Raw genomic sequence first — 144,179 nt, forward strand, 5'->3', positions numbered from 1 at the left:
AGTGAGGTATAAGAGGCCAACTGACCTTATGTGAGTCATTGCTGCGAGGGGACGATGAACAGATCAGACATGAAATTCTGTGCTCAAGTTCTTCTTCTCTGTATGATCACAAACATACAATCGTTTACTGTGAAACACCAAGCGTTGTCTTTTAAAGTGACAGTGGGAGGAAAACGTTTGTAAACACTCTGAAATCTCTTACACTTCGGCATAAAATGTGGTCTGATCCTCATCTAAATCCCATGGATAAACAAAGAGAGTCTGCTTAAACTAGTACCACACGAACAATTCTACAGTATGTGTTTTCACGTTTTTAAATTGAAAATAATAACATGTAACCCTTGGATTTAATAACTGGTTGACCTCCTTTGGGAGTGATCACCTCAAGCAAACTAAATATACTAAAAACACTGAGCTGCCTTGTGAGAATAAACACACAATTGTTTTACTTGAAACAGCATGTACGAGAGTAACCTTTGGCAATGAACCACATGCTGCTTCACCAAGCCCAAAGACATCATCTGTTTATATGTAGCAGCCTGTAATTGTATATTTCCATTGGTTACAGTATATCAACAAAGATGTCAATTGTACAAATCCTAAATAAATGTATATGGTTACTCAGCATAAAATGACTGTAATTCCCAAACATTAAAATGCGAATTTTGTATTTTGTAATTCAAACGAAATACGACAATATTCGATGTTTGGGCGTCTTTCGTGTTTACATATATCATATTTACATAAATAAATGATATGCAGACACCAGCCATGAAAAGAAACTTTTTTTTTGTTGCAACAAGTTCGACTTCAAACAATCATACATTAGCCTAGCATGCACCGGAAGTCCGCTATCCCGTTTTCCGGGTTTGGTCACGTGACGTACAGCATCGAATGGAATACACTTTTGTAAAAAAAAAAAATATATATATATATATATATATATATATATATACATATATATATGAGATACATTATCAAACAGCATTTATTAAAAAGCATCACAATGAAAGAAAACCTTGGAAGCTGAAACCTGCCTACTGAGAAGTCCTTCAACATTCAAGCTAAGTGCTAATTCCCCCTCCTCCAAAATGACTCCTCCAGGCTTAACATACGCTAGGTTTCCTCTAAAGGGAAATGTTTGTTCACTAGTGATTATTCTTCACATTTTGATTTGATTTATTTTTATTTCTTTAAAGGCACAGGAAGTTTAAGAACTCTGTCAAGTTAGTCGCTTTCGCTGACATGCGACGATGATCTTATAACGGACGAGATGTGTCACTTCAACATACATCCTTGACACCAATTAGCTGAGCTTTGGCCCCATCTTGTGCCACGTTAGGGTGTTACGGAGAAGCACAAAAATCACAAATCGGTGAGTTTGTCAGTGAACAGAGGAGAAGATCCACATAAAAAAAGAAATACAGGTGAATTCATTAATAGTGAATAGTGTGGGTGATGACTGTATATTTCGCTGGCATAAATATAAGAACAAAGATTTGTAGTGGGGTTACACTGTATATTGGTTGAAGGAAAGTGAAGTGAAGTATTGTAGTACATACTTTTGGACTTTTGAATGACGAGCTGCCGCTACCGATTCTCCACACAGAAAGGTTTTTCTTTTTAGTTTAAAATGGCTTACTTTAACGAGGATCCCTTTAACGAGGATAAAAATACATGCTTTGATTTGTTTTCATTCGAATGTGAAAATTCTGATTCGGGATTTATTTTTTCATCGGAATTCCAGAATCAATAAAAATCACTTTGCACTGGTCTTATTGTTTCCTTCTTCAGTGACAGTGCCCTTTTAAATAAAAAAATGAACACATTCAATTTGATTACATTGTCAGTCAAGGACAGATTAGTTTTTTTCTTCTTCGAGGTAAAGTTAGTTTTAACTACGTTACGTGAAATATAGTGATTTAAATTGTTGATTGCTATAGTAAAGTCCTGTGAAAATCTATTATTATCTGCAAAGATTGTGAAACGAAGTATTAGAAACAATTACATCCTCTGGAGGAGGGCATCATTACTGTCAAAACATGTTATTATTAATGAGGCCCTCTGGGAGCGCAGGAAATATTGTTATTGTTATTAACTGCCTGGCATGGTAATTACTCCCTAAAGGCTTCGATTAAACCGCTGGTGGCTAATGCTGATGCTATTTGTTAGCGAAGTCCGTTTCACGACACCCCCGAGGAAACCGGCGCGTGACCACTTGTTTGTTTTCTGAACTTTAAACAGTGTAAATGTTTCATGTTGGAACGGAACTGGTGGTCTCGGTTGACGCTTGTTTTTCCACTTTCGATTACACAACGTTAAGCCGGAAGAAAAAAAACAAACAACATTTGGAAAACGTGGTCTAAACAAGGGAAAATATTGAGATTTTATTTGAAATCTTTCTCATCTTAATGACTTCAGCATTTTCCATAGCTGTAACAATAGACTTTATTTAAAATTCATGCAAAATAATGCTTTCGGTAGTCCCAAAAACTGCATTTGGATGTGGGCTGATGAGCCTTTTTGTTCACATCTTACAAATGATTTCGAGTTAATTGAATCACTCAAGCGGTCACATCGTCCTTGGGCACTGTTACGCATGGTTAATGGCCACAATCGGGCAGTTAGGACCTTACGAGGGACTAATTGTGTCACCCGTGAGACCCAGTGTGGACAATATGGAACCCTGAGCGGCTTCCTAATTGATTTGACCTCTTAATTGACACTAGGCTACACGTCCTTTGGCCCCAGCGGAGACCGCGAGACTTCAATGTAAACGCTCGAGAACAGTTCTTCCAGGAGGTGTAGCGATTGGTGGGATTCATCTCCATCGACTCCTCCAAGTCTTCACTTCCCTCTGTGGTCACAGGGGCGAACCGCTTCCATCCCGAAGGTCCGATCCTCCCCGCGGGTCCCTGGCAGGCCATTCATGTCGCGGCTCTTCACCAGTGGAGGTTCCCGCTTCTCGGACTGGGGAGACATGCAGTTTTCCCCGACCTCGTAAACGAAGCACATTCTGGCCATGTACTGCAGGATGACCTTCTTGGCCCACTTGGGCACAGGTTTGGCGTCCGGGCCGCAGTGGTGGATGTTCATGATGAAAATGGTTAATGCAGTGGAGGCGGTGATCATGGTCATGGTGGCGATGTAGTACTTTCCTGTGGATGAGACTGGGGCATGCGTTTGCACATCGGTTGGTTGTGGTTATCAATGCCATTAGGGTAACCCTGACCCTTGGATAGGAACAGTCCTTCTCGGAACCCTAACCCTAAACTGTAACCCTAACCCTAAACCTCAACCCCTCAATGTGATTCTTGGTTCAGGCCTTTCTAGGTGGCGTTTGTACGTTGATCCCTGTGATTGAATGCCTTCCCAAAAAAATGTATGCTAGGTTGACAACTGAATTAGCGTTCTCTTTTGATCCCTCCCCTTAGAGATCGCCACAGTGATTCAGGCTTTTAAGTCGCATGACTTGTCGAGATGTTTTTTTTTTTTTTTTTAATGCCAGATGGTCTTCCAGATGCAACTCTCCCATTTAGCCAGGGTCAGGACAGGCACTGGGGATTTCCAGGGTCTGGGTGTTGCAAAGAAAAGACCAAAACTGGCTGAAAGGCTAGATTGTGGCCCATCCTACCATCACATATGATCGGTTCATTGTAACTCTTTAATGTCTGTAGCTCTCAATGTGCTTCGTCATCTGTGAATTACTCTAACCCACCGTCATCTGGCTTCATCTTGGAGGAATGGATGGCTATGTCAGGACATAGTAATTACACAACGTAACCTTGTTGATACGCACGATACGATTGATCCTTAATCCTTACCGATATGCGGTACATTCTCCGATGGCGGCATGATCTCTGCAACTACCAGCTGAAAGACAGTCAGCGCCAGCATCACGGTGACGCCCAAGGACACTTTTTCTCCAGAGTCGGCAGGCAGATAGAAGCCCAGCGGAGCCAGGAACGAGATCATCACGCACGGTATCAGCAGGTTGAAGACATAGAAGGACGCCCTCCTCTTGAGTTTCAGGGTGTAGGTGACGTCGGGGTAAGGGTCGGCGCAGCAACCGTACAAAATGACATTTCTTTTGGCTGGCATGCCAAGGACTTCCCACTCCACGTTGTCCACCAGGTCAGCCAGGTCAGCGCTCTCCATGGCATTAAGGATGTCCAGCTGGTTGCCGTTGTAGGTCCACGAGCCGTAGGTAAACCTGCACTGCTGCGCATCAAAGGGGAAGAAGGACACGTCCACCTTGCAGGAGCTCTTGGTGATCGCCGGCGAGTCCCACATGATTTGGCCGTCGTGGCGGATGACCACGTTGGTGTCCATGGGGCCAGTAAAGTGGTCATCGGCACTGAAAGGCAGAAAGACACCGTGGATTGATTGCATTTCCGAGGGTTGCTCTCCAACCGGGGTCCTAAACTGAAAGTTCGTGTTCAAGTACCAATCCAAGACTGCAGTAAATTCTATAATGTTGCATAGGTTAAAATAAGACGACTTTAAATTGTCCCAAAGGTGCAAAGTTTGAAGTAAGATGAGGGTCGCTTCCCCAAAAAAATTGCACTGATTAAAGATTACGTTAAATCTCCCCCAGATTGCGCAGTTTGAATAAACCTACCTTAAATCCCCCTAAAATTGTGTAGATTCAAATTAGGCTTTAGACGATCAGGATTGTTGGGGCCGATCACCGATCAGCCAGTTTAAAAAAACGATAACCGATCCGATCACAAGATGGAGCAATGTGCCCATTTACATGACTTGTTCATTTATTGTATATACTTGTGTACTGTATACTGAGTACTGTACCCATCCGTCCGTCCATTTTCTGTACCGCTTATCCTCACTCGGGTCGCGGGCGGGCTGGAGTCCATGCCAGCTCAAAATGATTCTTTCGCATTTTAGACAAAAGTTAAAACATCAATGACCTCTAGGCGGCATTCAAGGATTGGCCACAGACATAAGTTTAGGCCAGATCAACATTACAACATGACAGAAATAATGGCTGCTAACTTACTGTAATTAAAATTACTTTATTGCAATTCAATTACGTTGTGTACATTCTTCAGGTGCCCGATCAAATTTGTGTTGACGCATTTAGATGACGTTCGCCACAACGTACTTCAGTTGTGCACAGACTGCAAATAACTTCCGTGTCGTGTGTCTGAGACACCGCAAAATAGTCCCACACCGATGACGTATTTTTTAACCGTCATGATTGAAAAAAACTTTATTGGCCGTCAGATAGTTACAGGGCTGCGCCACAAGACACGTGACAAGGCTAAAAATAAACTCGCTTTTGGATTCATACGCAACGGCGACGTGGAGTTAATGTCTTGTGCGGGGCCGATCGATGACGTCATTGATCGGATCGGCGAATTACGACATGAAAGCCGATCGTCATAAAATGCTAATTATCGGCCGATACCGATCGCACCAATCAGATCTGCGTAAAGTCATAAAGATCCCCCCAAAGTTGCAAAGGCTAAAACAACACGACAGTATAATGGCCCAAAGTCGCACAGGTTAAAATAACTGGAGTAAGCCGACCTCTGCACTCAAAATACACGAGGACGTGGATGGACCTCCAAAAAGGCACAAGTACACCCACTAAGGGACGAGTCCGCGGGTTGTTGCACTCGTTCCTCAGTTTTTTGTGTCTGTGTTTTATGTTTAGTTGTCAACTGTGGCCATTTACTGATGCATAAAAAACAGACGGAGGTCTGCATACTCCCGTGAATAACGTCCATCTTGCGCCTTTTCTATAGAAACCGAACGGTCGTACAATGGTAACTCGACACCAGTCCGACCTACTTGTTATATAGGACTATATCGGGTCTCCATACATAACTGCTAGGTATACGGATGGTATCGAGGCCATCGTAGTCATCCTTACTCCATTTGAGATGTGCGTCGAGCCACACTTGTCTGATCCACAAATAGGCCGTCAGTATTTGGTTTCGCTCATCCTGTAAAACATTCAACACTGGCATCAAACCAGATCGGTTCTCAGGGCCGTAAAGATCACATTTCAAGTCATGACGATTGTCTCGTAGTGGACTGAGGAGTTAGTCAAATGCCCAAACTATAACCAGCTCTTAAAGGAACTTAGTAGTAAACTGGCCAAAAGTTATCTTCCAAGTGCCTGAGCAAGGTCTGTGAACATAAAAGTAAAAAAAACAACAACAACAACAACAACACAATATTAACCGTAAATATGACATGCGACTATGAAAGTGCCATGAGTTTAAGTGGAATTTAACACAAATACCCTACAGGTTGTGCAAGTAGAAATAAGACCACTATATAGCAGTAAGAAACAAAATCGCCAAAGGTGCACAGGTTCAAATATGAATACGAGTGAAATTCCTTCAAAAGTTGCGCAGACTAAATTCAGATGACCGTAAATCGCCCCCAAAATATTGAGTTTCTCAAGATTCACTGTAGTGTACTGCATTTTTCTACCAAATCCCACTAAATCCACCCCATGTTTTACCATGTCGATGATTTGCGAGAGCGTGACCTGCAGGGTGACGTTCAGTATGGCATCGGTGTCCTCCACCGGCCTCAGCGCGCTCGCGTAGTTGTCAAACAGATCACTGAGGAGCTTCCGGGCAAATCTGCTGTGGGCGCACCACGAGGCTTTGGACACAAGAGACAACATCGCCAATTGGAATGAATTGGAAGCAAACACCTTGAAGGAACCGACCACATTTTCCGGGAAAATGCGCCTTATGTTCCGTCACGTCCCACGGTGTCCCATTTGTTTTTTCCCCCTATAGTCTGACAACATTTCCGTTATTATGTCCAGTGACCCTCCGTCGCGTCCCATAATATGCCCTATTATGTCCCACCATCTCCCACAGTGTGTCCTAACGTGTCCCATTACGTACCGTTTTGTCTCAAGGTGTCCCATCATGTCGATTGTCTCTCATGTTCCCTTTTGTCGATCGTACCACTCAATGTCCCCTATTGAGCCTCGTTATGTACCATTTTGTCCCCTAGTGTTCCATATTGTCCTTTTTGGTGTCCCAATATGGCCGTTTTTGTCCCAAAGTGGCCTAACAACGTACAAGTTGCATCGGGCCTTGCTTTTGGTGCATGTTAAAACATTACGCTAACACGTTCAACCTTTGAAAATAAACCGAAAGCTCGCCAATAGGCTAAGTGAAGGAAAGTACGGCAGCTAGCTTGTTAGCATGTGCAAAAGTGGAGTCGAATACTAATATTAGCTTCCAGCCGCTAGCTAGTTGGCTGCTAACTTGTGTGTTTTAACATTTAACATTGGAATGACTGATTTTTTTTTTTTTTTTTTTTAACACTTGCATTCTGGTTAATATAAACACTCCCTGCTTAATGAAAGTTTTTAGTTTTTAAAAAAAAATTGGTATTCAAATGAAGAGTGAGCCCTTTTCCACAATGTTTTATGATTGCGCCGATAAACCAGAGGTGGGAGGAAGTCACAAGTGCCAGTCATAAGTCCAATTCTTAACCTTCAAGTTTCAAGCAAGTCGGAAGTTATTATGGCAAAAAGTTAAGCAAGTCAAGTGGCGACCCAACTAAAAAGTGGAGTCCAGCCATTACTTGGGTTAAGCCAGTCACAAGTCATACAATCTTGCTCAGTCAATATTTTGCCCTTCTTCTCCCTCAGACATCTGGACTTTGGCCTGTTTTACTGCCGCTTCCCCGCCCCACCCCCCATAATCCTTGAATCCAAATATAATCATCTGATTCCTGTCACACTGCATTTGTACAATTAATTCTCAGTTTTTACTGCAGTTGAAGTGAATCCGGCGGTTCAGACGTGGCAGATGGTGGGCCGGGGCCACGTCAGGGTGGATTGCACCACGCCGTGACCGCTTTGCAAGGAGATCCCGACCCAAAACCGGAAACCAGCGCACACTTCCTCGAGCCGTTGAGCATGTAAGTGGAAAGTGTTGGTGTGACACACACACAAACACGAGGTTGGAAGATGAATATGATTTTCTGATATTTGGGGTTGTTGAATGTGTTACGGGACAGTGTGCTAGCAGGAGGTGCGTTTAAACATTTGGATGTGCCAGATGTTTTCTGTTGCAATGACAGTTTACAAAGAGGGTCCACACCGGAGGGATTATGATGGAGTGAAATCGCGAAACATCTGGACGATGCAAAACCGTTTGGCGTGTTCGAAAAAAAAAACAAAGCAGACACTTCATTAGGTAGATTGTATGCGTTAAGGCTACAGTTGCATATTAAAAGTCCCCCCCCCCCCCACTCATATAACCCAAAATATTAGAAACAGCTCTCAGTGCGACGATGCCTTGAAAATACATACATCACTGCAAATCACTATAATACATTGCTTAATTAATCATAAAAATGACAGTTCGGATGAGATGTTGCAGTACACCAAACATTGAAATAAACCAAACTTTTTGTTTTAAATGAATACATTTTCAAAAAAAAGAGTGTTTCTAATGTATGAGAAATGGAATAATAATTATTATTATTATCAGTGATTTAATAACAGTGTTCTTACAATGTGTAAGATTTTTATTTATTTTTTTCTGAGCCGCTTCTCCTCACACGGGTCGCGGGCGTGCTGAAGCCTATCCCAGCTGTCATCGGGCAGGAGGCGGGTGTGTGTGTGTGTGTATATATATTAAAGGAACAGTCTGTTCCTAATGTATAGAAAATAGAACAAACTAATAAACAATAAAGCGATTTTTTTTTTCCTAATGTAGAATTTTTTTCGTTAATTAACTATTATTAACTATTAAAAACAGTGTCCCCAATATATGAAAAACAAAAATCCTTTTAATTTATGGAACTAAATTAGGAATAAAAAATGTTTGTATATTTTTTACTGAAGTCTTCAAAACAGTGTTCCTATACAAAACCAAAATTAAACCATATAATGATTTAAGCAAACTATTGACACATTGATTTTATTTTTTTGCGCTTCCTATGAAAATTATATGAACAAATGGGCCTCATCAATTGCATCCTTTTTTTAAAAAAAATAAATACGGAAAAAATAAAAAAGAAATTTAAAAATCTTACCTGGCAACACTGAGACACAAATAAACAAGCACAAGTAAACTTTGCATTTCGGATCGATGAAAGCAATCTACACTGAATCCACGAGCATTTAAACCGTGCCAGCACGAAATACCCCCCAACAATTGCAATAATAATGTGACAAAAAAAAAAAAAAAAAAAAAAGGCAAAACAGTAAATAAAAGAATCAGCAAGCTTTATCGCGTGCTGCTCTCCATCCTTTACTGTGTGCATATGTGTTGTACCGGGAGAGCCCGGGGAGGCGGGGCATAAGGCAGATGACGTCATCTTCATTACGTCAACGCATCGTTTTTTTTGAGTTTTTTTATTTATTTTTTTGGGGGTTGCGTCTAGCACCACGGAGAGCTCCATCACCTCCTCCCAGTTCGACCCCGGAACAAAAACACACACTTTCAAGCAGATATTAATAATTGATCATGTGACGCTTTATGCGAGGTGTGCGCGCGCGTGCTTGCGTGCACGCGTGCATCCTCCCCGCGCGTGCACGTCGCTCGCTTGTCGCCCAGCATCTTCTGCGCTGCTGCGGGGCCACTTCTTCCACGCGGACGAGAGGCTCATCGAGTGGGTGACAACGTGTTCTTCTTATTGTGCGTGTCATGTTTTTTTTTTTTTGGTCACACTCTGCTCCATCCACGCAACGGACGCCATCTTTGCCAGGTCACTTTATTAGGCACACCCGCACAACTGTTTCCTAAAAATGATGCTTTGGCAGAGATGCTGTGGGCTGATAACAATAAGGTCATTATTGTGGTTGGTGAAACTGTACTGCATCATATTGATGGCTATTTATAATATTTTGGTGAGCCTATGAGGCAAAATATTAAAAGCGCTAGTGACAAGCACACAGCTCTTGGGGGTGGGGGTGGGGTGGGGTGGGGATAAGAGACCACCGCAAAATTATCTGCTTTAGATAGTTTATTATGTTTGAGTTAATGAACATTTTTGTATTATTCTAGAAACAATTGACCACATAAATCCCATCATCTAAAATACAATATTGTCATTTGGAGTATTGAATGAAACATAGTCAAAATACCAATGGAGGTCCAGTGTGTGTGTGTGTGTGTTTTGGGGGGTGTGCCTCTAAATTTGATCTCGAACTAGGCATACTAAAAATCCATGAGTAATTGGCGCACCACAGACTTTTTTTCTCTATCTTGCGGGATTTTGTGGTGATCATTTTTCCTCACGGACCATTACTTCAGACGCAGGAGGAAATAATGCGTCAAACAGAATGTCCAAATTTTGCGATCATTTCACACTTTAAAAAAAAGGAAGATAAAGTGCAATGTGCAACTGCACATCTACAGCAAAGTGAACATTGTTAGCTAATTTAATGTAGCCTACCACTGTTATTTAGAATAAATTCTAATCTCGCCACAGTGGTCAAGGATAGACACAGCTGCTGGGGCACTTTCAATTGCTTTAATTAAAAAAAAAAAAAAAAAAAAAAGGCATAACAAGCACCTTCATACAATCGCCGCACAGCCACAATTGACGCCGAGTCACTTGACACGCAAACTAGTTAACTGTCAGTCAACTCTACAGTCTCATTGGCCGAATCCGACGTCACTCAACAGGCCAGACCCTCCTTTTTAAAGCCGCACACATTCAAAGTCACAACGACTACAATGGAGAATGTGAGGACGGCGACCCCGAGTGGACAAAAATACTTGCACCGGCAATGTGACAAGACGTCCGTAAAATGACAGTCTGTCAAAATGCTGAGTTTGTTTGGAATGGCCACGTCAACCGGAGTACAACGCACCAAGAATTTTGTTCTCCTTTTCACACTTGAATTCCGCAATCACTGTAAAACTACAACAACATACAAATGTGTTGTTTATCCCACGATCAGCTACAATTGAACACATTCCAACCCTACGTTCGGCATATACAAATTATATAAAGTGCTTGACTAGCATAATCCTAACGTTAGCCTACTGAACATATTAGCTCCGGTAGCTTAATGCTCGCGTCATCTTAGCAAATATATGAATTGTCGTCTCCACTACATCGTCAAACGTATTCGCTCCCCTGCCTTGACGTGCCTATCAACGAAGTGACATTCTTAATTCATGGTGTCAGTGCAGCTAACAGCGCCAGCACATCTGGAAAGGCGTTCCGCAGGGTATAGGGGAGTGTTTGCCAGAGAGTTTCATCACCTTGTTGGACGAAAAGGCCTGTCGCTCAGTCTGCCCTCGAAGTCAGCCCAGAGATGTTCTATGGGGTTGATGTCAGGATTCTGTGCAGGCCAGTCAAGTTCATCCGTATCAAAAGTCTTTGTACAATGCTTCTTTCCGTTCCGTCCTCTCGTGAAATGCATTCATCTTCACACCTTCACCTTTCGCTATTGTTCGCGACACGTGTATTTCTAATTCAAGCAGTTTCAATACACACTCACCAGTTACACAAAATCTGCACACTTCTCTGGGAGAGGGTCCCACACCCTCGATGTTTGCGATAACATTGTTCAACACCCACTTTTTGTCAGGGGTGTCGTCGCCGTGGGGGGTGTGGGTCTTTCAACACCCCCGCTTTTTCCGGCCAAAATTTTCGACACCCACACTTTTTTTATGGTAAAAGTGTTCAACGCACCAACCTCCCCACAGAGGCATCACACCTGTGGGGAATGTGGGTGTTTGAACACCCACACTTTAGCCGGTGAAACACCCACATTTAGTAGTAGTAAATGTAGTATACAAGTATTTTTCGTCAACAGCCACATTTTCCCCTCGGGTCTCAAACCTAAGGGGCTTATGGCCATTTCAACGCCCACACTATTCATGGTCGAAGGGTTGAACATACTTTTATTGTTGTTATAAAACATTACGGTACATTCGCCTATGTCTCCTCTACTCGTTTACAGCTTCCCCCCCTCTCGTTTGTTTCAGTTTGTCCAAACAGCCTTTTCTTCTCCGTGGTTACAGGAGCGGTACGAAAGATGATAGCGGACTCGTACAGCCACGAGAGGCCTCTGGTCATCCGCATCTCCTTCACCGCATGTGCCCTGGGCACCGTCAGCCTGCCGCTGTTGGCCCTTGTAATCTGCGTCCTCATCTCCTCCGTCTTTCACTTTGAGGACTCCACCAGCACACACTGCAAGGTAGGAAAATGACAAGATGTTGATTCGCGTAAGACGCCTACGGCCCATCGAGCCTTTACATGATCTAGTCCTGGACTATTTCTGTCGTTGATTTAGTTTTTTTCTCTAAAATAGGCTCATTAAAATAAGATTATTTGTTTATGGTAAAAAAATATAATAATTCAAATTTAAAAAATATCAGTAAAATCAACTATTTAATTACACATTTTACATTTATTGGTTGTCATAAAATGAAAAATGGTCAAATAAAATATTTTACATTATACATGTAACATATTTGTATTCATTTTATTAAATTGGTAATTTATTGATCACAAAAAATCTAATACAAAATTGGTAAAATAAAATATTTTACATGTTCATGTACTGTTTTTTTTTTAAATTATTTCATTGAAATTTCAATAGTAAATGTATTGATTGCAAATAAGAAAATAAAAAAATGATAATCTAAAATATTTTAAATTGGAGACTCTAAAATTGCCCGTAGGCATGACTGTGAGTGCGAATGGTTGTTTGTTTCTATGTGCCCTGCGATTGGCTGGCAACCAGTTCAGGGTGTACCCCGCCTCCTGCCCGATGACGGCTGGGATGGGCTCCGGCACGCCCGCGACCCTAGTGAGGAGAAGCGGCTCAGAGAATGGATGGATAGATGGATAAAATATTTTACAGATAAAAAAAAAGTTGTGTTTTATTAAATCTCCATGAATTTTTTGATTGCAAATAATGAAAAAAAAAACATTCCAATAAAAATCATACCCCTTGTAACATTTTTGTATCTATTACATAATTGGTTGACTTATTGATTAGGAAAGCAGAATAAAAAAATGGTCAAATAAAATATTTTAAATGTGCATGCAACGTTTTTGTATTTCTTTTATTCAATCAGAATCTATTCAATCATTGGTTAATTAATTATAATTAAATTAATTAAATTAAATGAAGTTACTTAAAAATAAGAATGAATTATGATTTTATTAAAATAATGTATTACTGTGTATATATTAGTAAAAATATAAAGAAAAATGAACAGACAAAATAAAAACATTCATAATTGATGTATTTCCCAAAAAAAAACTGTTTACTGACACATTTTAATTTGATGTACGATTGGCCTGGCCCATCGGCCACTTTTAAAAATCCAATGTTGTATCGTGTGTGTGTTTCCAGGTTCCCAACTACCTGCCGTCCATCAGCGCCTCCATCGGCCTGAGCCCCGAGCGCCACATCTGGCGCTTCTGCGTGGGCCTGCACTCTGCGCCCAGGCTCCTGGTGGCCTTCACCTACTTCAAGTTCTACCAGGTGCGCTTTTCCGCCCGGCTGCCCGAGCGCTCGCTGGCCTACCTCAGCCTGGCCTTCTCCGTCTCCGAGAACCTCGGCCTGCTGCTGCTCACCTACGTGTCGTCCAACGAGACCTACTGTGAGTAGGCGTGCCTCGCCGTCGGCACCCACACCCGCTTTTCCTCAGGGGTGTTGCACCCGTGGAGCTTGTGGGTGTTTCAATGACAACGCTAATATTATCATCATAATTATAATATAGATTTTTCCACTCGTCCCCTTTAACGCAAGCGTCGCCTTCCCTTCACATTTTAGATGTCCACAAGGAAGGCTTCATCCTCTTCATTCTGAGCTCGTTCATCTACATGCTCATAACGTGTCGCCTGTGGAAGGCCGTCAAGAAGTGTTCGTTAAATCCCGAGGTAAGCCGCCCCTGGCTGCACACATTGTCTCATTAAAAGATTATACCGTGCTACCTGACTTAAGAATATATTTCGTTTCGCGAACACACTTGTATCTCAAATCAACTTTCTCCATTGAGAGGAATGAAAATGCCATTCATACGTTCCAGACCCCCAAAACATTCTTTTTTTTTTTTTTTTTTTTTTTTTTTTTTAATAGTCGGCTGCTATCGTGTAGTGGCGGAGTGTTGGAGCACATTTAAGTCATGGCACTATTGAGGTTTGTTAATAATTGTTTTGTTTCCCCCCCAGGATGCCAAATCCCATCACTGGAAAGTGCGCTTCTTACTCCTCAAATTGTGCTTCTGCGCTTTCGCCGGATTCTTTTACATCAAACACAACTTGTACTGTGAGTCGGGGAGTAAGTATGCAAACTCTTGACACAAGTCATTCAATATTTCTGAGGAAACATTTTTTAGGGGTATAAAAGTACACCAATTATCACAGTTTGGTTTGTAACCTTGATTTTTAGGTCACGACTCGGTTCATATCTGGTATATTAAGTGAATGAAATGTAAAATATCAAACTGCTTTTCTTTTGTCTAAGCAGGAAGATAAATGAAAATAAAACAACGTGAAAAGTACTAGCTTGTAAATTCCCATCATTACTGCAGCAGGTTTGCAAATCAATACGCTAATGTTTGAGTTGTTTCTCCAGGGTTCATGCTAGCTGTGTTAGCTGCGATGCTAACTGGTCAAGAACAAATTTAGCTATCTAAAAAAAAAAAAAAAGAAAATCTTGGATCTTAATGTCTTTTTATTCTAATATAATTCACGGGGTTGTGTCAACAATAATTTACGCAAGGTTTCTGTATTTTGTGCATGGGTTATTTGAAGTTTCATGGAAGTTTGAAAATGTTGTCCAATTCTGGAATGCACCATTATTATTATAAATAAATGACTTTTCCGCCCCAGGTTACACATTGTTTGCCCTGTTCGAGTATCTCGTCGTCTTCTCCAACATGGCCTTTCACCTCACGGCGGCGTGGGACTTCAGGAGCCGCGAGGTGATGATCATTTCCTCCTCCGAGGCCAAGAACTTCTAACTAGAGACCCCCCAAGGACTCAGCGAGACCGGCGTCGAAGACCGGGTCACTGAGGAAGAACGCCACCACTGAGGCCTTTTTTCCCCCACACGTGATGAGTTGACGTAGAGTAGATGCACGGAGGTTAGAGGACGAATGTCGACCTGCCAGGATGCTCAAAGGTTCTCCGTCTCGCCCAAATATTGACGTGCTGCTGCTTGTTTTGTTTACTTGTGCAGAGTCTCACAGTGACGTCTAAGTGCAATGTCCACAGTGATCACAGTGTGCCAAAGTATTGCTCTCAAGTTAAAAAAGCGACAAAAAAAACATAAATAAAAATGTATTGCACAGTGGTGAGCAACAATGTTGTTATTTACTGTAAATTCTACTGGAGGTGCTATGAATGTAATACTTATTTTATAATTGGATTGGAGAGGAGTAATATACCTCCCATGGGCTCACCACCTGTGGGAGGGGCCATAGGGGTCGGGTGCAGTGCGAACTGGGCGGTGGCCGAAGGCGGGGACCTTGGCGACCCGAGCCCCGGCTACAGAAACTGGCTCTAGGTACGTGAAATGTCACCTCTCTGGCAGGGAAGGAGCCCGAGCCGCTGTGTCAGGTCGAGAAGTTCCTACAAGATATAGTCGGGCTCGCCTCCACACACGGCTTGGGCTCCGGTACCAGTCCTCTCGAGAGGGGTTGGACTCTCTTCCACTCTGGAGTTGCCCACGGTGAGAGGCGCCGAGCAGGTGTGGGTATACTTATTGGCCCCCGGCTCGGCCCCTGTACCTTGGGGTTCATCCCAGTGGCCTTAGGCTGGGGGGGGGTCCTGACTGTTGTTTGTGCCTATGCACCAAACAGCAGTTCAGAGTACACACCCTTTTTGGAGTCCTTGGAAGGGGTGCTGGAGAGCGCTCCCGCTGGGGACTCCATCGTTCTGCTGGGGGACTTCAATGCTCAAGTGGGCACTGACAGTGAGACCTGAAAGTGCGTGATTGGGAGGAATGGAGTGATGTTCTGTAATTGGACTTCTGTGCTCATCATGGACTGTCCATAACGAACACCATGTTCAAGCATAAGGGTGTCCACACGTGCACTTGGCGCCGTTCGATGATCGACTTTGTGGTCGTGTCATCGGACTTGCGGCCGCATGTCTTGGACACTCGGGCGAAGAGAGGGGTGGAGTTGTCAACTGATCACCACCTGGTGGTGAGTTGGTTCCGATGGTGGGGTAAGATGCCGGTCCGACCTGGCAGGCCCAAACGTATTATGAGGGTCTGCTAGGAACGTCTGGCAGAATCCCCTGTCAGAAGGAGTTTCAACTCCCACCTCCGGCAGAACTTCACCCACGTCTCGGGGGAGGCGGGGGACATCGAGACCGAGTGGACAATGTTCAGCGTCTCTATTGCCGAGGCGACCGACCGGAGCTGTGGCCGTAAGGTAGTTGGTGCCTGTCGTAGCGGCAATCCCTGAACCCGTTGGTGGACACCAGTAGTGAGGGATGCGTCAAGCTGAAGAATGAGTCCTATCGGGCCTTTTTGGCCTGTGAGACACGACAGCTGATGGGTACCGGCTGGCCAAGCGGAAAGCAGCTTTGGTAATCGCTGAGGCAAAAACTCGGGCGTGGGTGTTCGGTGAAGCTATGGAAAACGACTTCCGGACGGCTTCGAGGAAATTCTGGTCCACCATCTGGCGTCTCAGGAGGGTGAAGCACTGTATCGTGGGGATGGGGCGCTGCTGACCTCGACTCGGAACGTTGTGAGCTTGTGGGGGAGAATACTTCGAAGACCTCCTCAATTCCACCGACACACCTTCCCATGAGGAAGCAGAGTCTGGTTTCTCTGAGGCAGGCTCTCCTATCTCTGGGGTTGAGGTCACCCAGGTGGTTAAAAAGTTCCTCAGTGGAAAGGCCCCGGGAGTGGATGAGATTCGCCCGGAGTTCCTAAAGGCTTTGGATGTTGTAGGGCTGTCCTGGTTGACACACCTCTGCAACATTGCGTGGACATCGGTGACAGTGCCACTGGATTGGCAGGGTGGTGGTCCCCCTTTTTAAAAAGATCGGAGGCTGTGTTCCAACTACAGGAAGATACCACTCCTCAGCCTCTCTGGTAAGGTTTATTCAGGGGTGCTGGAGAGGAGGATCCGTCGGGAAGTCGAATTTCAGATTCAGAAGGAGCAGTGTGGTTTTCGTCCTGGCCGTGCAACCGTGGACCTATATATAAATTCCTATATCTGTGTCTTCTAAGTCTCTGTACTTCTCAATCAACACCCTCAAGGTAAATAATGCATCTGTGGTACTCTTTCTAGGCATGAAACCATACTGTTGCTCGCAAATACTCACTTCTGTCCTGAGTCTAGCCTCCGCTACTCTTTCCCATAACTTCGTGTGGCTCATCAACTTTATTCCTCTATTGTTCCCACAGTTCTGCACATCACCCTTGTTCTTAAAAATGGACACCAGCACACTTTTCCTCCATTCCTCAGGCTTCTTCTCACCCGCTAGAATTCTGTTGAACAAGCTGGTCAAAAACTCCACAGCCACCTCTCCTAAATGCTTCCAGACCTCCACAGGAATGTCATCAGGACCAACTGCCTTTCCATTTTTCAGTCATTGCCACTTCCTGGCCCCCCACACTTACCTCTTCTACTCTTCCTTCTCTCTCATTTTCCTCATTCATCAACTCCTCGAAGTATTCTTTCCATCTATCTAACACACTATTGGCACCAGTCAACATCAGAATCAGAATCAGAATCATCTTTAGTTGCCAAGTATGTCCAAAAAACACACAAGGAATTTGTCTCCGGTTGTTGGAGCCTCTCTAGTACGACAACAGACAGTCAATTTACAGAACACTTTGGAAACACATATTTCCACCTCTATCCTTAATCACCCTAACCTGCTGCACATCCTTCCCATTTCTATCTCTCTGTCTGGCCAACCTATAGAGATCCTTTTCTCCTTTTTTAGTGTCCAACCTGGCATACATCTCATCACGTGCCTCTTGTTTGGCCTTTGCCACCTCTACCTTCGCCCTGTGTCGCATCTCAATGTATTCCTTTCGCCTCTCCTCGGTCCTCTCAGTGTCCCACTTCTTCTTAGCTAACCTCTTTCCTTGTATGATTTCCTGTACTTTGAGGTTCCACTACCAAGTCTCCTTCTCTCCTTTCCCGCCAGAAGATACACCAAGTACTCTCCTGCCTGTTTCTCTGATCACTTTGGCTGTAGTGGTCCAGTCGAGAGCCTGTTTCAGCTCTTCTCGAAAAGCCGCACAACACTCTTCCACCACACGGTTCTCTGCTCTTCCTAATCGTCCTCCCCACCACCAGAGTCATCTTTCACACCACCATCCGATGCTGGCTAGCCACTCTCTCCCTTTACACTTATTAACATCCTTCAGATTACAAGATGTAATCCGCTTTTACTTGAGTGTTGTTGTTGTTTTTTTACTGAGTACTTTCTTACTCCAGTAAATATTTGGAGGACTACTTTTTGAGTCATACTATTTATTTTTCCATACTCACCCACAAGATGGCCACCTTTTGCCATGCCCCCCCGACGAGGTCCGTGTGTACTCCAGACTGTAGGGGGCGAGCGTCACCACTTGACAGCCAGAAGGCAAACATAAATGAGCGTAGAAGAACTGGCTCAAGTTGCGTCCCAACATTCTGCGGCGCTTTCAGCTCCGGCAGCGGCCAACTCGCTCAGGCTCTCCGCCCGGGGGAAAGATCCAGACAGGAGACGTCTTCCAAAGGGGACTCCCTCATCGCCTTTTTTTTTTTTTTTATGTCCGAAGCGATGATAATCTACGACTAGGACGTACTTCAACGCAGATTGTTTATTCATGACACGTAAGTTTTGTTCCACTATTGACTGGGCGCTGCGACGGTGATGATGTTGTAGCAGCTACGACTTACTTCATGAGCGTCCTACTCGTCGTCCAATTGTGCCATTGGACTCGAAACCTTGTCCCGCATTAGCAATCACGCTTAATTGTGTGGGAAATGTTACCATTATGAAAATGTCGCGCGTCGAAGTTAATGTCCTCATTGTCACGCACGCTAGCTTAAACTCGGCAGTTGAACTAGCCTTCGCCTTATACTTGGTGACAATTAGTCATTGAGTGTTTGTTTAGTCCCCATTTTATTTATTATTATTATTATTTTTTTTGTCACCAGAACAGCACAGTCATTTCAAATGCCTGACTATTGCTAAGAACATTAATCCACATTTATGTGTTTACCCATCTAGAGTGTCTTAATACTCAGCTCTTGGTGTCGACCTGCGTGATATGGACAAAACGATACAAGTAATTTAATATCCCGATAGCGATATATATCCTGATACATTTCCCCCCTTACAATTACATAACTAATGGCAATTTTCTGTGATATCTTCTCCTTTTATTTATGAAATGCACATTTTACATAGACCACACAATTAAATGTATCACATATCAATAAAAATAACATAATATCCACTCAAAATATCTGGCACTACAATCACTTTTCGAGGAATGCAGTAAAGTGAAAAGAATTCAAATAAATACAACGTTTCAACTAACATTGGCGTATGGCCTGCAATTTTTCCCAGTAAAGTTATTACTAAGGAGAGGAAAAGCAATTACGATACAATGCAATAATAATTCTAATTTTTTAAATATCTGATGTACGAGTGCTAGTGTTACTGGCAAGAGTGTCTGGCTCTTGCTGCTGTCAGTTATTTGGTGTCACAGTGAAAAAGGTAAAAACCTTTGGCAGTTTTGATTTGGAAAAAAACAAACAAACCAAAAAAAAAAAAACGGTTTGGTTTCCTCTCGCCTTCTCCTCTTTTCCTCTCCATTGGGATAACTGCCTCAGTTTCCTTAAAAGATTCCTTACAAGGTTTTTCTCAAATCAAGTACTGCTCATGTGCACTAAGACGATGGACTAGTCCATTGCATGTGAAGGGAGGGGGCAGTTGAAATGATAATGATAGATTCAGATGATAGATTTTGGTGTGTTTTTGAGCGCGTAAATTAAGACTAAAACAATTTTAAAAGCCAAAGTCTTTATTAATCGGTTTTCACGAGATGTTTTGGGGGCCCTTGGAAATGTTGGGGTCTCAGGCAATTGCCAGTGTTTGCCTAATGGGAAGTATGTTCACCCCTAACTACAGGACAGTTCTGAATTATGTACAGTAGTGATAGTTGATTGGCTTTAAAGTCAAATCTCCAATGCCCCCCACTACCTACCCCAATTCAATATTTATTTTTTCACCTTTGATTAATAAGGCAAAGCAAATGACAATCAAAATTTAGCTTTTTGGGTTTTTAAATTTAATTATAAAATAATTGTCAACATGTCTATAATTTACCCAGATGAATTTATGATTATTATTTTGTTGAATGTGAATTTAATACTGAATTTTCTTTCCATGGAATTGTTTAAGGAGTGACAGTATTTACTTGTGAGACTGGTGATGGCTTAAACTGGAGCACTGTCTGGCTTTTCATCATGTTTGCATGCTAATATGTGCCCTGAGAAGAAGAAAAACGGGTTTTATCTGACTCGTCTTCTCTTGTGTTTGCAGCAGTGGAGCAGTCATGGAGCTCAACAAAATCGTGACCCTGTGGATATTTGGCTTGTGTGTCATCGGAGAAAGTCGCACTGACAGGCCCAGTTCCTCCACGGCCGACACTGCTGAAAATGGAATATCAGGTGAGCGGGGTTGAAATATCCAGAAAGTTTTCGGTAAATTTCCACAGAAAGTTAAACTGGGGAATTTTGGTTGAATGTGATTGTTTTAGTCAGGAGAAGTCCAAAAGGTTTTCCCGAAGCCTACCTTCAATTTTGTTTTTTTTTGCATAAATTAAAAAAAAAAAAAATTCCCCCCCAATTAGTGTCCAAATTTGATCATTTTTGTCAGTTGTAATGTGAGATTTTAGTCTGTCACAAATACCCACCCATCTGATTTTTTTTTTTTAAGCAATAACTGTCATATTTCTTTTGTCTGCTTTTTAAAAATGTGCATTACCCAAATTTGTACTTAAGTTGGAACGTGCTGGTAAATTACTGACCTATGCTAATTCTGTAATAAAGTCATATTACAGAAAACAATTACATGAAAAATACTATAAAAACGATCACGATAAATGGAAAAATAAGACCAACCCTAAGTATTTTTTATTTAATTTTTTTGCATTTATATATTTATTGTTGTTGTTATTATAATGTCCTTTCTTGTTTCTCTATCAAATTGTTTTTCTTTTGATATGGCTCCCCCTTGGTCTGAAATAAAGAGCTGCCAACTAGCCAGGTTTTACATGGAGCCTTCTATTCCGATTTATGATCGGTTTAGAAGCCCAAGCCAAATGAAAATTCTCCATATAAACACCTCAGTTGGAATAAACAGGCCGAATCTGAATCATTCGGTTTCAGAGGGGTGCAGTATTCCTGTTTTGCCAAACGATAAATTCAAATGTGTACCATCATTCAGAAAAGAGCCGGGAAAAGCTCTGTCCGCAGATGCTTCTTCTCGACGTGAATCCGCGTGAATCAATCAAATATACGTTGACGTTTGCTGTAGTCAACTACTGGCTGAATAACGTATGCCACTGAGGTTATGCTTAATAAACAGTTAACGTTCCCGTGTTTGTGTTAATTGGGGATTAACACACACAACAACTCAGAGTGATGTTTTTAAACGACTTTGCTGCAGTGGAGCGAGCTGTTTAGCGCCTTAATTCGCTAGCTCGTGGGCTAGCTCGTTAGCGCCCGGCCCGGCTAGCGAACACAACAAACAGTTAACTTTACCTTAAGTGTCTCTGTACTGTGAATCTACACGCTGCACGTGGAGGAAGGCTGTGGTGGAGTATTGGCCGGAGGCAAAACTGACAAGCGTGTACCGGTCTGCCGGCGTTCCGTGAGCCCATGGGCTAGTGGCTAATGACACAGCCGGCCAACTCTGTCTGCTCACTGTGTGATCCGCATGCCGGCTCACCACAACAATGGCCATTTATTGAGTGCGTAAAAACTATCGTTGTGCATTTTATTTATGGAACGATATGTCGATATAGTAATTATCGTGACAGGCCTATCCGTCACGATGTTGACTGGTGGACGAGTTTCGAGTCAGGCAGCTAGACTAGAACTCTGAGTGCAACTTTGTGCAGGTTCTATATGTGGCCCGGCTGAGAATAGCCCGGCCGGGCCCGCATTCTCCAGCGAGCATCGAAACGCTTAATCAGACAGGAAGCAATTGAACTAATGGCCGCCGCTGCTGTTTATCATTGCTAGAGTTACAGCGACGCGAAGATTCCCAATGAATTACTTAACACCAACACGGTGTACACCTGCAGTATGTAATTCAAGCCATAAGAATAGACCTTTTCACCATGATGTCACACAAACTACTGGGTGGGAATAGACTGCGCGTACGAAACCCTTCCATGTCGTTTGACCGAGGCAGCGCCATTGAGACAACAGGGGAACTAGCTTGAATGATGATGTATAGTTTGAAAGTGTGACGTGTCAGTGGAAAAGATGTCATGTGAGGCGAATAGCTTGGAAAGTAGATGGAACGCCGGCTATAATTTTTACATTTCAGCTAATACGATGATTCAAAAATCAATGTGGAGGAAATTCAGACATAGTTAACATGATCATTGAGGCGCTGCCAATTACATGACTTTTGTGTTGCTCGGATTAGTGGCACGGACCTGTTCTTCTGACACAGAAATTGAGAGCTGGCAGGCTAGCCATTTTTGCTACCCAAAGACAACCCAACCAAACTCCTTCGACAGACCTGGAGAAAAATGTCTTTTAAAACCCAATGGAGGTGGTTTGCTTCCCAGTCTGGCCCTTTGGAAGTAGCTCCTAACGGCACCAGACAAATTCTTTTTATTTCTTCATTTTTAAGGACATGAGAAGATTCTAAACCTTTTAGGGTATATGTGGTGGTGGAACCCCAAAAACAAAAAGCCTTTGTCATCATTTTCAGCTCCGGTCAGCGATGCTCACTCACTTTCTGCTACTCTGAAGTACCCGCCAACCTTTTGTTTACATACATTATGAAATGGTCCATAGAAACGGGTGTGTCAAAAGGTGCCGCCAGGGCAAAAACCTGCAGCTGTTTGAGCTGCAATGTGGCCAAGGTTATTTTTTTTCCTTTTTTCTTTTTGCCATCATGATTGCATCATACAGTGCACAATGTTGTTCAACGCCAAGGTGTAAAAATAATAGACTGTATTTCCTCTTTCCTCTTATTTTCTCACTCAACTGTAGAGCGTACCAGGCAACCCCTCCCCTCCTCCTCTAAGATAGCGACTCGATACAAAAAGGCACACCGCAATGCTCATTTGAAAAATTGCAGGAAGTTAAACTAATTTGCCAATCTTCGGCAAGATGAGAAGTACGTCACGGGCGTGGTGCATGTCATCCATTTATTATGTTAATTGTATTTGTAATAGTTTGGCTTGTTAGGAAACAAACGAGGCAGGCAAGATGAAATGTACCGTAACGGCTTGGGTATTTTCTTTTTAGGAAAGAACATCAATAGTTTGTCTTCTGTTTAGGAAACGGACAATGCAGACAAGTGCAACAATAACAGTTTGAGCAATTGAAGTTATTACACGACAAAAAGAACAACGGTGGGCAACACGGTGAAGTAGCGGTTGGCACGTCTGCCTCACAGTCAGAGGGATTTTCTCTGGGGTCTTCTTTTTCCTTCCACATTCCAAAGACGTGCACGTTAAGTAAGTTCAGTGAAGACTCTAAATAAATAAAATAAAGCGTCCGTACGAGGCGCAGGGTTTTGTTTTTTTATTTATTTATTTTTTATTGAAGTAGATGATGGGTACCCACTCTCACATTGAGCTTTGCTTTCTTTTGGATTTCGGAGGAGCGGTAGCTGCTCAGGCAGTTTAGTTGGCAATGTATGGCATGTGGTCTTCACTGCCAGTGGCTTGCGTAACAGGAGCTCTTTATAATAAAAAAATACAAATAAAAAAGCAGGTCAACTGGTTTGTAAATCTCTTATCTGCTCGTCAGAGGTTTGGAAGGCAAATGATGGGGGGAAAAAAGGCTGAGTCGCCGGTGAAGCAACCTGTTGGCTGCATTTTCTTTTCTGGGGGGGGGGAGGGGTGTCATCACCCTCCCAGCTCTCAAGGCTCAAACGCAAAATCTTTCAGTAACAAATGGTTGACAAAATGTTAAAGGACTTTCTGTTCAGTCTCTTGTACGACTTGTCATAAGAGCTCCTGTGAATAAAGAGCACACTAGTTGGTATGTGGAAATCACACTGGCAATTATTATGTAGTCTAGTCACACTGTCAAATGTATATCAACCAATACACAAAAAAGCATGCGGTACATAAATGTTCTTTATTTCTCAATGGCTGTATCAAATGTCAAGGCAGGCCATGCTCAATGAGGTCATGCGTATGCTACTGCAAATAGTGTATATAATGTGGTAACTACAGTGTGTTTCTGGAAAAAGATCACATCCACTGTCAAGAAAAGACCACATATAGTCTTAAAGAAGAAAAAAAAAACCCCTCACAACAAAACGGCGATGGTGTATAACACAATCTCTCGAGTCAAACACAATCCATTGAGGGATTTTGGCATATACTGTATTGTGTCGTGACTCACACAACAGTGCCTACTTTGTTTTCCGAAAAATATCCCGGCCCCTGTCCTGTGAAGACCACATGTCTTCTGATTTTGTGTGGTTTCTTAAAAGGGAAACAACTCAAAGTGGAGATATACAGCGGAGTCTCGAAAGAGGAACTCAATGTGCTCGGATATGGCAGCATTCACAGCATTTTAATGTAATGCAATAATACAATGTATTCTTCGTTTTCTAAAAAAGGTCCCAGTCAGCTTCCAGTGAAGACCGTCTGGCTATATCTTCTAATTTTGTGTGTTTTTGTAACAAGAAAACAACTCAAAATGGAGATACATTGGAGACTGTGAAATTGAACACATTCTATTCCGGGATTAAGGCATTTACTGTATTTTAACATAACTATGACACCAACAACGTCTTCCTGTTTAATGTTTTTTTTTCTTAAAAAGAAACAACAAAATGGAGATGCAGTGGAATTTGTAAGGGTCATTTCCCTTTTCATGGAAATTTTTTTTTTTTTTTTTTTTTTTACCGTAAGAAATAATCAGTTCTAGGTCGTACTGTTGCCATCATAAAACCTTTTAACTATACTGCGCAGGGGATCGCGTGTGTGTGTGTGTGTGTGTGTGTGTGTGTGTGCGTGCGTCTGTCTGTCTAAAGTTGAAAAAGATGTTAACAGCTGTAAATTGTTAAAATAAAATTTAAAAAGTCATTTGGCTAACCCTAAAGCTTTATGGACTTCTGTAAATAATTTCAGCAAAAAAAAAAAAAAAAGCCAAAGGAGTAAAACCTACAACAAGTAATTTGTCTAATGCTCGCTGAACTGAAGAGAGGTCAAATTATGTAGAGGTCAGTTTTTTGCGACATTACGCGCACATTTGTTCCGATGGTTGTATTTTTCCAACTTCAGTTATGTCCCACTTCAGATGTTCCACTGTGCAAGCTTCAAAAATGTAGAAAAGAGTTTTAGCAGCAGTGCATATCAGTCAGCCTGCGTTGTCATAAACTCACACAGAAACCCGACTGTTTGCTACACTTCACAAAGCCTAACATCTGTTGTTCATTCCAAATACGGTTTCCTATATGCGGAAGAATTTATCAGTGAGTCTTCAGGAAGGAGGAAGCAGGCGTGAAAGGGAAGGAGTTGTCGGGGAGGAGACCTGAGTCACTCGATAAGGCCGCACTGACAGATTGGTCAATTATTCGATTGCATCGTCATCTGTCTTTCATGAGAACGAGCCCATGCCAATATTTCAAGTATTTCAAATCACAATGGGAAAATGTGTTATGGTCATGAAAAGGTTGAACTATTTGGCCAGAATTCCAAACGGTATGTTTAGCGAAACACAACACAGCTTAACTCCAAAAGAACCGCATGATGGAGAGAATTATGAACCGTTCCAAATACAAGTCAGCGTGAGCACAAAACCTTCGGGCTTACGCTAGAAAGTAAAACATGTCCATAAAAGCACCTGAGGTTTATTTGCGGTTAATCAGGGGCTCGTAAATTAGTGGCAAGTGTGTACTGAGTCCCAATTGACATGAATCTGAATCGGATTGGTTAATTCTGAACACAGCACATGATCTCAGTTGTTTATTTTTACTTAACCTCTCAAAAACTTGTTTTTTCCTCAATTGACTTGTACAAGACAGTTCACATTGGAACAAGGGGGGTGTAGACGTTTTCTATCCATGATACGGCATGCATAAAAACAGCTTTTTCACGTATGGTGACATTGCGAGCATGTTGTCTGCGGCAGATTTCTGTCGCATCGACGGGACGCTGTGCCGGGACGAAAACCCCGTCCTCAGCTTCGAGGCCATCCGCAGCATCCACAAGCAGATGGACGACGACAAGAACGGCAACGTGGACGTGGTGGAGACGGACGGGGTAGGTGGCGCCGGACGTAAATGCCGTCGATTCACTCCGCCCTCTGGAATCTGATTTGTCATCAAGGGGGTCAATTAGTAACGTCATTCCTCTGCCTGTGGAGGATTTCTCATTTGTGCTGTCCGCTGCGCTTTCTCCGGTAGTAGTTTCTGTCAATCATTAGCGTCATGTACACAAGGATGACCCACATTGCTAGTCGTACACTGCAACACAGAGCAACACGGTTTATATTTCTTACCTCTCCTGTTTTGTCGTTTACTGTCTTCAAGTTAAGGAAGCCAAAAGTAGTTTTTTTTGTTTGTTTGTTTGTTGTATTATGCTTCAGGTTGGAGGCTGAAAATTAAAAAAAAAAGGTTCCTAATTGTCCATAGAACGTGTTTGTGACATGCTTTAGTCTAAATAGCCCAAGGATCATGAATTATTTCTAGTTTTGCTGAAATTAGCCCATTTTGAGTGCCGGAGGTAGCGCCCGTAATTTCAAAAGGGAGAGTTGATTTTAATTATTAGTGATTTGAGTTACGGAATGAATTAAAACTGGTAAGTCATGGTACCACTGTATATACAGTGTATATAAGTTACTCTTCGTCTATGGTGGTAGCCACTTAATTAAATGGCTACAGTTTCACTTGAGGGGTTTATTTGTTGTGGTTGTGGATGATTAAACAACAAGGAAGTCTTGTTAAGCATCACTTGACAACACGAGTAGTCATTGGCAACGAGCGCACATGTTTTTATGCATGTTAACTTGCCCTATATAAAAAGTAGCACTGAACCTTCGCTGTTGGTCCGGCTCATTAACGGCTTGACGTGATTGTGTAATTGTGTTTGAGCGCTCTTTTGATTCTATCCATTTTTACGCCTTTCTCCGCGTGTCAAAAAACATTGTCACAGCTCAAGTAACACAAAAGGAGCCTTTTGTCACGTATTGAACTGTGAATGTGCTCATCCGGTAGTTCCTGAGGGAGGACTTGAACTACCATGACCCCAAGGCCAAGCACAACAGCTTCCACGGGGACGACCAGTTCATCAGCGTGGAGGATCTGTGGAATGCATGGAAGGGATCTGAAGGTACCACTTTGAATGTTGGACTCCTTGACTTGTTCGAAATTCTTTGAAATGTAGAGACTTGAGATGGAGGGGGAACTAAGAGGATTTTAGATAGGCTTAGTTGCGTCCTTAGAGGTTTCTTGTTCCAGTTCTCGTCTATTCACTTCCTATCTCTCTCACAGATTGATATTTTGCTATCTATAGGTATATGTTTGAGTGAAGCGAACATTGTGTATTTATTATGTAAACTACAGATAACATAGAGCACAAATTCCAAATACAAATATTAACATTTAAAGCATTTATTTGAAGAAAATGAAAATCGATAAAAAATATCAGCATACCAAAAAAGTACTAGTATTTATTTATTGAGGGGGGGGGGGGCCTCAAGCTGTCTGTGACTAGGTAGTTTAAACTTGTACTTAACTTTCCAGGGGTCTGCCATTTAGTTTCCATGTGATTGTCCTCAATGTTATAATGCGTGAAAATTGTGAAAATTAACAGTCAAGTAAGTGGTTTTTTTAGCTGCCTATGTCTGTAAGTGAGCCCTTCTAAATGTTGCCGGGTTTAAATGATTCGGCTAATTTACCAAAGACAGATGTTGTATTTATTTTTTTGTTGTTGAAGTGAGGGGAGGCCCTTTATTTAGTCACACCGTAGCCTTGCCTGTCAATGACGTGTGGATTTTTTTCTTTTGCTATTCGTGGCAGGGCTCGGTCCCTATCCCCTGTGGGAACACTGTATGTACGCCATATATATTTTTTTTGTGCACGTGAAGTGAATAATTCGTGACTCAGGCAATCTGCTACTTGACCTTCACTTGGTACTGGTCGAGGCGCCCTATCTTCCGGCGTGTCGAGCAAAGAGCAGCACACTCGGCAGCATCCTCCAGCCTGTCGTCGCCAAAAACCGAAACGCGCGCTGTTGCCAACCGCTCCCCCCCCCCCCCCCCCCCCCGGCGCTCGTCTGGTCGGGCGTTCATGTGGCGCGCCGTATCTAGCTATCGCGCCTTTCGCACCTTTTCTGTCAGCTGCCTTTTCTCACACTTGTAGGGCACTCGCACATATTGACTTTGCGCCAGCAGCTGCGGAGCTAGTTAGGTTACACCCCTCTCCACTCCACCCCACCCCCAACCCGTCACCCCACCCCCCCTTCAACTCTCCTCCCCTGCTTCACTGTTATGACACCGGATAGCTCGTTTGGGAGACAGCCTGGATGCTAACGTTACGGGCACGGTCTGGCTACAACGCAAAGTAAGCCTTAATTTTGTAGCCAAAGTTAGCCAACTACTCAGTGGTGCAGTTCAGTTCAGCGCATCCCCCTCGATTTTCTGTGGCAATGTTCTCAAGCTTTTTACACCAAGTACCACTTACAAAAAAAATACTTTGCTCTCTACATACTCCCATCATGACCAACAACAAAATATGGTAGTGTAGTAGGCCCAAAAAGTTTTACTACCAAAAAGTACATTGTAAGCCACTGTAACATTATGCACAATTTGAACATTAACACAACGCTTAAATATAGGGATGTAAAACACTGTACTGAAATAATGCTTCAGTTAAGTTGTATTGCACGTAAGTTACATAAAATGTGTACCCAAGTAAATGTTTTAAAACAAGCAGTTCTTAAATATGTATTTATTGGCCCGATAACATTCAGGAATTCCCTCATGAGCTTGTAAAGTAAATTCTTTTTCTAAATGCATTATACATGTTTGAGGATAATTACTGAAAACATGGCAAAGACTGAGAACTATGTAATACTCAGTTGTGGAGCTATAGTCTTAAACTTTATCATTTATTTTTTAACCATTTCAGTTTAACTAATTTTATTGGAGCAGGGCTAGAATGGCGCCCAGTGATGCACATTGGCGTTGGGCATGAGTCCTCCTTCCCCGAATATATAGGAACTTGAACGCCTGTACTCGGATCAATGGTTGTCTGGTGCAATTGCAAGTTAATTATTTAGTGTCACCATGACACCACGATTTGTATACAAGCATTAAAAGGTCAACATTCCATAATCTGAACCCTGTGAACCATGTAAAGTCACAATGAGAGCTGTTTCTAATGTTTAATCTTTAGCCCAAGCTACATTGAGAGGAAAATCCACTAACTGAGGTAATGGCCTTGTTCCTTCTCGCTGTCCTCAGTGTATAACTGGACTGTGGACGAGGTGGTGGAATGGCTCATCACCTACGTGGAGCTGCCGCAGTACATGGAGGCCTTCCGCAAGATGAGTTTTAACGGTAGCGCCATGCCCAGGTGAGGCCGCCGATTTGTAATAAAAAATGTTTTGTACGAACCTGTTTGTAAAGCGCTAATTCTTCATTCCAAACTGTGTGATGTCTAGTGCGTTTCCCGCTTTGTGAGGGTTATTGAACGGAATCCAGCGTGTGCTTGCCTCTCACCTTGACTTCCTCCCCCGTGTCTGTTCTCTCTCAGGCTGGCCGTGAAGAACGCCACTCTGACACACTCCATCCTCAAGATTCTGGACCGTAGCCACATTCAAAAGCTGCAGCTCAAATCGCTGGACACCGTGCTGTTCGGAGCACCCCTCAGTAAGTGCCATCGGATTTTATGTTATTTTTTCTCAGTATGTGATTTTTCTAATGAGTTCCACATACTTGTTGTTGGCTTCAAAAAAGCTGAGAACAAAGGTGGAGTCACTTTTTTTCTAAAATTGTGTAATGTTGGTGGACTCTGGTGAATTTTCCCCTCTGTTGTCATATGGACGCAAAATCAACTGTGGCTCTTACCAATTTATTTAACGCAGAACTTGTAAATTCAAACACCCAAAATGTCATACAAAAACCTTGCGTGATAAACTAGCTAATGTTATCCGCTAGCACTAACCACTTGCTAACTGCCCACACAGGGGAGATTATGGGATAGCTCTGCTGCACTGGCGATACTCTAAAGGCCGCTTTATCCTCCAGCGCTCGCGGAGCCGACAGCGCCCGCATTGCATCACATGACCGACACATTGGCCCCTGCAGCCCCTATGCGTCACTTGACGCGCACACGACAAAAATTGTTGCTGTGCGTAGAATTCCGTGGAGGTCCTCTCTCGTGATTGATCCGTTTTAGTCACATGCTCTGATGACGTACTCTGCTTTCCCCTTGGTTCCACATTCCACCTACGCTGCCACCGCCTTGATCAATTTTGCAGCATAATTGAACGTATCATCTGGTCATCTAGGTCCATTTGTTCTAGCAGACACTGTTCCACGGTCGCCGTTGTTGTTGCTTTGTTCCTTGCACCGGAAAGGAAAATAAAAAAAGGCTACCGGAAATGGCCAAAACATGCGGCGGAAACTCCACCCTGTGGTGTCTTAGCCAATACTAGCCGTAGCGACACCCCCGAATTGGAGGAGAACTGCAGTACATTTTCACAACTGTGCGCGTGGCTTGCGCTCAAGTATAAAGGCAAACTGCACGCGGGATAGCCGCAGTGACGTCAGCGCGGTCGTCGTCCCCTGCGCGAGTATAGAGAAACCTTAAAAAGCTGCGTGGGAAACCAGGAAACGTTCAGGGTGTCGTTATGTTGGTTTTATCTGACCAGATAATCTGACCATGTGACCAGCCAGGGACACGCATCGTGACACTGGCTGGCCTACATTATCGACTCGATGCTCTGCGTGGGGGCACAGCGTGGAAGGGGAGTCTGCTCGTGGCATGTGTCACCGTGGCTTTCGCCAGCAAGGAAGACTCAAGCGAGCGACGTCTGGCTTTGACAGCCTCTCCAAGCAGTCGCGCTCCCTCTGACTGTGGCTCCCTAAGCGGCACAGCAGCATTTTAAGACACGCACACAATGAGGGCCGGCCAACATTACGCAATTTAGCGCACCCATTTGAAGCGCATCCGTTGCATATCACCGATTACACAATGGCAGATATCACGCTTGCATGCTGGATAAAAGCTAGCCTGCTGTGTCATGTAGGCTCAGTTTAGTGGTGTACAGTGACTCCACGTTTTCATCATGGGGGATATGATTCCAGACCCAACGACATGTTTTAAATACATTTAAACTTACTTTTTTTTTTTTTTTTTAAACGCATTGTAAACTTATTTGAAAATGTACTCTTTCAAACTCGGATCTTCTTACCGTGACGCAGACGTGTTAAACACTACTCCCCACGCTGCCTCCCATTGGTGTTTTTATAGTGTAATAATTCTGATTGTTTGAACTGTTACTCTTGCACTTGTTGGTCTCCGTTTCCTAAAAAGAAGACAAACTAACTATAAAGAAAAAAAATCTAATAACATTGAGCTTTCCTTAAAAAAGACCGGCTATTGATGTTGTGCTTTCCTGAAAAGAAAATATTTAAGCTGTTATGTTTTAGTAAATATTTGTTGCAGTTGTCTGCATTATTTGTTCCCTAAAATGAAGACTATAAATTTTTAATTATGTTCGATACCACCTTTTTTTCAGACCGATACAAGAACGAGTATCTAAACTTGAATACTCACAAATACCACTACTACTTTTGATACATAACATTTTAATTAACACATTAACAGATAATTGTAAACGAGGACCTTTCTTTCTTTCTGACGCACATGATGATTCGCTGATGTTCCACATCACCACAGTGTAATGCCAACTACTGGCAAGGAGGACTTACATACTCCATGTCAGAAGTATCGGTGGCTGTTATCGGCAGCCTTCACGATTCCCCAATACCTAGAAATACGATACTGATACCTGGCGTCAGTACTCGGCCTTCCCTATTATTGATGTTGCACTTTCTTAAAAAGAAAAGATTCACATAGTTGCAGATTAGTAAATACATTTGTGTTTACATTGCAATTACAAAAGGTTTTTGTATTCTAACCATATAAAAGAAGTGCCACATAGATAAAATGTACTTTAATATGACAGGGTCCATGCCTCAGCCCAACTCGCTGCTGAGCACGCACACACAAAGATTTGCCATTGCAAATATTGAACAGCTTTAACATTTAAGTTTGTTGGCCCAACCATATTCTGAGCAAATTGGGGAGGGGGAAAAAATCACTCGGAACACACTCCACACCACAAGATAATCATTCAGGAATCACAAAGGAGAGATAATGTTCAAATAAAGCCTGATTGTCGGCGGTAGGCCGCGGATAGCGAAAATCCTTGACTAATTGACGTTCCCCCTAAAGGGGTTTGTAATTGTCTATAAATGTCATAAGAAGCGGCAAAGGACCACTTTTGTCTAAATGAAGCGCCTCACTTCACTTTGGTCAAACAGAATTGAGCACTACTAAGCTGATTTCCTTCCACTTCCTCAGGTGTAGAACTTGTCTTGATGAGTTCTCCCCCGCGCTCACAAGTAAGATGGCTCAGTGTCAAACAAGAGCTGTGCAGTTGCATTTCAATTCAGGGTGTGTTTGAACTTCTCTCGAATACTGAAGAGAGACACATTTACTCGTAAACCTCCTCAACTACCCATTCGAGCGACTTCAGGAAGGAACTTTTGTGCAAGAAAACTACCTGTGTGCACATTTGTACAAAATGACACAAAATAGCGAAGAGACGTCCTTCAGAGTTGTGCTGTCGGTCTTGCAAGCAGGTCGCAACCTGATCTCAGGCCTCGCCCAAATATTTGTATTCTATTACTTTGAATATTTTATCACCTGTACTTGCAAGTTCCTCAGGGGAATGTACTCAATATTATGGTATTTGGTCAGAATGAGAAAATTTGCGACCTGATGTAGAAAAAATAAATAAATAATAATTTTAAAAAAAATATTTGAAATGGTAATAAAATAAGAAAAAAAAAAAACACTTTACCTTTTGCATCTCGGAGTGAACAGACACAACCACCTGAAGGACTTCATGCTAGTGGTGTCCATCGTAATCGGAATGGGTGGTTGCTGGTTCGCGTACATCCAGAACCGCTACTCCAAGGATCACATGAAGAAGATGATGAAGGACCTGGAGGGCCTGCAGAGGGCTGAGCAAAGTCTGCACGACCTCCAACAAAAGTAAGTGTTTGTTGCCCCCCCCCCCAAAAGTTGACCCTTGTACTCGAGGTTAAGCATGATGTGTCACAATTTCACCTTTGACACACCTTTCTTTTTATGTACATATAGCTCGACATCAGTAATTCTCAGAGTATGGTACGTGGGCTCCCTTCCAGTGGTACGCACCGAGAATCGCTGCCCAAGTACTCTTCAGTTGTATTTAACTTTTAAGTTTAATACGCTTGCACTTAAAGTCCCTGTGAAGTGAAAATAAAAACATTTATAAATTTGACACACTGCAGGGAAGAGTGTTAGTAAAGAGCCTGCTATTTTTCTTTTTTAAGTGCCAAATATATGAAATCAGGCTTCAAAATGGTGAAAAACCGAGATGTTCTTTCAGCTGTCAGACACTGTGGGCATGGAGGCTGAATGCACTGAAATCACACCCCGCATAACTTTCACCTGTCACTCATATGCTTGTACGACTCTCCTATGGCCACACATCCCTATATGTTTGGGCAGCGAAACTATATCTGCTGAAAGCCTCTGGTGGCTGGAATATAGCCCACCGAGTCGTCGCGGGGCTTTTTTTCACGCTGTGACAAGCGGTGCGAGCCACCAGTTAGCTCACGGGCTCCATCCTTTATTAATTCTAAATTCAAGCAGAAATCTTACTCGGAATCTTGAGGTTTCCTCACGATCCTGCTGACTAACAGAGAAATAATTAAAAACCTCTCGGAAATAATATCCCGTAACCGGCAGAGGTTGTTTTAATGAGTGTTGAAGCTGGTTCGTCAGCTCTCAACAACCAGCCAGTCCAGTAGAGTTGCTATCCTTTTATGACTGTATAGCAGTTAGTTGTCCTTAAAAATTGCAATTTGAACACATCCTATCCTCTCCTTTGCTTCGTTTGTAGACCGTCTGACTTCAGTGATTCCTCATATTTATAGATCCCAGCATCGCAGTGCGTTGATAAGATAAAATAGTCTGAATGAGCCATTTCAGGGCACGCAGCGAGCGGCATCGCAGCGTAGGTGATTGAAGAAACTATTTTTGGGCCCGCTAATACGACAAGGAATGCTCACAATGTCCTCCCGAGCGTGTGCACAGTCTCTTCTTGTTCCTTTCAAGGATACGCTAACACATTGATCTCCCGCAGCGCTCTGTTTGAGCTTTTAGCGTTTGTTCGTGGGGCGAGATGCACTTGAGGCCACAGACCAGCAAGGCTTTCCATCTCTGCTGGCCTAAACACTATCACAAACACTGATCTACTTTTGCAAACTAAATTCTAATATTTGTTGCATGAAGTTATGAATGTATTCCCCACAGTCTAGTCACGTAATTGCGTCGACTATTTTTTGGTCCAATCAGATATCAGCCTGTATTTGCTACCTACCGTGTTGGTGAAATCTGTCCAGCCTTCAATATCTGTAGTGCTGGCTGATGTAACTTAAACTATATGGGCAATGGGAGTGTTTCTTTAACCAATCAGATTTCAAAATTCGTTTTAGCCAATTTGGACTAGCGAAACATGTTTTTAAGTAATCTGCAAACATGAATACATTATAATCAGCATCTCGGGTGAGTATGAAATTTATTTTTTTTTGTCGTCATGTTAGTACATAAATATTGATTGTAGTACTGCTCCAGATGGTGTACGTGGCACAGTTGTGTGCTGTTATATTCTGTTTTTGTCTAGCATTGGTTGTTTTTGATGCATGGACATGATAGTGGTGTTATTAAGAGGTGGATTAAGTCTGGTAAATCCAGCTACCAAATGCACGGCCTGCTACTGGTATTGAATTACTCTATAGGCCTGTTCTGTCGGTATATTAGTGTTGGCCATTATCATAATCCAAGAATGAGGACAGGAATAAAAATCAAACAATTCAAGTACACATCGCCACGTAGTTTGTCACCGTCCGTTTGTGTGTATGTTCACATTTGCATGTGTATTTTCAAGGAATTTGTGACTGAGGTCTTGTTTGATTATTTCCGTAACTTCCGTCAGCAACTGCAACCGCTGATTTGGCATGTAGCCTGATACAAGTCAACTGAGCTGGTGAGCGATCGCTGATCACATCTGTGGACCTCAAATTACCTTGTTAAACTAAAGGAAATGCTGGGCATTTTGAGAGAGGTTATGTAGATGTACGTTTTCACCAGGACACACGTGCTTGCAAAAATTTGGAAGTTTTCTAGGATGTTGACGCCCCCGTAAAGGCGATTCTTTTGGAGAATACAGAAAAATATTATTTCAAGCTGCTAGCAGGGATGAACGGGCCTTCTCTTCTCCTTTTTCACAGCAGTTTCTTAATATGATCATCGAACCTTGACAGCGTGCTCTGCCCACAATTTAGCCGAGCTGTCGAGAATTTCTGCTTCTGATTGGGGCTCGTGGCTGAGTTCTTGGAATTTGTTCAAAATGGTGTCTTCAAACTCAAATGGGTGACTTGCTGTTCAATTTAGGGCATTTTTGGTGTGTCCTGTTATGAGAGACGTCCACCAATGTCGTGTTGATCAGTCAAACATGTTAATTGCTAATTATTTTCAAACGGAGGGAACTATGAATGAAGTGAGTGTTGCGGGCCCAGTCCCTCGCTCAAAACCCAGAAATGCACTTCCAGCAGTGTGTGAAAGCTTATATCAAACTTAAACAAGCTCACAGGCTCATTTTGACTGATGTGATGCTTAAAGGAGTCAACATTTTGTAATTTTGATGGCATGGGACCTTTAAAGGCCTTTGTTGGTGGGACTTTATTTTATTTTTTAGATTTTATTAGATTATTATTATTTTTTTTTAATGGGACTAAAACGAGTTAATGGAATTTCAATTCATTTCAATGGGGACAGTAAGTCAAGGAAGTTACCACTGCATTTAATTTGTTTTACTTGATGTTACTTACTGGGTCAACCAAGGGAATTTTACAGTTCCTTGAAGTGAGGCAGGGTAGCTACAGCAAGTTCACCGCTTCGTCCTGATCCCTGCCGTCAGCTGCTCTCTTTTCATACGCGCCAACCCGGCCCGGGCCAAGGCCACTTGATACTGCCGCGTCACTGTAGGGAGCGACGGTGGGAGGAGGCTGGATTTCCCGGGAGCCTTTTACAGCGCCACTTGACCACGGGGCCTCGCAGATTCACTGCCGGGAGACGAGGTGTTACGCCTGGTCGCTTAATATGCGGGGGCTCATTCTGCCACGCTGGGGTGCTGATAGTGGTGCAGAAGGGGGGAAAAAATTGTCAAGGGTGCCTTCGAATGAGTTGTAAACACACCAGTTAGTGTCAAGAAAGTACAGCTTATCAATTATCTTTTCTTGGGAAATGTCCCACGACGTTAAGTTGGAATCTCCTCTGTGCAGCAGAGGTCAGGGTCCCGACCCACCCTCATTTTTCCATCTGGATCGTCTTTCATTCCCACTCTGTCCTGCCTCGGGGAAGTGCTGCTCCTCAGTGATGGGGCACAGTATTACAACCGTAAAATAAAAATTAAAAAAATTCAGAAACACATTGTGTGAGGAGCCCCGGAATCAAATCAAGTTCTGTGCGTGACTAAACCCAAAGTAATTAAGTCGTGGGTGATAAAGCCCTCATCTTTTGTAAAGTCACGCTCGCATCTAAAAATAGAAGCGGTCAACACACACACACACACGCACACAGAGTTGTGGTAGTACACGAGCATTGAGTAACACACTGTACTGTTCTAAAATTGCACGCCGACAGCTGTTCCCAGCCTCTGATGCTTTTTTATTGTGAGCGACACGGAAGCTGAACAGAGAGTTCTGTGCCGGAGACGTGCTAGTCATGGTCGGTGGTGGTTTCTGCTGATGCATGGCCGACGTAAGCCACGCATGCGTACACTCACCGGCCACAACATTAGGAACACCCGCACAGACAAAAAGACATCCCGAAATTCGGCCTTTACAAAGATAATGCTCACTGTTGATTGGCACTCACAATGTTACGTGTAGTGTTTGTCATTTGCATTGCATGTCATATTCGTCTTTTTTTTTTTTTTTTTTTTTTTTTAGAAATAAGTCGGAATGTTTTTATTTTAATGTCAATAATGCAATTTTTAAATGTGTGAATTTGATTGATGTAGATAATATAATGAATATGGAAAGATATTCTGATACCTTTAAGTGAATGTTACTTTAATAATTTTATAATTTGTAGAGATATTTCTCAAATTATTTAATAAATTCATATTATATATTAATGTATTAATTAGTAGAAGGAAAGTTGTCATACTATGAATATACTGCATTTCTGTAATCTCTTTCAAAATACATCAGCTGTAATGTATTCGTTACTTTTTACAATATCATTTTAAAATGAATTTTATAAATAGTATAAGAAATATACTATTTGTTTATAAAATTATTTTTATGTTGTAGTTATTTCATTTTATATATACAGTGGACCGCAAATAGCAGAAATCCGCGGATAATTGAAGGCCGTTATAATTGCATTGAAAACAAACCCCTTTTTTAAAAAACATTTGAACAATTAAAAAAAAAAATTAAAACCCCTAAATGTTGAATAAGCAGGGATAAACCTGTCAATAACAGTTTGCAGGGTTAGTTCCCCCCCAAAACAGGAAAAAGAATTAAGAAAAGTAAGTTGCAATTTTCTTGAAAGGAAGAACCCAATTGGCCGGCACGGAGGAGACTGGTTAGGACATCTGCCTCACAGTTCTGGGGACCGGGGTTCAAATCTCGGCCCCGCCTGTTTTCTCCGGGCACTCCGGTTTCCTCCCACATCCCAAAAACATGCGTGGTAGGTTGATTGAATGATTGTTTGTTTCTATGTGCCCTGCGATTGGCTGGCGACCGGTTCAGGGTGTCCTCCGCCTCCCGCCCGAAGATAGCTGGGATAGGCTCCAGCAGCCCGTGACCCTAGTGAGGATACGCGGTAAAGAAAATGGATATATGGATGGAAGAACCCAATTGATTTCGACTGATTCGATTTCGATAGCTAAAGTCGAGTCCCACTTTTATATCGTAATGGCCCACGATGCTTAAAATATCTGAAGTCAGTATTAATGAGAGCACATTGCTATAAAACGGGCTGGTTTCCTCTCAACAAACGACGAGAAATTCACGAGTTTGTCCCTTGTTTTCCCCGCAGGCTGCAGATCGCCCAGGAGGAGCACCGCTCGGTGGAGGTGGAAAAGGTCAACCTGGAGCAGAAGCTGAGGGACGAGATCAGCACGGCCAAGCAGGAAGCCCAGCGGCTCAGGGAGCTGCGCGAGGGCACCGAGAACGAACTCAGTCGACAGAAGTACGCCGAAGAGGAGCTTGAGCAGGTATTAAAAGCTCAATCCAGTGTGGAAAATGCGTGTTGTAATATCACACTCCAACGTATGTTTGAGTCCATCAGAGTCATGCTGGCTATACACTAGTATAAATACACCCCCGCTTAGCTTTGTTGATCAGGAATTTGGCAGTGAAGCTCGAGCGCAGCAGACACTCCAAGTACAGTACTGCCTTGACGTAGGGTTTTCACGATACATGTAATTGCTCAGCTGATGTTCTTGTTTTTTAGTTGTGAGCAAAACTTTTAGTTAGAAGCGCTCGATGGTGCCAGACAACTTGACAAAAAGCAACAGTTTGGCAGGTAGTGAGCAGTTCTTTAAAAAAAGTCCTCGTGTTTATTGCCACTCATAGTTGAAGTTTAGTCATAAACTAAACATAAAACAAAGAGATTTCTATGTTTTGTACTTAAGAAAACCTCATAACTTTTCATATAAAGTTCGCTAATGCATTACAAACAATGCGAAACACAATAGACGGGCTAACAAAACTAGCATCTATGTTGCGGTGCTATAACCTTTTAAGCAACAGAAATCTGAACACAAACAGTGCAGCCACCTGTGTAGACACAATATAACAATAATTAGATGCATACCCAGTATTTATCCTCAGCGAAAACGACTATTATTACTGCAGCTTATTGAATAGTTGTGACTGTCTTCTTCCTGTATACATGTGCATTGTATAGTGCCCCCTGGTGGCCAAGGTTAGCACACCAGCGGGAGCCACACAATGAATTAAAGCATGAAATTATGATGCACCAACTGTTTAATTCTTTACATTCTATTTATACTATTACTGTAATTTTTTTTTTATTAAGTACTATACTGTTAAGTCCTATGTTCTTATTAAAAGAACACAGTTCCCAAAATGGTGTTTGTCTTCCCACGCAGGTGCGCATGGCTCTGAAGAAAGCGGAGAAGGAGCTGGAGTCGCGGAGTAGCTGGTCCCCTCCCGAGTCGCTGCAGAAGTGGCTGCAGCTCACCCACGAGGTGGAGGTTCAGTACTACAACATCAAGAAGCAGAATGCCGAACGGCAGCTCCTGTTGGCCAAAGAGGGGGTACGATTGCATATTAAATGATTTCTTCACACTTTGTTGTGACATGGCATGCTTTTACCCCACAGGCTGAGAAGATCAAGAAAAAGAGGAACACCCTCTTTGGGACTTTCCACGTGGCGCACAGCTCATCCCTGGATGACGTGGACCACAAAATTTTGGCAGCAAAGTGAGTCAAACAGAAACATCCTGCATCCAAAATTCAACTTATACAGAAGTAATGACACTCATTTTTGATTGCCACTGTCAGAGTTAATAATTGCGTGACTGCTTCAAAAACTTTAAAACCACCTTACTTTCAAAGATTTTAGGAACACAACTGAAGTTTTCTTAAAATACATTGCTCCTTTTCTTTTTTAAAACTTTATACTATTCGTATATACTGTAGCAAATAGTAATCCTGTTGTGTTGAATTGACAAACAAATTAATTGTTGTCAGAATTGTTCAAATTCCGACTTGACATTGAAAGTAGCTGAATGTGATTGGATTAGATTAACAAATCGTTCAGGACTCAGACAACAGCTACCATGGAGGGTGAGATTGGACTTTTCACAGCGTTTTTGAGAAAAAACATCTATCAGACACCTTAGTGTCAATTCCAAAAAACTGGCATCGTTTAACCTCTCGTACCGAGTGTGACCACTTTTGCCACCAGTGGATGTAATCGACGTAGTGCCTCAATAAACGCAAATGTATCGGTGACTTTTTTCCCTCTCCGCCAGACAAGCGCTGGGCGATGTGACGGCCGCCCTGCGCGAGCGTCTCCACCGCTGGCAGCAGATCGAGCTGCTCACCGGATTCACCGTGGTCAACAACCCGGGTCTGCCGTCGCTGGCGTCGGCCCTCAACCTGGACCCCAGCTTCACGGGGGGCCGCGCCACACCGCAGCACTTCATCGTGTCCGACGACACGGACGACCTGGACGAGGACATCGTGCCCGCCGTGCTGCAATGTAAGAGTTCGTCCGAGTCACTGGGCTCGTCTGCGGGGAGTAGCAAACTATCCCTTAAGAACCCCAAGACCCGGCTGGGGAAATCTAGACATCAGACCTCATGAGGGTTTGGACTTTGTTGTGGCCTCCCTTGGTGGGAATAGGGTGGTTGCGGGGTTGTCATAGGATATCTGTGCAATGGGATTTATGTAAATTCGCATAACTGTCGTTGTTCCATTCCCCATAATCCCTCCTGAATGTATGTGCGTTAGCTTTACTCCAGTCCATTATGACAACTGGGAGATTTTTTTTTTCCTGTACAACAAATTTCTTAATAAGAATTGTTTTTGTGATGCAGTGTTTTGTCACGAATGTGTATTCATTTTGCTTGGATTGATACCCGCCAGGGGGCACGATGATCGAGTGGTTAGCATGTTCGCCTCACAGTTCTGAGGTTGGTGGTTCGAATGTAGGGTCTGGCTTTCTTGTGTGGAGTCGGCATGTTCTTCCTTTGCTTGTGTGGTTTTCTCTGTGTACCCTAGCTTCATCCAACATTCCAAAAACTTTCATGAGGTTTCTAAATTGTCCTTTGGTGTGAATGGTTGTTTTCCCGGACAGTATGTTTGTGTGAGCAGGCTTCCCTTACGCACCGGTCCTGTTTATAAACTCCATGGACAGAATTTTTAGATGCAAGTAAAGGGTTGAGTGGGTCTGTTTTGGTGGCCTCAAATATTATATATGACCCTGCTTTTAGTTTTACATTGGCTTCATCAAGCTGCGATCATCGACGCTCGCTAGAGTGGTTCTTAGTCGGGATGGGAATCAGCACCGCCAAATCTGAGGCCATGGTCTCAGTGGAGAAAGGGTGGAGTGGCCTCTCCAGGTCGGGTATGAGATCCCGCCCCGAGTGGTGGGGCTCATGTATCTTGGGCTCTTTTTACTAGCGAGCGGAAGATCGACAAGCGGATCGGTGCGGCGTCCGTAGTTATGCTGACCCTGCATGGGAATGTTGTGGTGACGAAGGAGCTGAGTCAAAAGGCAGAGCCCTCGATTTCCCGGTCGCTCTACATTTCCATCCTCACATATGGTCATGAACTGTGGGGTCATGTTTAGGATTGCGAAGGGGTAGTAAATGTCCGAGGAATACCCAGTACACTGAAGAGGCTGTCGTCTCTCAGCTGGCCATGGAACACCTTGGGATCTCCCTGGAAGAGGTGACCGAAGTGGCTCGCGAGAGGGAAATCTGGACTTTCCTGCTTAAGCTGCTGCCACCATCACCGCCACCCAACCCTGGATAAGCGGAAGATGGATGCATGGATGATACCTGCAGTTTAGTAAAGGCAGTATATTCAGAAAGTATTCACAGCACTTCACTTTTTCCACATTTTATGTTCCAGCCTTATTTAAAAAAAAATGATTGCCATAATCCCCGCCGCCTATTCATGGTTTGCTATTTTCCAATGCACTAATCTGTTATTCGTTGAAAAATGTACAGGTTTTTTATTTATTATTATTATTTTTTGGTGCTTCCTATAATGCTCTAATATGCCACAAGATGGTGCCAAAGTGCTGACTATATAGGAATTGGTCACAAGGAAGTATGTTGAAGGAATACATCTAAAGTGTGAGACAACCTTTTCGATCAGGGAGGAGCTCAATTTAGCCTGGGTAGTCTCTGGAAGTTACAGAGTCTTTGCTGCGTGAACATTGACACGTGCACTACAGGTAAATTGTTTTTGGAAAGCATTCGTATCCCCCGCGAATTAATTAGTAGAGTTCATTGTGTTGCGCAAAGGCTGTAAAAACGGATGTACTTGTGGTTCTTAGTTCTTTTATTTTTAATGCATTTCCAAAAATGTCCCAAACTGTTGTCATTATGGGGTGTTGTGTTTCAAATTGTGAAGGTTAAAAATGAAGTTATTCCATTTTGGAATGAGGCTGTTCATGTCACAAAGTGTGGGAAAAGTTGAAGCGCTGTGAATACTTTCTGGCTGCGCTGTCCATTTTCGATGCAAACAAAAAAAAAAAAAAGCATTTTAACATCATTTTAGTTGTGCTTAAAACTCCTGTTTGTAGTGGTCCCTCACAGGATTTGACTTGGCTTCAATAGTAAGTCTTCTCATCAGCATTAATTGCACTTCCTATCTCACTCCCTTCTCTTCGCACCCGCATCACCGCCACCTTCTTCCCGCTCCATCGCCGTCTCGTTCCGTCAACTGCAGACGGCGCTCGGCTGTTGGAGCGGCGAGCCAGTGACCTGTGGTCCGGCGGCTCGGATTGTCAGCCCGTGTGGAAAAATCTCGGTTGGCCTTTTCTTGATTAACCTCTACCCCCATAGTAGCCCCCACCTCCCAATCGAAGCAACCCTCAATCTGAACACAACGAATCACTGCCTGTTTCTCCATCTTAAAAATACACACCCTTTTCACCCTGCTTTTACGCTCGTCACCATTTACCTTACTTTTCATAACACCCTTTTATATCGCCTGTAAAAGTGGGTATTTTACCGCCTTTTTTCCCCCTCATGTCCGTCTTGACACCGGGTCTAGCAATTTACCGCCTTCAATGAAAACTTTGGACCAGCTTGAATATAATATATAATTATGTGTAAATAACAGTATATATGCCTATGTACCGTGCTCAAAAATCTGAATCCGAATGCTGGTACAATTACAGCCGTAGTGACGTCCCGCAATGGGATCATTTGAATGGTGTGACAGCTGCTTTCAAGTTAAAAAACAACAGGGTGAGTCTGGGGGTTTCAAACGTCACACGTTCCCACCTTTACGTGTAGTTTTTTTTTTTTTTTTTTTTTTTTTACAGCGTTCTGTTATTACCCACAAGGGAGGAAAATTGTTGCATTTACTTAAGCCAACCATTCAAAAGGCGGAAAATACCGGCTTTTACAGGCCACGATCATTGTGTTACATGGAGGTGTGAGGTATCGTGTACAGTGAACCCCCGCATATTTGCAGTTTGGTATTTTCAAATTTTGGCGGATGGGGGCTTATCCTTTGTTTTCTGTCTTTGTGCTCAGGCCAGAGCCATGTCTAATATAACAATATTGCTTTGGTGTCGTCTTACTGCCAGACAACAACGTTGAATGTTGGTGGCTTGTAGCTGGTTCATTGCTCAGTGATTCTCCACACTTGTGTTTTTTTTATGTCCCAAATGTAGATTTCGTTTGCTGTGATACTGGAGTGGCTCCAACTACCGGAGACAAATTCCTTGTGTGTCTTGTAACATACTTGGCCAATAAAGCTGATTCTGATTCTAACTGAAGTGAGGAGAGGAGCTTCATTTAGTCAGGCTGTAGCTTTAAAAAGAAAAGTTCTTTGCCACAATCTTTTGACATTACAAAGCTTTTTGGCCAGGTGATAGTTCATCATGACGAAAAAATAAATAAATAAATAATTTGTACCGGCATTACCAGATAATTAGCAACCCTTTATTGCTCAGTGACTGTTTTTGTCAATGTCTTCATGTCTCCAAAGTGTTCTCTGTCAACTGACTGTCTGTTGTCGTACTAGAGCGTCTCCAACTACCAGAGACAAATTCCTTGTGTGTTTTTTGGACATACTTGGCAAATAAAGATGATTCTGATTCACTATTCGCAGCAGGGCTCGGCGCCTATCGCCGACCAATGGGGCGGGGTTTCACTGTCGTAGCACCTGACTCTTGATTCCCTTTTTCCACATGTAAAAAGGAAAGATACCACAAGTGTTGGGATTTTATGAGTGACTCCACGTTTGCGATATGATCACTATAAAAATTGTTCTTTATCAATATTTTTTTTCTTTCTTTCTGAAAGCCTTATAACTACGAAGTAGAAATATAATATACAGAAGATAACTTTAGCAAATTTGGAGTCATCTGAAGTCCATTTAGAAAAAAATCCCAGCATGTTTGGTGTCTTTCCACAGGTCACATTTTCCAAGTTGTGGATAACATTGTGGCTTTTCTGCCCGCAGCTCCCAGCATGATGTCCCTGCGCCAGCGCCACATTGACCCCCACCTGTCTTTGAGCTCGCAGAGGTTGGTAGAGGGTTCCCCGCCGGAGGGTCAGCAGTGGGAGGGAGCCTCGCACCCGGGTCCTCTGCCTCGGCCCGCCTTCCGAGAGTCCCGCAGCCAGTCTTTCGGGCACCTCGAGAGTCTGTGTCTGCCCCCGCTGTCCTCAGCCGTGTCCCACCCCGCCATCATCTGTAGCTCGGCCGCCAATCCGCATTCATTCTCCTCTGTCAGCCCTCATTCCTCCCACGTTTATTACCCTTCCTTCCAGCCCATGGACCCCATTCCTGACCTCACCTTCTCTGACGTCTCCAAAGCGCACTCTGCGCGTAGCGACAGCTTCGGGTATCTATCTCCATGTGGCATGCGTGTGTGGCCGCTAACCACCTGCTGTTACACACAAAACTTTGGTAACGCATGCAGTGGCAACCTCCAGTGTCCAACCAAACCAAAGGCTGAAACTATTTGGGCTGTGGACCTGAAATTCCAACAAGACAAAGACTGGAATTCAAACCAAACGTCCACAAATCTTCTGAGAAACTGGCGGCCAATTATTTGTGCTCAAGGGCTGCATTTGATTTCTAAAATTGAGACATCGGCCAGGTTTTTCGAGGGGAAAAAAAAAAAACTTCAAATGAGAAAGTAAAACCAGTAAAATAGTTTTGCTCATTTTGAAATTTTATTATTTATAATTAATTTATTATAGTTAATAAAGTAATTATAAAATAAATGGAATGGAAATTTTTTTTTTTTTTTACAATAAATAAACAAATTCTTTAATTTTTTTTATAACCAATTCTATGATTAAAAAAATAATGCAAAAATGTTTAATAAAGTAATATTTAATACTTATTTTTTAATGTGAATAACATAAGCAATTATGTAATAAAATAAATTGATCAAAAATTGTTTGATACCAATCTTTTTTTACAGTAACTCAAACATCGATGGCCAGACAACAATAAATAAATATTCTTATTAGGCCTAATTTTCATTAAATAGAATTGTAACTTTTTTTTTTTTTTTTAAAGATTTAGAGATAAAATAAAAGTTGAAAATCACAAAGTCCTGATATGCTCTGACATGGCTTAAATTTAGATTAGGGACAAATATTGTAAATCCTGTCTATTTGACCAAAACAAACCAATAGCATTTAAGGAGTGTCCACTGTATAAGGAAAAAGGGTGACCAAAGTCTTGGTTTTTGGTTCTATTTAGCATACATTTCACTTTACGTTACTTTGCATTTCCTCTTTTTCTAACCTCACAGTCTTTCCTCTTGCCTGAAAACTACGTGTGGCGTTGCGGTGTGTCCTGACATTTGAGGATTTTAGCGCTTTTGGGTCTTAATCAGCCCTTTCTCACACAGGGACCTTCATCGGTCGGACTCGGACTCGTCGCTCTCCCTGTCGCAAGTGGGCGACCGTCTGTCGGCGCTGGGCTCCAAAGGCCTCCTGATGAAGCCCACCTCCCTGCTGCACGGCCTGCCCAACGGCGGCACCCGGTTCCACGAGAGTGGCGCGGGCGAGCACGTGCCTGACAGCCCCGTCCTCATGAAGAGGGTCCAGCAGCAGCAGGAGGCGGCGGCGATGGCGGAGGCCCACAGCCCCGCCGAGTCCACCCGCTCCCTCAGCTCCACCGAGCCGGAGACCCCCTCGCCCACTTGGGCGACGGGGACCAAGGGCAACACCCGCATCCCCCAGCTGTTGGCCAAGAAGAGCCCGCTGGAGGAGGACAGCGCCTCCACGGGCGAGGACACGGATTCCACCGCCAGCCGCAAGAAACACACCTTCAAGATCTTCAAGAAGCAGAAGAAATGAGGCTACTGGTTTTTGTTTTTTTTTTCGGGGTGGGGGGGCGTCCTTTTTATTGTCCAGCACTGTTTGTTGCCTCTTAAAACTTTGTGAGGTTTAGTTTCGAACCTTGTGGGCTGTGGGAGCAAGCAGCTGCTTTTACTAGTCACAGACAGTTAACGATACGCGGCTTTTTGGTGAAATTCCCAGATGAAGCCAAGATCGATGCACTACAACCTCTCCAGCAACGGTGTCAAACTGGTGGCCCGGGGGCCAGATCCGGCCCGCCACATTTTATGTGGCCCGCGAAAGCAAATCAAAATCGCTAATTGTCTGATATCCCAACTGGCTATTCATCAATGTTGTGTATACTGTATGTAACTACAGTATCGGAGGTAATCTTTCATCTATATGGGTTAACAGTTGTAGTGGCCCACCGAGGGAAGTCATAACTACGATGTGGCCCGTGACAAAAATTAGTTTGACACCCCTGCTCTACAGGATGATTTCGCGACATTTTTGAATGCGCAAAGGAAATTCCGTGGAAACATTTGTTCATGGAGTGAGACGCACATTTCATCAAATGAAGCACTTATCAATGACTATCGTATTGATCAGACGCCTCAAAGGCATTTTCTTGCAGTTATGTATAAACTGTTTGGATGGGTTGTCGCTGAGTAATTTAGCAAAACGTAATGGCTAGCCTGCTAGCTGATGTTAGCTATACAGCATGCTATCCATTTCAGTGTCAAAAGAGCGCGTCTGTGATATTAACCCAAGGAACACGAAAATCAATTAGTCTGTCTCTAAATGATCATGCTGTCAGATTTTCCACCACGCCTGTCTTTAAATCGACTTACTTGTTGACTTCTAAAATTGCTCCCGGTGTTCCGTCGCTCTTTCGAGCAATGTACCTCACGTAACATCTTATTTTCCGAATTTGTTTACTCGTGGTTCCATCGGAGCCATTGCCACCCGGAAGTATGTGTGATTTCATGGTAAAAATGTCTCTTTTTTTTTGGGGGGGGGGGGGTAACTTATCCTCCCTTATTTGCTGTTTTTGTGCTCGTGCTGAACTATCCCTAGATGGGACCAAAGCCCTGTCTCATATAAACGTAGTGGTTTGGCGCCATCTTGTGGCATCGTGGTCCCTCGGAACAATGTTGAAGTGAGGGGAAGACACCCTGGCTGCTATAAAAGTAGAGTTGTGGCATCAATTCTCGTGGCATCTAGAGGCAATTATGAACCTTTTTGGGAGCCTGTCAAATACTGGTGGATGTTTGCTATTCGCAGCAGCATATTTGCTGTTTTCTAACAAAGAGCTGAAGCGTTTGCGTGTTCAATTGGAATTCTTTTTGAATCAGTCCTCTTCATCTTGCTGTTAACACGTGGACATCGTGATACCGAGACGACCGCTGAGAATCGATCAGTAGTACCTCATGCTTAGAATGTCATCGGCAGGGTGCAAAAGAGAGACCGGAAGAGTCACAGAAAGGCCTAGGAATCAAACACCAGTTGTGAAATTTGCTATTGTTAAGAGAACTCACTTCACTGAAAAGTGTCAAGAAGGTTGGTTCATGTTCTGTTGTAAAAGTTGTAGTCCATTTTAGGTTCATCTTCAAATTTCACCCAAAAGCTGCACACCTGTCACTTTTTGTGACTAGTATGTGCGTGCGTGTGTGAGAGGGAGGGTTGCAATGTAAAGAATGATTTATTCTATGCCAGTTTCAAAGGGAAACTTTTTTTTTTTTTTTTTTTCCTGGGCATGTCTTTTGTTGCATGCTGAAAATACACACTCCCCCCCACCCCCCTTTCTTTCTCCCCCCAATCCTCTTGCCAACTCATCGATGACTCAGAAGGGCTCATTTGGTCAAGTGTGAGTTTATTTTATTTTATTTTGACACGGACTAAACAGCCCTACGGTGTTGAAACTGGATCTGTCTGTTTATTTTGTGTGCAAAACTCTGGATTTATGCTGTTGTTTTGAGTAACTATTTATTTAAATGGGCGACTTGTGTTGTCAGGAGAAACAATGTTAGCAAAAAAAAAGATAGATTACAAAGAAAAACAGATTTTCTCTTTTTATTTGTATTATTTTTTTAACCACTTCTCCCAGGATCCAAATGCAGTAGAATTCAAACAGAAGGCCCCTCTCAGAATCGCTGTATTTATGAGTCGCTTGACCAATGAATGGCCTTTTGAGTTTCTGAGGGTGTCATGGTTAAAAATATGTATCACACAACCACCATCTAATGTGGGTGGAGCTTGGGGTGCAAAGGCCAATTTGCTGTGGCTTGCAGGTGTAATGTCTTATTTTATTTTATTTCTATATTGTATATAGTTTTTAGTGGGTGCTGGAAAAGGGCTAAACATAACGATTTGGTACCAATCCACCCAAATAGTGAAGAAAAAGGCCAACAATCCCACATCAAAGTGCCAAAGCTAGACGCCATCTTGTAATAGTGTTCCAGCAACAATTCTTTCTTGGTCGGATGTTTACATTTGTGAAGGGGGCCTCACATGACTATGCATCTGTACTTTCAGCTTCTTCTCGTCCACCAAAAAAGAAAAAGACAGTCGGTCAAACTCTCGAGATGCGGTTTTGAAGATTTTACAAACGGCTACTTTTTATTTTGATTTCTTTTGCAGAAATCAGTACGCCTTTAGCTTGACAGCTGTACTGCACATGACATCCTGGATGTTTTTTTTTGTTTTTTTTTGGCGACGCATGTCAAAGAGCTTCGATCGACTTCCCCAGCTGACCTGTTCTAATAAGTTCTTATCTATCAACTTTTGAGCTTGTACTTGTGAAATCCAGACCGTATATTTGTACAGAGACAACGACAACTTTTTGCATCTCCAGTGATGGTCTTTTACGGCACTATTGCATGAAAGCAATAAACTATTTTAAACAAATAACTGGGGGGTGCTTTGTTGTCCACGTTGCCACATTTGTAATTGTTACATATATATATATATATATATATATATATATATATATATATATATATATATATATAATTAGATTGTCAACAGTTGTCAGTAAAAATGCATCTTTGTTTGTACTTACGTAGTTTTCACATGCTGTAGTTTTTTTTTTTTTAACTTTTAAATGTCTGACTACAATCGACGCTTTGATTTACGGATTCGCCTACGTGAAAAAGTGAGCGTACTGTGTCATTTCCGGTGGCTAACGTCTGTCACTCACTGGCTGCTGCTTTTCTTCCTCAATTTTGTCCGTTTATTTGTATTTTTTTGACGGTCGTCTGTTGTCCACTTCTTATCGAGGCTCGGCTAACGTCAAATACATCGGGACAAGAGTCACAAATAACGGTTTCCTCTTGCTAGTTAGCTCACAGTTACAGTGGTCTCTTCTTCTAAACTAGTTAGCATAGCAGTTAGCATGAGTGCTCCTTCACTTCCCACTCTCCGCTCCCCGACTTCCATTAATGTTTCACACGCGTTTATGGAATGCATCTTATCTGCCGCAGTGGATGTGAGTTTTGGTGGGAAAACAAGTAAAGACGTTAGACACGTCAGGTAGCCACTAGCCAGCCCTAATAATAAATAAATCGGTTCAGGGAAGCTAGCGTGCCTGCTAACAAGATTAGTGCTCCCCCTAGAGGACAGGACAAAATGTTGCCTCATTTCTTATTGATACAAAGTTAAGTGTTTACTTTGAAATATCGACAGGTGACAAAAGTAGTCACAGTCGGTTCTCAAGTAGAAGTGCAGGTACACTAGTAAAAGAAGTACACAACTGATTTCACTTCTTAATTTTTTTTCACTATTATTCTTCAGAAGCTGGTGATTTTTAGGTTGATGCAAGACAACTTATTCTCAACTTTATTAATAGAGCACTTCAAAAGCACTCAAATGAAACAACCACAGCTGAAACTAAAGTGCTGTGCATGAATTCAAATCAAACGCAAATATTAAATAAAATATTCCTTTTTGATTAAAATATTGTTGAAATAAAACAAAATCAGTCAGGACTATAGAAACACTCCAGCAGCGCCTCATTTGAGTCTTGAGACCAAACTGTCACAGTCCCTCGGTTGGCTGCCTGATGTTCCACCAGTTGCTGGTCACAAGGTGATTCGCCACAAATCTTTCTTGCAGCTGACAATATCAAACAACTCTCTTAAATAAAAAAGAATTTTTTTTTGACTTTGTTTCTTCCCATCACTGGCTACAATAAATGTAGTGCACGAGTTAATCTGACACAGTTGGTATGTCACCGAATTCCCAAAACTCCACCTTGACTGCGACCGGTTAGTCATTGGCTGCAAGGAAATGTGAGCTATTCAATATTGACTTTGGCAATCAGGTGGAGCCGGATGAGGTCCGGGTGTGAAGGCTTTGTGCTTGACTTTAGTTTGCCACTGCAGCTTGACCGTCTCGCATGACAACATGGATTTGCAGTACAAATACATCTATGAGCTGTTGTTCAGTGTGCAGGTATGAACACATTTATTCTTTTCAGTAGACTAAAACAAGAACTACAAAGCGAATTTTGTTTTTCTTCCCCAGGTGGTCTTTGCGGTGGACTCTGTGAGACTCCTGAATCCCCCCGAGGAGCCCGTTCCAGATCTTCCTTTGGAGGTTTTCTACTCATGTGATGCACCTTCCACTGTGCAACTGGACTGGACTGTGACCTTCGACATTGGCGAGAGTTCCACATCCTTGCTGAGACGATGGCATTGCGTCCCGGGAAAACCCAGAAAAAGGACTCTCAAGGTGACCCTACCCGATTGGTTGCTTTACAGACCGGACGCCATCGTTCCGGAGTCCCGGTGGGTGTTGAGTTGCATGCTGGGAGCCTCGGTCAGGTACAGGAAAGTCGACAGTGGCGATTGGATGGTCGCAGCGCAACACGTTGCAACTTTACAGTCCCGACTCGTGTATAGTCGGCCCGTCAAAAGGCATCAGGTCTGCTTCGCTTGGAGTGCGACAATGCTCTCGTTCGCTCGAGACCGAGCAAGGAAACATTGCCTGGTGGAGCAAGGTAAGAACACTTGAAATAGGAAAGGTTTAGGATCATTTTGATGACCCCAAAAATTCTGTGTTATAAATTCTGCGGTAAAAGAATTCGGTGTTAGGTTTCATCATCAGAAGGAGTAGCACAATGCCCATTTAATCATCATGATACACAAACTTTAATTCTTGACATTCATTCATTCAATTAATCATGTCATTGATGTATGTGTTTATACAGTACAATACTTCGAGTGGTATTTTCTTGTTTAAAACACATTATAAAAAGTTTTTGTTGGTGTTTTTGGGGAAACTAGAACGGATTATCGGGATTTTTATTCATTTCCATGAAGAAATAAAGTTTGAGTTTGAGTTAACAAATTAAACTCATTTGATTGTTGGTCTGTGATGAAGCCCAATAGTTGATGCCATGCTGTGCCCATGTAAATCTCACCCATTTGTCTTGGGTCGTTTTTCCCAACCTTGATTGTGCCAAGGTACATATTTTACATGAGAAAAATCTCATGGCACACCACCAAACAAAAATGGCCCCAAAAATGAATGGTATTCATATTTTTATTTTAGTTAATCTTGTCTCAATTTACTGACAAATGTACTTACTCGGTGTGAAATCTGGGCCTGTTCAGTTCAACTCACAGTTCTGTTCTTCGAACGGCAACAGGCCGAAATACAGGTTAACCCTTCTCTACTCTTTAAGGTCAAATCTGAGCCATTTTGACATTTAACAGTAATAGAAACACCCTAAATTAAAAAAAATCTCACCCTGAAATGTGATGACTTTCCCTAAAGAGTTACGACAGTTCAGTTGTATTTAACTTTAACGTTCAAGCTCAGCAACCTGAACCCACGAGAATAACATGAGTTTACTGTCGTCCAACATCCCGACAATCCCGTCTGTCGTCTTCAGAAACGGTGCCTTTGCTGTCCTCGATCTTCGCCTCCACTGGGGAAAAATTCGGCATCGTCAAGAATCTTCGGCCCTACGCCAGCGACGTTCTGGAGTACCTTCGAATTCACGCCCTCGCATTCCCCTGGTGAGTGTAACGAGGCGTGTCGTACGAAGGAAATCTAAGCATCAGTTCAAAAGCATGAATCCTTGTATCATTTGTTCGCTCCGTTTTCAATTGGAAATCACAAATATGGACGTGACTGATAATTTGTTCTTTGGCCGAAAGCAAAAAAACTAACATATTCCTGATTGACAATGGAAGGAACAAACGGTACAGAGATTAACAAGCGTCCTTTGTGGGGACAGGTCCAAGTTCTCCGTCTGGATATTGGTGACCCGACACTGCCAGGATAGCTCGTGCGGGGTGCTTCACCACATTGACTCCCAGAACAACTACGCAACGCCCACTGTGCTCCTCACTCAATCAGGTATACGCCGTAACCAACTGAAAAAAAACAAAAACGAGCAATTGTGAAGCTGAGAGATGCTGACGAATCCATCCAAATGGGCACAGAGAGCTGGTTTTCAACTTCCGTGCAATCACAAGAAGACTTCTGAGTGTTAGCTATGCTAAAGGTGCAAGGTCACACGTTAGCCGCAGCATAAACTACGTTTCCAAATTGTAGAAATGTTCTTACACTGTCCTGCAAAAGTATTGGAACAGTCGGGTATTTACAACTGGATCTGATGCATAGCTTATGAAACAATTTTGTTTTAATTGAGCAAAAGCATTGGAACAGACCTAAACTAGACTACATTTATACGAGTCAGAGATGTTGTGTTCAGGTCGGCTGCATGTCCAAGTGCACGGCGGGCCGGGGGAATCCACCGCCATCCTCTTCCCGCACGAGGTGCCCTTGAGCAAGTGGTGTCACCTCACGGTGACGTTTCAAGGCAGACAGGTGAGTCGTGTGTATTAATCATGACGCAGATGTTGACTAAACAGTTCGCCGATGTGTTGTCAGGTTACTATCGCCACTGTGTGCTTGGGCAAGAAGTCAAGAACGGTGAAGTCGACAGAGAACAGGTGAGTGTGTGGACAATGGATGCAGCTAAATTGACTGAGTTAGTAGCTGCTGCCCGAAAAGCTTGCCAGAAAAAAAAAGAAAAATTCAGCCCCTGAAACCAGTTTCACCTAGCAACATGAAATTTCACAATAATAATCATACATTTATTTTATGTAGTCCTTTTAAAGGGTACTTGAGATCTAAGCTGTCATGTAAATTTAGTAGTCAAGCACAAGTATACCCACAAAAAAAGTCTCAAGAAGGCATACCCGAAAACACACAGGCACTCTGCCGTTTAGATTGGAAGTGACTATTTTCCAGGTTAAAAAAAAGAGGACGACTTACGAAAATGGACTTTTTCAAAATTCAGCCCATTTAAACCAGTTTCACTTAGCAACATTAAATGTTCGATCACAAGTGGACCCACAAAAAAGTATCCAGGAGTTATGGGAAGTCCGCTACCAGGATTTTGGCCACTTTAGTCTTGTTTTGACTACATTTTGATGACTTGGTATAAAAAAAAATAAAAAATTCTGCTCCTGAAGCGAGTTTCACGTGGCAACATAAAATTTGGTAGACAAGTCTAACCTGAGTCAAGCCACAAAAAAGTCTGACTAAATCTTGCCAGAAAGCACACAGGAAGTCTGCCACTTTATTTTGAACTAACTATTAATTGTGGATATTTGGCCAAGTTTGATGACTTGTCATTAAAAAAAAAACTTTAAAAACGTTGATTTGAAAATTAAAATGAAATTTGGTCATCACTTCTATCACAAGTTGACCCACAAAAAATTCTCAAATAGTCATGCATAGAAATGCATCGGAAGTCTGCCATTTTGATTTAACAGCCATTTTTAAAGATGTCCCCCCCCCCCAGGCTGAGCCATGACATCAGGCTGGACGACACTGATGGATACTTTGTGATCGGAGGGGGTCGATACGTTAAAGGCGTCGAAGGTTACTTTGGACCCTCGTTTTACGATCGGAATAGAGCGTCGCCTCAAAGCTCGGTAACCCAAAACAACAAACACAACCTACGTTTGCTTTTTATGATAATTCCTCTCCTCCACAGTCAGAAGTTGTTCTTCCGGACGTCATCGCAGAAGTGAACCTAACTGGGTGGATGCACGCCTGTGGAGAATTTTCTCACTATATAAACCAAAGCATCCGTTTCTACTCCCTCCTGGCCCATCAAAGCAAAGAGTCAAGTAGTAGACCTCTTATCCCACTAGGTGGTGCTGACATGATTCCCAAGCACTACATGTAAAATCCCTTTGAATCTTCTCCAGGCAACCGTTTGGAGATGTTCCACAATGAGAAACAGAAATATACGCTGAACACGTGCGAGCTGTGGGAGGGGGCAGTTCCTCAATATGTCACCAAAATTGTACAGTATTTGGCTTTCAAACGTGGTAAGAGGAAAATCACAGCTGATTTTGAACCTTAAACACCCTAGAAGTATGGAAAAAAAACAAAAACTAGTGGCATTGTTCAATATCTTTTTCAACACTTTAAACAGAGCAGTTGCCTCTTTATTGTTAGAAATTGCAACTAATATTTCCAGTCGGAATTATTGGAAATATATCGGATTTGTTCCAGGGTCAAACTGTTCAATAAAAAAGTAAACACACTGTCAGTAACATTCTAACATTTATCCATAACATTTACATAGAAGATTCAAACTATACAGATCCACGTATTTCTTGACTGTTTAATAATACGATGTAAGTAAATGTAAAGTTAGTGATGATTCAATTATAATTATAAAAAAATAAATAAAATTATATACATAAATACAGTAGAGGGATGTGTTTTTGTCAATTTATTTTGATTAATGTAAAAACATAGTTTAATTACTGTATGAAGTATATGAATTGTAATGAATTAAACATGTTAATAAAAATGTATATTTTGTATTTAATACAATACCTATATTTATATGGCATGCTTGTGCTTTACATGGTTAAAATACAAAATAAAGTAGTCACAAACATGTTACAGGCAATACAAAAAACCAAATCCAGAAAATCATTCGTCAGTCAACAAATCAGTCTTAAAATGTTTTTTTCCCTAATTAATTAAAATAAGTGAACAAAAATGACCTCATTTAATTAACTTATTTTGGTTAATTAAACTCAACATTATGTACTGCATACACATTGAATGCATCAAATATAGTTTGTATTTATTTTAATTGTCAAATATAGTGTATAACAAATCTTTTTATTTAACAATAAAATTAAATAAATAAACAGACTAATAACTTTGGAAAGGTCTGTTGTCGACCAGTATTATTTCACTGTTGCACTTAATTTTTTTACCTGCTACAAATTTGATCTTTTCAGGAAGAAGAGCAGTGAGCCCTGACGCGGTGGGCCGAGCGCTGTATTCTCTGTCCCTTCGCAAACTGGACGGCGTGAGCAGCATGCGAGCCTTTGCTCAAGTTTTACCTCTGCTACTAAATGCCAGCTGCTTGAATAACACTGCAGCTCTGCACATGTCATCGCTCATCTACAGCTTGGGTCTGGGGGTGGAGAACGAGCCCAGTAAGGTGCGTTGTCATCGGTCAGCGCCGGCAAGCGCTAGTAAGGCAGCCTTTGACGACGGGGTCTCGTGCAGGCGTGGCTGCTGGCCCTGTTGGCGGCCCAGAAGGACCATCGACTGGCTCTGCTGCGACTAGGCCACCTGCACCACCGGGGCCTCCGGGGGGTCCTCGCAGACGAGGACGTGGCCTACGCTTACTACGCCAACTTGGCCAGACAGACCACGCGGGACCGGCAGAATCCCTCGCCGGAGCAGGTGACGGCCGACCCTCGCAAGTCACTCACTTTAAGGGCCTGCTTGACATTTGATTTGATTTTCAATAGCTTTTTTAAAATAAATATGTACATCATTTCCTATTGAAAGATGAATTCATCAGCATTTATTTTGCAAATTTAAAAAATATATACAATTAACAAATATATAATAAATACAAAAAGGCTGCACACCCCTGTTTCTCATGCCAGGTTTTGGGAATTTACTGTACAACAATGAGACCAAGCTAAATCATTTGAATACTTTAAACCTGTAGCACTCAATTGGATGTTTAAAAAAATTGAGAGGTGAAGTACAACTAAACAAATGCAATAATATCTTATAACTGGTATGTGGCTATGTTCAAAATTTCAACCACATTCACACTCATGTTAAATCTGACTCAGCACACACCTGTCACATTTAGGGTGCCTCTTATTAACCCCAACTAAAGGTCAACTGATCTTGAAGGCATTGTTTAAATTTCCTGGTGTATAATAAGCCACATAAGCACAAGAAAACACATGAACCCCATTTTCTAGCATTACAAATCCTAAACTACGCTGTTAAATTCTTTCCCATTTCCAGGTATACGTTGAGGACATCTACCTGCACGACGACGAGATCCTCAACCTTCAGACCAACAAAGACCATCACATCTTCCAGTGGCTGAAGCTTCAGGCGTACCAAGGTGCCCCCGATGCCGAGGTAACCCCCGCTGTCATCTCGTGAACAACAACAACAAAAACGACAAGCCAATCAGATGTCAACTACATTCTTCCAGCAAGCCCTGGCCCGCATGCTGTTCTGGGGTCAGCAGGGAGTGTCGCCCAACATCGAGGCGGCACTGAGGCACTACGAGAGGGGGGCGGTCCGCCTGGAGGACCCCGTGTCCATGTACGACTTTGCCATCGTACTTCTGCAGGTCAGCTTCAAGCAACATTTTGAGTCTTGTGGATTACACAACACACTTACCAAACTTGAAACTCAAATCATTTGTATCGCAAGTCGGCTTTCCCCATTGAAGTGAATGGAAATGCCGTTAATCTGTTCCAGACTCCCAAAAATGTTGTCGTTTTAAATTGTTTTTTGAAATGAGAAACATCTAAGAAATTGCACTCTACAGTATTGTACACTGTAAAAACATACAGTAATAACATAAATAGAATGTGTAAACAGTTTTTCCTTAATTGCTACTTTTTACCACTTTCACTGAACTTATTGTTCACAGTTTTTGCCTTTTTCGCCACTTTCCTCACTTTCAGCAGCTTCTCCATATTTTCATGGACAGAGTCAGTAGCATAGAAATTATTTGAACGCCTTCGACTGACATTAATTACAGCATTGATCGACTCCTGCTTCAATATAGTACGTCACAGAAGTACTCATCATCAGCTTCTTTTTCTCAGCACTCATTACCCATGCATAGAGAAAAGAAAGCTCGTTAGTCAAATTTTTGCTCGCAACCTAGAGCAAAAAAAAACAAACAAACAAAAAAAAAAACAGCCATAAATAAATAAATGAATAAATAAATTGTGTCTTAAAAAAAAAGAATTGCAAGTTGGCGCATTCTTTAAGTTTGATCTGAACTGATGTTACTTTGTCTCCATAGGGCCACGGTGTCCAAAAAGACATTCCCAAAGCCATCAAGTTATTGAAGAAAGCAATGGACAAGGTTTGCTATTCATAGTGATTTTCTTGACTCTATGGATTATTTGTCATCATTTTGTTTTGTTTCTGTTGTGCATGGTGGCTGATATCATGAATAACTATCAAGAGAAGCCATCCCAACAATTAGATAATACATTTGTATATGTGCTGTGGATTTTTTCGACTGTGGATTATTTCTAGTCTTTGTTTGTTTCTATTGCGCAAGGTGTGCATTCAGTGGTTAGAGTACGTTAGCCATTCCAATAATTGCAGTGGTCGAGCAGGTTTAAGCCCTTATTTGGTTCTTCAGGGTTTCGTCCCCGCCATCAGCGCGCTGGCCTGGTACTACGAGCGCCTGGAGCTCGACTACGAAAAGGCGGTGGAGCTGTGGGAGCGGGCGGATGACCTCGGGAGCCCGGACGCCGCTCTCAACCTCGGGATCGTGCACTCCCTCGGGCTTTACCCGCAGAGACCTGCCGACCAGGTAGGAAGATTACTACGTCCAAAGTTCTGTTCCTGAGTACCACGTTCCATTTTGATCCTAATCCCACATTTTATTGTAATTTGTAAATGTTCCAATCAGTCCCACTTGGAATTGATTGCCATATTTTTGCTGAGAAAATTCCCCAATTGATGGAGAAATTCTACAAATATATTTATTTCCCCCCCCAAAAATCTCACATTGTACCTTTCCTACATCTAATTAATTTTACAACATTTCAATTCATTGTCAGCACCCATTTGTACGGATATGGCACATTGCACGTGTTGTTCTTGCAGTACATGGCGTACAAGTACTTCCTGAAGGCTGCCGAGCGAGGACACATCAGGGGAGCGGCGGAAGTCGCCGACGTCTGGTCCACCGGGCTCGCCGGTCGCGTCAGTCGCCGTCCGTCCGATGCTCTCTTGTTGGCTTGTTACCTTTTTATCCTCATTTAAAAAATAATACTTGATCTGCATGAGAAAGGCACTCTAAAATGTCTTTTATACCTGAGCATAGATGGGCAAAGTGGGCAGCGGAGCAAAACGGATACCTGGGTCGTCTGCTGCGGCGAGCCCTGAACGCCTTCCTGAAGAGTGACCTGTAAGTGCGCCTTACCATCCACCTCGCAGTACCACCACGATCACCTCACAATTGCAGAAACCGTCAATACTACACAAAAAGGCAAAAGAACAGCAAACTAATGTGTTTGCTTTTCCAGGTTTGGCTCGCTGGTTCATTACATGATGGCCGCCGAACTGGGCGTTGCGGTGGCCCAGTTTAACGTGGCATATCTGTGTGATCAAAACGAGGCGAGTCAGCAACTGCTGATAATGAATTATTATGAATTGGACAGATTGTTATACACTGTTGTTATCGTCATTTGTGCTGGGTTTGTTCACAGGGCGATTTCCTGGCTCCTGCTTTTGCACTGCACTGCAAGAGAAGATATTATAACCTCACGGTCCACAATCCGAAACCTGAGCCTTACGGTAAACTAGACGAGAGGCACTCGAATCAGTGTACTCCTATGCAAGGCTGGTCTTGCTACAATGTTTTCCATCCATCCATGCACCCATTCAGGCAAGAGCTTAGGGGTTTCATAACAAGGTTGGGAAGGGATAGAGTTTAAAGCCAAGGTTGGAATTTCAAATTAAGCTTTCAAGACAGTTCTAGTTTCATATTAGGGTTTTCAAGACACGGTTCGGCTTTCAAATCAAGGTTTCAGGCCTGGGTTAGGGCTTTAAAGTAAGATTTCAAGACAGGTTCTGGCTTTCAAATTAGGGTTTTAAGACTGGGTTGTAGTTTCATATTAGGGTTTTCAAGTTAGGTTAGGGTTTCAAGCCTGTGTCAAGGTTTAAAATTAGGGTGTCATCAAGCCTGGGTTTGGGTTTCAAACGAGGGTTAGGGTTTCATATCAGGGTTAGGGTATCAGACAAGAATTATGGGTTGAAGTTGCAGTTTAAAGGCTGTTTATGAGTTTTTTGTTATTAGAAAGTCGTGCACTCACCCGACTTTCAAATACAACCACCTTGATGTTCCAACTGAATAACCACCGATTACACTTTGAGACTTGCACCCTCATGTGCTTTTTGTCTTTGTCTGCAGCCTTCCTGAGGATGGGCGACATGTGGTACGACGGCCTGGTGGACGGCCGCAAGAGGTTGACTCCTGCCGCGCAGATGTACAAACTGGCGGCGCTGCGCAGCGAGCCGCAGGTGATTGAATGCGGCCCGCGGACTAAAATGAATTTGACAGCCCTGCTTTAAGCCTATTTTCTGCCACCCTGAAGTACTATTGTTTCCAAACATGATCAAAAGGTCCGTACATTTCCACAAGCAGGGCTGGTATAACCTGGGGTTGCTCGCCGAGGAGGGCTACAGGCTGCCAATGCCGCTACTTATGGAGCTGGGCCTTTCCCAGTTTTACTTGGCAGACGACGCTGAGCTTCGAACTGCTTTGTACAAAAGGTTTGTGTAGACTGTCAAAAAAACAAAAATGAAATAACTAAATAAAGAGCATGCCGTCATATTTTGAAGATCACTTTGAGGATTCGCTGTGTAAAAGTGGGTGCGCGGGCCCGTTCGTTGACTTTATTTTGCCCGTGTTGTCTCGCCAAAAGGTGTCGAGACTCTGGCATTTCCGACTCCTACGTGCCTTGCAGCCTGGCTCTACTCAAAGTGCATCTGCAGGTCTTCCAGAAGGAATATAGTACGGCTATCAAGGTTTGTGTCGCACGCTTTTGGAGGCTATTTCTGCTTTTTTATGAATTTTATAATTCAATACTTTGAATGACAATAAAATGTCAAGCAAATACCCTGACCACCAATGCCTGAAAGAAGGTGACAAAAATAGTTTAAATGAAACAGTTTTTTTAACTTGCTGTGAACAAATCAATAGAAAATACCCATTTACTTGCTTAAATTAGTCTCTCGTTCTTGTTTTCCCAAAAACGTATGACTTAAGTAACGGTTAATCAGAACAGCCATGTGATGATATGAAATGATGTATCAAGATGGAGGTCATGGTCTATTTAGTACAGTTGACACTTTTATTAAAGCAACAGCTTTAACAAAAAGCAAGTTACAAGTAGCTCATTTACTTCTGATTGGTTTGGGAAAAGGAATATTATATAATATATATGATAGAATATATCTTTTTGTTGTTCTGTTCTTCCTTTAATATATAATCCACTAATATCCATCCATCCATTTTCTGAGCCGCTTCTCCTCACTAGGGTCGCGGGCGTGCTGGAGCCTGTCCCAGCTGTCATCGGGCAGGAGGCGGGGTACACCCTGAACCGGTTGCCAGCCAATCGCGGGGCACATACAAACAAACAACCATCCGCACTCACATTCACACCTACGGGCAATTTAGAGTCTCCAATTAATGCATGTTTTTTTGGGGATGTGGGAGGAAACCGGAGTCCCCGGAGAAAACCCACGCAGGCACGGGGAGAACATGCAAACTCCACACAGGCGGGGCCGGGGATTGAACCCTGGTCCTCAGAACTGTGAGGCTGACGCTCTAACTAGTCGTCCACCGTGCCGCCATCCACTAATATATAACTTTAATATATAATCCACTGCTCTTGGGTCCTTCTACTAAGCAGGTGCTTAATGTGCTTATGCCTCAGGTCACGTGCTGTATATAATAATTCTTCTGATGTCATTTCTCATATTTCCCATCAACAGTACGTCGTCACCGTTGTCGCAGCTGCACCGGTTGTCCTCGTGGTCCGAGGCCTCGTCGGCCGACACGTCCTCTCTTGACGCGAACAAGAGCTGCGGCATTCAGAGTCGATTTTGCACGTTGATCATCTTCAAATGTTGATGGTTGCCCAAACAAATGTTGGTACACTGTGAGTTCAACTGTTTACTGGTATGTTTTTTTTTTTTTTGTTTTTAAATGTTTTTTTTCACTGACTTTTAAATCAATAAATAAAGTGCCTCCAGACATGGATGTACTGTGCAGTATATGTATGATTCGTTATTTAAGAAAAAGTAACAATTATTGTCCATTTTAGCAAGCGAACTAGTTTCAGGGGGCAGCCTCCAATCAGCGGGACTCCTTTTCCTCGTCACTTGTCGCCAGGTTGAATTCTCACCTATATGGCTCGACTCTCGCAATGGCGTTCTTACAGATGAGCAAAGCTGGGCATAACCGGTGAAGTTCCCAAGTGGGCCAGTGAGACGAACGACGTGGACGTCGCATGCGTAACTGCTCTCTATTTCGGTCTCGTGCATTTGTCTTTGTGGCTAATTTGCTGACACGCCAGCAGCACAGGAGCTGCTGGAAATTTTATTCGCCTCCTCATGCATTATGTTACGTAACAGACGGCACACCTCCGGTTGAAAGGAACATGAAAGTGGAAAACCAGCAAACATTCCTACAGCTTCTCTGGCTATTAGCCAATTTTGTCTTGAGATTGTTGTCACTTCTACAGTATTTGTGCACTCACTGTAGTAGTCTCGTCAACACAGCACTATCTGCTGTTGACCGATATTGGCCACTTGTGTGCTTGAGATGTATCTGCACCATTTGCACAATTGACACTGTTTCAGATTATCGCACTACTTGTCACTTTCAACTTCTTACATTTCTTGAAGTCTCTGCATCATTTGCACAACTGACACTGTTCCAGATTATCGCACTACTACTCACTTTCAACTTCTTACATTTCTTGAAGTATCTGCACCATTTGGACAATTGCCACTGGAACAGATGATCACACTGCTAGTCACTTTCAACTGCTTTTACATTTCTTGAAGTCTCACAGGGTGATTGAAAAGTAACTCCCTATGTTAAAATACTTAAAATGTATTCATATGTTGTAATATTTTTATCAATTTTTGTGTGTATGTTCCATGATTAAAGGAGCAAGTCTATTCTACCAAACCAACGACTTTGGAAGAACTTGAAGGGCGAATACGAGAAGTTATGTCTTCCATCCCGCAAGAGTTCCTTGTGAAATCAGTTCATGCGGTTCCCAGGCGGCTTGAGAAACGGGTGGCCAATGCTGGCGCCCGTATCCAATTTGAAACTAAACTCCATGCAATACACTTTCTTCTCACGTTCATCTCTTGTAAGAGTTCAGAAATAAATAAAATAAATGTAAGTACTTAAAAATAGGGAGATACTTTTCAATCTGATTCCGATGAAGAAAGTGAATAAAAGATTGCTTCAAGGCTTGTGCTCGGTTGCTTGGCACATTCAAAACAAACCTTCACCCAGAAACTCCAACCTCGGCTTTTTCTTTACCGCTTATCTTCACGCGGGTCGCGGGCGTGCTGGAGCCCATCCCAGCTATCTTCGGGCGGGAGGCGGGGTACACCCTGAACCGGTCGCCAGCCAATCGCAAGACACAGAAACAAACAACCATTCACACCTACGGGCAATTTAGAGTCTTCAATCAACCAACCACGTGTGTTTTTGGGATGTGGGAGGAAAACCGAAATGCCCGAAAAAAAAAAACACTAGCTTGAACTCCTTAATTTCACTGTCGCTGTAACTTCAACCCCTAATTTGAAACCATGACATGACACCATAACCCTGTCTTGAAATCATAATTTGAAACTCTAATCTTGACTCGAAACCCTAACGCTTGTTCGATACCATCGCTTGAAACCCTATCCCTGGCATGACTCCTAAATTGAAGCCGTAACTTGAAACTCGATTTTCCAACTGCGACTTGGAATCTTACCTTGAACCCCTAAAATGCCAGTCTTAAAATGTTACACTCTAATGCAGTCTTAAAACCCTAATTTGGAACCTAACCCCATACGTGAAACCTTCCTTTGAAGCACTAACCCACAATCCAGTTTTAAAATGATAATTTGAAACCCTATTGCACTCTTAAAACCACTAAACACACTAACGCACTAAACACACTAAACACTAAATCAAAAACCTAACCCAGTCTTCAAAAGCTCATGTGAAACCCTCATTTGCAACTCCCCAGTCTTTAGTGTTGTGAATGTTCACCTTTACTTTCCCCGCAAGGTGGCGCTATTCCCCATGTATTCTTCCCATCCTCTCCTCGTCCATCTTTCTTCACGCCCTCCTCCTCCTCATCCTGGAGTTCTTTCCACATCCTTTGTTTCACTTTCCTCCACAAAAGGTCGCCTGGCGTCTATTTGTCCCACTGTGTGTGTGCTGCTTTTTTGTTTTTGTAAATGACTCAAAAAGACTCTCGCACGTTGGCAACACTCTTTTGTTTGCGAGCCTGGCCGAAAATGTGTTTTGTCCCCCCCATCCCCCCTGCACAACGACACCACTGACACCTGTTCAAAGGATTTGTACATTTTTTTGTTTTCACTCAGCCATTCCTCACTTGTCCTTGTCGCACACACGCACACACACACACACACACACAAGCACTTTGGCAGTTCCCTCCCCAGAGGTGAAGTGCAATCTCCCTGTAATTACCCAAGTGTGTGTGAAATGAATCATCGGGTGTCTGATTGAGCCGCGTGATGGGAAACATCTATCCCGAACCCGAGTGCTGGCGTCCGAGTGCTGCCGAAGCTCCAGGCTGACTGGATGTGGCTGGCTGTCTGCTGCATGTGCATGTTTGATGCCTCTGTCGAGGCAGACTGGGTGCGGTCTGATGCCGAAGCCGATGCCGATGCTGATGCTTCTCCACAAAGGTCCACTGGCAAATGTGCTTATTGTTTCGGGTTAGTTGTGTCACACAAACCGCCGTTCTATGGAGCTAATAGTTGTTTTTGGCACATGTACACTTCCAGGTGGCGATCAATAGTAAACAAGCCCTTTCGTGTCATTTGGCCAAGGCAGAAGGATTTATTGTTTTTTTTTCCTCTACTCGTTGAAATGTGTGAAGTGTCAGTCGAAAAGCTGTTATGTGAAGTACATTCTTTGGGGGACGGGAGATGGAAGGCCGGCCATTGACATTTCAGCAAAAGTCGACGTGGCGGATGTTCAGACATAGTTCGCATGATCGCCGTGAGACTGGCAAATGACTGTAATTGACTTTTCTGTTTCTCAGATTAATAGCACAGACGTGCTCTTTTAACGGCGAAATGGATAGCGCGCCATAGAGCTGATGTTAGCTACCAAGCGAGCTTTTATGTTTTTGTTAAATTACTCAAAGTCAACCCGAGCGAACATTTTTTTTCATACCCATGAGAAAAATGTCTCCCGCAAACCCGAGGAGCCAGGTTTGGTTCTCATTCTGGCCCTTTAAAAGTGGTCTTGCGATCTTTGCAATATAAACATACTGTATCTATAAATAGCAAAATCAGACAAACTGATAACTTTGCATTGAGCTCTTAAAGTTTTACAGAGCTGCGCATACGACTATTGGTGTGTTCTTAAAAAAAAAAACTTTTCCAAAAACAATTGGTCCAATGAAAATCTACTTTTCATGTTGTGTGCAAACAGCTTTAATAAATATATAATGTCGAAATTGTCATTGTTCGTGGACTAAGTCTTGGCTTGAAAACAGGCGACAATAAACAACACTATCAGCGACCAACCAGAACCTCCCGAGCCCGTCGCAATCTGTGACAATGAGTCCTGGCCAAGAATGGCAGGCTTTTTGTTTTTTTTTGTTTCCCCCCCATTTGGCTTTGGCATTCCATGAAATAAAAGTCTAATTAAACAATGAGGTATTCCTCTTCCCCTCGCTGTCCTATTGACTTTGTCACAGCGCTCGTCGTCTCGGCACAACAAAGTGGCGTGGCCAACGGCGTCTGGGGAAGAGCGGCTGCCGTTTGCGTCCTCGTATCTCTGAGAGCCGAGGCAAAGCTCCATCACGTGATGATTTTTAGTTGAAAGAAATCCACTGAAGTTGCAGTGCCCACTCACATCTCTTAAAAGAAAAACAAAAACAAAAGTCTTTCTCTTCATGGAGTCAATGTGGAAAATTCAACGCTGAGAAAAACTAAACTAATGCAGACTACACAGAAACGCATCAAATGCTAAGGCCAACAGCTAAGAACAGAGGCGAAGGGTTTTAGGATTTTGAGGCTTACGTCAGGGTTTCAAAGTAGGGTTTCAAGCTAAGGTTATGGGTTAGAACAAGAGTTGGGGTTTCAAGTGAGGGTTTCAAGATTCGGTTAAGGATTCCAAAAATGGTTAGGATTTCGATGTAGGGTTTTAAATCAGGGTTAGGATCCCAAAGTTAGGTTTCAAGTCTGGATTAAGGTTTCAAACAAGGTTAGGGTTTCAAGCCAGGATTTGGGTTTCAAACAAGGGTTGGAGTCTCAAGAGGGCCAATGACTGCCGGTCGGGGACCATGGCTGGGGGGGTGGCATTGGGTCACCGCGGCCCCTCCCGGGTGGCCTCGGTGGAGCCGGCGGACCGCCCGGGGTCCCTCGGTGTGGGACGTGTGCCGTCTGCCGGGCTGCTCTCGGGTGGACCCCTGGGGCTGATCCCGCCTCTCGATTGATCGGGTGGGGTCCTCAGCCGCCGCGGTGCGGCCACAGCAAATACAGGACACGTAAAACGGTATCAATTCACTTGCATGTATCTGCAGTCGCGCACCCCCAGGACTCTTTCACTGGGCGTGGGGTCACGCACTTACTGCAACAAATAACTCATGAATATGCAAATTGTTTGTGTATCCCCTCGCTTATGCTCTCGTCCTGTCGACTTTTATAATTTACATAATTAATGCCAGCACACTTCAGTTGTACAGCCGGGTTCACGACCCTGGTCCTGCATGCTTCTTGTCCTGTCCTTGTCCTGTTCTAGCTTGTCCTGTCCTTCCGTCGCAGGGTGTAGCACTACTGCCCCATGCAACACTCATATTTAATGTTTCATTGTTGTAGATAATGTAATGATTTACTTCTCTCATCCTGTTTACAATTAGTGCTTTGTCTTTTGTCTTTGTTTCTCTCTCCCTGCTAGAAACTTTGTTCCGTTCGACTGATCGAGTCGGATTCTCAATAAACCTCAATTATAATACCACAGCGGAAGCTTAAAAACTGTTTCGGCATAAAATCGATACAGATTTTCCATTCTGCTTGACCTAACAGCCGAAAAGGACAAAAAAAAAACTTTTAACAAAAAAATCTAGATTTTTTTTTTTTAGGGAATTCTTTTTACTTTTTTCTCCAAAAAGTTGATTTGAAAACCATTTTTAAAAAAAAACAAAATAAGATTATTTTCTAGATTTGCTTTCCCATGAAACAAATATATTTGAGGAATTTAAATTTTGAAAATTATAATCTTTCAAGTCTAAAGTCATATATTTCTGAGAAAAAAAAGTTTTTATCCAAGAAAATGTCTTGATCATTTCAAGGAAAAAGTTCAGCTGCATTGTGAAACCTCGTGCTGCGGGTGGCATTAAAGAAGAACGACTTACTTCGGTTCTCGGTCTTGACGCGCACATCTAAAAAAAATATTGAAAAAAAAAAAAGTTAATTCAACCACATTTTTTGGGGGGTAAAGAAACGGCTCTCAAGTCTCACAAAACTAAACTGGAACGAGAACATGGCACTAAAAATAATGATGGTAAACCCAATTCACTTAGTTTAACACCTTTGTGGCCCGAATTTGAAAAATAGATAATATTTTCCAGCGTAGAAACAGCACGACACCACCCAGCCGCCAAATTAACTGTTTGCGCCGATCTGCGTATGTGGCGCATGCAGCAGACACGTCGCCAAGCACAATTATGTCTCGAGTATCGCCAACCTCGCCGAGCGACCGAGTTTTTGCCGCTTATCAGAAGCTAATGCTGTCGTCCTCCGATGCTAATCTGTGCAGCCAAGAAAAAACATTGCAGCTCTGCTTACCGTTCGGCTTTGACATGATAGCATTTCCGCCACAATGTCTTCAAGTGAGGTTTTCATGAATTCAACCTTTACTTTAACATCCTTGCATGTGTGTTATTAATGTCCCTGGGAGATATTTGAAATTGCATTTTTCATATGGATTCCGCACCGGAACAAACACGACTTCTTATTACTTGCCCTGCCCCGGATGTTTAATGTATGACTTTTTCAGCATTAAGCGCGTATGATTATTCGACGGGAGAGTTTAATATCGCGAGCGGAGATGCCGAGCGTCTGCGATTGGGACTAAATGGCCGGCGTGAGACAAACTGCCAATATATTGAAGTTTCACCTGCAGGAAAACACTCGTAATAATAAAGAAGCAAAGGGCTGTTTTAGCATTATTTCTGCGTCTGTCGTGCTTTTGTGCGGCGTTGCCCCCAATAAGCGAGGAATGACAGGGCAGTCCTTAGGCTATCTGTAATTATATGCCCCCCCCCCCCCCCCCCCCCCACACACACACACATAAATACGTTATTTATTCTGCTTCTGCAATATGAAAGCGCAAAAGCAGACGCAGCCTCAGTTGGGTGAACTTCCTCAACTTTCCGGAATTGCCAATTGTTGCCGGAATTTGTCGCCGAGGTCGTCGTCGTGGTTTCAAGGTAAGATTCGAGTTTCAAACAAGGGGTAGGGTTTCAAGACAGGATTTGGGGTTCAAAGAAAAGTTTCAAGACAAGGTTGGGATTTCAAGACAGGAAGTGTTTCCAACAAGGGTTAGGGTTTTAATGTAGGGAGTTAAAGACATGCTTAGGGTCTCAAATTAGGGTTTCAAGCTTGGGTGGAAGTTTTCCAGTAGAATTACAAACCAGGAGTTAGCGTTCCAAAATGAGATTAGAGTCTCAACAAGGGTTAATTAGAGTTTCAAACAGGTTTAGGGTTTCAAAGTAGAGGTTCAAGATATGGTTAAGGTTTCAAATTAGGGTTTGAAACCAGTGTTATGGTTTCAAGATGGGTTTAGAATTTCAAAGTGGGGTTTCAAGACAGGGATAGGTTTCAAGTATGAATTTCAAGCCTGGATTAGTTTCAAACAAGGGTTTGGGTTTCAAACCAGGCTCAGAGTTACAAAGTAAGGTTTCAAGCTGGCAGCCATGGTTAAGGTTGCAAATCTGGGTTGCCGTTCAAATGCGCTGTTTATCTGAAGCTAACGCTAATTTGGGCGTCCAACAAAAGCGAATGCAGCTCTGCTTACCTTGAGGGAAGTTAGGATTCAGCCATACAAAGGCAGATGTTCCTCCATCAAAACTTTAATTTGAACCCTTAACTCGAAACGCTAATTCAAAACCTAATCCAGGCCTCAAAATAAAATTGAAAACCCTAACACAGCCTTAAAACCCTAACCTTTGCTTGAGCCATGATATTGAATCCTTAATGCAGGCTTAAAACCTCATTTTGAAGCACAAACCCCATGCTGAAACCTTAATTTAAAACTCCTATCGTAGTTTGAAAGCCTACTTTTAAACCCTAACTCTGCTCGATTTAAATTTTAAACCCAATCTTGAAACCCAACTCTGCCTTGTAACGCTTGCCCTGGCTTGGAACCTTCTTCGAACCTTTTACCCACCAATCTTGAAAGCTGATTTTGAAGCCTGAACCTCAATTTGAAATTCGAATTTGAAATTCAATTGAAAACCCCAACGCCGTCTTGAAATCCTAATTTGAAAACTAGTCCAGCCTTCAAAATGAAATTTGAAAGCTCAAGCCAAGCTTGAAACTCTTCCAGTCTTTGAAAGCAGGCAGGCCGGCCTCCAAATGGACGCGTTAATCCCAATCGATCACATTTTCACTCTTAATCCGTATTCGTCGGTGACAGCGGCTAACTATTTTTCGTGGCGCTCGTTGTGGGCCAAGAATGATATGCGGCTATTTCCTGGCTCAGCAGCCCGCGGATGGAAACGCTTCATATTTTTGAAACCCGTATTGATTATAGCGCTCTGCAGGGCTGCGCTTTTTAAAGCCCCGGGAGCCCCAACAAACAGCCACGCTGGGCACTTGCCACGACGCAAACGTTGGTTTCGTCATCATGGCTCTTTCATTTTATTTATTCATTTATTGTTTTTTTGGGTTGTTTTTTTTTTGCCGGTCTTGCTTTCGTTTGGAATCTCTGTGGTCGAGAAAGTAGAAGAAAAGGTCTGCTACTTTACTGTTACTTTTTATTTTACAAAAATATAAAATAGGTGTGTGAGAAACCAATGATATAGTATCATACAGTAAGAATAAAAAATAAATAAATGATAAAATAGCATAAACTAAGGCAAACTCAGCCACAGGTAATTGCCTTGAATTAACTAATTAACCGTAGGAGCAATGCTAGTGAAAACTCGTGTGTAACGTCGTGACCCAACGCTAATCTGCGCATCCGACAACACTGCAGCTCTGCTTAGCATTTGGGCTTGGACACGCTCGTGTTTCCGTCTAGTCTGGCCGACGCCGGCTCGCCTCGGCCGCGGTCAAGTGGCGAGTGGAGAAAATTGTTGCGTGGGAGCTATTATTTAAATTCGCCTCGATTGTGATGTCAAAGTAGGGCAAAGTGCGAGTGGCACGCTTCAAGACGCATTCTTTGACATTGGCAGCTCACTCAAAATGTGCTTGGTTGTTTATTTTCCCACTTAATGCTTGGTCAGGCACTCGGGAGACTTCAAATATGTGTATGCAAGCTATTAAGAAGTCAATTTTCCATAATAAATCCCCTTTGAGTGACATCTTTATATCCTTTGATGCCCAGAAAATGAACTGCAATTAGCAAGGGTTAGTCACTTTTACGCCACAAATAGTCCAATTGAGTGTTTAATGACTTAATTCTTGATCATTCCCTAATAACGTACCCGCTGGCACACGTTTTCTTCCCCCCAGATGTTTGGGTCGAGACATTTGCTGAGTCTGCCTGTTATCCCGGTGTGAGGGCCCGCCAAGGAACAGCTGGCACACAGGAAAACTGTGTATTTAATCTCTATTAACCCTCACAAACCGGATATAATTAAATTGGGCTTTGGGATTAAATTGGACGTTTATTTATTGTGTTATCATATCATATCATATCATATCATATCATATCATTCTTCTCGGTGAAATGCCTCAAATTGTCCGTATGACTGTTAGCAGTAGCAACCGAAGTACCATTAACATTGACAACCTGCGCTCATTACTAAGCCACCCAGATGGTATGTTCAAGGGTCTGATGTGAGCAACTTGCCATAGTCTGTCTCACTTGATTAAAAGCTTACAGGCATCGCTAAAAGACATCAAACTTCGGTATTCAAGACGAGATCTTACAGTTTACGCTGCTACAGTACGAAACGTATTTTCATCTAAGATGTATGTCATTTCTTATACTAAAGAGACATCTGAGGGATTCTCCGAAGCGTTCGTTTTCATTGTTCATGAATTCATTAATTAGCGCCCAACTGCCGTTCCCTTTCAAGGGTGGTCTTAATAACCAAAAAGGGTAAAGTCTACCAGCTGGTGCCTGAAAATAAGCTATTAACTCAACATTGGCACGCATCGCAGGTCATCCACCTCCTTATCACAACTTTCTTTGTCACTTTGGAAATCGGATGGGTATATCTCCTGCATTTTGCAGCAAAACCAATCAAATAACAGCTTATAAATGTTTATTTATAGTTTATTTATAGCCATGTGTTCTTCTGAGCTCTCTGCTCAGAGCTTTCTTTCCAGGGTGTCTGGACTCACCCTTAGACATGAGGTAATTAGTTTGGTAATCCACGAAGTACTCAAATATCTACTAAGACTGTATCCTGGTTGTCTCCTTGGTGACATTCTGTGGGAACGTCCTACTGGGAAGATTTCCAAGGGTACACCTCGGACATGCCGGAAGTACTGTTGGTCTCCGTGTCCCTCCTGGAGAGCTGGAGGAGGTGGCCGGAGACGGGTATGTTTGCTCAAACTGCTACTGCCATTACTCAAACCCGGATAACCGCTGGAAAATAGTTGACTTTGCAGGGTATCTGGACTCACTTTCAGAGCTAATGAGCTCGGTCATCCAGGAGGGACTCAAGGCCGTCAAGCTATCCACGGAGAGGAGTCAGATAAAGAGTTTCAGGCATCTACTATGGGTTCCCTCCAGTTACCTTCATGGTGAGGTCCAGGGTAGATCTAGGCCACGCCGGAGGGAATCGCCTCAGAAAGTGGCACAGTTGCCTCCTTGGTGAGATTTTCTGAGGGTACTTGATTTCCCAGGGAACATCTAGTACAAGCTGGAGGGGCTACTAGCCAGGGAAAGCCCGGTCGTGGCCAACCCCGTTGAGTGCAACTGGCCTGGGACCAGGAAGTTCCAGGGAAGTTCCTGAAGCTCAATATGGTATCTCAGTGACTCGGACCTGGACCTTGGACTGGAGCTGGTCATGTTCCTCAAACTGACTAAATATACTGTAAATATAGTCGACCGCTCCCGTGTCCTCGTGTCCTTGTCTCCTCGTGTCCTGGTGTCCTCGTGTCCTGTGCTGTTTGTTACTACATGTCGCTCATTAAAGCTGCTTAGCGTGGGGGGCCGGCCCGCAGCTGCGGCCGTGTAGCCGCATGCCGGCGTCCTTCTGTCCCCCCCCCCCCCATCGCCAACACCGCCAACCCGTGTTTGACACATGAGCACTGCCGGTGCCAGATGAGCTCTGGTTTGACGGCCCCGTTCGATTTCCCCCCTCCCGAGTTCACCTGTCAGCCCGTGTTACTCTCGGCCTTCTAAAGCGACGCTGACACCGTCGCCGTCCCTCCTCGCCTGTCACTCTTTTCTCTTCCGCGTCTCACCAGTAAGGAGTTAGCCCCGAGCCGCTTCTTTCACCCATACCCGAAAGTCCACCTGGACTTCTGGCGTACCGTTACGCCCCTATCCGCCCTTTTCCTTCCCAATATGTAAATCCTTTATGAACTCCAAATGCATGATAATTATATGACACCACAGCTTTCTGTTCCAAAAGGACGTGTCGCTCCATTTCCGACACGTCATTTCTTCGCATACAAGTCATTTTGTTTCCGGCTTTCTTTGACATTTTCATCTCAGCGAATTATCGTCGCGCCGCTACGTGAACTTTAACATTCGCATCGGATTTTGTTGATAAACGACGCGTCCGAATGTTGTTTGTTCACATACAAACGCGGCAGGAGGGGCCATCCATCAAATGAACGCCCGAAAAGCCCGGCTGATGAATGATGATGACATTATGTTTGGAGAGAAATTCCAAATGTAAACGCACTTGGCAGACAACAATAGCGCGGCCGCTCTGAAGATTATGTATTTACAGTCGACTGGCAAATGTTTGCCACCCTCGTGAATTAGAGCTCGTCGGCTGTTTAAGCAGCTTTGAACTCATTTATCGCACAGCACGTGCGCCCTTTATTATTGTCGCGTTTATTTTCTGCAAATTGAGGAAACAATTTTGGATTGCTCAAAGTGTCAGTGTTGGAACGCAACATCAAAGTCGCGGCGAAGCCCTTTGTGGTCCGAGAGACGCCGGCAGATCTTGTGAAACTGCAGCTCAGTGAGAAGCTTTGGGAACGTGTGACGATGACTCCGACTTGCAACAGGTTTCAGGTTTCTGCTGCTTAATACAATGCGGCCGATACAATTCATTCATTATGAATTTTAACAAGCAGATGCCAATGTGATTATCACGTGGCCAAGGGAATAACGGCTCCTGATTTCTGCCGTGACGGCTGGTGCTCTAAAACTGGTCCGCATTTGGTACAGTCAGGGAACTAAATGATTTCCAAGTCCAACAAAATCTTTTGTTGAAATGGAAACACAAATGAACTGAAACATTGAAGAAAAACACAAATACAATTTTCAATGATATCAATGAACCAATGAATAAAAGATTCTCAAATACACAATGTATGCAATAATAAAAACGAAACAAAAAACACCAACATTTTATTTTGGGAAAGTGGAACATACATAGCTTGTCTTTTGAGGAAATGAAAGATTGAGATAAGTGAAAGATATTTATTAGTATATTGCAGATATTTTCTTTTTGGGAAAGTGCAGCATAATTAGTTTGTCTTCTCTTTAGGAAGGTGTAGCAAAGAATTTGTCTTTTTTTAAATACATCAATCGTTGGTCTTCTTTTCAGTCAACTTTAACAATAGATTTTTTACTTTTTAGGAAAGTGTAACATCAATAATTTGTCATATTTGGAAAGATGTAATATCAGTAGTTTTTCTTCTGTCGGAAAAGTGCATTTGTCTTTTTTTTTTTTTTTTTAGGAAAGTACAGCATCATTAGTTGTTCTTCTTTTTAGGGAAGTATAACAGGTTTTCTTCCTTTTGGGAAATTATAACATCAATAGTTTGCTTCGTTTTTATGAAAGCGGAACATTATTTTTCTTCTCCCCCAAATAATCGACAAAGTGACAGGTCGTAACTTGAAAAAGTCATACGTTGGGCTCCTAGAGTCAGGCTACCACCATACAATTAAATTGATTTGGTATCGGAAAAGTTGTTTGGAAATAAGAAACAGCAATGAGTTTGATATTTTATGATCCCCAATGTAAATTCCAAGTAGAACCAAGTCAACCTGCTTCATTGAAACCGATTGCGTTCCACTTTGGAGGTCTGCGCGTCTCACAGAACGTGAAAGCCAGAGCTGATAGGACATAGAGTCGTTCGTACTCAAACATGCCCCCATCAAAGGCGCGGTGTTCCACCTCTACTATTAGCGCCTGTCCGAGCTCATCTTGGATTTCCCGGCTCGTAGCCCGCCGCTAATGCTAATGGAGTGCCGTTTCAGCGAGCGACCGTAAAGGTGATGGCTAGCCCGAGTGGACTCGTGTCCCCGTATAACGCCCCTTCTCCAGATGGGCCGGCGAAGATTTAGAGGCGAGCGGTGGGCTCTTCTAAATGAGCTAGTGCCGGAAATGCAGGCGGCGCGCCCCCCCCAGCCGGGCCATTTGCACGGGGGCGAGCGCCGGGGTCCCGTCCATTTGGAAGATTGACATCGCAATCAGAGACATCTTAATCACGTCGGCCCGTCTCGTTAATCAGGGCGAGTACGACTGTTCAATGTAATGTCGCTGTCCATCAGTGCGGCCGCCATAATTCCCGTTAATAATTTGGCTAACCTTCAAGGAAAGTTCACTCGTTGAACAAACGGGAAAGGGGACAATCTGTGCGGCATTCCTTCTTATTGGCAATCCAAAATGACAACGTGGAAAAGTGACTATATTGTTATTTGTTTTTTAATCGAATGAAAAAATGGAATTAATTATGAGACCTACAGTGCCGTGAAAACGTATTGGCCCCCTTCCCAAATTCTTATATTTCTGCCTACTTTCCCCACTTTGTTTAACGTCATCAGACAAATGTAAATAGGAGACAGATATAACCCAAGTGAACTTAAAGTGCTGTTTTAAAATGGCGATTTTATTTCTGAAGGAAAAAAAAAAAAAACTATTCAAAGTTTCCTGGCCCTGTGTGAAAAAATAATTAGCGCCCTTGTTAAAATTTATTGTGCAATTTTTTTTAGCAACAATTGTGATCACAACAGTCAAGACATCTATCAGTCTAGAAATGGTTACAAACGCCATTTCTAAAGCTTAAGGATTCCAGCGAACCATAGGGAGAGCCATTAACCTCACGTGGAGAAAACATGGAACAGTGGCGAACTTTCCCAGGAGTGGCCGGCCTGCAAAGACTACCTTTGAGATGAAGGTTGAGCTTTTTGGAAGGAGCAGCACAATGTGGCAAAAATGGTTTACTTCTTTAAAATGATGTCATCCATGTTTAATCTTATATATAGTACAATATTACCGAGTGCCATTTCCCTTATAAAAAAAAAAACACTTTTTATGGGCGACGCTAGACCAGATTAATGACATTTCCATTCATTTCAATGGGGAAAGATGATTGGAGAGACGAGTGTTTTAAATTAAGAGTGTGATCACGTAGCAAATTCAACTCATATCTCAAGGCACCGGTGTCCCTCTGTAACGTGCGACCATATTTGGAGCCCAAAGTCTTCCTTTTCTTGTGATGAAGACTAAGCACAAGGGCAAATGTCACAAGTGTATTGCTGCCCTTTGCGGGCGTTTTTTACGCCACTCGGAGAACCTTCGAGTCCGTTTCGGGCTAACCGTCGGCGCTTTGAGCACAGGCTTTGCGAGATTCAAATGGGTTTTTTCCAGAATCCCCTTTTGCCGTGTGGCTGCCACTCTCTTGCTTTCACAGTGAAAAAAAAATGCAGTTAAGGTTTTCTTTTGTCTGCATTTCGTGGCCCGATAATTGAACAACTGGGGGTATACAAGCCCGTGATTGGCTGGCGGTCAGTGCAGGGTGTATCCGGTCTCTTAGTCAAAAGTCAGCTGGAATAGGCTCCGGCTCACCTTTGACCCAAAACAGGATAAGTTCTATAAAAAATGGATGGATGGATGGATGGCAGAAAAGCAAAGAAAAAGTTTAAAAATACCTCTTGGCGTTTACTTTTGTGGCACTTACCCTCAGCTATGAGCTTCAAAAACTCACCTGTTTGCAGTTTTTGCGCACTTTCTGAAACACCCTAAGGTGCCACAAGATGGCGGCAAAGCCCTGTCTAACAGGAAAGTGTTACATTGACGTCAAGGCACTTTGTCGAAGTGGTACGTCTCGACGAAGAGACGAGCTTTGTGTGTTGGGGAGGAGCTAAGTTTAGCTTGGCTTGTTAGCGGAAGTTACAGAGTCTTCGCAGCAGTGGAGTTTGCAAGTTGTTAGCTTCACTGAAGACTTTGTTCGTGAAGTGGAAGTGAGTGGGAATGCTCGTTCGTCTAGATGTGCCCTTGCCCAAAGTGAGCTGGAATAGGCTATAGATGGATGGATGGTAGACAAGCTAGTCTGGCAGAGGTTTAAACCCATCACGTGTAATCACCAGACACTTTCTGGTGGCCCGGTGTGCTCGAGGCAGACATGTTCTCCCCTCCACGTGCCAACAAATGAACACCGGCAGGCTGTGTGCCCATACCCCCAACACACACAAATACACACACTACCGCCCCTCCACCAACATCCGCATGAAAACTGATCCTGTTTTCTGCAAGAGAGCAAAAGAGTGTCGAGGAAGGAGAATGTGATTATGGAAACACCTGACTTCAGTGAGAGTGCACTTCTCTCCTGCAGTCGCATTTTGAAGTGGAGCTATGGAGAACGAAGAGGAGGAAGGAGGGGGGAGGGGGGGGGGGGGGCTACATAGACTATCATACAGACCAGCTTATTATTCCACTCATTCAATTTGGAGTGATCAAACGTGCTGCTGGAATATGGGATGCTCGGATCGTTGCAACCTGAGGGGGTTGGAGTTAACCAGGAAGTGTCTGCAAGACGATGGGCTTGTTGTTAGCGGCGACACCGGCTCGTGGCTGTAGCTTTCAACATACGAGCAAAGGAGCTCGTTAAAAAACAAAACAAAACAAAAAACACCCTGAAAAAGTTGGGGGTCTACTGACACTAGGCAATCTGCGCTGTGCTTGAACCCACTTGACGCTTAGGGCTCAATTTTCGTAGACCGCGCCTCTGCGGCGGGTGCAAATGCCAGCAGATTCTGATTTTCGTGCAAGCGCAATCCTCTCTGCGTGTGTTTTTGCCAATCCAACCTTGCCCAATAGAAAATAAGCAGGACAACTAGAAATCATTCACATAAAGTTAAAGTCCTCTTGGCAGTTGGTTAGGATGATAACCAGCGCTAGAAATAATCCACAGAGTAAAAAAAAAAAAAAAAAAAATGAATAAGAAAAGGTCCATGGCACAATTTTCTGGACGACCACATGTAAGTGTGCATCTCATCAGATTCAGCCTCTCACCCTTTCATCATGATAACTTCCACCTTGCTCAATAGGAATAAACAGAATGACTCAATAAATAATAAGTTAATAAAAATTTTTTTTTAAAAAGTGTGCACGATGTAGATACAGTACAATTACTGGCCCGCTCCTCTCGTTAGTAACAATAACTCACTCTGTGCACAGTTACTGTAATGCGATCGCTCCTTTTGCCAGTTCCTCTCGATAACCGCCATCTTGCACAGTAGAACTAAACGGAGCGACGGAAAAGAATCCACAAAATGCTCGCGTTAATATTTTTGCGTCGGCTTACAAACAAGCCCGCCAGAGTCACTTTACATTCTCGAGGCAAACAGGCACGAGGAACGCATAATACTGTACGTCGGTGATCGATCGGCCGTGCAAACGTGCGCCATTCGAATGAACGGGCGCCCGCAGCCCGAGCGAGATGATGATTTATTTCTGGAGGCACATTGACTTCAGATAACAGCGCATTTTTCTACTTTCCATAACATTAACCCTATTGCTATTTTCTGCTGGGCGCGCCCGCATAATGTATGTGGAATTTGGTGCACGTCGAAGGGTTTGCGTCCGGGAAATGTGACTCTCCATCGAAAGGGAAACGCCGAGAGAATGAAAGTGTTTTCTCAGTCTTTCAGGGGAGCCGTCTTTTTTTTTTTTATTTTTGATTTTTGATTATTTTTTTTTTTTTTAGAAATTAAACATAGGCGATCAAATCCATGCACCTTGTCTTATGAAAGACACTATAGTCAAATCTCTTCAAGAAAAAAAAGTATATTGGGTAATAAGTCATTGAGTTGTTCTTTGAGTGACAAATTCCTTTTAATTCATGCTCTGTTAATAATGGGGGGGGGGGAACAACACTATTTATACAATAAAAACATAGTACAAACATGATCAAACAGAATGCAGATAATTAAATAGTTTGTGCATCCTGATTAATTCATGACTTGGAAGGTAAGAAGATTTTGCCAACTACTGTAAGTGACTCTGTAACTGCAGTGTTATTTGTCGTTTTTTTTTGCAGAGGATAAAGAATACATGTTTGTGAATATTGTTATATTATTTGTTGCTGCTTTGTTTTTGTTCAAATATGTTTTTGCTTCAAGTGTGCTAACGCCGCCACAAAGATGCTCTTTCTTCGACTGGCGTTTCCCGTAATGTGTCAGCGTTACGTTAGCGGACTTTGATGCCAAGTGCTGGTTTTAAATAGACAATTTCTAATTCTCTTTGTTTTCTGTTTATCTTGACGGTAAACCTCAGCTGGGAACGGCATTAAACCGCATGAAGCCAGTTTTTTGAAACAATTGATCACGATATGCCCAAACTGCTTCTTGTTGCGATGTGAGTCGAGTCGCGCCGTACGGCTTTCGTATCTAAAACATTGGCTCGCAAGGCAAAGCAAAACATTGTCCGAATGACGGCTCATATGTCGAAAGAGTTTTAGCTGACTTGGGTCAACGCTGCGGCTCTGTTTGACCTTTTGGCTTTGACGTGATAGTGGCTCGGTCTTGGTTGTTTGTATTTGCGAGTGTCCCGTGCCTGCGTTTCTTCCAAACTCGTTTTCCGCCGTAGAGGTCTGTTGAGATTTACGGTATGGCCGGCCAATCGAGACAGCTCTGGAGCGTGATTGCACGTTTGTCACGGCGCCTCCTTGACAAGGAACATTTCTCTTTTTCGCCGTTTTATCTACATTCTCCGCCTCTCCGGGCTTTGACAGTGATTTGTGTGGGCGCCCACTGCGACAAAAGCTGAGAGGATAAAAATGCACTTTCGACTTTGGGCCGCAATTAGCACTTGATTTTATTATTTTGTTGAATTTTCTTACATTTAGACATCAATAGTGGCAGTTATTGTTAAAAGCCACTCAATCCATCAACTTTGTTGCATCAAAGAGAATTTATGGGCACCATTCTTGCATTGTGTTACAAACTTAAATTGATGTCGCTCTGCAGTCACAGCTCACAGTTTGCAGTTATTGTTTTTGTCCACTTCGGGTTGCCAACCTCACATTCTATACCCTAGTATTTGTCACGCTGAATAGGTTTGTGCCTTTAAAAGGCCGGCCTGGCCTCACGTGGAAATCACCGAATGACAATGCAGAGTTGGCTCGCTGTTAGCTGGCGAAACCTCTTACTTTATTTTGTTGCCGTTTGTTCAATAAAGCGATTGAAAGTGTACCAACGGATGTTTCCATCCTCCCTCTATCCTAACCACCTGTTATGAATTACAGTTCGTTCTAATTAACGGTGATAGGCGGTATTCAATTAGCTAACGATGTTTACCGTAGAAATGCATTTGTGTAACTTGCCCAGTTGTACTTTGCAATTGGCACATTGCACTTTAGCTTCTTTTATTTAGTGTGAAATGATTCCAAACGTTGTACATTTACTGTCTTTTACACCATTTCCTCTTGACTCGTGCTTATTGCTACATAGTCTGCAGTAACAGTCGGCGTAGAAAAATAATCACAGCAAAATCCTGCGTTACAGCGAATAACACGCAATATAAGTAGGATAAGAAAATGAGCGATGTCAAAGAAAAAAGTCGATTTACCAGAAAATAAGAAAAAACAAAAGGTCATATAACAAGAACAAAAGCATTTCTTTTGAAGAAAAACAAAAGTGTGGTATTTTGGGAAAAATAGGTATTTTTGTGAGAAAAAAAAGGTCATATTTTTGAGAATAAATTCTAATATTTTCATGAAAATAAGTGGTACATTGTATTTATTCAAGAATAAAGTTGTATTGAGTTGAATAAAGTTATATTGTATCAGACTAAAACATGTCCAAGGATTAATTATACTCATTAAAAAAAAAATACAAATTCGGTGATATTTTCGGGCAGAAAGGGATATTTTCGAGAACATTTTTTTTTTTTTTTTGGTAGTGGTATTTTAACATTAATATTAATATTTTGAGAATTAAGTCGAATTTAACAAGAAAACTAATCCGTTTTTTTTTATTTTGAGAATCCAATTTTTTTTTTAGTTGTTATATGAAGGATCGGATATTTTAAAGAATGTTTTTTTTTTCTTTTTTTCTTTTTCTTCAAACCATGTGACCAAATTCATCTACTTTGCCTCGTAAAATCCAATTTATGCACTTCTTTCTTGGGATTAGTTACAAAAGTCAGTCTGTTGTCCCCCCCACCCGCCCCTGACATTATTTTAACGATAATGTGTTTTGCTTAAACTTGTGACTTAGCTCCTCCGTCAGCCGCCGATCTTAATAGTGTCATTAAGGTTAGCGTCTATTACGAGTGACGAATGTTACGTTGCTTTACGGCGTGCGGCTAATGCGCAGGGCTTGGAAAACACCATTTTAATTCTGCCGACCGCAGCAGCGGGTGTAATTGAGATGTTATAGTGTTTTGAGAAATGAGCGGGGTGGGGGCGAGAGCTAGGGCGAGCGCGCTAGCTGTTGAAAAGTGTTATTAAATTGAGTGCGGTGATATCGAGTGCGCGCCGCTTATTGTCTGAAGAGCCGCTGACGTGCCAGCGGCGGAGCTCGTCATCCGAACTGCGGAATCCAAAATTGTCCAGTGGTGAGACGAGACGATTTCACGCGTGCGTCCGGACTGTTTGCAAGCAGAGTTTGCAGCTAGAATTGGGTACTTTTCCATTTACTTTTCCGCATTAAATAAGGTCTTCTTGGGGAAAAAAAAATAAAAATAAATAATTTGTATATTTCCCAGAAAAAGTCATAGGTAATATTCCAAGAAAACTAGCACATTTTTAAGTAGTTTAAACTATAAGTTTTTTTATTTAAAAAAAAAAAAAGTGGCATTTTTGTGAAAAAAGTCGAAATATTTTGAGAATAAATTTAAGCCTCCTGAAAAAGACAACAATTTTGTACTGTGATATTCAGTGAGAAATATAGCACCCTATACATAATTTTATCAAATCTTAAGAAGCGGATTAGAAAATGGATGGATGGATGGAAAGAATAACCCATTTATGCCACTTTTTTGGGGGTTCAATTCAATGGGCATTGTGCTCCTCCTTCTGGTGTGCATACCTTGGCCACCTGGGGGCAGTGTAACACAGACATAAAGATATACACAGAACCAGTCAAAACTCCTCAGGAAGTAATTCCAATTTTTATTGATATATTAGTCATATGAATATATTTATAGTTATGTAATAATTTCCCAAATTCTCCAGCTTCACCTCCCATGGAAATTCACCGGAAACTTTGAAGTGCTATGATTGATGGAGGCGACTAGAAATCTTCAGTCTGAAAGCCACAAAAACGCCACGCAAACATCACCACTTCGCTTTTTTTTTTTTTTTTTTTAATGATGATGATGATCATTATTTTTATTTTATGGATGCGTGGCTTTATTTACATTTTTATTCACTATTAGACAAAATGTCCATCTGCCAATACGTTGGGAATGCGGCGTGGAAGTTGCCCTTGGCAAAAAAAAAAAAAAAAAAAAAAAACAACAGACAAAACAAAACAAAAAAAAAAGGTTGAGCTCCTCCTCCATAAATCGCCCGCCAGGCACTTTCATTGAGGGTTTTAAATAGAAGCCCTGCTGTATTTTATGAAAGCCATCACTAACTCATTGGGATTCTTATTACGCCGCTGTTCTTTTGGCTTGGACTGACTGCCACACACACACACACACACACACACACACACACACACAAACAGTGCATATTGTGTGCAAGAGTTTATGTCGTATGTAAGGGAATGTAATTGCACTTTGCCTCGTTTTCTCAATGGTGATACGGCACATTTGCATGTGGACGAGCCTGTACTCACATTATGATTAAATTGCTGATAAGCGCAGAGTATTATAGAGACGGGGACCGCTGTATATTTATGATTACTTGACATATTAGATCATCTACTGTATGTTGCTTGCCTACAACGGTTCACCTAAAAGTGATTTAACACGCATATGTTGGATTTGGAGACCAAATTCTGTTTGGAATATCTTTCCATATTTGAACATAATGCAGGCATAATAACAACAGATCACGAGAGAATTGTGTAATTTGTGCAGAAATTGCACGTGAATGATGAAAAGCTGAAGCTGCATTGGAATGCTGTGGAATTAATTGAATTGTTGAAATGTTGAATGTGGCACTTAGATGAGTTTGAATTTGATTGAGTATCGCTTCAATTTGGCGTGGAATTTTTTGGAATGTTTGAGTTTGGAATGGGAAAAATGGGGAACTGTTTTTGTTGAATGTCTTTTTTGGGACTTTTATTTTGTTTTTGTTTTTTTTTTTTATCAAAATTTTGAGAATACTCTTTATTTCCAGGCAAAATTTATTTTTCAAGTACTGTGAGCATTGTGTTTGTTTACATTGAAAAAGTACCAGTAAAAGAGACATGCAAATACACTTAAAAAACATAAGCGAGTAAAAATGCATTTTTTTTTTCCTGAGTGAAAAGAATTATTCAGTTTTTTTTTTTTTTTTAAGGAAAAACGTGGTATTGTTACACTATTATTTTCAAGAAATAAAATCTGATATATCTTTAGGAATTTTGAGGCTTTTTCTCAATACGGTATTCAAGAGGTTTCTTACAGGTAAAAAAATATGAGTAGTCGTAGTCTGACAAAAGAAAGGTCATATTTCTTCTTGAAAAAAGGATAGACGAGAAAAAAGTCTTAATATTTGGGGGCTAAAGTTGTATTTTTTTCACGAAAGAAGACAGATATTTAAAAAATATATATTGTAATGTTACAAGAATGAAGTCTTACTTTTGCAAGGGGGGAAAAAAAGTATTGGCCCCCTTTTCAAATTCTTATATTTTTGCATAGTTTCCCCCCTTTGTTTAAGATCATCAAAAAAAAAATGTAAATATCAGACAACTATAACCCAAAGGAACTTAAAAACCTGTTTTTGATTGGTGATTTTATTTATCAAGGAAAACAAAATATTCAAAGTTGCCTGGCCCTGTGTGAAAAAGTCATTTTGTTAAATCCTGAACTGAGTGTGGCTAATCACACTTTTTGGTTAATTTTCATTGATCACACCCAAGGCTGATTACCTCCAGACGTGTTCAATCAAGACAGAATCTGTCAGAAAAGCAAGTCAGACAAAAGATCTAAAAAAACTGCAAGAAAATGACAGGATCCGAAGAAATTCCCGAACCGTTGAGAATCAAAGTAATTGACATCTGTCAGTCTGGAAAGGGTTACAAAAGCCATTTGTAAAGCTTTAAGATTCCAGCGAACCATAGGGAGAGCCATTATCCTCACATGGAGAAAACATGGAACAGTGGCGAAACTTCCCAGGAGTGGCCGGCCTACAAAGATTACCCCAGGAGAACAACAATGACTCATCCAGGAGGCCAAAAAGGAACTCTGGAAAACCTCAAAAGAACTGCAGGCCTCCCTTGCCTCAGTTAAGGTCAGTGTTCATGACACAACAATAAGGAAGAAAAAAATTGCATCCATGGCAGAGTTCCAAGGCCAAAGCCACTGCTGAGCAAAAAGAACATAAAGACGAGCGTCGTACTTTTGCAAAAAAACATCTGAATGAGTCCCAAGACTTTTGGGAGAATATTATATGGACTGAGAAGGTGAATGATTTTTGGAATGCGTATCTCTCATTATATCTGGCGTACACGTAGCACAGCATTTCTGAAGAAAGAACATCATACCAACAGTCAAAAACGATGGTGGTACTGTGAAGGTCTTGGGCTGCTTAGCTCCTTCAGGATCTGGACGACTGGCTGTGATTGAAATCTAAGAATATGAGAAGGGGGCCAGTACTTTTTCAGGGCACTGTATCATTATTTTATTTTATTTTTCTCGCTCAGAAGCGTCTTGTTCATTTAAAGCGCTGAAAATGAGTTTGGAGATGTCGTCCACCCAAGTTCGCTCTCGTCCTGGATGGGCGGAGTGAGCTGGCTGTTGGGATTAGGAACGCTGCGAGCCAGCAGATTATCCAGTATCTGGGCAGGCAGATGCGCCGACGAGAAAAAAACCCACGACGCACGCACACAAAATCCACCCCCCCCCCCCCCCCCAAAAAAAAGAAGAGCCAGATCTCCATCAAGGCGAGGGGGGGAATCAATTCATTGTGCTCGCTCTGAGAAAGCTAATTTCACGCCGTCAACATGTCAGGATGACAGTTTCCCCCCTGTCTTTTGTCTCAACATCTTTCTTGATCCCCCCCCCCCTCCTACACTCTGGAGCTTCACACGTGACAGAAAACACACACACACACACGCTTTAACCCATATTTGCTGAGTATGGTAAATGCCTGTGTGTAAATTTTTAAAGAGGTTTAGCCAAACCCGAGCTGGAAACGAACGCGGCTGTTGGCTGAGCGTCTCAGCCCGCGGGCCCCCCCGTCGGTCCCCCCCCTCGCCTCGCCTCGCCTCCCCCATTTTGCCCAGTCGAGCTTCATCCTTATCGGCGCGCTGCACCCACGCCACTGCAACCGTCGCAGCCAGCAGTCGGTCGCCTCTCCCGCTTGACCACATTTTTCCAGAGGGCTCTTGTCTGGGCGTGATAAGCTGTCAAACGTACCAGGACGGGATGCGGAGCGCTTCCCTTCGCCGGCGAGTCCCGACCGCTTTGCTCCTGTCACCAGTCGTCGAGTGGTTGCAGGAGGGGGAGCTATTCTTGTGAGGGGGCTTTCAAATAATATAACGGTGGAGTCATAAAACCCTGAACTGTACAGTCCACGTGACGTTTTTTGAAGTGGTATTTTACCATTAATGGTCATACAGGAGTAATCAAACATTAAAAACAACAAAACACTTTTGTTACTCACGAAGAATGAGGTGAGTTAGCAAATGTCAGACATTTCATTTTGTATGTGGCACGAATGTAGCTTACTCGGCCCGCCGCAGACCGAGCGACGCGGCCGGAACCGGCTGAACAGTCGCGGGATTCGGCCACCTAGTTTTCATGAGTGGTCGATTGTCGCCGACTAGTTTTGTTGCACTTCAAAATTTTAAACACTGGTGAACAGCGTCTAAAGGTCACAGATGACAGAGCCAATCAAAAATGCACAAGCTTTACCAAAAACAAAACGTTTCTGGGTTTTAAGTGTAAGCGAGACCCAGCTAGCCGGCAGCGCTGAGCCATACCAATACAATATACCAATATATATACACCAATAGGGTATATATATTATAGTGTATATAGTTTTTTAATATAATACTCAACTATATTTATAATTTCATTTCAGTCAGTGAATGGGTCGACTGTCAAAATATCCACACTCTCCCCGTTTCCTCTTCGTCCTTGACAATCACTGCGTGTTTTTGTGGTCCAGTAAAAGAATTATTCAGTACAATGTATTGTACGTGGACCCTTAATACCAGATACAGGGTCATTTTTTTCCTGTTGCAGGGTGCTGGTTATTTTTTTCACAATGGGATCACTTCAATCGCTCTTACCCATGTTGCGCCGTGTTAGGTTAGCTCACTTTCACTCACTTGCTCGCTACTCAACTGAAATCCTTGTCTGTGGTCCACAGAAACAAAGGAAAGTGTCATAAGTCATCTTGAGACTCTCCCTCGCTAAAACTTAATCATCAAGATAGAAACATATGTGTAATATTGGACTCGGACCTGAATTTTAACAGCCACGTTATATCAATAACGTTGTCAGCGTTTTCTAATCTAAGACATATTGTCAAAATCAAAGGAACGTTGTCTAAAACTGACTTTGAGAGACGTAGCCATGCGTTTGTCTTCAGAAGGTTAGACTACTGTAACGGCCTGCTCGCTAGGTTTTAGAAACTGCAGTACATCCAGAACGCTGCTGCTAGAGTCGTGAATAGACTTGGAAATATGACCATGTTAACCTCGCGCTCAGGTCTCTGCACTGGCTTCTTGTCTATCAGATAAGAAATAGACTTGAAAACAGTTCTACTTGTGCACAAGTCTCTTCACAGTCTCGCCGTTAGAGCCGTATGGACCTTCTCGGGCAGTGGTCTGGTGCCCAGACTCAAGACTAACCAGTGAGGGTGCATTTCAGTTTTATTGCTGATCAAATCTGGAACAGTCTTCCGGAAGATGTGAGGCAGGCCTAAGCCTTGACAGTGTTCAAATCCAGGCTGAAAAAAGTTCTATTTCGATGTGCATACGACAACTGAAAACATTGCATTCGCACTCGTCTCCTTTAATTATTGCGTTAAAGAATGTATTTCCCCTTTCGTGTGTGTGTGACGATTGGCTAGCACGAGAAGCTAACAGGATTGTACATCTTGAGTCAGCGCTCACAAAAAGTCAAATGTCAGAAACCGATGGACTCACAAGCTCCATCAGTCCTTTGTTCACGAAAGGTTGGTCAACAGCTCAATTATTCTCCTCCATCTACTGTACTTCACCTTTAATGACGGTGCGTGGTCTTTTTCTTCTTTGTCATCTTCGTCTGTGTTTTGATGTGAAAACAACTTTTGAATCTTGCGGGCTCACAGGGGACCTAAAACAAAGACGCCGGATGCTAATTCCAGCTCTGCTCTCGCCAGATTCGTCTCGTTTGTGCCAGCTAATTTTACACAAGGGGGGGGGGGTACTGGGGGGGGGGGGGGACTGGGGGGGTAGTTTGATTTCACAACATCACAGCATCTACTGTTCTACTGGTTCTACTTGGACAAGTAGACATGCAGATCAAGCACATTCTAATCATATTGCTTTAAATTAGCTTTGTGTAGCTTCATCACACACGGACACAGAAACATTTTAACCTTTGACCAAAACGTTTTCATCCACATCAGCGTTGTGCCTGCCCTCAGACGGCCTGTCGTCAATGTAAAACTGTTTAAATATACATTTGCCTCGTCGTATTATCAACCAACTGCCTGCACATTTGATTATTATTGATTCCACGGAGAAATTATTCAATGGCTAGCATTAAGCTAGTGGCACACCTTTAAGGAAGCAAAAAAAAAGTTATTTTTCAAAAGAATCGACTCGAAAATAAATAAATCGAAAGGATCCATTGTGAGCAACTCTACGGCAATGGTACTTCGATTTCGAAGTTTCATTTGTGACCATGCTTGTAACTTGAATCACACAACTGAGTGATTGCTCCTCTCACTAGTTATTAATGATCACCACCACATTGCACCCAACAAATGAACAGGGTGACTACAAAGTAATCCGCAGGGCAATGTACTGTGTCATACGATTACGCGACTGCTCCCTTCGCCAGTTATTCTCCTGTAACCGCCTCTTTGCACAAGAGAAATAAACACACGATGACTAGATCTCCATCACCATAAACCATGATCCTCTTTAGTAGCTGGAAATTGTCTGGGTGTAACCCACAAACTCCAGATGCATTCTGGGATAAGTAGTTTATTGTCACTCCAACCTTATTCTGAAGAATCGTGCTGTTTTTAAGCCTTAAGTTTGTTTTTTTATTTTTATCTTTTTTTACACGCACTTGAGGACTCTTACTTTTGAAACGTTACCATTTCACTTTGACAGCTCAAGAACAAAAAAACGTACCTTACAAAGAAATACAAGCCGAGTCAATTTCGAGGTTTGACCTTGCAAGCAATGAACTGCACCCCTTCTCCTGACAGTATAAGAGGCCATAAGTGTTCTTAGTAATGATGTGTGCGCTACTTACAGATGTCGCCATTCGATTCTTGGAAGAGAAAAACAGACATCTCTCTTCCTGAGTGTGCGGAAAGATTAATTATGTTCTCGCTGATCGTTATTAGCGGAAAGCCTGGGAGAACGTGACGGAACGGTAAAATCGGGTGGGCAGGTAGAAAATGAGCAAGGATTGTGCGTGAATATTAATTTGTGCCACGCGTACGGGGGAAAAAAAAATATGGCTCGGAACGCTGTAATTAGGACATTAAATCCGGGCTGTTGATGTCTGCTGAAGCCACCCACTTGTGAGAAGCCGCCTGTTTTACTGTGTGAACTAGGGAGCTGTAGAAGATGCGGCGCTGACAAAGCTCCGAGGTTATGAGGCTTTGAAGTGTGGCCGTTATCTCGATGAGGGGGGGTGGGGGGGGGGGGGGGGGCAACACAGGCCAGAGATGTACTTTGAAGAGAACACACTAAACCTGGAATTTATTGTGCGATCAATGGCTCTCAACACTTCCCTGCACTCAATATGTGAAATTTACCAGAAAACTGAAACACTCATAGAGACACTGACTGGCATTAAAATGAATAAGTAATTAATGTCACTCAACTCTTTACCTTGTTTGTTTTTAGGTGATAAGGGATTGTTAAGGTTAGGGGATTTTAGGGTTAGAGTATTATGGCTTGTCAGGGAAGAAGGGATTATGTTCGATTTCTGGGGTAGGGGATTGTGTTAGACTTCAGTGTTAGGGGATAAAAGGTTGTTACGGTTCAGGGTTGGGATATAAGGGTTCTTTTAGTTAGGGGTTATGGCTAGGTTTCGAAGACAAGGGGTCGTTGGGATTAGGGTTCAAGGTTATTTTTCGGGATAGAGAAGAGATAAAAATTGGTAGGGTTTGGAAATTAGCTCAAGGTGAGGTTCAGGGATTAAGGGATTGTTCGGGTTAGGGGTTATGTTCATGGTTTGGCTGGTTATGCTGAATATACCAATGAAGAACTGCAAGCATCTGAAAAAACAGCGTCCACTGTATTCAAATTCAGATTTAAGATTCGGATTTTGAATGGCCCTCATGAATGACCGCAGTTTATATTTTCTAATGTGACACTCATTCCAAATGCGTCTGAAAAAAAAAAAAAAAGGGGTGGGGGGGTGGGTCAATAGAAGAACACTATTTTTTATTCATTTTTGGCCTTTTCAAATGATTTAGGATGTTGAAATTTGAGTATAGATTGTAGCATGAAGCATGGAAGTTGACACTCATGATTTGCATCCGCAGGCCACATTAAATGATTAACGGGCCAGATCTGGAACCTGGGCCTCGAGTTTGACATCTGTGGATTAGACAATATGGTGTTAGGTGTCTGGACACCCGTATTGGTTTAGCGGGTTTCCCAACAGTTCTTTCGAGAGTGCAGGAGTTGGATGAGTTAGGGGATAGGAAATTGTCAGGTCTAGGAGTTAGGATTATGGAATGTGGGTGCTTAGGGGTAGGGGGGTCAAGGGGTTGTTAGGATGTTCAGGTCAGATGTTTGTTTAAGGGTTGAGAAATAAGGGATGGTTAGGGTTAGGTTAGATTAGATTAGATTGGTTGAGCTGGGGCAGGGGTTACCAAACTTTGTGAAACTGAGAGCTACTTCTTGGGTACTGACTAATGTGACGGTCGAACAGTTTGATACAAATCACACATTTGCGCAAACTACCTTTAATTATGTTCTTATTGATTGGAGACACTGATTATGTTGATAATTTCTTGCTACAAATCTCTGCATTATTTTACATTCCCAGATGATCACTTTCACAAAATTCCTTGGAAATCACAATGTCCCATCACAAGTGTGATATTTTTAGAGCAGGCCCGCAAGCGACTCCTGTGGTCCTTGGGTGTCACCTGCCTGTGGGCACCGTGTTGACGACCCCTGGGTTAGGGGGTAAATGATTGCGTTGGTAGTTAACCATTTTAATGTTCAAAGTCATAAATGTTTGTTGTGTAAACTGCCGTGTTTTGTAAACATGCCAAGTACCTCCCACTATAGTCACAAAGTGATCCAGTTTGCAATTTTGGCTACCCCGCCTTCTCTTGTTTCTGTGCCTTCTAGCCTCAGGTTAAGCTTAATCGTTACACCCACCGGGGGGTGATACAGTCAACAGTGCCAGTCAAGGTCATCAAGACAAATACGGATGTGGGACAACCTTTGGTCTTCTGAGAACTCTTTGTTATTTAATTTTTTTCCCTCCTCGGGTTTACCAGGTATCCCACCAGTCCTTTCTAGAGTACAGAAGGTGGATAATGCTCCCACCTCTCGCAGCAGAAGCCTGAGTGCTGTGGAATGAATTCCCCGCAGAGCGATAGAGGAGGCAGAATATTCCAGCAGCAGCAGCAGCAACGGCAGCTTCAGCGGCAGTGTCGGCATCCACAGCGGCGGCATTACGCGACACCGAGCGGCGGAGAGAGAGCGGCGGGCGACTGGGTGTGTGCGTGTGCGTAAGCGCGAGTTCCGATGCACTGCGCCGAGCGTGGCGTCGTCGCGTGGCAGGCTGCGCGTTACCCTCAGGTCCCCCACCGCTCCTCTGCACAAGGCGGGCATGAGGCATCGGCAGCAGTGAGGACCAGCCCCCGGCCGGTGGCGTCGCGCAGAAGCAGCTCGAGAGGCAGCGCCGGCAGAATGGTGGCCGAGCTGAACACCTAACTGCTGACACCGGCGTGACGGATGACAGCCCACCCGTGGCTTCCCGCTCCAGGAGCCATGTGAGAGTGTCTCGGGCAACCAGCAACTCTTGGACATGTTTTCCAGGGCCACGTCTGGATTTCTTCTCACGTTTGAACTTGTTTTGTTTCTCCTGGTGCTCTCTGGATGTCCTGAAGCCGCCAACCCGGCTCGGACTAAAGGGAGATGGAACAAGGGAGGTAAGAGACAGCCTCGTATTTGAAATGGATTGGCTTGCCAAATGGTGAGTGATGTGATGCAAGATGGTCTTGGGTCAGATGCCGGTGACACCCAGGCCGACAATGTCAACCGCAGACCTTCCCAAGCTCACCATGACCGCCGACGTCATGTAACTTATCGCTCCTGTTATGCTGAAATTCTCTCTTTTTATTTATTTATTTATGTCACATTTGGATAATTAAGCAAACCCCAGGTCACGCTGACCCAGCACCATTAATGCCATTCCTAACAAAATGAATATAACAGGCGCTTTAAGTTAGCGATCTGTTGTACTTTGGCCTTTTTCCCCCAACTGGACTTAATGATGAGATGAGAAGAATGTTTATTGAGATTTGTTTTTGTTTCTGACATTTTCGTACACGTCGTGAGTCAGATTGACTCGGGAAATTGAATGCTTTTCCTGAGGCACAAACATAACAGGAGGGATCAAATCAACCGTTTATTGGAATTTGGCAACTATTTGCAATGAAATGGTAAGATTATTGTGATTGTTTTTGCTTTATTTCTGACACATTTGAATAATTGAACACGATGTGGGTGAATTTCATCCAGGAACATTAATTCTGTTCCTGAAAAACAAATGTCATAAGAGGGCTAAATCCGCCGTTTGCTGTACTTTGGCAAATACTTTGCAATGATGTGCATAATACTAGAGTTAATAGTGAGGTTATTGTTGTTTTTTTTTCTCCCCCCCGTTCCCGACATGTTTGGATGATTAGACGTGCACCAGGTGAAATTAATCCAGAACCACTTGCGCTGTTCCAGAGAAACAAATGTTACAGGAGGGTTAAGTCAGCAGTTTGCTGTACTATGGAAACTAGTTAGCAACAAAATGGTTAGTAATGGAGTATAATGGTGAGATTATTGGGATTTTGTTCATTGCTGACATGTTTGTAACTATCTTCACTGTTTGGTCATCGCAGTTTATTCTACAGGCTACTTGAGTACCCTTTCAGAATGGCGCTATCCTATGAAGTTTGCCTCGGACGCTCAGTGTCTTAAGACCTGTGCTTTTTGGTTCAAAGACCATCTGAGCGCAAAGGCGTTAACGACTCTCCTCCGTTGGAGCCGTACCCCCTCGGTCTCTGTTGCAGGTTTTAATACCCTTTGTCGGATTAAAGGGACCCTCTAATCTGGGCAAGGAGGCTGAGATGCAGCCCCGTCGACATTGTTAGCGCTCAGTGGGATCTCGGGATGGCATCAAAGAGGCCCAGTGGCCACGGCCATCTATTTAATGATTCCTCACCAGTTTGATTCCTCTTTCGCCCCTGACGTTCTCTACCTTGCACTTCTCAGATGCCACGCACTGAAATTCAGCCCTAACGAGTTGGATTTGATATGTCATGCTCCGCAATGTTGCTTAATGAAAGCGATTCTCTTTTTATGTCCACTTCCCCCCTCCTCCTACGTTGTGTTTATATGCCACATTAATTCTCGAAATTAACATGGGAAGTAGGTCGAGAGTAAAGTTAATTTCCGTCAGATGAAACTTTGAAGGACTCAGTGGATTATCAGGCGGCTGCTAGCGATGATGAATCGAATTGTTTGGCGCACAAACAAATTCAAACCAAGGGCGAAGGCGATCCGAGTGTGAAACTCCGGGCTATGTGTGGCCTCTGGTGAAATAGAGGGCAGCGACCTCCGCAGTCATAACCACACGAGAAGATCTCTCTATATGAGCACAGTTAAACAAATCATATCACAGCCTTAGTCCAAACTGGTGTGCCCATTTCTAGATGTGACACGGTGAGTACATTCTCAGTCATGATCAGGACCGAAGTGCCATCGGTATTATTGCAATATTGCTGAAAAAGAATTGCAGATATATGCACCTATACATATATATATATGCTGTATAAGCCATGTCCCAATAGGAGGTAGTTCGTGGAATTTTACGGCGTGCCAAGTATGTGCGGACTTGTGGTAAATTTTTCAGAAATGAATCGATCAGATAATGTGTAAGCCATTATTTTTTTTTAGGGCAGTGTTGTAAGACGAGTTTCAATTGATATTAAACTGTTTTTGGCTGGCGTCACTTTTTCGTTAACAAGAAGGTTTGGTGTGCGGACTAACAAGAAAAATTAGCACAAATTGAAGCAAAATTGGTGTTTGTTGTTCGCGGTAATAATTTACTTGATAATGTAGCAAGCTGCTACATAAGAGCAAATAACAGACGGCGCATGAAAAGCATGACTTGAACACGTTTGAAGTATTGTTTAACTCTTTACGATTTACATGCCACCTGTAGTTACTGTTAGCTAGTAACATCTTTTTCGCTATCGGAGCTATTGCTAATAACACCGCTGTGTCACACAATACAAGGAGGAGCCGGTAACAGAGCATTTACTCTCAAAGATGCTAAGTATTGTATTTACGATAATTCCGATATAAAACGGTAAGATTAACATTTTTAAATATTATGGCGATTGATCGCCCCAGTTTTAGTTTTAACGCACATTTAAGGTTTTTAAACTTTTATTTAACACTTGCTCTCAGAAAACAAAATGGAGCTAGGACAGAGCGTGTAATCTGTGACGTGTAATGCGGTTTTAACCATTTTGTTATGATGGTCTTTTATCGCTAAACGGTAAACCCAGTCATCGTTACACTTTTTATAGTTTTCATTCACATTTACGACTTTGAAACTTGTTAAAATATTGTAATATTTTTTAATATTTCCCATCAGAAAACAAAATGGAGCGAGGACTGACTGTTTAATCTGTGACGCTTAATGCGTTTTTAACCATAATTACGATTACGTAAAACGATAACACTAGCCGTTTGAAATGTTATAATTTTTTGTTGATAACCGTAAACCTTTTCCTCCCCACCCCTTGATACTTTGAATGCACGTTTCTTCTCCTTTTTTTCGGATTGGTTATCTCATTTTATTTTGGAAAGTGTTGTGCACTGAATGAGTCTATATCTAGATTTCTTTTGCGCATGACCCATCCCTTTCGGGGTTAAGCCCTCTTATTTGACTCTGCACGTGAAGAACGGCTCTCACTCTTTTGCTTGAATTGGCGTCTGTTACATTTTATTGCGCCGGCGTTGAGTTTTCAATTTGGAAAATGATCGAAATAGCTGCGGGGAGTCCCCCACCCCCATCTAGTCATGACACACCGCTTTCTGGATGGCATCGTTTTCCTCCTCAAAGCCGATACAATCACAGCTGCCGTACTCCGGGAGATGGAAACGATAAACTTTACTGTCACCTTTCAAGTCCGAGGGGCTTTTAAGAAGGAATACCAAAGGATTTGGGTGATGCAATCAGACTGGAAATGTGCACGGTTGTTATTTTTGAGGTGATGATGCGCACACAACACGTAGTTTAAACGTTGCTCATCGAAAGTACGAGCACGTAAACGAAACTGCTGCGGCAAGGTCGCGTTTTACTGCATGTCACAGACACATGGGCATTAGTGTTTTACAGAGGCAAATAAATAGATAATAAAATAGTCTTAAATTCAGGGAAGCTCAGGGTTTTGCTATTCCATCCGTGTTATAGCAACTAAAGCTATTCCATTTTGTGGGTTGGATCATCGGTTACAGCAACAGTGAGCGTTTTATTTTTAAAACGGATTGATGGGCCAGTTCATTTGTAAATTTAAAGTTACAAAACAGTCATTAAAGTTCAAGACGTGAAATACTCAATTAGAATAATTAAATAATTCCTTCTCATTTTCACTTTATTATTTACAAGTGATCTGATTACATTTACCACTTGTAAAAAAATTAATAAAAATGTTAAATTCTCACTACTTAAAAATATTTACTCTTTATGCTGTATATACAGTTGTGTGGTCTGGGTGAGGCCAAACATTTGAATAGTCGTATATATGTAAAATAATTTAGGATACTATTTTATTATTTACAATAAATCAACAAAGCAGTAAGTATTTAATGAGATACTGTAAAGGAAGACAAAACAAAAATGAATTATTATATTTGAACTAATCAGTTTTGGGGGTTTGGGGGGAAGAATTCACATTGTAAATGCTCTGTGGGTTGGATTATAGACCGCCGCGGGCCATACGTGACCATCAGTGGGTTACACAGAAAAACCAACACTTATTTTCCAACATATATCATCCCAATCCAGTGCTCTTCTGCAGTCATAAAATTTGCCCCCCTGACCACCTGTTAGCTCGTCAGGAGAAATTGACTTGGCTATATCCTGAGTCCACCAGCAGGTGGGCTGGCGAAGAAGCTTGCTTGACTCAACAGCAGCTTGCTGAGGCCGGCAGGAAGGAAGTGTGCACAACAGTACTGCTCAGTCCTCCCCACAGCTGTAACATACTGTGATGTGACATCTGGGATGGGAGTTAAGAGTATCAGATCCGTAAAAGCTGAAGCCGAGCGGAGGATTCGCTCAGGAGTTGTGCCGCCTGATACTGATGGACGACACGTCAAGCTGTTGGCTCAGTCGCCGTGGGTTGCTGAGGAGCGTTACAGCCTGGGATGGGGGACACACAAGACAGCCAGCAAGCAAAGGACATTTCCATTCGGAAATGTAATGCAAAGTAAAAGTTGGAACCTTTCCATGGGAATTCATGGGAACAAACCAAGAATTGACCAACTTGCAGGTTGGCTCTTAATAGGGAACTTAAATACAGTTGGGGAAAATACACTGTCGCTTCCACAAGTGGCAGTCGCTCGCCTTGTGGCGACGCCCAAACTCCGCCCCTTTTGAGGAGGACCGGTATCACAACTGGAGCCAAACGCTCCCAATGAAAAGGTGGAAGCAAACAGTAGCATCAAAACCAAAGTTCCAAGGTCTCAATCCACCGATCTTCTTCTTACATCAGTTTAACTTTGCGCTACTGTTTGTTATTTTGATTTTGAATGCAAGTGTAAATAACAGCCACGCCCCCACACGATGCCGGTCGCATCTGGGCCACAGCGGGACAGCAGAGTGCTGGCCAGAGGGATTGAATTGCTGTACAAACTAATTGGGTGGAATATTAGGGAACAGCCTGACAGAAAAATGAATTGAACGTCTTTACTTTTAATTAATGTGATTTGACTCGTGTCTCCGGGGGTAAAGGGGCCACAGTGAGGGCTGATGTGGATCGGGGTAAAATCACTCACACTCTGTTCCTGTGTTGACATTCTGTGTACACTTGTTTGTGCATGTGCGTGTGTGTCTGTGTGTTTTTTAACTGATGACACAGTGAAGATATTTGCTGTTTCTTTTGTTCCAAGTAATTACAAGCCGGCAAATTGATGAGTAACAAAGTTGCTGACTGGTAACTGAAAAGGGCAAGAAAGGCACAAAGTAGGCCTGCTGCTCTTACTGGCATCATAATTAAGCTTTCACATCTGATGAAGCATCACACACTCAAACGCAAAAATACTTGTCATATGTACAACCCCAATTCCAATGAAGTTGGGACGTTGTGTTAAACATGAAAAAAAAAAAACAGAATACAATGATTTGCAAATCATGTTCAACCTATGTTTAATTGAATACAATCCAAAGACAATATATTTAATGTTCAAACAGATCAACTTTATTGTTTTAGCAAATAATCATGAATTTAGAATTTTATGGCTGCAACACGTTCCAAAAAAGCTGGGACAGTTGGCAAAATTGTTTTGGGAAATTGTGGACATCGTGTCCTCTGGGCCAAAGAGGAAAACAACCATCCGGACTGTTATGGACGCAAAGTTCAAAAGCCGGCATCTGTGACGGTATGGGGCTGTGTTAGTGCCAATGGCATGGGTAACTTACACATCTGTGAAGGCACCATTAATGCTGAAAGGTACATACAGGTTTTGGAGAAACACATGCTGCCATCCAAGCAACGTCTTTTTCACAGACGCCCCTGCTTATTTCAGCAAGACAATGCCAAACTAAATTCTGCACATGTTACAACAGCGTGGCTTCGTAGTAAAAGAGTGCGGGTACTAGACTGGCCTGCCTGCAGTCCAGACCTGTCTCCCATTGAAAATGTGTGGCGCATTATGAAGCGTAAAATACGACAACGGAGACTCCGGACTGTTGAACAGCTGAAGCTGTACATTGAGCAAGAATGGGAAAGAATTCCAACTACAAAGTTTCAACAATTAGTGTGCTCAGTTCCCAAACGTTTATTGAATGTTGTTAAAAGAAAAGGTGACGTAACACAGAGGTAAACATGACCCTGTCACAGCTTTTTTGGAACGCGTTGCAGCCATAAAATTCAAAGTTAATGAATATTTGCTAAAAACAATCAAGTTGATCAGTTTGAACATTAAATATCTTGTCATTGTAGTGTATTCATTTAAATATAGGTTGAACATGATTTGCAAATAATTGTATGGTGTTTTTATTTACGTTTAACACAACGTCGCAACTTCATTGGAATTGGGGTTGTTGGTAGAGCATTCGATAAGCGGAATTGTCAGGCAGGCAAACAAACAATTTCTCGGAATCGAATGACTGGAAACTAGTTCTCAATAAGAACCAGTTTTCAATTGCCATCCCAGCTTTTACATGCAATGTAGAAAAAAAAAGAAAAATGCTATGAAACTCACCATGGCCAACCCTATTGGAAAAATGTCTTCATCTCTACGATTCGAAGAACACGATAGAATAAGCCAATTTCCGTGAACTCTCGCCATCTAAATGCAAACACAGAGCGATGCCCACACAAAACAGTAACACAGCCACGCTCAAGCAAGGCCATTTATTTTGCCATAAACATTGGTGTGAGTGATCCTCCAAGTGGAAAAAAGGCTTTTCAAATATGGATAACAAAATAAAATAAAAAAAGACGACAGCTCTTTCATTCATCAAGTCTTGTCTCATATGTTTTGACAGTTTCCATCGCTTTGCTTAGACCTAATGGGCAAAGAGGTGAAGTTAACTTGGTACTGGTTAATCATGAAAATGTGTACATTATGTAAGTATAACGTTACATAAGGATAACATGAGCTTTTGAACTCAAGACACCAAAAGCACGCAATACCAAGACCATGCATTGAGGTCGTTTTCTTGATAGTCACAGAATTAAACAGAGTCATAAGTTATTATTCGGCAATCTTGACTGAGGCGCTCTCATCTCAGGTATGAATGGAGCTTTGGGAACAAGTGAGAAGAAGACAAAATAAAATACAGCTGTCACATCACGATGCGGGTCGATACTTGTGCCTTTCAACCCGAGGACCGCACTGCAGACACGTGACGCTGACGACACACGGCGAGCACACTTGACGCTTGCTTTGGACTGAAACTACAAACTGCAAGCACGCGCAAAAAGCCAGGGTCTGTCTGAGCACTTACAAGCAGGAAATAACGTCTCTTGCATATTGCAGGCGCCAAAACAGCCATCTTTCATGTGGCCTTGGATGGATGCGCCCCAAATGCATATAATATCACCTATAAAATTGACTTTCTAATTGCTTGTATACTGTACACGTATTTGGGTCTCTGGAGTGCCTGCCCACCAATCAAGTGTGAAATAACACAAGCTAGTATATTTTGTTGTCAGCTGCCTGTGTCAGAAAATGTCCAGCAAGCTGTTCAGATTTTGTACCTTCCAGACCCACTCGCAACAGGACAAAGTCCGCAGTCTATATTGCCGATAGACCATTTGCAAAATGTTTTTGTTGTTGTTGTTTTTCTTTACATTTACTTCCACACCACCCACACGCTTTAAAGACATTTAGTCTAAAGATGTTAAAAAAAAGGTATCTACACCTTTAAACACATTGTCAATATATTTGAGGACAAAAACACTAACCGTGAGCCTAAAATGTATCGGAAATACTGTACGTATTGTCGTAACTGTGTACATGCATGTGCCTTTAAGAGGCGGGGCCCGGTGGGGCGGCGTGTGACGTCAGCATATCTGGCCATGAGTGTGCTCTGAGTGCGTTTGTGTTTCTCCAGAAGAACAAAAGTCGGCGACTGTGGCTCGCCTTTCCCCACATGCGAGCCAGTTCAGTCGTTATAATGCAAAATCCCAGAAAAAAACGATTACTATTGAAAACTTTTAGGGGATTTACACGACTCCCATATACAGTAGTACGTCCTGTGCAACTTTTGGGCATTTTTAATGTCGTCTTATTTTAGCCTTGGCAACTTTTGGTCGTTAACAGTATATGGTAAATTTATTTTAATCTTCCAAATTTTGGGGGGGATTTGTTTTCGTCTTTTTTTTTCGTCTACATTTTATAGTAGCTTTAAGAATATATAAAAAAATATAGAATTCATCTTAGTCTTATTTTCCCTGAGCAATGTTGGGGTGTTTTATGGCAGTTCCATTTTATCCCAAAAAAACAAATACAGTATGTAATATTCTGTGACGTGGGAATTGGTCTGAGAAATCGAATGAATTGGATTTGTAGTCAAATAGGTGCTAACATGAATAGCGTGTACAGTAGCTGAAGGCATAATGTCAAATAACGAGCATGGAAATGACATACGAGCATAGCCACGGTGAGAAAAACCCGCTTAAATTTTACCCACAAAAAGAACTGCAGTGCGTAAATAAGAATAATAATCAGTAACAACCTCTAGTACAGTATCAGTGACTTGCCAAACTATTTGGAAGAACCCGCCAAGACCACCTTGGAACCGGTTGATTTGGACCGCACCAAAATGGGCATTATTCAATTTATGCAACAGTCTCACTGACGCTCGTGGTCAACTCAATCACGGCAACTTCCTGGCAATGCGGTCGTAACTGGAACATAACCGATAACGCAGCCGCGATTTGAATCAATCAATCTTAGTAATGAGAATGGGAAGTTAATCCATTGTTACACATTATTGGACTGCAAATGAAGGTCTTTGGGGTTAATTAACTACTGGGCGAAGGACAATGTTAATATAAGGCAGCCCTAATGTGGTGCAGGTAATAACACTCTTGGGAACATTCTGCTTCAGTTAGCGTCCGAGTAGAAAAAAGAAAGAAGTTTAAGCCTTAAAGTTCTGTTATACTATAACTTCCTTGATAGGATAACTTTCTGCTGACAGCTGCCACACTATTTCCTCCATTCAGAACATAACGACTTGAAAATGTGTTGAAACGAAACAAATGGTCCCCGCCTCTCATTTGATTAAAACTCAATTGCCCAAATCCACCATTTCCCGAGCCCGTGAACCAATTAATTTCATCAGCATTGACTGGAAGGAGGAATCCTCGGTAATGAGCAATGGCTGACAAAATGATTGGTGACCAGCGGTATTGTCATTGCATGCAGTCAGATGGCCAGGCTAGGTAGATGATTGCGTGAATGATAACTTTCTGCTATTGTTTTTTTCAAATGTCAGAACAATTACATTATACAGAAATCTGCAAACAGAGGTGATTGAGCCCTCGCACCTCCTTTTCATAGGGCAAAAGGAGCAAATTTTGATCCAGATTTGCCCACGAGACCTGCGTGGACAGATCTGGGGCTTGAGAACTGAGGCTCATTTGGGCGATTTGTCAAAGTGCGAGCCCTGGAATTCACCTAAAATGGCTGCTTCAAACCAAAATGTCAGACTTCCTCTTCAATTTCAGGCATGGGTTCTTGAGATTTTTTGTGGCATTCTGGTATAGTATTTCGGACGACCTGTCCCGCCAGTTAGGCCGTTAAATCGCGGTTCCGCTGTACCCGCATTAGATGACGTAAGCAAAAAGCTTGGCAATTTAACGTCGCCCACCTGTCTGGGATACCTGTTTCTGGGAATTACAGTTTCTCAGGACCTGAAGTGGGCGATCAACATCAACGCCGTCCTCAAAAAGGCCCAGCAGAGGATGTACTTCCTGCGGCTTCTGAGGAAGCACGGCCTGCCACGGGAGCTGCTGAGGCAGTTCTACACAGCGGTCATCGAATCGGTCCTGTGTTCTTCCATCACAGTCTGGTTTGGTGCTGCTACAAAAAAGGACAAACTGCGACTGCGACGGACAATCAAAACTGCTGAAAAGATTGTCGGTAACCCCCTACCCACCCTCGAGGACTTGCACGCTGCCAGAACTCAGAGAAGAGCGTGCAAAATCCTCTCGGACCCTCCACATCCTGGTCACCGGCTCTTCCGGCTCCTTCCCTCAGGTAGGCGCTACCGATCAGTGCAAACTAGAACTAGTAGACATTCCCTCTTGCCATTAACTTCTTAAACAGCTAACCTACAATTCCATTGCAACATGCTACCAATTTCTTTTGTCTGAGTTTGTTGTCACATTTCTGTCGGGCCAATTATACATACTCGTGCACTCACTGTAGTAGTCTGGTCACGCTGCACTATTTGCATATCGGTTGTTGCCCAATACTGGCCACTCATGCCAGAGCAGCATCTGCTCCATTTGCACACTGACTGAGGAGTATCTGCAACATTTGCACAATCGACATTGTCCCAGATTATCGCGCTACTCGTCACTTTAAACCGCATACACTCCTTGAAGTCTCGGCGCCCTTTGCACAATGGTCATTGCTCCTGACTATTGCGAGATTAGTCATTCGAACTGCTCTAAGTGCCAGAGGACTCTGCATCTTTTTGCACAATTGTCAAAAATAAAATACAAATAAAAAATTGTTCCGGCATTACCAGATAACTAGCAACCCTTTATTGCTCAGTGGCTGTTTTTTGTCAATGTCCTTATGTCTCAAAAGTGTTCTCTGTCAATTGACTGTCTGTTGTCGTACTAGAGCGGCTCCAACTACCCGAGACAAATTCCTTGTGTGTTTTTTGGACATACTTGGCAAAATAAAGATGATTCTGATTCTGATCCCGATTAGGGCTCATTTGGGTGAATTTCCGATTAGAAGTTTGTTAAAGTTACAAATCCAAAAGGCCTTCTTCTAATGCAAACGTGTGACCTCGTGTTCAATTTGGGCACAGGTCCTTCAGACTCTTTCGTGTGTCCTGTTATGATAGACATGTCAGGGGCCAATTTTCTTTCCAGGGGGCGCTTGTGAGTGATTTTTGGAGGGTCGTGTTGGGGACCTTTAAATTACCCTTCCATTTTCACCCGGAAACACACACAAACAGCAGTGAGTGAAGCAGAGAGGTAGAACATTAATATGACAGCGATTCCAAGAGGACCCTAATTAAGTAAATACTTTATCTCCAAGGTGGTTAAATATAATAGGAGCTTTTTTTTCTTTCTTTCCACAAGTCAAGTGAGCCACCTTTACAGCTATTTCGGAAGAAAAAAAAAAAAAAAAAGCTGCACACTAATGCAAAATGCATAGGTGGCCTTTGTAGACCTTAATCTCGGCTTTCTAAATCCCTGGCTTGCTATAAATACTGCACTGACGTGCTTCTCGCAAAGGCTCGCGCCGCATCTTCTGGTGTCTAAGAAAAAGAAAGACAGAAAGAGAGAGAGAGAATAAATGTAGTCCCTTTATTTGGCCTTTAGATGTGAACTTAAATTGCGTTCACCATGCTTGAGGAAATCTTAAGTAGCTTGCGATTTCAAATGCGAATGTCCCTGAGGTCGGAACATTTGGGGAATCTGACTCTGAAGTTACAATGGTACATGTATTCTGATTTTACAGTCGGGTAAAGAGTCGTAATGAGTCCTCACACCAAACATTGCCTCCGTAAACAAACACAGTGCAGCTCAGCCTGTGGCTAGTGGAATTCATGGCGAGCGACATGCTTTTGGCAGTACGCCGAGCTAAATGTCAATGCATCCTGCAGAAAAAAAAAAAAAATAGCTTGATATAAACACAACTTTCAGTGGCATTTAAAGATTTTCTCCTGAGCTCTTTAGATGGGATGTTTTTATAGCATCATAATTCACACTGTTCGAAACTTTTACTGTTGTACTCGCCCATTTTCGTCAAAGGAAGACAAAATAAAACAAATACACCTTCCAAAAATGAAAACATTTAAGCTATAATATAGTATTAAATATGTACAACTGCCGTACTCTTTTGTGTCACCTGTTTTCTAAAAATCAGAATCAGAATCATCTTTATTTGCCAAGTATGTCAAAAACACACAAGGAATTTGTCTCCGGTAGTTGTAGCCCCTCTCGTCCGAGAACAGACAGTCAATTGACAGTGAACACTTTTGAGACATAAAAACATAAAAACACACAAGTCACGGAGACGACAAGCTACCTGTTATATATTATTGATTCATATTTGTTGTTTCTTTTCAAAAAGGGCAAACCATTAATGTTGCACAAAAATATCGTGTCTTTGGGTTTGCACAGCCTGATACCTTATAACCCAAAACATTTAGGTTTTTGTTTTATTTCCTTCCCAAAAACAAAACAAAACAAAAATCCTTTGGGTGTGACGGATTATTCAGCACGTCTAGTTTTTGACTCAACTTACCTATTGAACTACGATGCTAGAGAATCAGGCTAAAATCATCATTCAAGCCATTTAACCTGTTTTCTCAATAGCTCTGCGTTGCTCAATGACGATGGACAAAGTCCCTTTTCCATACTGTGTCCCCGTTGAAATCAGGCTCAAATGTCCAAATCCCACAAGCAAAATGGATGCCAGTTTCACTTCTCCGCCCCCGACAGGAAGTCAGCTTCGCGTCTGTGTGTTCCTTGTCCGTGCAGTGGAGCATTTGAAATGCACTCCCGCCTCTGAGCCGGAAGAGGCTGTTTTCCTGACACGCCATATTGGACAAGACAGTAACACGGAACATTTAGAGGCGGACGGCGAGGGTGTAGCGCGACGGCCGGGCCTCGCCAGCTGCGATAATGATGTATAATTTAATTGAAGGCTGTGCTTTTCTATCCTCCGTAGGACTCAAACTGCTCCTCTCTCTCGCCCATGTATTATTCAGGCTAATGGTGACCCTGAAATAGAAAAAAGCAACAAAAAAAAAAAAAGCTTCTTATCTCTTTAAAGTTTCATCGCCGAGAGCAAAGAGAGGTAAGGCGGTATGCCGGGAGAGCGAATGAGTCACACTGGGTTGGATCGCAGCTAAGCTCACTTCCGTTTCCAATTCTGACCGCGGACAACGCCGTTGTCCCGGAAACAGTTGACAAACTCAATCAGCCGACGCATAAGCACTCGATGGCACCGCTAGCAAACAAACCTTCTTTGTCATTGACTTAGGAAGAGTGATTGAGAAAACTGAGGATGTTAGCCTTCCTCTCTACTTCCGCAGTTTGAATGTGCAAAGTGTCAGTCGAAAAGAAGATCTTACATGCTGTCAACTGCTTGGATGGGAGACAAAAGGCCGTCCGTAATTTACATTTCAACAAGCTATTTGATTCAAAATTCGACGTGGCGAAAATGAACGCTCGTCGATGTTCATTGACGTTAGCTAGCAGACTAGCCGTTACTCAACGACAAGCCAACCAAGCATTTAATACATACCCGTGACGAAATGCCTTCCACAAAACCGACGATGGGGGTTTGGTTCCCAGTCACCTCTTTGGAAGCAACCCGGAGGTGGTCTTGCGATCTGCTCTGTAGAACTTTTTACGATAGCCACTCGATGCATCCTCCACTGTGATGATCACGTCGTCACCTCCAAACCAGATGACAAATTAGAAGAAGAAAAATAAGAAGCTAGGCTACACTGTTAGCTTATCTGGTAAGTACACTACACTTTTGTACAAACAAACAAAAATAGAAACACTGTTAAGAGTTCCCACCACATAATTTCTCAGGACAATCTTTAAAAAAAAAAAAACACTCTTAACTCAACCCACACCGCAGGATAATCGGATAATCTGGATAATCTTTCAAAGAGATTAAAACAATCGGTCATTTTCTGTCATTGCTCGCAAGGGATGGTCAAATGCTCTCAGATTTGCCCTGATTTTCTGTATTTGTGTTATACACTGCAGAAGAAAAAATACCTGCGTCTAAATTTTCTGCGGCGAAACATGTAATGTGTCCCTATCCTCATTTGCCACCATGTGCGGGAAGCATTCCAGTGCTATTTTAATTTATTATATTTACATAATAAAAACGTTTTTTGAGGGCCTGTAGTTGATTAATGGCATTTAAATCCATTTAAATGTTGTAAATTGATTTGACATTCAAGTAAACTGCGCTACGCTGCTAACAGTGGCGACGTCACCATGGAGCCCATCTTGGCTGCCAAGCCACACCATTGGAAAAGGCTCAATGTTCCCATCTAATATTGTCGAGAAAGATGGGACACCGAATGAATAATTGTGCACTGATGTATAAATATAGCTATGTAAATGCACTATATCCATTTTTGTCCTTTGCCACAAGGGAGGCGCACGGCGGCGTAGGCGTTATAGAACAAATAACTTGGACAAACATGGCGACTGGCACCGTGTAATTATTTCCTCGGCCTTGAATATCTCATAGCGGCCCTCCGGTGTTCCGAGCCAGGCCGTGACAGCGTTTGCTTAACGACAAGCCAATCCCGTTAGTACCGGCGTACATATGCAATCGCGCCCACGCTTTTCGGCTGGTACAACCCCAATTCCAATGAAGTTGGGACGTGATAAACATAAAGAAAAACAGAATACAATGATCTGCAAATCAAGTTCAACTTATATTTAATTGAATACACTACAAAGACAAGTTATTTGGATCAAGTTGAATGCCAAAGGAGAACTGTAATTATTGCCGACTGTTAGGCGCCAAAGTGTCATATATTGGGAAGATTATCCAGTAAAAAAAATAAAATTATCCCTCGTGGATTAAAAGAAAGCTGTCTTTTGACTGTTCTCAGTCTTAATGTTCCAAGTCGTTTTATAAGTTGTTTTTTCTCTGGACCAATAAGAGTGGAACTGGACAATTTAATCAGGCATTCTGGTATCTTGTTATTAAGCTTTTCGGTCTCGATGAGAATTATTATTATTATTATCATTCTATGAGAATTAAGTCATCTACAACCCCCCCCTTCCACACACACTCCAAAGTTGAAGATATTAGTTTAAGCAAACAAACCCATTTATATTTTGTGATTCCCTCACCCAATGAGAGTCAATAAATAAGAGTTTTGTTAAGGAATCTGATTGATAAGCAGTATCAATAATGGAATCGGAATCACCAAATTCCCATTCGTACGCAAGATGCCGCCAAAGCCTTGTCCAAATGGACATTGGTGTCAAGGAACTATGTTGAAGCAATACATCTAGACGGAGACAAGCATTGTATGTCAGGGAGGAGCTAAATTTAGTCTGGGTTGTTAGTGGAAGTTACGGAGAGTCTTTGCTGCCTGGTTTGTACATGCACACTTCCGGTGCATATTTTTCCAAAACTGAATCATCTGCAAGCCATTGAGGGTAATGTTGTAAGAAGAGTTTAAAATTATGTCAAACTGCTTTTATGATTTAAGCTATTATTCTTAGTAATTGTAAATAAATAAATAGGGAAGGGGGTGTGAATAGTTTGCCCTTTTTTTTTTTGCTATTGGCAGCAGTGGTTTTGGTCCCTCTTACTGTATTCTATTTACATGTGCATTTGTTGTCTTAAAGGCTGATTCAAAACCTCCTGAGTGCGGCTTCTCAGGTAATCACCACCAGGCAATAATATTCACATCAGCATGAAAGCCCACCAGCACCACAATTTGAGTGTTTATTGTCCGATTCATCATGCTCACGGGGGAATTTTTTGATTTTATTTTTTCTTGAAACTCCCGCCCTCCATCTAACAACATGCAATAACTGCGCCTCGCAAACGCGGCACACCACGCGCGTATAAACGAGTAAGCGTTGTAATCTTGCAGCTGATGCCCCCGCAAAAAGGGTCTGAGAGCGTGATTTCCTGTGAAGTCAAAAAAGTACAGCGTGAACTGGAGGAGCCTTTGGTGTAGAACAAAGCAGGATATTGCGCTACACGTCGAGCATTATTTCTTCTTCTGACACGTATGAAATGGAAAAGAAGAATGGTGAACATTTACGGTGCGATGGAACCTCCAAAGTCAAACCCAATCCGTTCCTCGACGCTGGTTGGCTTTGAAGTTGTTCCCGTTTATATTGTTTTATGCGACATACATTGACCCGCACACCACCCGCGAAAAACTGTGAGTAATCTATACCCTTCACAAACAATTGCCCACAAAGAAAAATAATTACCATAAATTGTGCAGCTAAAAATATCACTACTGTAAAATCCAAAAGTCGTGTATGTTAACATAAGACTACAGTAAATTTCCTTAAAATTTGGGGTGGTTAGAATATGTCTCCTATAACCCCCACAAAAGTTGCTCATGCCCAACCTTTTTTTTTTAATAAGACTGCCTGCTGTAGAATTGACCAGGTGAAATTATGACTACTGTAATACCCTGCAAAGTTACAGAGGTTAAAATATGACTACCATTAAAACTATAAAAGCTGCAAGTTAAAAAAACGACGACTGTAAAACTCCCCAAATATAGTATAACACTACCGTAATAATCCCCAAAATGGCACTGGTTGAAAAAAAAAGATGACACTGCAAAAATCCCATAAATTGTGCAGCTAAAAATAACCCTCCTGTAAAGACTGGGTTAAAACAGGACTATTGTAAATTTCCCAAAAGTTGCAGTGGTTCAGATTTGACTACTGTAAACACCACAAAGGTTGGGCAGTTTAAAATAATCCTGCAGGTAAACCCACAGCAGAATTGAACCTGCTCAATTTTTGAGTTGATTTAAAGTCGTCAAAATGTGTGAAGCGGCTGGGATGAGAATCGGCACCTCCAAATCTGAGACCGTGGCCCTCAGTCGGAAAAGGGTGGCGTGCCCTCTCCGGGTCGGGGATGAGATCCTGCCCCATGTGGAGGAGTTCAAGTATCTCGGGGTCTTGTTCACGAGTGAGGGAAGAACGGAACGGGAGATCGACAGGCGGATCGGTGCGGCGTCTGCAGTGATGCGGACTTTGTATCGATCCGTTGCGGTAAAGAAGGAGCTAAGACGAAAGGCGAAGCTCTCGATTTACCGGTCAATCTACGTTCCTACCCTCACCTATGGTCACGAGCTGTGTGCCGAAAGAACAAGATCCTGGATACAAGCGGCCGAAATGAGTTTCCTCCGCAGGGTGTCCGGGCTCTTCCTGAGAGACAGGGTGAGAAGCTCGGTCATCCGGAGGATCTCAGAGTAGAGCCGCTGCTCCTCCGCATCGAGAGGAGCCAGATGAGGTGGCCGGGGCATCTGATTCGGATGGCTCCCGGACGCCTGCGCGGTGAGGTGTTCCGGGCACGTCCCACCGGGAGGAGACCCCGAGGATGACGCTGGACACACTGGAGAGGCTACATCCTTCGGCTGGCCTGGGAACGCCTCGGGATCCCCTCGGAAGCGCTGGATGAAGTGGCTGGGGAGAGGGAAGTCTGGGCGTCCCTGCTAAAGCTACTGCCCCCGCGACATGACCTCGGATAAGCGGTAGAAAATGGATGGATGGAAAATCATCCAATTATAGTTCTTGGTCCATATAGGAATGCATAAAGGGTCCAGAACGGGACCCGACTCCACCTATTGAGGACCTCTGGTACGACTGGCCGTACTTGATGCAGCGATTTGAAGTTCAGGGCTGCTGTGAAAGATGAGCTCCAGTGTGTACACGCAGGCTGGATTAGGAGTTTAATGACTGGGAAAAATGATGGCCTCTCACCCAAGGTGACCCCCCCCCCCCCCCCTCCCAGAACTCCCCCCTCCCCCCCATCTGGGCGGGGGGTGACGGTGCCAGAGCTCATTGAAAAGTGAATGTAATCCCTTCTTCCTCATTTCTACCCACCTGTCACCAGTACCGCCACCCAAGCCCGAGGCAAGTAATTATACTTTTATTGTCTAGAGTCACACTGCATCATTCATTGGGAGAAAAATAAAAAAAATAAAAAATCTCACCTACTGTTTGAGCTCTGGACCCCACTGCAATGTACATTTATGAATCTTGTTCCAATGCACCGTTAATAGTGTGTATCCAAAAGCTATCAGCCCTCTCCGGCCCCCCTTTTGGGTCTTTTTATGTGCTCAGCCGTAAGCGAGGGGCCATGCGCTCGTGTCTGCCCCCCCCCTTGCCCTGACACCATTAGCTCTGCTGATATATTAAGGTTCTGTTTCCCTTGTAATTTGTTTTGTCTGTCAGCTTGATGGATGTCTTGTTTGCTGCCACTTCCTCACACACGTGGGTGGGGAAATAGTAGCTCTGGGACATCAAAACACAAGGCAGAAGGCATTTGTTTCGGCCCAAGCAGGTAGTCGACTTGTGTTATAAAGTAATTAGAAGCTAACGCTTTTTAGGTAGGACTAATCTGTGCATCCAACAACACTGCAGCTCTGCTCAGCTTTTGGCGTGTCGCTGTGTGGCAATACCCAGTATTAATCTTCATCATTTTTTGGGTTCTTTCTGAAACACCCTCCTCAGATGGCAGATAAATCTTGCCAAAGCCGTGTCTAAAGCAATTGGTGTCATGGAAGTATGTCGAAGCGATACAGACGTTGTTGAGTTTGAGCTTCAAAACAGGAGGCAGAAGGCATCGGTTTCGGCCCGAGCAGGTTGGCGACGTTTTCTTAATTCCGTCGTGATTGAGCTAATTTCAACAACACGACGTCCGGAGGATCAAACCAGCTAGAAAAGTGTCAACGCGGTGGACAAATCAAGCGTAAGAATCATCTTTCTTATTTTGCGGTAGGCTTTGGATTAGCCTGGCGCCGATATGAATGCAACTGTATTGCTTGATGTGAATAAACCGGAACTGCATGTCAAAACAAATCAAGACGATAGCGCTTCAGATGTCAGTGGACTCTAAACGCTAATGCTGTGCACTGTGAACCACTGGTTCATACCAAGTGCCGCCCCAAAAAAATGTTATAAAATAAAAATATTCAACTCTCCATGTAACAATCCGAGACAACACTAAAATATAATTGTCAATCAAAAATGAGACAGCACGTAAAAGTTAAATATTTTACCCAACACACGTTTAAAAACAAACACCTCTTCAAAATAAAATGCTAATTATTGACTTTTAAGAGTTAAATACAACTGAACTGTTATTGGGTAGTTATTGTTTTGCCTACCACTAGAGGGAGCCAGTGTTTCATTAGTTATTATGTTATAATAAATTGCATTTTTTTTCTTTTGAAAAAAAAAAAAAAGTTGTAGTGTTATGCGAATTTTCAAAGGAAAATAAGTTTTACAAGTACAAAGTATTGTAAAACTGTATTGTATAGTCAGGATACAAAGTTGCAATATTATGACAATATTAAATCTTTTCCCCCAAGATGAAGTAATGTAATGTAATATGATATTAAAGTCAAAGTTTAATGATGGAAGAAAGTCATTTTTTCAACAAAAATTCTTATCCCTTTTGTTCTGGGTAAGACGCCTTTATTCTGGAAAGAAATGTTGCTAGTTCTCGAAAAATGTGACTTTATTCATGTCATAATGTGTCTTTTGTTCTAAAAACAAACAAAAAAACAACTTTTTTAAAAACTTTATTGTCCTGCCAGTCTCTTATGTACTAAAGGGTGGGCCAAAATAAAAAATTGGGAGAACGTCGCGGGCCAAACTCAATATTTAATGAAAGAAATCACTGCCATGTGCATGTTTCCCTTCCCTCCAGAAATGTAGCGCTAAAGTTTATCATATGACAACAAACTTACATTTTTGCTTAAACGCTGAATCTGGAATAAACAAACTTTAATACTATAAACATGACAAATCAAATTGTGATAAAAGATATTGTATTTAAATAGATAAGATGAATTCTTCTGTCTCTGCATCTTCTATCTCCAACTACCTTTCTTTTTGATGTAAATCTTTTTTCAAAGGCCAACAACAAAACAACCCCCCAAAAAATACAAATGTCCTTCAATAAAAATCCAAGCTTCAAACTATTAACAGTCCCTGCCTAGGAGTTGATAAATGGCATTTAAAAAAACAAACAAAAAAACATGAATTCAATTATGTTATATTCTTTGTTACAGCCGCGTTGCTCCGCACACGACAAAGTTGACTTTAGTGAACAGACAATCTGCCTCCCACCGGCCTTGGAAGGTAACCGTTTGGCCATTTTTGGGAAGGGGAAGTTTACATTTGCTCGAGGAGACTGCTAGCATAGTTGCTAACGACTGCAACAGAAAGGGAAGGGGCGCTAGCCGGTTTAGACTGATGGGTCAACACACTAGCAAAGCATTCTGGGATTTGGAATATTAGTGGCACATGTGCTATAAAGTGGCGGGCCAGCTCTGATACACATTTGATGTGGTCTTGCGGGCCAAATTTAATTACATCGTGGGCCAAATTTGGCCCCTGGGCCTAAGTTTGACATATATGTACTAAAGGGACCTTTTTTATTCTTTTATTTTTTATTTTTTTTTATAAAAACGATAGGATATATTGCAATTTTGCGGCGCCCCAAGCTGCAGCTTGTGAACCCCCCACAACCCAGTTTGAAGACCACTTCAGTACAGCACATCAGACACTATTACCATCCCGATTTTGATGTGACAAAAAGTCCTGAAAATCTAGTCGTACGGTCCTGACACACACACACACACAATTCAACAGAACGTTACGTTTCCACTCGGATGGCGTGCCGGGTCGGCTGAACGTTGGCCCGCTATCTGGCCGCCTGGCTGGCCAGTCGTGTCCAGCTGTGCAGGAGCATCAGAAGCAGCCATTGAGGAGAATGTTACGCCGCGCTGGCGGCTCGGCTTCACGGCGAACCTCGACATTTCGATTTACATATAACGTCGCGGGAAATTCATCTCTGTCCGAGCACGTCTCGCTCATCCCTCTGCTGCCTTTCCCCGTTAGGTGTGCTGGATTGAATCTGTTAACAGCTCCAACCCAACCCAGCTACTGCTGCTATTATCATCATCAACTTGACTTATTTTGTGAATGCTGAAAACTATTCAGCTCATTCAGGACGCTAACACAACTATTTAGCACGTCGCGCAAATACTCAAATTTTCACAATAGAATTCCCAAATTAAGAGATATTTTACAAACAGTATTTACGTCCTTCCGCATTTCCTGACTGATTCAAACAATTAAAACGGCAAACTATGAAGCAAATTTAAGACACAAACAGAATGATCATATACTACAAAAACTGACACGTCTTTTTGCAATTTAGTGTACAGTACATGTTTCAAGTTGGAACATCTGGAAATGGCCAAGCTTTGTCTTCTATGGTCAGTCTTTAAACTTCTCCAAACACGATTAGCGTCATTCTCTTGGCAGTGGGTAATATGTGTTTCAGTCGGACACAGTATCTAAGATGAATTTGAAGAACCTCTGAAGAGCCTAAAATGGAACACTTTGTGTCTTTTGAGGCCTGTTATTCTTTGACTTTTTTATATGTGGTTCTACTCCTGCTATAGCTACAGTACACCTACCAACTTCATGTTGATATGGAAAATTGGCTTTGGGGCAGAATTTTCCAGAGGTTCCTGGTCAAGTTTCAAACATAGGACCTCCGATTATGAGACCAAACCGTCCGTCCATCTAATTTTTCATAGCGCTTGTCCTTATTAGCTGGACGAGAGGTTGGGTACACCCTGGACTGGTTGCCAGCCAATCGCAGGGCACTAGCTGTCGAGTTTTTGCAAATTCGGGCATCAGGCAAAATAATAGCAAGAGCTCAGTGTGATGCCATTTAGTTGTAACTACAACGGAGAAGACATGACAAAAAACCCAAATATACGCTCCTTCAGTCAAGTCAGCAAGCCCCCCCCCCGCCCCAACCTCAAGTGTCTCTCTGCTTGCCCCCCCCCGAGTGCTTTTCATTTGTCGTCTTGAAATTTGAGCGACCGTGCGAAAAACATACCCGTCGTACCAGGTAAGCGTGTCACAGCTGAATGCTTTCACTACCCTTAATCCACAGAGCAGGTTTGGAATCTTATTTTTGGGGTGGGGGGGATCAGCACTGGTAACATCACTGCCACGAAGGCGACGACACTGCAGGCTCCTTTTTAAAGAGCTTTACATCTGAGGAATGAATCCGTCAGCACAATAATCAGCACTTTGGCTTGACTTTTTTTTTTTTTTAAGATTCAAGATTGAGCAGACCTTCAACCAGTTACCAAAAACAGACATTCTAATCTCCCAATTTGTGCTCAATATCGCGCGTATACCAGCCTTCGAATGTTTCTTTATGCGAAACATGGACGCCTACTGCTAACTATTTGAAAAGGAGAGCACTCCTTGGATTATTCAAACACAAAAGCTTCATTTGCTTCTGTGGCTGTTTGTCTCTTTTTGCGTTCCCTTTGAATTCGGAGCCAGGCACGTCTCGGTCGGATATGCAAATTTCGCAGAAGAAAAGCCGTCTGGCTCGCAAAGAGGCTCTTATCCTTTAGCTTCAATGCCGATCGGAGCCAGGAGACTTTAATGTGCTGCGAGGCGCCATTTGGACCCGCTCTTACATGTCGAGAGACGGAAGAAGTGTTTGTTTGCTGTCTGAAGATCTTTTGCATGTCACCGTACGTCTTCAAACAGCAGCCGGGGGGGCATTTATGGACTCAAAAACAGAGCGTACTGGCCGTGCATTCGAAGTACGGTGTTTATTTTCAATTTCGTTCGGTTTCCGTGCATCGTGTACGGTAGACACGTCTGCCGCCGAAGTCGACAAGTGCAAGGCGAAATGTTCTATATTTGAGTTTGCACTTTTGTAGTTTTGTGCTCTACTGAGCATAGTTTTTCTAGAGTGGGGAAAATAGAAATGCGTACTGGGTTTCACGTTATATGTGAAACTACATCTTATCCTGTAGTTTCACATGTATATTGCAGGGTTAAAGAAAATCAAATATTTGTTTCCGATCTCGCGCAAGCCTACCACCTACACACACCCCGAAAGCAAAAAAAAAAAAAAACATGAAGAGAATTCTTCAAGGAGCCTTTAAAAGAACAAACTGAAAACAAAGGAGGGCTTTCAATCAAAGACAAAGAGATGGGAAGTAAAACTGCAAATTCTCCGTTTTTCGAGCTGAGCCTGTTCAATGCGTTTGTCACTCAAGGTGCTGTTGACCTAATTGTTGACACAAATTGTTCAGCACCCGCAAAAACACCAACAGCCTCTTCTTTCTCTCGCCTTTTGTTGCTGATAAAACAAGAGCTGGCAGCGCCCGACGTCGGCTGCTGATAGCGTCTCCAGTCGCCCGCCGCACTTTTTCTGTGATTTCTAATTAGCATATCGGCGCGCTGGCCCAATTAATGAAGATGATTTCTTTCGGGCCCTCGCGGCCCCCAAATCCGCGCCGGGGTAACAGCTGAGAGGATCGACTGTGACTCAAATAGATGGGTGAGCAGATGCGAGGTGACGTTTGGCGACCGCAGGTGACTCATGGAGACATGATGAAGTCAACCACTTGCAACCAGGATTCAGCACAGCGCTTCATTTTCTGTGTTTCATTTACGTGTTTTGAGAGTGGCAGGCTGTCAGGATCGCATATGACTATTTGACAGAATCCTACGCTCAATTTCTGTAGATTGAGACCAGGGTGGTCCATCTTTGCGGCCCGCCATCCATTTTTTTGAGCGGCTTGCGGCACATTCTAAAAATAACATTTGACACGGCCAATGACGGTATTTGATTTTTATTTCATTTTTTTTTTTTTTTTTGTATTATTTGGACTGGGAGCAGCGTGAAGTGCGGGTGTCAAAAAAGTGGGAGTGTTGCAACACCCACAATTCGCATGGATGCGTTTTATAGAGCTTTTCTAGCAAAAATGCAGAGAAAGTAGTTACGACTAAAACAGTAAGAAAATGCGTCAACTTGAATAAATTAAAGTTGAAGTGTACCATTTTTTTCTGTAGATGGCCCTCAGACGAAAACATTTGGACAACCGTGATTTAGACACTTAGAATGGTTCTAGCAGGATATTTCCTTATTAGAATACAGCCATGAATCAGTTTCTAGCAGCACAAATGTTTATTAAGGCTCCGTTTGGCATCAATTATTATTATTTTTTTCATTTTAGAGCAGCAGTCAGTGAAGGCAAGGGTGCCTTTGATTTGATGTTGCATAACATTTCAACCATCTGGAATTAACACCTCCGGCAACTTTTAAAGGATGCAGACAGGACTGGGGAAAATATTCTGTTTCAGCAATTTGGGAAGGAACAGTCGAGTCAGCTGTGGAAATGACATGTCGTCCATGGCGCAAAGCTTTTAAATGACAAACTCTTTCAAGGCGATGTCACAGAATTGGACTGAGAGGTCCGAGGGAGAAACTAGTCCTCTGTGAAACTTTGGAAAGAGGAGCTTTAGGATACAACGGACACACACAAGTCCTCAATATTAAGACAAACGTCCAGGACGGACCAAAGCTTGAGAAAGAGGAAACAGAGCTTGAGTCTTGAATCTTAGATTAGCACCTTTGGCAAGCCAAGGTTATTTTTCTTTGTGCTTTTAAAAAGACAGTTGAATGCTTCATTGCATTTCGTTCTGAGCTTGGAACGAATGTTGCCTCCGTTTTTGCTTAATTTTCACACTGCTTGATGACCGCACACGCTGTCTTGATGGTACCGAGCTGCAAATAAAGCGAAGTACGTGGCATGTGAGTTATGATAACTAGTTGCTCATTTATGCTAACCGTCAACTCGCACAATAGAAATAAACTGCTCTCCTGCCCAGTCAGTCAGTGCAGAGAGGGCCAGGCCGAGGAGGCTTTTTTATCCTCACTCTCGTCCCGGTGGGGTGAGCGCACGCCTTTCTCCCGCGTCGCCCCGACCGACCGATTAGAGAAGTCATCGGCTCGAGCCTTTTATCTGCCGCTGTTCCCGCGCAAACACAATTGGCTCCAGATGAGAGTCGGGAAGGAGAGCAGGCAAGCTTGGCATTATCTTAATCAGACATTAAAAACTTACAGAGAATTACTTTTTTTTTTTCTTTCACGGGTCATTGAGGCGAATGCCGAAAAGAAAAGATGCAAGAGATTTAGTACAAAGGCTTCAAGGACAGGTGCGGTAAAACGTGGCGGCATCAGCCCGGCGGTGATTCAATAAAATGTGTGGTTAACTTCTTAAGGAGCTCGGAGACACTGACTTTAATTACTTGAGATATTTTTCCAATTAAAATGTGGTCACTAGTAATCCAAAGATAAGGGAAGGGTGCTTTTGTCAAGAAGTTTGCGTCGTTGAACTGGAGTTGCTGCTGGTTTTATGCAAGATGGAGTGGGAAAAATGTGATCTGATGGTAATATTATTTAGAATAATGTGAAGCCATAAAAAGCTGGAATTCATAAGAAATCCAACCTCAATACCAAACCTTAACTTCCTAAGCCTACGACTTTCCTAATTCTTCTCCTACACTTTACTCCCTAATCCAAACCCTAACCCAAACCCAACTGTTAACCCCCAAACCTTTCCCCGTAACTTCTCCAAGCCCCCTGACCCTTTAACGTGTCCCAAATCCTTCCCCAAACCCTCTAACCATAACCCGTAACCCCGAACCTTATCTGTCTACCTTAACCCTCTCGGACTAACATCGCATCCTAACGTGCGGTGATGTGATGTGCTGCAGTCATTCAACTCCAAATGTGATTGAAAAACAAAAAAAAAGGAGTGTGTATGCTGTAGTCTTTCCCCCGTGGCTCGATGGACTTCAAACGTGACAGTGACATGCAGGCTAGTGGACAGTAGCTCGTCCCTCATCACAACAGTGATGGAAACCATAAGACGCTGACAGATCGACTGTGACCTTGACCAGAACGGAGCACTCGGCGTGACAAGAAGAGTCGACCCGGCTGGCGTAGCATATCCTCGGCTCACAACCTTTGGGACCCCCAAGTTGGTCTGGTTCCCCCTGTGAGCTGCATGTATTAATCAACCCTGAGGCCTGATTGACAGAGGCTATCAACCACCAGATCGGTCCTGCGTGGCTTATCTGAGCCTTTAGGAGCTTCTGCTATCTATCTAGCTGGTGTCTACTCGAGGTTTGGACTGCTACATCTGCGTCTCTCTTATCTCCTCCATATTTAAGCATCCCCACCATCAAAAGGGCCCGTAGCACTCCCTGGCTAATTGCCGGGGGCTAATAAATTGCAGAATCGTCTACAACCTCTCCTTTCACCTCCACATTCTCGGCTGCAGGTAGTAGCTAATATTTCAGCGTCAAGTACTTCCAGTTTACATATGCTGTGACCCACTTTGAAGGCAATTCACCCAAATCGTTTTGCTACCTCGTGGAAAATGATTATCGGTGTGATCGGAAATGCCGCACCTTAGTCTTCAAACTAAAATCCATAACTTGAAATGACTGCAGAATATGAATGAACAGCTCCATCCACCTACGCATAGAGCATAGAGCATAGAGCATGAATGAACCTAACCTAACCCTTCCCCTGATCCCTACCGGTTAACCCTATCCGTAGTGCTTACCTAACCCCTCAAGCTTATCCCCTAACACTAAACCTAAAACTTGCCCTAACCTTACCGCCATAAGCCCTACACTTCCCTTACTCCTAACCCACTAACCCTGAAACCCTAACACTTATCCAGCCTTAACCCTAACCCGCAACCCTATCTGCCATAACCAAAAGCCTTAACCTTACACTACGACCTATGACTCTGACCCTTACACTAAAATAGCCTACTTTACTGTTAACCCTCTCTGTCGTGCTAAAACACAAACCCTACTCTTAACGGTAAATCCTCACTCCAACCCTAACCCTTATCTTACCTCAACCCTACCAACGTAAGCCCTACACGGAGAGTTTCCCTTGGAGTTTTACCCATTTCCGTCACTGCCCCAATTTAGAGGATTACTATCTTTCATTGCAAATTGTGTTAAAGCAGATTTACAGCATTCACACAGATGGCAAACCGGAATATTCAAACCGCGCACAAGGGAAGATCTTGCATAATGAAATGCCTATGAAGTGATAATTACCAGGGCTACACCCATAGTCCTAATAATGGGAGACTTAATTATTCCTCGAAAGCGGAAACGTTGCCGTCGGGCGACAGAGGAACTCCACTGGAGTGTTTCATCTGCGCCTCATGTAGATCGTTACAGTCTTTTAAAGGGATCTCATTTATCGTTTTTTTTTTTTTTTAGCGGTAAAATGACAACTGCCCATTGAAAATTATTCTGCCTGGATGGTCTCACTTAACATGGAAGTTAAGAGAAATACACAGAATGACGAGTTCATCTCCAGTCACCTGTTGGAACTGTAAAGCAATAAAAAATATGAACACGATTCAAGGTTAATGCTTATTCATAATAAATGCCACCGTGCACAATACAAATGGACGGAATTATTAGAAATATTCAACAGTCAAAAAAAGCTCATACTCAGCCAAATGCGGGCACATAGGTGGGCATAAGGAACATACAAGTTTAATTTGTTCCATGACCAAGCATGTAACGGAATTTAATCCTGAATCAAATAGTTTTCCAATTGAAATGAATTGGAATGCACTCGTAAAGGTACGTCTGTGTTTACGTATAATTAATGCGATTGCAACATTTGTCAGCTATTCATGGTGACAGCTACCTTGTGCAATTGCAATCATTGGAAGTAGTAAATCAGAAGTAATCAGCAGTTACGAACATTTAAAGCAGTATCTCCCTTAATTTGCTCATCAGCTGAAAAAGGCTTTTAATGAAGTGAAAATCAGGGTGACGTAATTTTTTTTCCCCTCCTCCTTCCATGATTTATTTACCCAAGAATGTTATATTGAGCACAGATGGTCTTTTTGTGCCACGTCCACCCTCGCACACCCGACGCCTTTGCAACGTCGAGATGCCTGGCGCATGCAGTCGGGTGCCACTGTTTTCTTAGCAGTCACAGATAGTAGGAACAAAAAAAGTACAGCGCCGCACGCTCGCGTTTATTTCAGCCACATAACTGGCGTAAATGTGTCATTTTTTGATAGTCCTGTAGACCTCTACCAAGGCCAAGCAACTCGAAACTGTGAACATTCATGACATGAGAATACCGTTCTGCAGGTGCAGCTCCATCTGCGGGATCAGATTTTTTTTATTGCAGCTTTTTCATGCGCACCCATTCCACAATATTAAATCAAAATCATCTCTGTGTGTGTGTGTGTGTGTGTGCGTGTGTGTGTTTGTTTTGGGTTTTTTTTTGCGTCATCCTGGCAACTAAAAAGCAATCGAACAATCGAATCAACAAACGTCCATCAATACCGTGCCTCTCGCCTTCATGCTTGAAAGAGGGAATACATAAGGTGGTTACAATACAACAAATACTATGAATTGAATACGCTGCATTTGCTTTTGCTTCTCTGCGATGGATTCATCACCTTGCACAATATAAATAAACAAAATGACGAGAACTAATCCATTGCCCATACATTTTTAAAAGTCCATATTTTGTCCGTCAGCGTTACATCGTAACAGCCACTTTACACAATACAGACAAAAAGAATCCAGTGGTTGTCAAAAGTGTGGTACGAGTACCACGAGTTTTGGGTGGGCGCCATCAAGTGGTGCATGACAAATTCACTGAATTAAATTCAAAATGTGTAATGTTGCAGTGGCTTAAACTTTTTATTTAAAAAAAAAATTTGATTTATCAATCATTCCGTTGTATTTAACTTTTAAGTTCAATACATTTGCTGTTGATATTTTAGAACTGTTTTCAAATATTTAGTTTCAATTTGTATTTAACGTTTGAGTGTCATCCATTTTCATTGAAGAATTATTCAAGTACAGTTTTGATTTTCTTGTGTATATGCACAATGTTCATAATAAAAGTGTCCATAATGTTACAGTTGCTTACAATAATATGAAATAAACGTTTTAGGAATGCAACCGTTGGCTCGCTTTTGAAGAACCCTTCGGCCTAATTATGCTTAAGTATTTTAACGAAGGTCACTAGCGCTTGGAGTAAAATGTTTGAGAACTGCTAAACTAATCCACACAGTAAAAAAAAAAAAAAAAAATATATATATATATACACACGAGTCATGATTAATGCGACGGCTACTCTTGCCACTTATGAAAATGAAAACTTTCATGAGGAGCGCTACCTTGCACAACAGAAATGCAACAGAATGACCAGAAATAACCCACAGTCAAAACAAAAAAGAAAAAAAAAAAAAGCACACGGTAAAGCATGAATTATATGATTCATGCGATTGCTCCTCTCGCCAGCGATTCATGATAACCGCCACCTTGCGCAATAGGAAGAAACTTCACACACACACAAGTTCTTGTAAGTAAAACTTGGCATCCTTCAGTATTTCATTGCCAGAATTCCGTGATTTGTGTGTGTGTGTGTCCTCTCTAGAGTGCTCTCTCAACCTCGGGGGATCCGCTGGTAACCTCCCAGCCATCATCCCCCCCCCTCACGCCTTGTCCCACTTCCTCCCTCCACACGCTCCCTTGACTTCCTCTGGGTGCTAATTAACGTGCGTTTTTTTTTTTTTTTTAACGCGTTTTTTTTTTTTTTTTGCGTCTCCGTGGCTCCTCCCAGGGCATCGGATGCTACTTTTGATGCTACCTGAGAACGTATCCTGTCGATACGCATTCGTCAGAATGTCTCAAGTGTCTTTAATTACCTTCCCCCCACCCCCTTCCATTTCCCGCCCACACATGTACAGGACACACGCTGACACACTTTATGCGCCATATGTGTGAAGTTTCTTCCAAAATGCCTGCAAAGTCCCAGAGGTGGCAAAAGTACTCACACTCTGTACTTACGTAGAAGTGCAGATATTTGTGTTCAAAGACTGAAATGTACAAAAGTAAGTAGATTAACAAAGAACTTGTGCTTTTTTTTTTATTTTTTTTTTTTAACTTCCCATCATTGCAGAATCCTCTCCCTTAATGCCAATTCTTATAGGTTGGACTTTTTGTGTTTGCATGCATATATGCATTTTTTTGGGGTGTCCCGTAGAATGCCAACTGGAAAACACCTCAAGCTTCACTGACCTCGTTTTGTTGCAAACATGCATTTTTTTTAAACTGAGAGAATTTGCTCGTGCGAGCGAGACGCCCGGGCGGCGCCACCTGCTCGCACCCGGCAGCATGACCGAAGGCGTTTCTAGTCGAAGCGTAATGTAAAATATATTAGAAGTCATTAAAACTCCACATTCGGTCATTAGCGTTTGGTAAATGTTGCCGCCGCCAGTGTTTTATGTCCCGGCGCGAGGACTGGCAGCGAGCGCAACATTTACTAAATGGGTGCATAGTTTTTCCTGATATTTTTCATTGACAAGGTATTGATTTATGATTTCTGCTGCCAATTTTAGGGCTTGGCTCTTGCTTGGACTTGAAACACGACTTGACACGTCTTGGCGTCTTTGTCTTGTTTTTGAAACATAAAATGAGTGAACATTGCTTCATTAGGATTCAAGGATGTTTGATAAGAACAGGAAAAAGGGAATCAATGGGCAACTCAAACATAAGAGGCACAACCAATACAACATCCACCTTAATCCGTCACTCCAAAACCCGCAATGACAGGTAAGATATGTCAATTTCACAGTCGAGCTAACTGAACTGGTCGCACTGTCACTGAGTGGGAACTGAACCCACGCCAAAGTCAGGCGAGTGTCCCACTACACCATCAGTGACCTGAGAAAGACTGTATTATCTGAAATAAGTTAACCACTCCACATCAACTTGTAAACCATGCTGAAGCGGATGAACAGGCCCTCGCAACTTCAAACTTTCACGCCATGCTCCGCCCACATTAGATGACGCAGGACGGGAAAGCTTCCACATTTCAGCATCGCTGGATGCCTGCTTCCACTTGGAACTTAGTGAGAGTTCGTCAAAATTCGAGCCCTGGAATTTGCCACCGTTTTGCTGCTTCAACCCAAAATGGTCAACTTCCTTTTTGTGCGTCCCGTTACAATAGAAATGTTGTAAAAATGTTAAAATAAAGTATTGCATTCGTTCAGTGAAGGTAACTGTGGTCCCCCCCAAAAATTCAGTGATTAACAATTTTGTATGGTTTTTTTTTTGTCTGCAGTTTTGCCAATTTAGGCTCATTTAAGGACGAGCGATGATGAACCCTGAAGGGTTAAATGTTTAGCCCTCGTCAGAGGGCCTTTGGCATTCTCCACTATCAATAGGAAGCAGTGAAATATGAACCCCACTTCATGATAACAAGTCGGAATGAATTGCTTCCAAGTCATTGATCGCCAAGCATGCAGCCACTCACAAAAGGAAGCCGTTTGCTGGTGTTTGCCTATAGAGAGCACCGGGCGCGCCGTTGAAATTTGGCCAGGCGGCGTGCAATAAATCCTCTCGACGTCTATTATTCATCGTATAATGGCGCCCATCTATTATTGAAAACACGGGACAAATTAACTGTTTGAATCTCACCTTATGCGCTGTGATTCTCTCAAAGAATGTCAACAGTCTTCGACCCCAAGCCCCCTCCTACCTACCAATCCCCCACCCACTTTTTCGGGGGACAAAAATGGTTTTGGGCAGCAGAATGCTATTACCCTTTATTTCAACATATGATGTTTTTTTTTTTTTTTTTTTTAATGGATGATTTAGGGGCCAAGTTTATGTTAGGCGTTCTGAATGAGAGGTTAGGGTTGGGTTAGGTTGAGTCATTAGGTTTCTCATTAGTTTCAGATTATAGATTCGTTAGGGTTAGGTTTAGTGGTTAGGCTTTGGTTAAATTTGGAAGGTTTTGGTGGGAAGTTAGGGATTGTTTGGGTTTTTCGGTTTGGGGTTAGGGTATTTTAAAAGATAGCGTATTGTTGCTTAATGCCGTTGCACCAGTATTCCTTTTAATTCAGTCACGTTGAGCCTCCGAATGCATTTTTAAACAACAAAACGGTGTGTGTTAGTGCAGAAGTTGGTTGTTACACACTGGAATGTTGCACATTGAATAACTCATGTTTTCCCTCACATGCCTGCTTTTTTTTTTTTTTTTAAATTTCCTTTTGTCTCCTCCCATTATATTCAAGCTGTCCCCACCAAAATGATAATTAAACAAGGAGCGCGTCAGAAATCCTGGAATTAAAGTACGTAATTATGCATCCTCGGCACATTAATATTTCATGATGAGGGAATCAACATTCTTAATTATTCACCGCTGCAAAATGCATGAAAAGTTAAATGTGGAAGAAGCAGAATAGTGGAATAAAGCATACAGAGCGGGTTTTTAAAATCTCTGTCGCCGTTGCTCTTCGCAACTTCTGTTCTCCAGAAATTAGCAGTCAAAGCGTCCATGAGTGAAGAAGGGATTAATTACTTGATTTAAAAAAAAAAAAAAAGAAAAAAAGAATGGCCTAAATGATGCAGAAGAGATCTCTGACCTGGAACAGCAGTCCCGCCGGGAGAACTTGAAGCAGCGGCGACATCGTTTCATGTGTGGGCTGCCGGATCGCACTAAACCTCACTGTGTTCAAAAGTAGACACAATGGAAGTGTCCAAGTAAGCCAGGCAATTCTATTTTGTGATGTGAGGTGACCCTTTTACCAAAGTGTTCAATGCACATAATCCACGTTCCAGGAGGAGAATGTTTCAGGAGAGTTTTGAATCCAATCATATTTGGGGGAAAATCACCGGAGCTGTGAAATTTTAGAAACATCAACTGTACAATTAAATCAAATGCGATGGAAAGTCGAAGATAATGATGAAAATATTTTCACTGTACAGACCGATTGCGAACTCGTGCTAGCTACTACAGATGACAGTTCATCATGTTTTGGACTGGGGCAACTTTCCCCCAAAAATCAAGCGGAAGATGTTTTCATCCTTCTGTAGACTTGGATCGCTAATCCTAAATGCTCCCACATTGTAAAACCATACGTCTTAGGTTCCTTGAAGACTTGAAATTGTTCTTTGGTGTGAATGTGAGTGTGAATGGTTGCTCTGTGATTGGCAATGATAAGAGAATCGATAAGAAATCGGATTGATAAATGTTGTTGATAATAATCCTAACGGCAATTCCAAATAGGGGGTTAGGCTATGGGTTAGGTTGATGGGTCGGGCTATGGATAGGGTTATGGTTAGGGGTTAGGGTTAGGCAAGGTTATGGGGTGACGATTCCGGGTTTGGTTAAGGTTACTTTTAGGTCAAGTGTTGGAGTTGCGTTAGTTTTAGGGATTAGGTTAGAGTTGCGCTTCGGTTTAAGAGTTCGTTGATGTTCCGTTTTTACTCTTCAGACTGTCCGCATGTTGGCTGGTTGAATACATTTTTATACTTGATATACTCTGCGTGAGAAAAGACAGCAGATGCAATGTAAAAGGACAGTGAAGGCTTTAAGGACAAACTTTTACATTACAATTACAGTAGTTACCTTGAATCTATTTTCTCAGTTGTACATGTGAAAGTCTTTCAGGTTGAGGTTAAGTTAAATGTGCTTCTGGAATCTTCCCTCTTGCCATCTTGGCGATGTGACCCGAAAGAGTTGCTACTGCGTTACTGGAGGTGCCCCAGGCAGTTCTTCCCGGGGGGCTCAAGCCCCCCCCCCGAACCTCGCCCGCCTGCCGCCATAGCAAAGACGGTGGCCCGAGCCAGCAGCAGGCACGCAACAAACACTCGTGCGCGTGCGCTTCCACACTTAACTGTCCGCGAGAAATGACCGAGCTTCCCCCGTGAGGGTCCTGGCCTGTCATCTGACGGAGCACAACAATAGAAGGTAGCAGATGCCCAGGTTCCGGGGCCAAACAGACGGACGGTCCAAGTGGCTTTGGATCAGAATCACCTTTCTAACTCGAGAAAGACAGCTTGTGGGGGCTCTGGCCGTCGGGCCGCTGTGTGTTTTAGATCAATTAGAATGGCGCGAGTCACGAAACAGCTTGCGGCAAGGCAGGCATGAAAGAGGCTTGCTTTGGGGCCGGGCTTAGGGGTCCGCAATCCCACCATGTCTAATCCTTCACCCACGGCTTGGAAGGCCAGAAGGGAGGCCGCATGTCTGAGATATCAAAGCGGCTATAAACCACCGGGCCGGCCTTTACCACGGCCGACAGGCTGACAAGAGATTTAGGGTGCCGCGATGAAACGGCACTTCCCGCAGCAAAACGCCGCGCTACCTGATTTGAAACCTGGCAGCCTCTGCCGCTTGTCTGACTTCCATCTTGGCTCTTCTTCCGTGTTTGCTTTTTGATGTTTTCGCACACTCCGTGTTTGGCCGCCTTGCTGACCTGGGCCATTAAGCGATACCGAAGCTTGCGCTTTCAAAGAGCTCCGGTGTGCCGCTAATGCTTCGCCACGGGGCCGACGCTGACGGTCGGCTGTGGTTTTTGGAGGAAGCGAAGTCGCTGGCTTGTCTCTACACGTACAATATTTCATCTCCTATCAGTCTAAAAGGCTGCATAATGGTTCTGGATGCAGTGGAACAAGTTTTTTTTTTTTTTTTTATGTTTTGGAATACACAGTTGATACACACAGACTCCACCCTACCCCACCAGACCCCGCCTCTTAAAGGAACATGCACGTACACAGACACAACGACTTTCCGCCACAGCAAGTCACGCACATGATTAGTTTGGCTTTTTTTTTTTTTTTTTAAACGTCGGATGTCCTGGCTGACACAATCTACTTCATCTACACTGGAATGACACACACACAAAAAAGAAAGCCGTAGGTCGATGGATGGCGTGAGAACGAGTCATTCTTCACCCCTAATTTGCGCACATTTTTTTTTAATCCGAGTTTGGGACAAGCACTGGCTTGAACTGAACTCATGCTGTCTGTGTAAAAAGCAGCAGCATGTACCACTTCTTACAATGCGTCATCAGGTTAAATGTGTTTGCATTTTCTATACGGTCTACATTGCGGATCCAAACGATGAGCACCGCGTAGCACTGTAATTCTTCACACCTATGCCGCCCTGACAACAAAGAAAACGCACAGTATTTGAATAAACAATCAATGCTCGGAAACCAAAGCCAATAAATGCCACAGCGGGAGGACACTAACCTATGTGGCGGCGCAATTCCAGCGCTTGAAGCTCTCCCGCGGTTCTTATCTGAAAGTAAAGCGTAACTGCTCTCGGCGTGTCTATTTGGACAATAGCGGTAATGAAAGCCGCACGTCTTCTGCCCGCACGTCTGGAAAATGAACCTATCGCTCCGTGAAGTGTTTTCACGCTTCACACTCCATTATGGCCCGTGCTGATGCGAACGGCGGCCAAGGCGGTGGCGGAGAAGGCTGCGCGCTGGGGTAGAGGCCTCCAGAGTGGCAGCGGGAGCTCATTGGGGAACGTCGACGGACGGGAAACATGACTCGTTAGGTCCCGGTCGTCGCGAGCCGCATGTTAAGGTCACGGCGGCGCGTCTGGAGGTTTGAGTCCGAGGCCATCTTCATGCCGGGAAATACGCGTGTGAAGTTCACGGAGAGGAAAATTCTATCTCGCCCACACGCGACTTCGTACGCACTTTAGCCACGCAACAGCCCGGACGGAACCTGGAGAAGAGTGCCAGCCTTTATTATCCTAATGAGGGATATTAGCCATACTTCCCGGGCTTCAACAACCCTGACAATTTTACACTTGACATTAATTGCGTTTCTGAAGGAGGGAGGGGGGGGGGGGGGGTGACTCTTTTTTCTCTTTTTTAATGTCAAGAGTGTCATTTATCAGGCCGGGTTCGGTGTTAATGGGGGTTGGTTGTTAATGGAGACAGGAGTCGGCCAGAAGTTTTCTATTTGCGAGGTCGGCGTGCGTGTCAATAAATAGCTCTCGTGATGGCATTTAGCGAGCGCACACCTCCGACAGTCATGCCGGCAAAAGCACTTTTTACTCTTCACCAAACGCCACAAAACAAATGACATCTTTCTGCTCTGTATTTTTCACCTTGACTAATTAGATACTTGAGGATACATCTGATTAAATGACACGCCACTCTCCGAAATGAAATGTCGTGTGCAATTAGGGGCGAAGAATGACTGATTCTCACGCCATCCGTCGTCCTTCAGCTCGCCTTTTACGCGTCATTTGTCATTTCGGTGTACATGATTTGAACAGGGAACAAAACAAAAAGCATTATTACCGACTGGAGATGAAACAGAATGAGAATGTCGCCAAAACGATCACAGGTGTCTGTTATTGTATTATTCGTTATGGCAAACACAATAATTAGAGCGGATACATTTTTCTCAAGTTTTATTATGAATATAAACCTGTAAAATGAGTAACCCTGTGCACTTTTCACACAGTAGAAATTGGAGACAGTGGCAACCTGAATGAATTTTGTATGCACGCGAGATCCCAAAATGCATCACAACAAAACACATGACATTGAGGCTCTTCTCTTATTGGTCACAAAGACTGGTAAACAGGAAAAAGGTTTGATGTAAGCACTAATGAGTGATAAGCGAATAACAAAATAAATATACCTAATAACTAATAATGAACTGGATACTCTAGCAGGCAACAGCACACCAGCAAATAGCTGAATGCACTTTAAAAGATTATAAACACATTACAACAGTGTTTCTCCAATCTTTGAGTTGACAAATACTGTAGTTTTGTTCCGCCAGGAAAAAAAAAAACAATAAATACATTCTGACAAGTAGCGAAATATATACAAATGTATGTATATATATATATATATATATATATATATATATATATATATACATATATACACATATACACAGTACTGTGATATAGTAAGGAAACACTGTAATTTTGAAAACACTGTAAGAAGTTTACTTGTACTTTAGTTGTATTTAGTTGCACCTGCTGATGGTCCTACATATTCCAGACTGAGGTGTCCCAGTTTCTAAAGAGATTTATGTGAGATGTACAATCCCCCAACTGTGGAGGAAAAGAAAAAGAGTGAATAAAAAAAAAAAAAAAACCTTCCCTGGCGGGCGCAACTCCCGCTTGGCGCCGTGCGAGCGATCTGAAAGTTGTCTCTGTCGTGTTTAGCTCAGGCGCTCACCTGCAGTGATTTATGTGCGCTTGTTTCCGGTTGTGACTATTTTAAGAGCTTCCCCGTCTGGCACGTCTCTCAGAAGTTCCCCAACTCTACGCGCTGTGTCAGCTTTAGGGCAGGCATTTTGAAACATTCAATCATTCGCTCCATTGCAGACTACTTGAAGTGACCGTTTCTGTATAAGTTGGTAACAATTCATCCCGGGAGGATTGTGGATGATCAGTCACCTGTTCACTCCCACTCGAAGCTTGCGTGGGCTGTTTGCCGTTTTCATCCCCAGTGCTGCCGTTTCACTGAGTGGATGATCCCCCCCCCCGAGTATCCGAGTAATCCTGCTTCTTCACTCCTCCGTAGAGAAGTTGGAGCCTACTGCGAGCGCCACGCCCATCTTACATGTGCTTCATCTGTTTCCAGAGGTGAGCTTCGGAAGCGGGTGGGAGTGTGTCCAATTGCAGATTAGAGCAGCGGATGCGGCGAGTTCTGCGGTGCTGCCGCTGGGTGGGAGGCGATGGAGAACTCGAATAGCCTGGAGAGGGTGGACTGCTCTCATTGGGGCCCGATGCAGGGAAGATGCGGGCCGTGAAATCTGAAATGGGCTTCGGGGCTACTAAAGGATTCCCCTGGAAGAGGAGCGAGATCCCTGCAGCTTGCGATCCAGCTCGCGGCTTCCCTGCCGGTGCCAGAGCAGAGCTGTTTATGATGTAGAACGTCACACCCACTTGTCTGTTCGGGGGTGAAACGGTGCATGTTTACCGCTGAAATCGCGACCCGTTTCGTACGTAAGTCAGAGCACGCCGTCATCTGTCGATGACTAACCTCTGTTAATGAAGTTGGAAAGTCATAATGAAGACAAGTCAACTTTGACTTTTAACAACTTTCGCCATGTCGACGTGTTTATTACGTTCCGTATTTGTTCAAATAGTGGGAGTGCGCACCAATAGCTAACATCAATAGCGACAGTTAGCATTAGAGTAGAAGATGCATCCCCGTAGAAAATAGTAAACAGGTGTGAAATGTTGCCTCATGCTTTGAATGCGGTAAAAAGTAGGACCATCTGGGGGACAAACGCCAAAGCCAGTACGCGGGGTCCTCGGTTCTGTTGGAGCCTATCACTGACCAACGCTTTTAGATCATAAAGATGAAACAATAATATGTAAAATAAGGATGTACAGCAGTTACTGAGTCTTGTGCCACTGTGCAAACTAGACCCGGTGCGTTCTTTTTAACCTCCAAATGTCAAAGGTCGGGACTGACAATAACTGAAAATCCTCTTGAGATTTTATTTATTAGATATATTTTTTAATGTAAAAATAGATACAGTGCACACACTCACGCACACACACAGACAGGTTAAAAATAATTTCGCAATGACCTAACAACGTGAAAGTTAAAGACTTTAAGAGTAGACTAGCTATAAATGGTTGTAAAGCGAATTGTAACTAGCTAGGAATGATACATTACTAAGAATCTAATTGAATGTCATGTGTTGTGGATGCACAATAAACTTTTCTAAGACACTTCATAAAAAGGGAAACGGTTCCTCCCTCCCTCCCTCCCTTCTTGCCCCTCCTTTTCTTTCCTAATTAACACAAACAATAATGTTGTTAAAGTTGTTCCTTCTTGTTGCTGGCTCTGTTTTTGTTGCTGTTGCACGTCAGATGTTCCATTTGGCACACAAATGAGATTGTATTTTTCCTCTCTAAACCTTGATGCTGGTAGAAACGAGAACGCCAAGGCTGAGTGAGCCTAATTTGGAGCCCCACCAATTTGTACAGTTTCGTAGATGCCCAGCCTTTAAATCTTCCCGATCCTTAATTATGTATTATGTGCTCAGAAATCTTAAGAACCATTGAAAAAAATCAAAAATCCCTTATCGCTTTGTTAATAGCTGACGAAATAAATCCACAAATGGAATCTGGATCCGATCATCTGTCTGAACAGTTTTGGGGAAAGAAAAATAGGGGTGCAACGGTTTGCCAAAAATCAGTTGCTACATATGTTGACCTTTTAGGTCATTGTTCGGTTCTCATTGGGTGCGGCTAAGGAATAAAATGCAAAAACCATCAAGCTGCTTTTCTTTTGCATAAACAAAAAGAGATTAAATGACATTTCAAGTGAAACAATGCAATATACATGCAGTAAATTATCCGAGAACCGAAAAACACTCAAAGAATAATGACATACGCAATAATGTAAACAAAAAATAAAAAAATAGATATTTAATCAAATATAACAGCTGTTTCTTTTTGTTTTTTGGAAAAACGAAACATCAGTAGTTTGTCTTCTTCGGGAACGCGACGAGTGCAACAGTAACAATAGCATATAGATGCCTCCTCCCATCTGCAGCTGAGTAAATAAACCACGTAAATATTTCATGATATAGCAGAGCTTGCGTATTTTCTTATTTTTCAAACGCAAACAATGCAGAAAAGGGCAACAGCTTGAACAGTGTCAATTGTTACGCAATAAAAACACTGACTTTTTTTTAGTCCTGGAGAAAACCCAGATTCAAACCTGAATTTCCGGACTTCGATGCAGACGTGCTAACCACTTTCTCTACTTTGCTGCCCTGACTGCAAAACTCAAATGATAAAATGTCTTTAACGAACAAATGTTTTAACAAGTTGATTCATTTTCTTTATTAGTAATTGAAACGTTGCAAAAACAGAATACAGAAGTGGCGGCTATAGCAATTTGCGTGCAGTGCAATGGTGCAGCCATTATATTATATATATAAATATTTTGCAGTCCACTTCTTCATACTTTGGTATGAAACCTTCTGAAATTTTCATGAATTCCTCAGGAAATATTTCTTCGGTCCTTAATATAAAAGCGACTTCTCGGAAATGGGCCACCAAAGCTTATGTTAAAACGTTTACAGGGCTCAACGCTAACGCTTGAGCATTCAGACCAAGACCAAGACACCATCACAGTTTGTCTTCAGATCATATTTAGTAATAACTACGAAAATAGCGTTACCATGGCAATGGATTGCACTGCTTGGCTGAACCCAGTTGGGTTCTGCTGCTTCCGTCTCCACTAGTTTGCACTCTGAAGAAGAGGAGGGTAAGGGTACTTTTTGAGCATGTTAAGAGTAGCCCGTGCCCAGCAGCAGTACAGGTACATGCAGATGCGGCGAAAACTCTCTTGAACAACCCTGGCTAAGCTTAGCTCCTCCCCAACATATAAAGTTTGTCTCTCAGTCAAGCTGTATCACCACAACATACGCACATATACTTCCTTGGACCAATGAATGTAGACTGGGACAAGCCGTGCTGCGAATGAGTCATATTTCCATTAGACAAGGCTATGGCTGACTTAATGAAGCTGTTTCCCTCACTTCAACATACTGTACAATGGCGGCAAAGCAATATTTTATGAGACATGGCTTTGGTTTGAGCACAGAAACGTGGACTCGGTGACTTCAGTAAATAAGGGAGGACAGGTTCCCCCACAAAATCTGTGAATTGGCCAGTTTCAACTGCAAATATGCAGGGAGTTACTGTTCTATGTTTAGTCTTTGCTGATTTTCCCCATTGTCAAATAATAATAACCAGTAATCACATACTGGATGACCAATAAATAATAGAACTCCTTAAGAAGCCTTATCCGCTCTGTAAGTAATCGACGTTATTTACGCTGCGCACAGCCAAGTCGCAATTATTATGCAAATGTATTCAATGGCAAAAGAGTTTATGTCGTATGTGGGGAGAGAGCGGGGGTCCTCTGATGAGGAATTGCAGATAATTAGCGAGTAGGCATTTTGTTTGAACCCCGCCACTTCGACTTTGGCGCCAAGCTACGAAGGTTGCTCAGTAAACAAGTGATAGGAGGAAGGAGGGGGGGGGGGGTGGAGGGAAGGTAGGATACACTCTTTCATCTAAACCCGTGCATAATCAAGCGTTGTGTTGTGCTAAAACGCTGATGCAGAATTAGCCATTGCCGGCGTGACCGTTCCTTGAAAGCGTTAATCTCCCATGCGGAGAGAGATGCGCCTCTGAAGTGGCCGCCGCCGCCGCCGCCCTGTAGCGTGGCCGTCTAACGACAGCTTTGGATGAAATGATGCCGCTAGCGCCACCGACAACCCCTCACCCGTCCTCCCCACCCCTGCCCACTTGTCTCCTTGTTGCAGGCTCCAGGTATCGTTGTTTTCATTCCGTTTCCCAGCAATCGGCCTTGGTGGGGTGTGGCGAAAGTGGCGCTCTATCCTTGAGCTTTGTCACGTCAAGGCCTCAAAGGCAGAGCGGCACAAGCTGCATATAAGCCAGTCGTTGCTGTGTGTGTTAAGTCCACTGAGGATGCTGACAGATCGATTTATTGAGCACAAATTGTCTGTCTAACGGAATTGCATTAGTATCAGCGCCAACGTTTCGAGGCGTGTTGAAAATCTTGTATCGAGTCCAAGCCCGCAATTTTTTTTTCTTAAACTGTTTTATGCTGCAAAAGAAAGTGATGGCAATGGATTGTTGTTTGTGTTATTTGATGCGTTCAGGCATTAACGCTAACATACAATGCGAAACACAAAACGCACACGGGCTAACAACTAGCATCTAAGTGGTGGTGTTGTTCCACGCAAACATGGCCGCAAGAGATAATAGTAGACAGATAATATAACAATACTCACGGGCTTATATTCTTTATCCTCTGCGAAGAACGACTCATAATACTGCCATACCGAGAAGCCCAGAGAGGAGCTGAGTCTTCAATACAGTATATCTGTTGTCTGTCTTATACTGCCCCAGGTGACCAAAGCACACACACACCAGAATGAGCATGAATGTTTCATTCATTTCAAATTCTTATTGATGTCATTACAGTTACATTTTGTTGTGTGTTCTTGGCGGAGGCAGGAATGGATTAATGGCATTTCCATTCATTTCAACGGGGAAAGATGGATTTGAGATACAAATGTTTTAAGCGACACGCATGATCATTAAACTCGCTTCTCAAGGCACCACTGCATATACTTTTCATGACATTTCGGTTTTGTGGTGTACCATAAGCTTTTTCCAATGTCACCTTGGCTCTATAAAGATTAGGAATCTGTGTTAAGAAACAGCCTCAAATAAGTACTTTCTGATTTTGTCGTGGAACCCACGAGATCCACCCCTGCCGAGGATAAGAAAAACACATTGGAAATACTGAAACATTGCCACTGGCTTGCTAAATGACGTTTCATATCAGGCCAAGTCTTCTTTGTGTGATTTCTCTTGCGTTGTACAATGCAGGCATGTACATTGCTGACATAGGTGGTGGCTAATTTGTTTTGAGTTGCAGGGTAGAAGTACGCTCGAGGTAATTAATCACACTGTTGTGCGAGCGCATGTTTCACACACACGACTTGAGGCACGGTCATCCATCAAGGCGGCGGCGACGTGTGTTGTTTTTTTGCCGAACGCGCCGTTCTCTTCCGCTGTTATCAACAGGGCAATTTGTTTCTCTCGCCGCGCCTCAAACATGTCCTCACACCAGAGGTGGGGGACTCGAGTCACATGACTTGACTCGAGTCGCGCGTAAGTCACTAATATTATACTTTCTTGGCTACAACTTACGCGTGATCTGAGGAGGTTCTGAATTTGTTTGGAGAGTATGAACAAAAACAAGTACAAACATATGAAAGAAAGATTTGTGCTGCATACGCACGACTGTAGCACAAATCTGTGCGGCCGTGCGGTTAGTGAACGAGGCCCACTGAGCGATGTGCAAATACATTTTGTGACAAGTTTGTATGACTTGACATGCTTAACCCAAGTCATGACTCGACTTGCTTGAAGTTCAGTGGGAACGTGACTCTATTTACTTGATTTTTGCAACAGTAACTTGAAACTTGAAGGTTCAAACTTAAAACTTATGACCGGCATCACAGGTTTAGCCCTGCATCTCCTACCTCACGCCTGTCTACATAACAATTACAACTAACCCGAACCCTTCCGCGCATTTCCGGCTCACTGTCCTGTGTGTATGGCACCAATGTGAAACTTGGAGGAATGAAGTTCAACCTGCGAATTCGCTAGCTTTCGATGTAGCAGCTGACTTCCCGGTTAAATTGGTGTCATCGCAAAGTGACATTGGCTTTGAGTCTTGCCTTGACACTCTGGTCGCAGCCAATAGACTCTGTTATGCCCCTGGTGCATCCACGAAGGGAAAATATGTTCGAAAAGGCTAGCATCAGAGGTGTGTATCGGGAAGCCGTGACCGGAATGTGAAGTGAAGAACATCTGAGACTCGCTGGCTTTGCTTTTTTTTTTTTTTTTTTTGCGTCGAAAGCAATTGTTGCTGTCCCAGAGGCTGGCACGGTTGTCATCTAATTATCTAAATGTGAAAAGCTGCAATGGCCATAACCCTAACACTTAGACGCCAACTCTAATCAGACATTCCCACACCAAGACCAAACCCAACTCTAATGCCAACACAAAGTCCAACCCTAACCCTAACCTTTAAACTTTAACACCAAAACTTACCCTAACCCGAAAACCTAATTCCAAGACCAACCCTAACCTTAAAACTTTATAGGAAGACTTTGGGGGAGTGTTAAAAAGAGGGAGGACTTGCGCAAGAGCCTACTCCCTACAAGAGGGAGCCATTTTCCTTTAATTTAACCCCAACACCAAGTCCAACCCTCACCATAACCTCCAAACCTTAAACCTAAACCCCAACCTAGACCCTAACTCCCATAACCCAACCCTAAACCATACCGCAACCTAACAACAAGTCTAGGCCTCACCCTAACATAAGTACCTAAACCCCAAGCCCTAAACCCAACACCATGTCCAACCCTCACCCTAAAACCTCAACCTTGACTCAATCCCCCAAACCTAATCAAAACAATGACCCAACACGAAACCTAAACCTCAACCTTATCCCTGCCCACTAAACCCCAGCTTTAAGCTCCAGGCAATGTGAAAACAGTTCATATGAAGATTCCAGTCTCCCCTTCGATGCAATCGTCTTCACTAACCGGAACCACCTCGGCGCTCATCAACTTTTTATTACACATTATTTCATTTCCCACTTATTAGCTTCATCTATCGTCGGTTCTGGCTAAACAAAGCGACCGGTTGCCACGGTAGCGCTAAGTAGGTAAACACATTAGGACGGCTGCTGCTGAGTGTTTTTTTGTTTTGTTTGTTTTTGGGTTTTTTTTGTCTTGCATGCTAACTGCTCTCGTCTCGCCCGCCAATCTTGCATGTGGATTTCAAAGCTGGCAGGTCCACAGATGAAACGAGGAAGCGCACCGACTACATGAAGGGAGACAATTTCCTCGTCTCTTGTGAAGATTAGCCGGGGCTCAACGGAACATACGCGCGTTAAAGAGCCTTGCCAAATGACGGCACACGGTCGGGGGATTCCTAATTATCTTTTTATTGCTTTGCGTGTATAATGGATGCCCCCATTGTATGACTGGAGACGCCACATAAGTCTATATTACACCCAGACGCGAGGGAAACAGGTGCAACTATCCTACGTTTTGCGCAAACATTCGCTACATATTTTCATGTCATTAAGTTCACGTCTTTTGCATATCAATGTCGTCAGTCTGTACACTCTTGAAACTTCTTGTGCTATGTTTGCTGTGTACTCGTGTCATTATGAGAAACAGTGAGACCTAGTGGTGAATAAAATCACTTTCAGAGAGAAAACAACATTTGTGTGCTCCATTTGGAGGACATAATTTAACACACTTACGTGTTTCATGTGGTTTCGAAATATTCCAAAGGGCTCCCAGTGTGACGCAGTGTAGTTCTACACAACAGCAACTACAACCCCAATTCCAATGAAGTTGGGACGTTGTGTTAAACATAAATAAAAACAGAATACAATGATTTGCAAATCATGTTCGACCTATATTTAATTGAATACACTACAAAGACAAGATATTTAATGTTCAAACTGATACATTTGATTGTTTTTAGCAAATAATCATTAACTTAGAATTTTATGGTTGCAACATGTTCCAAAAAAGCTAGGACAAGGTCATGTTTACCACTGTGTTACATCACTTTTTCTTTGAACAACATTCAATAAACGTTTGGGAACTGAGGACACTAATTGTTGAAGCTTTGCAGGTGGAATTCTTTCCCATTCTTGCTCAATGTACAGCTTCAGTTGTTCAACAGTCCGGGGTCTCCATTGTCGTATTTTATGCTCCATAATGGGCCACACATTTTCAATGGGAGACAGGTCTGGACTGCAGGCAGGCCAGTCTAGTACCCGCACTTTTTTACTACGAACCCCCGCTGTTATAACACGTGCAGAATATGGTTTGGCATTGTCTAGCTGAAATAAGCAGGGGCGTCCATGAAAAAGACGTTGCTTGGATGGCAGCGTATGTTTCTCCAAAACCTGTATGTACCTTTCAGCATTAATGGTGCCTTCACAGATGTGTAAGTTGCCCATGCCATTGGCACTAACACAGCCCCCCCCAGTAGAGTTTCAAGTTGCACTTACGGATGTAGCAGCGAACTGACATTGGTTTTGTGAAGTGTTCCTGAGCCAATGTGTTGATATCCTTTACACATTGATGTCCTTTTTTTGATGCAGTGCCGCCTGAGGGATCGAAGGTCACGTGCATTCAATATTGGTTTTCGGCCTTGCAGTGATTTCTCCAGATTCACTGAACCTTTTGATGATATTGTGGACCGCAGATGATGAAATCCCTAAATTCCTTGCAATTATACGTTGAGGAACATTGTCCTTAAACTGTTCATCTATTTTCTCACACACTTGTCCACAAAGAGGTGAACCTCGCCCGATCTTTGCTTGTGAATGACTGAGCAATTCAGGGAAGCTCCTTTTCTACCCAATCATGGCACCCACCTGTTCCCAAGTAGCCTGTTCACCTGTGGGATGTTCCAAACAGGTGTTTGATGAACATTCAGACTGACTTTCTCAGTCTTTTTCGCCACCTGTCCCAGCTTTTTTGGAATGTGTTGCAGCCATAACATTCTAAGTTCATGATTACTAATGTTTATCAGTTTGAACATTAAATATCTTGTCTTTGTAGTGTATTCAATGAAATATAGGTTGAACATGACTTGCAAATCATTGTATTCTGTTTTTATTTATGTTTAACACAACGTCCCAACTTCATTGGAATTGGGGTTGTACAATAATAAACATATTGTTGAAGTACTATTTCAGTAACAGCGTCAGTTAGGTTTGCACATAGGACAGTTTCCAGTACATTGCTTAGTAATCATAATCAATAATCAGTTGATTTGTTATTTTATTTATAGTTGTGTATATCTGTCCCCCCACCCCTGTTAATCAATACTGTCATTTTCAGTTCTGCCAGTATAATCCCCCCCCCCCCCCCGGAATTTGTAGGTTCCCATAAAAATTCCCAACTTTGAAGAAGCTGCTGTCAATCAATAACAGGTATTATTGCCTTTTGTAATTATTGTGAATGTACAGTATGCTACCAGTATAAAGTATTGAGGGGTAGGTAAGTAGGAGTCAGGTAGAATGTTTGTGGTAATTCTGTTTTTGTTCTCCTAAAAATTCCCTGTTCAATAAAAAGCATACACTTTCTGTCCATCCCCTTTCTGTAAATCACTCCCACAATGCGCAACAAGGATTATTTTAGTGTATCAACAATGTTTAGCTTTTATTTGAAAGCAGCCTTTTTCAGCAACCAACAGTAACGGTGCTGCCCAAAGGCTCAAATGGTTCATTTGAGAGTACAGTTGGGGGTTTATGTGTTTTTGAGAAAGGCTAAATGGAGCTTTTTTGTTGTTGTTGTTTTTGCTGCTGTGTTTCTTTAAAAACAGCAACAATAAAAAGTAACAGGCTTGCGAATGTACTTGGTTATTAAGCTCATAAATCACCGCGCGGCCGACGGATGCCACCGACAAGATGATTCATCACGTTTTCTCTCTATTTCACACATGTTCGCCGGTGTGACAAATGGGGACATGTTGCATATCTTCCAGTTTTCACAAAGGCCCCTTTCACATGGCCTCCCTCCACGGTAGAGCCGGCATTTGTTCATCTCTCTCTTTTTAGAACGCACCGAAGCGGGACATGGCATTCGCGAAACTTTGCACGTTCGGATAATTAGATGCATGGCGGCGTCAGCGCCACCGACTGGGTGGTGACAAATGGGTTTAACCCAAAGGGCGTAGCCGGTGAGTCTTGTTTGTTAAAGGAGACATACTGTATTATGGAACATTGACTTTTTAGTCGGGTCTCTGACGACCCTGCCAGGCCACCAAGCGTGCCATTCCACAACTGAGTAAAGCTTTCTGTGTCTGAGAGCGAGACCTTCTGCAGTTTAGCTCATTTACATAATAACCGCCTCCACAATAAGATTCTCAACCAATGGCATGAATTCGAAGTGCCAGAGCAAGAGTGACACTTGCAAACGGTGGCCGAAACACTGTCTTGTCAAAGGTAAAAGGTAAGCAGAGATGCATTGTTAGCACAGATTAGCTTTAAAGAACAGTATTACAAGCATTAGCTTCTGATAACCAGCACATACCCGAATGTTTGGCTAATCTGTCTACGTGGGGGTGGCGGGCACAGTGGTACCTTGACTTCCGATTTGTAGTTGTTCCGTGACCAAGCTCGTAACTCTGTTTACATGTACAGTGGACCCTCGTTTTAATGGACCCCGATTTAACGGATTTCGGAAACAATGGACAGGTGTCGTGAGCCTCTGCCAGCACCTGGCTAATTTGCATGCGTCCCATGCAAATTAGCCAGGTGCTCGCATGCTTTCTTGCTGCTCTCATGAACAAAGCCCAGCTGTAGCAGGTACATTTGGATAAACTTTAAAACTTCTCAAACATTTTCAAGCTTTTTCCATATTTAATTACAGTAATTTTGTGCTGTAGTGTGTGTTTTAGTCCACGCAAAATGTATTTGTAATGAATAAAAATAGGACTGTATTGTATAAAAACACAAAACGTAAGAGAATGGTAGCAAATAAACTAGTTTTATAAAGTGTAATTACTGTAAATACTGGAGTATTTTTGTCTTGGATATGTGCCTTTAAGGGGTGTGGCCCAGTGAGGGGCTGGAGTCAGGTTGATCAACAGTGCATTTTTCATCATATCCAACAACATGACAATACTTCGAGCAGGCCGTTTTATCACGAGAGAAAGGTATCCTGTGAATAATAAGATAAGATAGGAAAGATAAGATTTGACCAAGAAAAATGGAGGGAGGCAAAGCAGGTCTTAACTCCACGACCGCGCCTTTGCGATAGTGATTGAAGAGGTCAGAGCGGGAAGATAAAGGGCAGTGTGCAATATTAATGCTGAGGGGGATCTAAACTGGATGTGATTTCAACTTCCTCTCCTGGCGGTTTGTGTGCAAAGAGGAACGAGGGACTTCATCAAAGCCACGGTGTTCTCAAATGCACACGCATACAAATGACGAGAGTGTAAAAATAGCGCGGGTTGAAAACGCACCTGAAATGAAATAAATGCATCAAGATGAATTTTATTCGGGAGGTTGTTTTATTCTCCCGGCTGCAACTGTGGTTAGCCTGCCAAACGTAGCCGTTCGGAGTGCGTTGTTGCGGCTGTACACATTTGGAGAGCTGCGCGGTGAGCTGTCGGCTTGGGAAGCTTTACGAACAGGTCATTTCTGCTTCCCCGCTTGCTCGGTGACGCCCAGCATTTCCCGGCAGATAAAATAAATTCTGCTTTGAGGTCCCATGTAAGAGGGGGAGGAGAACATTATTTGGGGGAGAGTTTCTGCTGACTTGTACAGCTTGCTTTTTGACACCTAAATCGTTTCACTCTGCACGCGTCAGCGCAACGATTGCCCGGAATTGCCGGAGCATTTGTTTGGAAGGCGAACCAATCTAATGAAGAAATACATAAATCTTAATCCTTTGTCGTTCATTGTGTATTTTTGGAGTAGATCGTACGTCTGCTAGCCACTGAACAAAAAAGGCGGAGCCATTGAGAAAACAGGGAAATAGCTTGAAAGATGACATTAGCCGCCTTCTCTGCCCGCCATGTTTAAACGTCAATTGAAAAGAAGATGTTACAATTAACGAGATGATTCAAAAGTAGACATGGTGGAATTTCAGACATAGTTCACACGATCATTGAGGGGCTGGCTAATTACTTAATTAATCTGCAGCGCAAGCCCAACCGCAACAAGTTTTTGTCAATGTTTTAGCTTCTGATCAGCAGTAGTCACTTGCGTTTAGATCCCTGTGAGCATCCTTGTGCCTATTGTTTACAAACATGACAAAAAGTTCTATTTAAGTGACATACAGTGTTTGGGGAACGAAATGCCTTTAAAGTAGCAGAAACAATGCAATATTGGTGTCATGCATGACTGTCAAATCTTGTTTGGTTTTGGCTCAGTGAGCATGAAGATGAGCTGCACGAGTGTTTCTGCTTCCTTAGCTTTTTTAGTGAAGCTCCCCCAAAAAGTGGACATCTGCAAAGTATTTATCTCTTCTTTGGGGGTCCAAACCATAGACCACAGACCCCTAGTCAGTGCTTGTATCTCTTTTCAAAGGATAATTTCTTTTAATTACTCACATTAGCTTGAAGTTTAAGATGTCACAAGATGTTTTTATGAAGGAAGTTTCCTTTGAAGGCCAACTTAAAACCTTTCTACCGCCACCTCTTCATGTCTTTGCATCACCACCCCGCCGCTTCAGCAGGGAGCCGGAGACATGCCAGCCATCATTCGTAGACATTTTGTGTGAAATCGATCTCACGGCTTGCACAGGGGTGGATTTGGGAAGGGAAGGCGGCAGATGAATTTCAAGGCCAAAGACGTGGCCCTGTTTGTTACACCGGGGTGCGATATCTTATTGTAATTTATCGCGGAGATATAGTCTCTGCCAGAGGTTTATCAAGGGGACAGCACAGTTTCATTCCAGCTAAAATAAACATCAAATGGCGAGCGAGCTCAATCAATCCCTTTTGTCCGTCCAAGTAATTTGTCCCCAGAGAGGAAAAAGTGCGAATGAGGCAGGAGAAACGTGGACAGAGGTTGACTGATGGATGGCAAAGTTATCACACCACCGGGAGGATGTGTCATTTATTGCCCGTTTCTTGTCTCTAGTTTGCTTTTTATGGCGGTTATTAGAGGTTGTATGCAACTTCGGCTGGTAGGCCATCAGCCATGCAAAATCAGGAGTGATCTTCCCTTCGTGGGACTTGGCTGCCACCTCCGGGATACTGTAAAATGCACAATTCTCAAATGTCCAAGTCGTTCTTGTCCGTCCTTGATAGTTCTTGGACTTGAGCTTCTTCTGGACTGATGCTAAAAAGCACTGCTTTGAAAGAACTAACATCAATACCCACTTAACACATGGTAATCCACTAAATTACTCAACAAAGAAGACCGTAACAACACGTTCTCCGTCGACCAGTCAACTGACAGCAGCGTGCCTGCGTATGGTACCACGTGCTGGAAACCATAGCGGGCGGATATTTTGGGGCTTTTTGCAATGCAAACGCCCTAAAATTACTTCTCCGCTGATGACAGCTACCCAGGTAAAGATCGGCCATTTTCGTTTTCAGACTACAACGTAAATGTCATAGCCAAAAGATAAGAAGCGTAGCAGTGTTTTTGGATGCACTGATTAGCAAACAGTGTTAGCTTCGGTTAACCCACGCAAATTGCATTGTTCGGCAAAGTTGTCGTTAAGGTTTGGGCCTGACTCTTGGGATTGGCAGATTGGAATTTGTGGTGAAATAATAACGCGCATAATATGTCCCCAGTACTTTTGGTATCACAACAAAGGGGTGCCAAAAAGTGGTACGACATGCTGTACACCTCACGAGTTTTGAAAATGGAAAACCCCGAAAATATGTACGCGACCCAGCTGAAGTGAACTGTACTGTAACCTGGAGACGGACTGCCTAGGTTTAGAGGTGCAGCAGGACAAAATGGTCCAAAAAAGCTTTTCGTTCCCACGCACCAAAGTGGATGGGCAAAGTGACTACTTTTGCGAGCGAGTGATCCTTTCTGGGAAATTGCCGCCCCTGCGGCGCTCGACATCCTTCGGTGTCTCTGAGCTAAGGAGGCCGAAACAATAGGAACTTTCTGTGCGTCATAGCAACAAGAAAGACGCGTTGAGTGCGGACGCAGCCATGAATATAAAGCAGAGGTCCCCGACCCCAGACCGGCAGAGAAACAAATCAAAATACAACTTATCATTTGGCTGAATGTAGTTGTTGTAATTAATGGGAACTTTGTGCTTGTTTCTCTTGAAGGAGGCGGTCCCATCTTGGACTAATGGGAGTCTACTCTGTAATTGTGTTTTCGTCAACATTGCAGGAAATACGGTTGGTACTGTTTTTGTTTTTTAGCAGTTTTGATGGGTTCATTGTCGCTTAAATACAGCTTTCTTTTTTGTTTTGTTTTTTTGGAAGTTGAAGGCGGTTTTTCTTCTTATCATTTTGCCATTTCCCCTTTCCGAGGAAATCTCCAAAGATGTTTGTTTTTTACTCTTTAAAAAAATTTTTTTTTTTTTTGCTAGCTTGTGGCTCGTATCACATGATCCAGATGGGAGATTTGGCGTGTCCAGAGATATAGGCGGTTGCACCTATTGTTTGAAATAAAACTTTTAAGACTGAGGATGTTTTTTTCTTTTCTTTTTCAGTCTCTCCAAATGTTCCAGATGTCAAAGGACAGCCCAGCCAAGGACGTAATGTCATGGCCGTTCTGCAATATTTCTTTTTCCTAATGCTACACGCTTCCCGAGCTTAACAATAGCACTGAGGAGGGCCTTTTGATGACAAGGCCCCATTCCAGCCTGATGCCACAACACTAAGTGTGTGAGCGTATTATTGATGTCCAGGACCTCGGTCAAGAAAGCGGTCATCTACGACCCAACGGAGGAAATGCCGCAGGCCCGACTGACTCGCCCGTCCGGCGTTATTGCTTTCTTATTGCGTTTCCTTCATTACCGCTATCTCCCCTGTCTTCCCGGCTTCGGGAGTTGTCGCTCTTATGCGTTTATCTGACGGTGAGCCATTACGCTCACATTTTCTCTCAGCGTCATCTCAGGACAAAGAATGCTTTCCAGTTCTGCGCTGTTGTAAATAAGTTCAAGTTTCGTCAAAATACCGAGGGTCAAGAATGATAAAGACATTAAACTGCGGCGGACACATCAACCAAACACCCACCGCCACCGCCTTTGTCGATAACTTTGCCAAACAGTCGAAATATCAGAATGTAACACTAAACTTGCCAGCTCTGCTTACCTATTGGCTTTGCCAGGTTAGGGTTTCCGTGTAGCCCGAAAATGATGAATCTTCACCCAGCCTAGCCGCCAAGTCATGGGCAGAGAAACTCGGTGTGGGGGCGGTATTACGTAAATCAGGGGCACCATTTTGTCATCACAATCCAGTAAAATTCAGAAGGGCTCGCTCCCAAACAGATTTTCATAAATAGGCATCTGCAAAAAGATTGACTTGGTTGCTTAATTCCACACTTGACGGTTGCGCAAGGCACTTCCAAAACCAAACTATTTGTGGATAAACCATTAAAAAGTCAATTTTCCATTATATGTCCCCCTTTAAACGCTTTGATTTCAAGGAGTACGTTAATTTGTTCTTTGTTTACATGAGCATAAATTGAAGCGGGCACGATTTTGCTCATTTGTGCAAGTAAAAAGCATTCTTATTGCGCTAGTGTTTATGTGGCGATTACGCGGCCATTGTCTCGTCATTCCAGACGACGAGTGAAAATGTTTTTTTATGTGCCCACCAATTGTTAATGTGATGGGGGTAAATGATACCCTCAAGCCATTGCTGTTTTACAGTAGTAATGTGTCTGTCTCCCTGGGTGAGCAGTAGTTTGAGTCCATTGTGTTGGAATTATGTGAAAAAGGTCAACACAATCGAACCCTTGGTTACCAGACCTTTCCTGCCTGTTTCCGTCTGTGTTACAGTGTGTTGCTGATGCTATCGAAGTTGTAGTTTAACAGCATATCACTCAGCATCTTCTGATGGGAGGCACAAGGGTGACAGGTGTTGTTGTTGTTGTTTTTTTTTTTTTTTTTTATCGGTTAGTAAAACAAGCAAATGATTTCACATTTGCATTATGTGTTTAAAAAGCGACGATGCATATCAATGAACATTTGCATGCAAATATGACAGATTATAGCCGTGGGCTAGTTTCCATATATCGTCCCTTGACAGGTTGATGTCAAATTTCAAATATAAATACAGTAAAAATAAGATAAGTCAAGACACACATTACAAGTACTCTGATCATTCATTCTTTCCGTGGTAGGTCAGGACCCTCGGCGCTAGTGTGCAAGAAAAGGAGGTACTTATTTAAGGTGCTAGTGCCTGTGTGTAAAGTGCTATGATGCGATAAAATAAAACGATTGTCCATTACGAGAAATTCGTCTTGGGGGCGTAATGCGACATGGTTGTATTGCACAGTGGGGCGTGTCCGGCAGGACAGCGACGATCCACAGCGACGAGCCGGCCCCCCTGCTCGGTGCGGGTATTGAGCGCTAGCTGTTGACCGGTGGGAAAGAGGGCGGTGGAAAGGTCTGTTAGTATGTTAGTATATCGGGACATACACTGGCCCCAAAAGGCAACGAAGAAGAAAAGAAGCAGAAGAAAAAAAATGGAAGGAAG

The 144,179-nt window shown here is 42.8% G+C and overlaps 4 protein-coding genes across 11 annotated transcripts; 3 read left to right on the top strand and 1 right to left on the bottom strand.

Annotated features, from left to right (window-relative positions):
- Positions 1–2,718: 2,718 nt before the first annotated feature.
- On the bottom strand, positions 2,719–9,711 carry LOC133405365 (neuronal acetylcholine receptor subunit alpha-10-like). Its single transcript, XM_061682235.1, has 6 exons — positions 9,682–9,711; positions 9,046–9,054; positions 6,497–6,694; positions 5,815–5,969; positions 3,825–4,357; positions 2,719–3,158 (listed from the first exon to the last, which is right to left on the bottom strand). Exons 1-6 carry the CDS (start codon positions 9,709–9,711, stop codon positions 2,848–2,850), a joined length of 1,236 nt encoding a protein of 411 aa, XP_061538219.1. The 3' UTR covers positions 2,719–2,847.
- Positions 9,712–11,837: 2,126 nt separating this feature from the next.
- Positions 11,838–15,238, top strand: LOC133405156 (post-GPI attachment to proteins factor 2-like). The gene is made up of 5 exons (XM_061681871.1): positions 11,838–12,169; positions 13,337–13,586; positions 13,760–13,866; positions 14,158–14,266; positions 14,821–15,238. The coding sequence occupies exons 1-5, from the start codon at positions 12,008–12,010 to the stop codon at positions 14,949–14,951; spliced, it is 759 nt and encodes a 252-aa protein (XP_061537855.1). The 5' UTR covers positions 11,838–12,007; the 3' UTR covers positions 14,952–15,238.
- Positions 15,239–18,606: 3,368 nt separating this feature from the next.
- On the top strand, positions 18,607–49,413 carry LOC133404755 (stromal interaction molecule 1-like). Of its 7 annotated transcripts, none has more exons than XM_061680975.1 (14): positions 18,607–18,779; positions 20,500–20,627; positions 26,298–26,428; positions 27,382–27,496; positions 29,631–29,742; positions 29,923–30,038; positions 33,279–33,456; positions 38,563–38,740; positions 39,641–39,808; positions 39,874–39,974; positions 40,529–40,758; positions 42,960–43,040; positions 44,709–45,090; positions 46,114–49,413. In XM_061680975.1, exons 2-14 carry the CDS (start codon positions 20,513–20,515, stop codon positions 46,562–46,564), a joined length of 2,358 nt encoding a protein of 785 aa, XP_061536959.1. In that variant the 5' UTR covers positions 18,607–18,779; positions 20,500–20,512; the 3' UTR covers positions 46,565–49,413. The 7 variants fall into 7 exon arrangements, with proteins under 7 accessions (XP_061536959.1, XP_061536962.1, XP_061536960.1 ...); XM_061680978.1 differs by having other exon boundaries at positions 44,709–44,772; XM_061680976.1 differs by having other exon boundaries at positions 20,503–20,627.
- Positions 49,414–49,732: 319 nt separating this feature from the next.
- Positions 49,733–61,794, top strand: si:dkey-24p1.6 (protein sel-1 homolog 3). 2 transcript variants are annotated; one of them, XM_061680973.1, is made up of 25 exons: positions 49,733–50,632; positions 50,745–50,835; positions 50,929–50,998; positions 51,071–51,545; positions 52,443–52,569; positions 52,791–52,912; positions 53,271–53,386; positions 53,450–53,511; positions 54,369–54,501; positions 54,564–54,699; positions 54,781–54,903; positions 55,837–56,042; positions 56,111–56,290; positions 56,876–56,995; positions 57,072–57,212; positions 57,900–57,962; positions 58,248–58,421; positions 58,718–58,845; positions 58,938–59,021; positions 59,140–59,230; positions 59,323–59,410; positions 60,027–60,136; positions 60,261–60,388; positions 60,541–60,643; positions 61,613–61,794. In XM_061680973.1, exons 3-25 carry the CDS (start codon positions 50,951–50,953, stop codon positions 61,688–61,690), a joined length of 3,036 nt encoding a protein of 1,011 aa, XP_061536957.1. In that variant the 5' UTR covers positions 49,733–50,632; positions 50,745–50,835; positions 50,929–50,950; the 3' UTR covers positions 61,691–61,794. The 2 variants fall into 2 exon arrangements, with proteins under 2 accessions (XP_061536957.1, XP_061536958.1); XM_061680974.1 differs by lacking the exons at positions 60,541–60,643; positions 61,613–61,794 and having other exon boundaries at positions 60,239–60,354.
- The last annotated feature ends 82,385 nt before the right edge of the window (positions 61,795–144,179 follow it).

This window comes from Phycodurus eques, chromosome 7 (assembly GCF_024500275.1).
Source record: "Phycodurus eques isolate BA_2022a chromosome 7, UOR_Pequ_1.1, whole genome shotgun sequence".
In the NCBI taxonomy this organism is placed as follows: domain Eukaryota; kingdom Metazoa; phylum Chordata; class Actinopteri; order Syngnathiformes; family Syngnathidae; genus Phycodurus; species Phycodurus eques.

Excerpts from the sequence above, each read along its gene's own strand:
- LOC133404755 (XM_061680975.1), top strand. The coding sequence starts at position 20,513 with ATGGAGCTCAACAAAATCGTGACCCTGTGGATATTTGGCTTGTGTGTC. Across the intron at positions 20,628-26,297 it reads TGCTGAAAATGGAATATCAG|ATTTCTGTCGCATCGACGGG; the intron begins GTGAGCGGGGTT and ends TGTCTGCGGCAG. Across the intron at positions 40,759-42,959 it reads CGTGCCCGCCGTGCTGCAAT|ACGGCGCTCGGCTGTTGGAG; the intron begins GTAAGAGTTCGT and ends CGTCAACTGCAG.
- LOC133405156 (XM_061681871.1), top strand. The coding sequence starts at position 12,008 with ATGATAGCGGACTCGTACAGCCACGAGAGGCCTCTGGTCATCCGCATC. Across the intron at positions 13,587-13,759 it reads GTCGTCCAACGAGACCTACT|ATGTCCACAAGGAAGGCTTC; the intron begins GTGAGTAGGCGT and ends TTCACATTTTAG. Across the intron at positions 13,867-14,157 it reads AGTGTTCGTTAAATCCCGAG|GATGCCAAATCCCATCACTG; the intron begins GTAAGCCGCCCC and ends TTTCCCCCCCAG.
- si:dkey-24p1.6 (XM_061680973.1), top strand. The coding sequence starts at position 50,951 with ATGGATTTGCAGTACAAATACATCTATGAGCTGTTGTTCAGTGTGCAG. Across the intron at positions 53,387-53,449 it reads TGACGTTTCAAGGCAGACAG|GTTACTATCGCCACTGTGTG; the intron begins GTGAGTCGTGTG and ends ATGTGTTGTCAG. Across the intron at positions 59,022-59,139 it reads GCCTTCCTGAAGAGTGACCT|GTTTGGCTCGCTGGTTCATT; the intron begins GTAAGTGCGCCT and ends TTGCTTTTCCAG.
- LOC133405365 (XM_061682235.1), bottom strand. The coding sequence starts at position 9,711 with ATGGCGTCCGTTGCGTGGATGGAGCAGAGT. Across the intron at positions 5,970-6,496 it reads TCTCGCAAATCATCGACATG|GATGAGCGAAACCAAATACT; the intron begins GTAAAACATGGG and ends AATGTTTTACAG. Across the intron at positions 3,159-3,824 it reads GGAGAATGTACCGCATATCG|GAAAGTACTACATCGCCACC; the intron begins GTAAGGATTAAG and ends TCTCATCCACAG.